The sequence below is a fragment of the Medicago sativa genome, chromosome 5 (assembly GCF_051527215.1).
Source record: "Medicago sativa cultivar Bolivia chromosome 5, Bolivia_mono, whole genome shotgun sequence".
Taxonomy (NCBI): domain Eukaryota; kingdom Viridiplantae; phylum Streptophyta; class Magnoliopsida; order Fabales; family Fabaceae; genus Medicago; species Medicago sativa.
Window position 1 is genome coordinate 1,546,050 of NC_140753.1, and position 128,184 is coordinate 1,674,233.

Consider the following 128,184-nt stretch of genomic DNA (forward strand, 5'->3'; position numbering starts at 1 on the left):
TCGTATTGCACCTTCAAAATGCTAACTTGGAGTGTGTAAATTGATTTTAGACTATGATGATAAATCACTACCAAAAAAAAGACTATGATGATAAATAGGAATACTTGTTTTATATTTTGGAATAGGAATATAAACATTGTGGCGTGTTTCGGATCACAAACTATTAAGAGTTTCACAATAGATGAGATAAAGCCCGACAATATATTTATAAGTGGTGACATCTTAATCTTAAAAGTTGATTTTGTAGTAGTTGAGTTAGACTCGATATAAATTCTAACACGAACCATTTAATTATTTTGGAAAAAATAGTTCTATTCGACTACGAGTTGAGTAAGTTGAGTCTATGATTACCTAGTCACCTATATTTTGTACTTGCACCAACAAAATACCTAAACTGAACTTCATGTAACTATAGCAAGTGTGAACTGTGAACTGTGAAATGAATTATTATGTTGTTGAACTGTAGTACCTACCATTACCCTGTTGCCCAATGGCGCCTTTATGATTTTTTTACCCAAAGGCAACAAATTTTTACCCTGTTTTGGAAGAGATGCACATATCCAGCTAGCACAGATAAGTGAACAAATGATATGGAACCAGATAAAGACATTTATTAATTTGAGCTATCAAGGGAACAAGTTCACAACAAAAAAAGCTTTTGGGAACAAGAAACTCAATGACAACATGAATTGATCAGGAAGATCATCATTATACAATTATATGGTGAATGATTTAACAGCATTGGCCGTATGGTACACATTGGAATTACTCTAATGTTACACCTCTTGGCACAACCATGTTGTCTTAATAATTATGACAAACTTTTTCACCTTGTAATCTAAAATTTATGGCAGCCAAGGAACTAACTAGAATATTATCACATTTTCTCAACAACAAAATAACTAGGATTTTACTATCACATATTCACATAGCTTCTAGGTTTCACATTAGTGAGGAGCCATAAACCATTAAACTTTTATTTACATTTTAAAAAATCTAATTAAAAGAAAAGACAAGTGATAGATCATTCCTTTAACCTTAAATTAACTTTAAAAAAAAAAAATGTGCTTATAATATTACAAGTGAGATGTCTACATCAGAGGTATACTCTCTTGTTCAATTTGATTGGGTGTAAAATACCTTGCTCTTTAATGCAAAAGATGGTGATGGATGAGGAGAGTTTTGTCATATTTTGAAAACTAAAAAAAAAGGTACACCAAACCCAAAATCCATTCCATTAGGAAAGTAGAAAAAGGAGAGACACAATGTAGTCTCTCTCTCACAAAGTAGAAAAAGCAAGAAAGAATCAAACTAGAAGAATCAATTGCTGCTCCCATTGACTGCCTCGAAAATTTTACCCCGAATTTTATAAGGTGGGTTAAATAGGAAGACAAAAAGTAAAAGCATGAAGCAGATCTTCTTGCACTTCTTTTTTGTATTTTATGAACTTTTTTCTATGACTTTTTCTTGTATGCACAAATGCATATATGATATATCAATTAATTTGGGTAACAGATGTATATTAAGATTTTTGTGACTACGACCAATATCTCCATGTTTTTATAGATCAAAGTTAGTGTTTAATATGTTAGAGCTAAAAAAAAATGTTAGAAATAAAAATGAAACCTATGTCACTAGACACCTCCATGTTACGTGCTTTTATTGGGTAAGTTGTTACAAACAAGTGAGACCTAGACTATCCCTCAAGAATTATAAATAACTTAACCAACAATCAATGAGCGTTAACCATAAAAATAAATTTGCATGTGGTATTCACAAACTATTTTTTATTCAACTTGTAAATTTTGCTTATGTAGCTAATTTTCGTTGGATGTTAGGTAGTGTACCTACTACAATCCCTCAAGGTGTAACCTAGAAAGAAAAGAAGAAGAAAAAACCTTACAAACCTGGATGTTGTTAAAAAAATTATGATCCCCGCCTTATGATTCCATTATGGTCTCCGATTTTTTCAAAAAAAAAAAAAAATTTACAAATACCTAAACATTTTTTTGATGGACAACAAAGGATAGACTAAAATGACTATAACTGTCTATTTTGTAGTTCTTGAAATCATTTTTAGACTTTTTGTTTTTTGAATTCATTGTGAACATTGTAGCTAAATACATATAAATTATGTTGAAAATGCAATAATTAATTAAAAAAATATTTAACATCTTAAATTTTTTATTTAGCACATTGACCATGAAAAAGAAACAAAAAAGAATTATCATTTAAATGGAAAAATAAAAAAAATTGAAGTGATTTCAAGAGCCACAAAAAATATAGTTAATGTTATTTAAGTTGAAATAAAAAAAAATATTTGAAGTGCTTTTTTAAAAGATCTGGTCCATGTACTTTTGTTTAGGTGTTTACACAAATTAAATCCATATACGTGTAAATTATATTCATATTACACGTAAATATAAAGTCAATTCATTATAAAAAAAAATATATATATAGCCTTTGATTTCTCTGGATTTGGCTTGAGTCTCAAGTCCAGGAGTGGACAACCGAAGCGTGATCCAAGTGGTCCTGACTCTTGATAGAGGATGATCCAATGAATTTAAGATAGATTCTGAAACCATCTTAAAATTTGAGTTGAACTTAAATTCAATATTATAAAATGATGTTCAATAAGGAATGTTCCTCACTTATAAATACATTGACAATTCATATCCCATCTAATTTAGGTCTCTTAAACATAGTATAACCTTCCTTTGTTTTTATTTATTTTTAAACATATTGGCTATAAGTAGGGAAACTAATGTTATGATTAAGATTGCAATTATAAAACACCATGTGTTAGTCCGTTATGAATGCATATATGGTCCCAAGTTCCAACCGTTGAATGTTGTCTAAATTATTTGTTCAATTGTGGTCAGTGCTATCCTAGCAATCAAGATGCAATCGTCTTCACAATCAATATTCAATATATCATATAGTCTTATAGTAACAGTTAACGCCCATTAGAAACATGTCCTTTTCTTTTTTCCTGATGACTAATGAGTGGTTGTCTTAATTTCAAATTCTTTTACATATATATAGCAAAGGGTTATGCAAGATACTGTGTGGTTGATTCAATCTTTACGTGAAATATATTGCACAGATTCATAATATTCATAATCTATGCGTTGAATAACCCAATAGTGTTATCTTAAATAAGAATAAAATAAACCAACAGTGTTCCTATTATTGATACTACTTGATGATATAGTACTGATTGGATTTCATATTGCTTTTTAATTAGCAAAATAAAAGTATGGTAGCTTCTTAAAGTGTACTTAATTAGCTAGTATAATTGTTCTACCAACCATGACTAGGTTTAGCAAAAGGGTCTAATCTCCCCTATTAGCAGTCAAAAGACTACTCATTTAATAATAGATATCGACTCAAAAGAGAATTGCTAACCTAGTTACTGCTTTGGTTACATACCATCTTAATTTTTATGGTTTAAACTTTTTTAATCATAACCTATGCAGGCCGATATTATTATACTATTATTGAAAAATGTTACTAGTAAGTATATATTTAATAGCTTTTCTATTATGGTCGATGTAAGAGACTAATCATTTAAAATATAACAATCTATTTAAGAGGATGACCCCTCTCAACAAATGTTTTTTTCATACGCATGAAAAGAATTGAATCAAATACTGATATTTAAAAGACTCAATTATCTATCAATTGTGTCTTAATATTTCAATGCAATGTATACAATTTAAGAAACTAGACCGACTTGTTAAATGTATAAAACTTTTTAAGTGACCTAAAATATGACATTTCGAGTTAAATAGACTTGTAAGAAAACAATATGATGTTTAAGAGTAAAAATTTGATTTGGTCCCCCATAATTTTTCCCCGGATCAATTTTTTGACAAAAAATAAACTCAAATTAATCTATGACACTTTTATACATAGGATAAATTGGTCTCTCTGTTATGATTAATCATGGTCTAATTTGTCATCCGTATAAATATGTTAGAGACTAGTTTTAGTTTACTTTTTATCAGAAACTAAATTGGAGCGTGACAAATTTTTTAGGGATCAAATTGAATGAGGGAGGTAGGCCATAGGCTCCATCCGACAGTTCAATTTATTTTCATTTCTAATTTTTTATTTTTAGAGGAATTTTCATTTATATTATAAGTAACATGCCTTTAATGGTATTTTAACATGTTTTAAAATCAAACTAATCAGAAAATTTTCACAAACTTTGTATCTCATCCTTAGAATGATATGTCAAAGAAAATGCTTATCCAAGTAATCCCATTTCATGATATCCTTTTTGAATCCAAGAATGTTGGTTCCGCTTAGATACCACTGATGAAGATGCCATATCTTGTAGGTTGTCAATACCCAAATATGGAAGACACAATTAGATGAAGACTTTACATATCCTAAATCGTGGGTCCATCTTTCTTTTTTTGCTTAAATTTAGAAGATACAAGCAATTACCATGTGTGGCTCAAAACACTTCAGTATTGGCTACTACAATTCTTTCCTTTACGAGAATATTTTGACTATTCAAATATATATTCCCATTTTTTCTTTCTTCGTTCGTTGCCTCAAATCATTCCAAAGACCCACACTTAACGACGCATAGACGTAACCATGTTCTTAAATTCTTTCAAAAAGGAAAAGTATAATGCATCATCCATCATCAACACTATTCCATGTTGGTAAGCAACGAATAGATCATATTAGAGATATTATTCAAGTGTGATTATGTCAACACTAATACAATCATAACTCTTCCAATAAGTGTGTTTGGGAGTAGTACTATAAATTAGAGGCGATATTCATTAATACATGTAATATATTTTAAATCTAGTGTTGGTTTAAATGGTAATGGACTTAGGCACTTTAAACAAGCAATCTATGATTTGATCACTTGCGTGTAGAGAAACCCCGATTAAAAGTTTTTTTTTTTTTGTCTTGTGTGTCCAATATATCAACCTAAACAGATTAGCTAGACACTTCTAACTGAAAATGGATACTTCGTATTTATAACATGGATATAAAAAACAATATTGTTTCCATCAACCAATTCTCAACTGGTTATAAGATTATACTAAATATTAATGCTTTTACATAAATCAATATAAAAAAAAAAGGTTATAACAATTTTTTGTAAGGAAAAAATTATGTTATTCTAATATTGGTCACAAACATGAAAGTCTATTCATTACTCGTGTCTTTGAAAATTTCATAGGGCAAATGGGGTTCTAATTAATTGGCCATGCATGCCCATTTGTGTGCTTTAATCCTACTTCTCTCAATTCAACCATGTTGCTTTTATCATGCATTTATTTCATCCTCCACAGAATATATTCCCATTGATTTGATTAGACCCGTTATTTATTTTGTCCTTTCCCTGCCACTATCACTGTTCTTGCATCAGTTGCTGAAATTATGAAATTCAATTCAAAGGTTGTTATAAACTCGTTAAACCTTTGACCTCAGCTAGTATTTCAGGCCTCAATGTACTGTACCTAGTTTTTTTTTTTTTTTTATGCTAATAGTATTACTTTTATTTTTTGGGTACAATGAATTTATTAGTACTATGACACAACACAATGTGTTAGAAAAAGCCACAATATTCTCCATTTGGTATGTGACACAAAGGTGCTAGAAAAGCCCTAAACAAGATAGATAGTTAATGCAAGCAGATGATGTTTGCTTAGTGGAGAAATTTATGAAGCCCCTAATAATTTCTTTTGAAGGATGGAAGTGGAATACACCTTTTATTTTATTTTCTATTTTTTCAATAATAATATGCTTCCAATTGCATTGTTGCGCCGTCAATTAAATGTGTTTAGTCCCTCAATCATATTAAAAATAGTTTTGATAATACTTGAGACCCAACAAACAATCATTAGGAAAACACAAAACCCAATTTCAATTGACAAAAACAAAATCAATTAGTTAGGATATTATGGTCAAACGGGAGAGCTCAAAGACCAAACTTGCTAACCAAAGCCAAAAGTCCATTTTGTTTTACTTTTGGCAAATATAGTTCATTTTTGGAGATTCATGAGTTGTTGAATGCTCGAGGAATTCAAAGGTGGCATGGGTACGGCGCATGAGACTAATGAAACATTTTCTATTCATGGAATATAAACTCCCTCCTATATAACTAAAGATTATTAACCCTTAACAAAGTTTTGTGTGGAAGCAACCCCAAACAAGTTTTAACCCCTAAAAAAGAAAAACTAACCCTACATACAAATAAATATACCAAATGTATGTTTGAATTGTCTATGAATTTGATAAAATCACGGTGATTCACCGTGATTCTGGAAATTCAACTATCTGTTAAAAATCTATGTTCGGTTTCACATTTGGACCACCTAAAATCATTTTTAGTTAGTCAAATATGATATGAACACGAATTTATTGTGATTGGCTCATTCTAGTTGGAAAAGCAATTCTACTTAAAATGTAAAATTTCTTGCTTATGAGGTGTGTGTTTGGATTTAGCAAAAATCATGGCGAGAATGCTTTGGAAGCGAGAATAATGGACTTAACGTGGATCCAAACACATGTTAAAAGTGGCAATCATATATCATAAAAGCAATTGTGATTCAAACTATCTAAACATAAATTGATAAAAATCACTTTTTGTAAGTATATCAAAATATAAATTACTGATTTTCAACCAAGATCAATTTTATAAAATTAATTTAATCAAAATCAATTTTCGCGGCCATATAACTAAATGGACACTAAATTCATTTAGCAACTTCAAAAAGCTGGAAGTAACTTCTTTGGGTTAAAGCAGTGAACATAGTGATTGAAGTCCCAACACCACAAATTTGGGTAAGTAACCTTTGTTTCCAAAGACAGAGAGAGTAGGTAAGTAGCAGTGCCAAAAAGGCATTGAAAATTGATTGGCAAAAACACCCCAAAGTCCGTAACATGCATGCATCTTACCCCTTCACCAGTATATGGAACCAAACATCACATTGCTCTCTAAAATATGAATTGTAGTACTAATTGAAGAAGATGACAAATAAAAGAAAGAGAAAAGTCAGTTTTTGAAGGGATTCATTCACATATCCAAAATAGGACACAACAATATTTTTTACCCTAAAATATTTTTTACTTTCATATGAGGTGGGGATGAATCATCCTACAAAGTCATAACCATAACCATTATAGAACATGTATACTTGTGTTCCAAACATTCCTTATCCAACAAAAGAAGAAACAAAAATAAATAGTAAATAAATAAGTACATAGAAATATGTAGTAAAAAAAACATTAAATGTGTACAACAACTATTCCTTTAATTTTTTTCCTTGTTAAGTGCTTTTTGCTTTGATTGGAAGACAAAAACTGGGAGAAGAATAGAGCTATTGGATACCATATACTGTATCTTTACTCACTTTGCTGACTATAGGGGGCAGCCTTTGTTCATCTGACCACAACGTTTTATCTTCAGAAACGTTAAAGCTAACCTGCCCGTTGCCCCCTTCATGTTTGCCTGCCTTGTCTTCATCTGAGGTTACCATTTTTTTTAATCCAACAATCCATCACTTCATGCCACCATTGATACTAATTTTACAAATTAGTTGTAGGGATTAATTTTTATTACGTTTTTTTTTTTTTTCATACATACTGATCAAAATCTAACAAGTGAACATATATCTAGATGAGTGTATGTTTGGATTCACACGAGTTTGATGAAATCATGATGTGTCACTTGTGATTTTAACAAAAATTATACTTTAAAACTTTTACAAATTCATGGTGATTGAATTTGGGAGTTTTGTTCACACTGGAAATTTACAGGGTTATTTTTTTAAGCAAAATATTTGAGTTTAATAATAACTTCAAAAATATGTAAGTGATATTCAATAAATGTTAATAGTGAGATGATAAACATGACACCCTCCTTTTTTATCAAACATGAGAGGTTCCAAATCTCATATATTTAACTTGTGTTTGAATTTTGCCAAAATCACGATATAATTGAGAGTTAGGCAAGAGCTTTAAAAAAATGTAGGTTTTGTCAAAACCATAATGATAATATATTGAGATGTAAGAATGATGAATCTATCATAGATCCAAATATAAACTTATTTCACGTTTATAGGCAAGAGCTTGGGTGTTGAAGTCTAGGAGTTTTTTTAGGGGTGTCTCTGGGGGTGAGTAGTGACGATGGAATGGTTGTGGATACTGTGTTTATAGTGTTTGTTTCTGTTAAGGTGTCCGTCTTAGGTGGTGATGTGTTATGGTGAGTTTATATTCAGGTGCTTTGTTTGGTGGTTACGGTACCGTCTATATGCGGCATCATTTGTATCTTGTTTCGTCCATACATATTATGCTTGAAACTACCAAATTAGTTTTTTAAAAATCACAATGACTCGTCGTGGTTCAGAGAAACTCACCGTAATATCAAATATAGTCATAGTTTGATAGAATCATTGTAACTAGAAAATTACATTGTCACTACGATTTTGATCAACTTTGCATGATTCAAAACATGAAATTGAAGTATAATACTCCCTCCGTCCCAATTTATTTGACCCCTTGGCTCATTTCACACAGATTAAGAAAAATGTATAAATAAAGGGGAAAGTGGAATATATTGTATTGGGAATGATAAAAGTAGTATTATTTAGTGTTATATTGTATTGGGAATGATGAAAGTTGTATTGAAAATTGAAATAAGTCAGTTATTTTGGGACACTTTTTTTTAGAAAATGGGTCAGTTATTCCGGGACGGAGGGAGTACCAAAGAAAAAACATGAACTAATTATTGAAATAAACAAAAATTATAATTGTTTTATAGTCGCATATACTAATTATTGTTTTAACATTATCTCTCACTCGTTATAACAAATAGACTAATTCATCAAAATGTTAGAGGTTGGTTTGAGTATTATTTTTTGTCCGCGACTAAATTAGATCGCGGAAAAATTAGGAGAGATCAAAATGAATTTAATAATAATTGAATAGTACTCTCTCTGAATGCGCTTTATTCAGTTGAAATTCGATACTTTGCTGTTGTAGCAGAGAACAAGGACCTATGTTTCCAAGAGAGAGAAACTGAAACACAAGTTGAAAAAACCTCCCTTTATTTCTTTCCTTGCCCTGTCACAATGTCTTGTTCTACTTCACAATCTCACCATTATTAAATTCAACACTTTAAAGGGCTTCTCTTCCCTCACTTTCTTTTACTTCCTTCATTATTTCCTTACTTAGGACTTTGTCTTTAATCACACAACAACTTATGAGACCACCTTCTTCTTGTTTTTCTCTTCTCTAAAAACAAAGCAAAAAGTGTTGAGTTTGGTTTCTTCAATTACCAAGTTGGTAACTCTGAGGAAAAAAAGCATTCTTGAGGAGGTGTATGAAGTAAAAGAGATTCACAATGAGAGATGAGAATACCAAGAAAAGCAAGGTTTTTTACTTTTTCTCAAACATGAACAAAATTTCTTATGTGAAATGAAATTCAAAATTTTGACTGTTTTTATGTGTTTGGTGTACTTAATGAAGCTCTCATGGTCAAAGAAAATGGTCAGAAAATTCTTCAACATCAAATGCAAAACTGAGGACGCTACTCAACAAAGGGATGGTTTTGCTTCTGGAGGTTAGTATCTTATTTTCTTCCTTTAAATTAAAAATTCATTTTTTATGAACAAAATCAAAGGCACCAAGATGCAAATGCAAAAGGGTTGTGTATAAATTTTTATCTTTTTTTTGTTGTTGTGAATTTTGATCTGATAAATTGAAACATGTTTCCTTTTTCAGGAGGTGGCTTGGAATACAGAAGCAGGAGTAGCTTGTCTGAGAGAGAGCCAAGCACAATCAAAAAGAGCAAAACAGGTACATACACACTTTACCAATTGAAATGCCTTATTTTCATTTGAAAATGATGACATTAATTAGTACAAAATCTTACAACCCTCAATTGTAATGTACAGAGAAATTTAGCAGGAACTCGAGTCAGGTTAGGCGAGCGAGGATGAACCTTGACCATCCTAGAATTATAGATGTCCATAACTACAGGTATGCTACGTTATCTTAATAAAAAATCTTCTTTTTTGTGTGTTTAATTTCTCATGATTGCTTCTGTTTTTCTCTTTGTGAGCAGCATTTTTGTTGGTACATGGAATGTGGCCGGAAGATCCCCGCCCAGTAATTTGAGCATAAATGATTGGCTTCACGCCTCACCGCCTGCAGATATTTATGTTCTTGGGTAGGATTTGACTCTTGTTAACATCTTTTCAAAGCAAACATAGAGCCTGATTAGATTGACTTATTTGAGTTTATTTACTGACATAAGCACTTGTGAGACTGTTTGAGAGAGTTTATGTTCATAAGTTGTTTTTAGCTTATTTCCATAAGCTCTTCATGATAGGTTATGAAAACAGCTTATATTAAAACAATTTGACGTTATTTTACCTTTTGCTATAGAAATGGCTTATATGTAAGCACTTATATGATAAACAGTTAATTAAGTTGTTTATCCAAACAGGGAAGAGCACTAGTAGTACTAAGAACACTTTTCTAACTTTGTATTGCAGATTTCAAGAGATTGTTCCCTTGAATGCTGGTAATATCTTAGGGGCAGAAGATAATGGCCCTGCCAAAAAATGGCTAGCTCTCATTGGAAATACTTTAAACAGTCTTCCCGGTACTAGTGGAGGTAATGGATACTATACGCCTTCTCCTATACCTCAGCCAGTGGTAGAATTGAATGCCGATTTTGAGGGATCAGCTAGGCAGAAGAATTCATCATTCTTCCATCGGCGATCCTTCCAAACAACTTCTAGCAGCTGGGGAATGGACAATGATCCTTCAACCGTGCAACCACGACTAGACCGAAGATTCAGCGTCTGCGATCGGGTAATTTTCGGTAACAGGAAAAGTGACTTTGATCCTAGTTTAAGATGGGGTTATAGGCCTAGTGACTATTCAAGGGCAAGTGACTCTCGACCGAGTGACTATTATACAAGGCCAAGTGACTCTCGACCGAGTGACTATTATTCAAGGGCAAGTGACTACTCTCGACCGAGTGACTATTATTCAAGGGCAAGCGACTACTCTCGACCAAGTGACTATTCAAGATGGGGTTCATCTGATGATGACAATGGCCTTGAAGATTCTCCGAGTACAGTCTTGTTTTCACCGATGTCTTATGGAGGACCTGCTGCATCGGGTGAAGATGGATACAGCATGCCAGGGCGCTCAAGGTACAGCCTTGTTGCAAGTAAACAAATGGTTGGAATCTTTCTTACCGTTTGGGTGAGAGGTGAATTGAAGGATATTGTTAAAAACATGAAAGTATCATGTGTTGGTAGAGGATTGATGGGTTATCTTGGAAATAAGGTGAATTTTAAATCAAACATGATAATATGACTGTCCTTTTCTTGTTTAACTTTCCCTTTGAAGAATGTTCGTGACAAAAATGCCAATTATCTATTGTATTTGCAGGGATCCATCTCAATTAGCATGTCTCTGCATGAAACAAGCTTCTGCTTTATTTGTAGCCATTTAACCTCAGGACAGAAAGAAGGTGATGAACTAAGAAGAAACTCTGATGTACTGGAGATTCTTAAAAAGACAAGGTTTCCACGTGTTCATGGTTCTGACAGTGCGAAGTCTCCGGAGACAATCCCTGAGCATGAGTAAGAATTTACCAGCGGCATACATTAAAATGTCTAATATTTTTAACATGTCTATGTAATGTAACTTGAGACCCCCATTGCATTTCTTAATATATATCATCATCTCCTTGTCTAGATTTCTTACATAGAGTGGATACAAAAACAAATTTGAACAGACCGTCCTAATTTTGAATTTGTTTTATTCAGTCGAATTATATGGCTTGGAGATTTAAATTATCGAATAGCCCTCAACTACCGTTCTGCGAAGGCGCTTATTGAGATGCAAAACTGGAGAGCATTGTTAGAGAATGACCAGGTATACCTTTTAGACCTATTCTATAACCACACAAACAACCAATACGAATGAGTACTTATGTGTATATTCACATTATTACTGGCAGTTGAGAATAGAGCAAAAGAGAGGTCGTGCATTTGCAGGATGGAAAGAAGGGAAGATTTATTTCCCTCCAACATATAAGTACTCAACCAATTCAGATAGGTATGCTGGAGATGATATGCATCCAAAGGAGAAAAGGCGAACACCTGCTTGGTAAGATCATCACTCACTTAACCATACATAAGTATTAGGAACTTAGCAATAAAAAGGAGGACTTGTGCTGACATTTCATAACTTATGGCAATGTAAATATATAGGTGTGACCGTATTTTGTGGCATGGAGAAGGTCTACGTCAAATATCTTATGTACGCGGAGAATCAAGATTTTCAGACCACAGACCGGTTTATGGCTTATTTTGGGCCGAGGTTGAGTCAAACCATGGAAAATTGAAGAAAAGTATGAGCTGTTCTCGTTCCAGAATCCAAGTGGAGGAACTTTTACCATATTCCCACGGATACACTGAGCTAAATTTTTTCTGAAGGAAGGAGGACTAGTTGTGAGATATGTGCAGCCCTGTTCAAGTAAGCTCTCTATCCTATTCGCGGATGGTCACAATTTCAAAATTGCAGGGCATTTTGGCTAATATGACAGTTAGAAGAAACTTAGTTACGTACTTACATTAAAGGACTTCAATTCTCTACGGTCTCTCCAACCGCACCTTTAATGCTCGATTAATCTAACTGTTAAAAGTGTTATATCTTCAGTTAGATTAATCCTACCGAACTTACAAGGAGCGGTTGGGGAGGCTTAGAAGACATGCATGAAATAGACATATAAAGAAAAATGAAAACCAAACATAAAGGTCTGAGCAAAACAGAAACCTTGATTACATTAAAAAAAAATGATGCAGCTGGCAAATTAAAGTCATTGAATGAAGATTGTACAACTCTCATTTTTTATTTTCATACAATGGTTTTGATATCCTTAGTGCACTATATTTTACTAAGCATGCCCATTCTCTCTCCCAAAGGGATGTCTTGCTGCCTTTTTCTTATTATATTGTTGGCCAGACCGAAAGTACAAGGTTAATAAGCTGTAATTAACTTATAGGAGTATTATATAAGACTAATCAATAATCAAATGCATATTTGCTACAGTTTAAAAAATGCTGCAGTGATTGTAATTAACAAATTAGTACTGTCATTGGATGAAGATTAGATGATTAGCATTCTGACATCAGGAAATCATTTTCATAATATTAATTCACACGGTTCATGACCTTTAATTGAGTACTGTTAGTATAAATATAATAATCATATCACTGATTTCATCAATACGTTATCACAGTAATACAGCATAGTTTATATGATTTGCACTGTTTATTTTTACCCTTTTATCTGAATTAGAATACTTACAATTACACTCAACTATTTCTATTCAGCAAGCGGCAGTACCTTTGAAGTTTGATGAAAGAGACAAAGCATTTCCCAAATACCAAGAAAGGTAACATTTATTTTTTGCTTTACTTACTTACTTGCTTCTGCTTTTTTGGTCACAACCTCTTATCTATATTGTCTACTAATTTCAACTTCACCTTTTCTCTTTTTCATCTCAGGTGCTAATATGTAATTTTACTTAACCCAACAGCAACACATGATCAGTAGATTCCATCAAACATCATAATCATCATCATGTTGTTGTGTTAGCTAACTCATGCCAGCTTCACTTTGTTCATAATTTGATACCCTATTAACAAACACTCAACTTTATATTGTCTCAATGCTCCATACCATATCCTGCACAATCATTATTAGCCAGGTACTATAAAAATACTTCTCACATTAATGTCAGTTTCTATACTAGTACACTATTTATTTACCATAAGTTACTAGTGATATAAGCATGCTGCACGCATACTCATGATCAAATTATTTTATTGTTATTGTGCAGGAGTGGTAAAGAAGAGAAGAAGAAGACATTATTTAATTCATGATTCTTTAATTATTTTTGGAGAATATTCATGATGACTGAATGAAAGTGAAACATTGTCAAAATCATCATATGGAGGCGTGTACTAGCTTTTACTAGTGTTTTTTTGTTTTTATTTCTAATGTTGAAAATTTTGATGTATACTAGTAATTGTATTGTACAAATTAAAGAAAAAGAAAGAAATTTATAGTTAATTAATTAATTGATTAATGATAGAATTCCAGAGCCTGGCTCACACTTCATATGATTAGTGATTTTACTGATAAAGGTGGTTTTGTCATCATCAAGTAGCATGCTCTTTCTTCTTTTTATTGCTGAGTTAATGAGTAGTAACAAACTAGTACTAGAAAAGGCTAAAGACAGGTTAGCATGTTTCAAAGACATGTTGGAATTTCTGAACTGAAGAATATCTTGAACTAACTATGGTCAACAACAACAACGCCTTATCCCACTAAGTGGGGTCGGCTTGCTTATTTTTCACTACATCCAGGCGGCGATGCAGCGGCCCTTGCTCATTTGACACTGTACTCGAGCCATACAGCGCGTTGCTTCCGGGCAACGACCTAGCATTCACACTATTTCGTATTTGGTCCATGTCATAGAGATTCGACAAAGTTTTACGTTGGCTGTCGAGGCCTAACACAACCCTCTCCATTTTACCCGGGCTTGGGACCGGCCTTGGCAGGATTCTTGAACTAACTATGGTCATTCTAGTTTATTCCCTTCTTAATTATTATTATTTGTCAAGTATTCAAATTATTGATATGAGTTAGATCAAAATTTTGTAGGTTAGTTTTTAAATGGGCAAGTAAAGGTAGATATCTCAAGCTCCCTTTGATATTTTTTATGTTCCAACTAGTATTGAAATAAATTCATCAAAAAAGTTGTACCAAAAAAAATAAATCATCAAAAAAGAAACCGTAACACATCCAACTTTATGTTTCCATAAAAAAAAGTAAACCATCAAATTGGTTCTTGTCTTTTTAACATATTATCAAATTAGTCTATGACTCTATTAATATTTCAAACTAGTCTATATCTTTTTTAAAAAATTAATTAGGTTTATGTCTTTATGTTTATGTCACATGACTAGGGACCTAATTGAATTTTTTTTTGTTGAAAAAGACGGATACTAGTTTGAAATATTAATGAGATCAGAAATTAATTTAAGAGTTGATTACAAAGATATGGATCAATTTGATGGTTTACTAAAAATATACAACTTCATGTTATCAACTTAAACTCATATATACTTCGTGCATTTTTGATAATAAGATGGTAAAATGTAGCTTTTATAAAATTAAGGTTGCTCATTGCAAATTCGGTAAATCCATTGTTATACCAATTAATTTCGAAAATTATTTTCTTACAAGAAATTAATTTTGAGATTCTAGCTATCTTTTTTGGGTACAATATAATATTAGTAGCTACGTTTTGGCATGTTTATTTGGACGTTACTACATAAGTGTTGAATATGTAACGATGAAACTATTAGATTAGTTGTCCTCGTGAGTTTAGCTCAGTTGGTAGGGACAATTCATAATATAATATATGTAAGGTCTGGGGATCGAACCACGAACACCACAACAAAAAAATATTAGATTAGTTATTTTATTAACTTATTATAGATTGGAAATTGTGCTATGTCAACTTGATTTTTATAGGTTTTGCAAATAGGGTTTTGAATCTTTTCCTTGTACTCCTTGTGCTGTGTTGGTTAGGATTTGTTATTGATATTAAAATGGACAAGCATTTTCTTAGGTGTTTTTCGTATAATACTAACTAAAAATACACCTTTTTTGACAATAAAAAACTATCATATAAAATTGCATTGTCGTTGGCTCACATGCATCAACGGAATATGTTGTCTCATCACTATTGTCAAAAAGACTTTTGATACAATGAATCGGTCACTTTTTGTCAAACCATTCATTATTTCATTTTGACAATAGCCTGAACAATGAAGATCATCATAATAGACCATGGGCAACCACAAGAGTGATTTGGACATCATATATTCACTCAAAACTTTAAAACCTCTCTAAATAAATTGTTGTTCAGCATCTATTTTTTCACCAATGTGAGACTCTTACTCACACTTAGACATAAGCAAGAATATATTATCTTACAAAATTATACTTACGATTTCTAATAGACATTGAAATATTTGATAAACAATTCAAAAAATACAAAATTGTAAATGTTAAGCATATGTATGAATTTTTTGTTTTAAATGCAAAATTTTTAGTTGGATTTTTTTTTATTATAAAACATTGAAAAACTTGTAGATATTGTTACCAACTTGGATTGAACTTATATGTAGAAGATGCATAAGGGAGTTATCAAGTTTCCTAGTTTGATGTATTATGTGCGTGAATATTCAACTTGTTGTAACATTAAACCTATTAAATCATGCATCACTACTAAATAATATTCCTACTGTCAAATGGCAAGTTTGTAGCAATTACCCAATTGATGATGAAGATGATGATGATGGTGTTCTTTTGCTGCCTCAAAAATTAGTCATATAGTGAGCGAAAAGACCTAAGTTGTATGATAAGTTAGAGAGCCTACTTGTGACTAAAGACTCTAATTATGACGTGTTAGTAGGGCTGAAAATGAGTCGAACCGAGTCGAACTTTGGTTCAACTCGGCTCGACTCGTTAAAAATTGAATTGGCTCGAAATACGACTCAAGTTCTCTATACAAACTTTTTTTCACGTCAAACTGGACTCTATTTAAACTCGTGAACAACTCGGTTCAACTTGATAGTTCGAATCAAATGAACCAAAAAAAACTACAAACCAAAAAAACAAACTTTTAGTTTAATTAACACAATAATACTTCCTATCAGTCTCAAGACCACATAAGTAAGAAAAGCTATACTATAAATTTGTCAGAGCATTATTAATCTTTTGCTATCCTCAAAGCTTCCGATGTGGGACTAATTTTCACGCTATTTTTCTCTCTTTCAGCTAGCTAACCTCACTAATGTAAACGTGCTATGTACAAGAAAGAATAACTTCCACGTTTATTATTTAATTAAATAAAAAAATTGAAAAGAATTTTATATATATATATATATATATATATATATAATTATATTATTTTGTATTTTTTATATAGAGCTGGTTCATGAACCAAACGAATCGAACTATGCATATCTCAAGTTCAGCTCATTTATTTAATAAACTTATTTTTAACTCAAGTTCGACTCATTTGATTCGTGAACCAAGTTCAACGAATTTATTATCGAATTGAGTCTCGAACTTTTTTCGAATTTGTTCGGTTCATTGTCAGCCCTACGTGTTCGCAAAGAAAACAAAAATGAATCTATTGTCCAATCTTAAAAAAAATTGAGCAACATGTCTTTTTTCTAAAATTCTACGGCTTTTTTAAAACATAAAAAATATAGAACCTAAGTGACCAAATGACTCATTAATTGAGTACAAGCATAATAAGATCCAACATTTAATTCTCAATACATGCCAAATCATAACTTCAATCAACAAACAAATAAGATCAATAATTCTCAAGCGAAGATACAAAAATAACAATAACAATAACAAAAAAGGCTTTTGTAGCCGCCATCACATAGTTTTTGCAAGTACTTTTGAAATTATAGCATATGAACTTGCAAGCTAATCAATTCTTGTTTTATCACAAAAGCAAAGCAAAATCCTTCATTGGATTATGTATTCTTGATACCTCCGGTTTCCTCTGTAGCTGAACCTGATGTGGAACATATTTCTACAATATAATTATCCGCTATCATTTGATTTTCTCGACATTTAAGAGAGCAAAATGCAGAAAAGACACTGCAATGTTAAAATTAATGGGTCAGTTGACATGCATGCATATAAGAAGTTTATAAACACCACTCATCAATATGATTGTACGTGTATCTGTATATAACCATGTTGAAGACAATTATTCATGTGTGTGTGTGTATTATATAATGTTGGAATAGGTATCGTTGGAGATAGATCTAAAGATAAATATTATTTGTTTTTTTTTTTTGTGATTCAAAATACAAAATCCAATCCATTGAAAAAAAATATAAATCTAATGCTTAGTTGGAGAATTTGAAATTTTTTGCTCTAATTAATATTCGTCATGTATGTCTTTGATATTGATGTTCACTTTTCACTTCACCTTTTAGATATATGTATGACTAATGTTGTAAATCTATAAAATGTGGGAAGAAGAGAAGAGAAGCAATACATACCCATACATATACATGTCCTTCTCAATCTTTTTCCTACACCAGCGACAAGCATGTAGGAATCCCTCTGGCAAGGCTGGTGATGTCCTTTTGGTCGGAGCATCTAAGGCTGACAAACCCAGTGAGAATAACCGCTGACCTAGTGGCGCCTTAACAAAGTTTGAGGTTGGTTTTTCAATGATTCTTTGATCATTGGTATTCACATGAGCAGCATTTGCATCTGAAGATAGATCATCTAGGCAAATGGTTGACTGCGACTTGTAAAATCGACGACGTTTGGGGCCGTTCTCCATTAGAGTTGAGAGTTGAAGGTAGATCGCGAGGAGTCCTCAATGAAGGATGAGTTAGGTGTTTGTGATGATAAATCTATGTGTTTTCAGAATGGTATTTATAAACTCAATTGATTCCGTTTCTTTTTAGATTTTCAACAAATATTATCATTAATGTCAGTTTGACCTACGCGCTGCACATGATATTTAATATTGTAAAACTTTTAAAATTTAATTTTTTATTTCAATATTAGTATGCATTTAGTTTTTTTCTAAGTAAAATTAAATATTCTTATATTTAATCACATTAAATAAATTATTAAACTTAAACTTTTGAAATTAAATTATATTAAAATACACAAGTCAAAGAAAAAGAATATTCATTGAGTTAAATTAATTTTGAAATGAAAGTATTAATTATGGTATTCTCATATCATATTTTTTTGAATAAGCCAAAGTAGCTTATCAAAATCTGCATTGGAGAGAATCAAAGACCTTGAGAGAAGCATACTCTAAGGTCCTAAGAACGCCACGAGACCAACTCAAGTGGACTTGTCATATCAATTATGTGAGTGAGTGAAAATAGAGGGACCAAAATTATAATTAGGCCTAAAATCAATTACATTGAAATAGAATAACCTACAATTTATCTTAGTTAATTTAATTTTTAAAATAATATTCAATTGTTTCTACATAAATAAATATATTTTTTTAGAGGGCATAACACGTATATATTTAATTTTTTGCTTGATAATTATTTGAATTAAAAAAATAGTAATAATTAACTTCCTTTTAATCTTTAAAAAAAAAATCTTCCTTTTAAAAAATTATAATTAATTTAATTTCTAAATACGCGTGTATTAAATTTTAAAAGAATTATAAGCTTGTGCATGAATATAATAATATTATACCATCTCTTTTTTTTTTCACCCCGTCTTCTTTTGAGAAAAATATTAATAATATTATTTTATTTAACGGGTACATATTAAATTTTAAAATAATAATAAGTTTGTGCATGAACCAAATTATAAAAAAAGAATATAATAATATTATACTATATTCATTCACAAAATAATAATAATAATAATAATAATAATAATAATAATAATAATAATAATAATAATAATAATAATAATAATAATAATAATAATAATAATATGCCATATGACAAGGTGTATTTGCTTAAATGAGAATATATTATGTTTTAAAAGAAAAATAAGAGTGTGCATGAACCAAATTAAAATATAGAATTATTAATATATATTCAAAATATATAATCTATACTATATATAAAGAAAACAGTCTTTCCAAAATTACTATCAACTTTCAACACAAATAACATATATAACAAATTGATAAGAGTAAATTTAAATATTGAAATAAAATTGTAACAAACACGATATGATAATATATATGTCCAGATTTTTTCCTTTATCCTTTAAAAATTGTAACAATGTAACAAACTAGATGAGTATGTCCTCGTGAGCTTAGCTCAATTGGTATGGACAACTGCATAATATATGCAAGGTTCGGGGTTCGAATCCCGGCCACCACAAAAAAAAACTAGATGAGTATATTTTTACTTACTTTTTCATTATCCCAATTATAGCTTTAAAAAACTTTTTCTATAATAATTTGTCAAAAAAAAAAAAACTTTTTCTATAATAAAGATTGTTGTTGGTGTCCATTCGGGGTTCGAATCCCGGCCACCACAAAAAAAAACTAGATGAGTATATTTTTACTTACTTTTTCATTATCCCAATTATAGCTTTAAAAAACTTTTTCTATAATAATTTGTCAAAAAAAAAAAACTTTTTCTATAATAAAGATTGTTGTTGGTGTCCAGGGGTGAAACCTTGTGTAGCTAAGGGGTAGCTTTGGCTACCCCAAACTTTTTATTTATGTTGAATAACTAGATATATTATTGTAGTTGGCAACCCCAATAATATATTTTTAGCTACCTCAAACAAATTCACTTGCAAAAACTTAGCATAAATTAAGAGATTAAAAAATAATTACTTGATTGATAAACTTATTTGTCTTATTTTGACATTGTGGTTTCTACAACAACTATAATGAAAACATTTTTGTCAAACAAAATGAACGATAGTTTAATACAAATAGCTTCTTTATTGACGTTGAAAAATAAATTGTTAGTCTATTTAGTAAATATTCAATTATGAATATACTTATCTTCTTAAAATCTAATTTTATAGAGATTAAACATATTTAACCTTTAAATTTAATATATAAAGTTTTAAAAAAGAAAATTTTTCGTTGCCTCAAAATATTTAAATTTTTCTTTGGCCCCCTCGTAAAAATTGCTCTAGCTTCGCCGCTGTTGGTGTCATTAAAAAAAATAAGAATTTAGATTATATTTTTTTCTTATATTGTCGGTGTCATTGAAATAGATAATCATGGGTAGTTTGATTTGTTATAATTTGAAAGCAAAAATCATTTATATTTTTACTTTTAATCAAAATAAAAAAAACTGTTCATAATTTTCAAATGTTAACGCAATAAAAAGAACAAAAAGACGGGCACGTGAGTGCCCGTCTTTTCGCTAATATAGGATAATATGACCAAATGGGCGTGTTGGCAGTTGATTCATTCTTCACTTTTTATTTTTTTTAATTTAGTTTCACTCCCGTACGCGAGTTAGCTGAGATATGCATGTGAGGAGTGTTTGTTTGGTTAGAATTGATTATGGATGATCCACCTTATTTGATTTTACGACGATGTATTCTCGATATGGGTTGTATATGGGTCATGTCTAATGCTCCTAGCCTCTGTATCTCTTTTTTAATTCTATCTACGTCTTTCTTGTAACATTATTTGAAAAGAGATATTGTCTCAAGTTAAGTTAGATTGTCACTAAAATGTTTCCGTGAGCTTAGCTCAGTTGGTAAAGACAATGCATAAAATATGCAAGGTCTGAGGTTAAACCCCGAACACCACAAAAAAAAAATTAGTGAATTTTAGTCAAAAGCAATTATTATCTTTAAAATTATTAGGGTTCAATAAATTATTAGGGTTCAATAAATTTTGGGTTAATTATGTTTCTAGTCCCTATAAAATAGCGACCTTGTAAGTTTAGTCCCTACTTAATTTTAATAGCATTTTTAGTCCCTAATTTTGTTTTTCTGCACTGAGTATTAGTCCCTACTCAATTCAAATTTGTTTAATTTATGCTTAAACTCTTAAATTTTTGAACAATTTTTTGCAGACATGTTTAGAACATTACTAAAAGTTCGTCCGCAAAAAATTATCGCAAAATTTGATTTCTACATCCAGATTTTATTACTTTTTATCTTTAACTTTTGTCGTTTTAAAAAATTCATATTTAATTCATTTCATGTCAGAAAATTCTAAATTTTAGTAAACGAACCTTTCATAGTGTTCTAATCTTGTCTCAAAAAAATCGTTCAAAAATTTAAGAGTTTAAGGATAATTAATCAAACTTTGTTTTAGCAGGGACTAAAATTATAAGTAAATTTTTTTTATAGGGACTAAAAATGCTATTAAAATTAAGTAGGGACTAAACTTACAAGGTCGCTATTTTATAGGGACTAGAAACATAATTAACCCATAAATTTTTAGTCCCTATCTTTAAATTTATTAGGGTTTAATAAATTTTTAGTCCCTATAAATATATGAAATTTGATTTTTAGTCTCTCTAAAAAAATAGCACACAACGATCCTTCAAATATTTTTTATCAGGATTTTTTATACTTATTTTTAAGACAACTCATTTGTACCTTTCAAATTTTTGAATTAGTTTTTTGAAAACATGATTAAAATATTATAAGAATCTTTTCCACAAAAATTAATTATTTTTTAACAAGGCATGAATTGAATATGAATTTTTAAGTGTAAAAAACTTACAAACTCGTAGTTTTTTCATCTCTTGCTAAAAAAATCCTAAACTTTTGCAATGGATATTCATATAATGTATTATTCCTCAAAAAAAATTCCTATAATGTATTAAACATGTCTCCAAAAAATAATTTAAAATTTTAAAAGATGCACGTGAGTTGATTTTAAAAACAGAACAAAAAATATTGATAGAAAATTTGTCTGCAACCATTGTTTGAAGAAAAAATCGAGAAACTAAAAACGAAATTTGATATATTCTTAGCAATCAAAAACTTATTTAATTCAATTTATTATGTAATTTCAATTCACTTAATAATCTTTTTTTAGTACTTCCTATTGTCATATTATTTATCTCTCTCAGGGTAAGTTAGAATGGATTGTTTTAATTTTTTTTTTTTAATTCACAATGCATCACTTGCATCCCCAATGTTAGATTTTGATAATCATATTTTCTCAACTCGTTCACTCTTTTTTTTTTTTTTTTATCTTGTATGCACTTATTTTGATATAGTCAATAGTATGTAGCAATGCTGAGGATTGAGTAGCTTAACTAATTTGAGATAACAATTTAAAAGACAAAGTTCAACCATCCGCAAAGTAACAAAAATAAAATAAAAAACAAGTACAGGCCTTAAAAAGTTTCAAAACTAAGGGTGTTCATGGGTCTGGGTGACCCATTCAACCAGTCACCAAACCCGCATTTTATCCAATTTGTTCAAGTTCTGGGTCCAACCTAAACCAACTCATTCAAACCCGTAATAGTTCGGTTTGGGTAACATGTTTATGATTTCAAATCTGTGAACCTACGAACCCAACCTATTAAAAAATATTGTTAAAATCTTTAGTTTTTATAATATAGTTTTATATGTTAATCTTATAGTGTTTTAAGTAAATTCAACTGCTAGCATTTTAAATGTTAAAATTCCATTTAAATACAAGAAGTTTCATGAAATATAATGTCATTTTATTATAATTTTTTATTTATAAAAAATAGGTTTAATGACCCGTTGATCCAACTCGTTCATTATCGGATTGGTTCAGTTCGGTTTGACGTAATAAATACGAGTGTTTTACCCAACCTAATTAAATTAGATTTGATCGGATCGGATAACGAGTTTGGCCAAAAGTAACCCAACCCAACATGTGAACACTCCTATCCAAGACTGATCATGCACTTGACCAACTAGAAGTTAATTTCAGCATCCCAAAATTTTGAGAAAAAAAAGGCAAAAGGAAAAAGTATTGTAGATGTGATGCATAAAGAAGAAGAGCAGTGATACATTGACACCCTTAGGTGGCATACCACTCTTTTACGGAAACGGATCCTCTCCTTCAAAACTCTCTCCTTCTCTCTCCTTCCCTAATTTCTGGCCATTCGATCAATCAAAGGGTAGGTATATTAAAAGACAAATAACATAAATAAATAAATAAATAAATAAATAATAAATAACATAAAACTTCTGCACTAATTGGGCGGGATTTTTCTACTCCAACACCACGATTCTTCAACTTCCCTTTTAGAGGTCTCCACTCTCAATCTAAGAAAATGGTGGTCACCATATCTCAATTTCTGTGATTGAAAAATGCTAAACATCCCGATACAAACTGTCTGTGATTACTCACCTTTGTGCTCTCATCACTGCAAAAATTCTCACGTAAGTTTCTAAATAATAGCTTGAATTGTGAATGAATTTTATTGTGTTTCTAACTAGCTTAAGTTTTGAATGAGTTGTGTATGTGATAATAACACATTGTATGATAATTTGTCTCTTATTACTACGACCAAATATATTGATTTTCTGAATATGCAATTGATTTTCAATCTGTCATGTCATGGTTCCTTAGAAAAAAAAAAGAACGTGTTCCCCTGTTTTCAGTTTACTGTGTATTATTTCTAGCAAATGGAGTGAGTTTATTTGTTTGTTTGTTTGTTTTTCTAAAGAGGATATATTTGTTTCAGATTCATATATAAATTTACTCAAATACATATTTATATTACACACAAAAAATGCAGGATTATTGATACAAAATGCAAGAAGATCAGAACCCAAAAAAAGGCATGGTTTTTGATAGCTTTGATGATGCTTGGAAGTTTTGGGTTGATTATGGAGGGAGAGTTGGATTTGGAGTGAGAGTACAATATGTACACAAGAATAAAGACGGCTTAGCCACTTCTTGCAGGTTTGTTTGTTGCAAAGAAGGCCTACGAAAACCAGACAAACGAGATTATAAAACAATCAAGCCAAGAGCAGAGACCAGAACCAACTGCAAAGCAAGGATAGGATTTAAGAATATGGGTGGAGTTTGGACGGTGCATGATTTTGAGCCAGAACATAACCATATTATGCACACTCCAGAAACAACTCATATGTTGTCATCTCAAAGAAAACTTTCAGAAATTCAATGTCAACAAATTGATCTAGCGGACGATGCTGGTCTCCAACAAAGGAATTCATTTGATTTGATGAGCAAGGAAGTGGGAGGTAGAACCAACTTGGGATTTATACGCCTTGATCAAAAGAATTATCTCCGAAAAAGAAGGGAAAGAAGTTTGGTACTCGGGGAAGCCGGCTATCTGTTACAATACTTTCAGAACATGTCAATAGAAAATCCCCCTTTCTATCATGCCTATCAAATGGATATGGAAGATCAAATTACCAACGTGTTCTGGGCAGATGCAAGGATGCTCATTGATTATGGGTATTTCGGTGACGTGGTTTCTCTTGATTCAACATATTGTACAAATACTTCACATAGACCATTAGCTGTGTTTTCAGGATTTAACCACCATCGTAAAACAGTGATCTTTGGGGCTGCATTATTGTATGATGAAACAAAAGAGTCATACAAGTGGCTTTTTGAGACATTTTTAGAAGCACACAAGCAGAAAATGCCTCAAACTGTTTTTACTGATCAAGATCAGTCAATGGCAAACGCACTTGTTGAAGTTATGCCTAGAGCATACCATGGCCTATGTACGTGGCATTTGATGCAAAATGGTATCAAACACTTGGGTAATTTAATGAAAGGTGAATCTCATTTTCTCAGTGACTTTAAGAAGTGCATGTATGGCTATGACGACGAAGAACAATTTGAAGAAGGTTGGACAAACCTTCTTGTAAAATACAAGGACTACAAGGTTGAGGAAAACACTTGGTTGAAAAGAATATACACTCTCAAGGAGAAATGGGCATCTTGTTACATGAAAAAGGCTTTTACATTAGGAATGCGAAGCACCCAACTTAGTGAAAGTGTGAATGCAGCTATTAAAAGTTTTATGAAGGTGAAGATGGATATTATCAAATTTTTTAAGTGTTTTGATGATTTTATTGAAGTTAAGAGATACAATGAATCAAAGTGTGAATATGAGGCACGCCAGAAGATACCAAGACTTAGAAACTCATATTCCGAAATATTGCGACAAATGTCAGAGTTGTATACTCCTGCTATTTTTGATCTATTCCAAGATGAGTTTGAGTTGTTTGCAGCATGTTCTATGAAGACTATCAACATACAAACAACATCAATTGACTATGTTATTTCCATGGCTGAAAATCCAGGGGAGTGGCGGGTGTTTTTTGATTTGGATAAGAATTTGATTAGTTGCTCTTGTCGCAAGTTTGAGAGCTTTGGCATACTATGTTGTCATTGTTTAAAAGTCTTTATTCATATGGATGTGAAAACAGTGCCTGAACATTATATCTTGAAGAGGTGGACAAAGTCAGCAAGAAGCGGGGTCTTACCTATTGTTGATGTTAGCCATGATGTGGAAGATGTTGAATTTTCTCCAAGGAAATGCTACAAGGAGATTTGTCCTCGCTATATCAGGATTGCCACCGAAGGATGTAGAAGGCCAGAAACATTCACCTTTCTTACCAAAGTTGCTGATGAGTTGGATAGGCTGGTACTACAGTTTCAAAACTGTCAAGTAAGTAGTGATCAAGAAGATTTGTTTCTTCGCAAAATTAAAGAGATCGGAAGTAGCATTGATGGTTCAACAACAGTCAAGGGTTTTAAAAAGAAAGAAGGAAGAAGAGGTACAAAACGTCTCAAAGGTTTCATAGAATGCAAACTTTCCAACAGAAAGAAAAAAGATGGTCCAAGTGCTTCACAAACAAAGGTATTATTTATTTATGTAATTTTAATTTTACATTTAGTTAAATACAAAAATTCATGTTTTCTGTTATTTATTTTTTTATGCAGAATGATGTTAGAAGGGTAAAAACTACCAAAAAAAGCACAAATGGAGACTTAGGTAATTCACAAATGCAATATGAGGTGCCCAACACAAGTGGAGCTATTTGGCTCAATGATGTACACAGTAGACCTTTCATGGTAAGCTAATAGCAATTGGAGTGTGTGAATGAACTAAAAAATGTTCACTGATTAAATATTTTTAATGTTTATGCAGGAAGATAATGCTGCTTTATGTTCTTTTGGTGAAGATAATGTCACTTTAAGCTCATTTGGTACCACTAGTTTTACTAGCTTATTGATGGGAAACCTACATGAGGATACCACAAGATTGATGAATCCATAGAGACGTGAAGCAAAATTTGGTTTTACTGGGCAGCACTTCTTCTGGATATATTTTGGGGTATATGTTGTGAAAAAGGTGGATTAAGATTTGGACATGTTATTGATTTAGTGTAAACAAGTGCTCCTGATACAATTGTTAACAATTTGACTTTTTTGTGCTATTGATTTAGTGTTATGCTTTGATTTAGTGTTCTCAAATGTACTTATGAAATTATCATTATAGATGCACAACACAATGAGATTTTTGTTATGGATGCTTCTCCTTTTCTGTTATGGCAGAAACATGCAGCAGTTTTGCAGTTAAAACAACTTCAGTAGGCCTAGTTTTTGGTGTTTAGCGCGGCTGTTTTAGCGGCAGTTTGTTCAACTTCGGAACATAACCATAAATATATCTTCAATTTCCATAACAAAAGTCACTTAATTTATTCAATGAGACAGTTTTACATTATAGTAGACATAAATCCCTTTTACAAGCATTGATCCAACTCTTACAAACAATATGACAGCATACAACATTCCTAACTCAGCTACTTATAATTAAACTATATCTTCTCAAAGCCACAAATACATCACTTCCAAAGCAACAAAGCATTGCATCACTACACCAACACTAGGATAAGATGACCAATTCAAGCCCCATCCAAATCTACAGTACCAATTCAAGCTTCATTTATTCAATATGTTCACCCTTTCCCTGTCAACATATAAATAAGTAACAAGGTTAGAAAATATCTCTGAAATGAACAAAAAATGTAGAAACAGTGTAAAAAAAAAGAACAAAAAAAATGTAGAAACAAAGTTAAAATAATAAATTGCAGAAGATTTATGTAATGAGAAGCATATGGGTTGTCCACCACCCCATCAACCGTCGTTGAGCTGCCACCTTCATGTCATGATAAACAAAAAAAGGTTGTTAATTTGAAGGAAAAAAAAACCATCGGCGGAGGAGTTCCATTTCATCCTTTCCAACCTGTCTTCCGTCGCCGTCGGCACATTACCTCATCGCCGGTGTCAGTTCCGTCAACAATTGTTACTGTTGTGGTTAAATTGGGATTTGGGGATTGAGTTTTTTCAGAAGTAGGGATTTGGAACTTTGGAACTAATGAACAAATGTAATTTGGAGTTATTTTGTCTTTTAATATATCCACCATTCGATCAATCCAATGGCTAGGAATAGAGGAAGGAGAGAGATGGAGACAATTCTGCAGGAGAGGATCCGGTTCCGTGACATGTAGGAGGGTGTAAAAGAGGGAACCGGATCCTCTCCTGCAGAATTGTCTCCATCTCTCTCCTTCCTCTATTCCTAGCCATTGGATTGATCGAATGGTGGATATATTAAAAGACAAAATAACTCCAAATTACATTTGTTCATTAGTTCCAAAGTTCCAAATCCCTACTTCTGAAAAAACTCAATCCCCAAATCCCAATTTAACCACAACAGTAACAATTGTTGACGGAACTGACACCGGCGATGAGGTAATGTGCCGACGGCGACGGAAGACAGGTTGGAAAGGATGAAATGGAACTCCTCCGCCGATGGTTTTTTTTCCTTCAAATTAACAACCTTTTTTTGTTTATCATGACATGAAGGTGGCAGCTCAACGACGGTTGATGGGGTGGTGGACAACCCATATGCTTCTCATTACATAAATCTTCTGCAATTTATTATTTTAACTTTGTTTCTACATTTTTTTTGTTCTTTTTTTTTACACTGTTTCTACATTTTTTGTTCATTTCAGAGATATTTTCTAACCTTGTTACTTATTTATATGTTGACAGGGAAAGGGTGAACATATTGAATAAATGAAGCTTGAATTGGTACTGTAGATTTGGATGGGGCTTGAATTGGTCATCTTATCCTAGTGTTGGTGTAGTGATGCAATGCTTTGTTGCTTTGGAAGTGATGTATTTGTGGCTTTGAGAAGATATAGTTTAATTATAAGTAGCTGAGTTAGGAATGTTGTATGCTGTCATATTGTTTGTAAGAGTTGGATCAATGCTTGTAAAAGGGATTTATGTCTACTATAATGTAAAACTGTCTCATTGAATAAATTAAGTGACTTTTGTTATGGAAATTGAAGATATATTTATGGTTATGTTCCGAAGTTGAACAAACTGCCGCTAAAACAGCCGCGCTAAACACCAAAAACTAGGCCTACTGAAGTTGTTTTAACTGCAAAACTGCTGCATGTTTCTGCCATAACAGAAAAGGAGAAGCATCCATAACAAAAATCTCATTGTGTTGTGCATCTATAATGATAATTTCATAAGTACATTTGAGAACACTAAATCAAAGCATAACACTAAATCAATAGCACAAAAAAGTCAAATTGTTAACAATTGTATCAGGAGCACTTGTTTACACTAAATCAATAACATGTCCAAATCTTAATCCACCTTTTTCACAACATATACCCCAAAATATATCCAGAAGAAGTGCTGCCCAGTAAAACCAAATTTTGCTTCACGTCTCTATGGATTCATCAATCTTGTGGTATCCTCATGTAGGTTTCCCATCAATAAGCTAGTAAAACTAGTGGTACCAAATGAGCTTAAAGTGACATTATCTTCACCAAAAGAACATAAAGCAGCATTATCTTCCTGCATAAACATTAAAAATATTTAATCAGTGAACATTTTTTAGTTCATTCACACACTCCAATTGCTATTAGCTTACCATGAAAGGTCTACTGTGTACATCATTGAGCCAAATAGCTCCACTTGTGTTGGGCACCTCATATTGCATTTGTGAATTACCTAAGTCTCCATTTGTGCTTTTTTTGGTAGTTTTTACCCTTCTAACATCATTCTGCATAAAAAAATAAATAACAGAAAACATGAATTTTTGTATTTAACTAAATGTAAAATTAAAATTACATAAATAAATAATACCTTTGTTTGTGAAGCACTTGGACCATCTTTTTTCTTTCTGTTGGAAAGTTTGCATTCTATGAAACCTTTGAGACGTTTTGTACCTCTTCTTCCTTCTTTCTTTTTAAAACCCTTGACTGTTGTTGAACCATCAATGCTACTTCCGATCTCTTTAATTTTGCGAAGAAACAAATCTTCTTGATCACTACTTACTTGACAGTTTTGAAACTGTAGTACCAGCCTATCCAACTCATCAGCAACTTTGGTAAGAAAGGTGAATGTTTCTGGCCTTCTACATCCTTCGGTGGCAATCCTGATATAGCGAGGACAAATCTCCTTGTAGCATTTCCTTGGAGAAAATTCAACATCTTCCACATCATGGCTAACATCAACAATAGGTAAGACCCCGCTTCTTGCTGACTTTGTCCACCTCTTCAAGATATAATGTTCAGGCACTGTTTTCACATCCATATGAATAAAGACTTTTAAACAATGACAACATAGTATGCCAAAGCTCTCAAACTTGCGACAAGAGCAACTAATCAAATTCTTATCCAAATCAAAAAACACCCGCCACTCCCCTGGATTTTCAGCCATGGAAATAACATAGTCAATTGATGTTGTTTGTATGTTGATAGTCTTCATAGAACATGCTGCAAACAACTCAAACTCATCTTGGAATAGATCAAAAATAGCAGGAGTATACAACTCTGACATTTGTCGCAATATTTCGGAATATGAGTTTCTAAGTCTTGGTATCTTCTGGCGTGCCTCATATTCACACTTTGATTCATTGTATCTCTTAACTTCAATAAAATCATCAAAACACTTAAAAAATTTGATAATATCCATCTTCACCTTCATAAAACTTTTAATAGCTGCATTCACACTTTCACTAAGTTGGGTGCTTCGCATTCCTAATGTAAAAGCCTTTTTCATGTAACAAGATGCCCATTTCTCCTTGAGAGTGTATATTCTTTTCAACCAAGTGTTTTCCTCAACCTTGTAGTCCTTGTATTTTACAAGAAGGTTTGTCCAACCTTCTTCAAATTGTTCTTCGTCGTCATAGCCATACATGCACTTCTTAAAGTCACTGAGAAAATGAGATTCACCTTTCATTAAATTACCCAAGTGTTTGATACCATTTTGCATCAAATGCCACGTACATAGGCCATGGTATGCTCTAGGCATAACTTCAACAAGTGCGTTTGCCATTGACTGATCTTGATCAGTAAAAACAGTTTGAGGCATTTTCTGCTTGTGTGCTTCTAAAAATGTCTCAAAAAGCCACTTGTATGACTCTTTTGTTTCATCATACAATAATGCAGCCCCAAAGATCACTGTTTTACGATGGTGGTTAAATCCTGAAAACACAGCTAATGGTCTATGTGAAGTATTTGTACAATATGTTGAATCAAGAGAAACCACGTCACCGAAATACCCATAATCAATGAGCATCCTTGCATCTGCCCAGAACACGTTGGTAATTTGATCTTCCATATCCATTTGATAGGCATGATAGAAAGGGGGATTTTCTATTGACATGTTCTGAAAGTATTGTAACAGATAGCCGGCTTCCCCGAGTACCAAACTTCTTTCCCTTCTTTTTCGGAGATAATTCTTTTGATCAAGGCGTATAAATCCCAAGTTGGTTCTACCTCCCACTTCCTTGCTCATCAAATCAAATGAATTCCTTTGTTGGAGACCAGCATCGTCCGCTAGATCAATTTGTTGACATTGAATTTCTGAAAGTTTTCTTTGAGATGACAACATATGAGTTGTTTCTGGAGTGTGCATAATATGGTTATGTTCTGGCTCAAAATCATGCACCGTCCAAACTCCACCCATATTCTTAAATCCTATCCTTGCTTTGCAGTTGGTTCTGGTCTCTGCTCTTGGCTTGATTGTTTTATAATCTCGTTTGTCTGGTTTTCGTAGGCCTTCTTTGCAACAAACAAACCTGCAAGAAGTGGCTAAGCCGTCTTTATTCTTGTGTACATATTGTACTCTCACTCCAAATCCAACTCTCCCTCCATAATCAACCCAAAACTTCCAAGCATCATCAAAGCTATCAAAAACCATGCCTTTTTTTGGGTTCTGATCTTCTTGCATTTTGTATCAATAATCCTGCATTTTTTGTGTGTAATATAAATATGTATTTGAGTAAATTTATATATGAATCTGAAACAAATATATCCTCTTTAGAAAAACAAACAAACAAACAAATAAACTCATTCCATTTGCTAGAAATAATACACAGTAAACTGAAAACAGGGGAACACGTTCTTTTTTTTTTCTAAGGAACCATGACATGACAGATTGAAAATCAATTGCATATTCAGAAAATCAATATATTTGGTCGTAGTAATAAGAGACAAATTATCATACAATGTGTTATTATCACATACACAACTCATTCAAAACTTAAGCTAGTTAGAAACACAATAAAATTCATTCACAATTCAAGCTATTATTTAGAAACTTACGTGAGAATTTTTGCAGTGATGAGAGCACAAAGGTGAGTAATCACAGACAGTTTGTATCGGGATGTTTAGCATTTTTCAATCACAGAAATTGAGATATGGTGACCACCATTTTCTTAGATTGAGAGTGGAGACCTCTAAAAGGGAAGTTGAAGAATCGTGGTGTTGGAGTAGAAAAATCCCGCCCAATTAGTGCAGAAGTTTTATGTTATTTATTATTTATTTATTTATTTATTTATTTATGTTATTTGTCTTTTAATATACCTACCCTTTGATTGATCGAATGGCCAGAAATTAGGGAAGGAGAGAGAAGGAGAGAGTTTTGAAGGAGAGGATCCGTTTCCCTACATGTCACACTTTAATATAAAAAAAATGACAACAGTGCCAGCTCAAATTTAAAAAGAAAGGAAAGTTTTTCATGTCTCATCCTCTCTCATTCATCGCTTCAAGCTCTCTCTCTCTCTCTCTCTCTCTCCCCCTCTCCTAGTTATTTTTAGAGACTCTCATCTCTTAGTTCTCACTCTCATCTTTTCCACCCTCTCTCCTCTCCCTTACCTGAATGCTCATCCATGCCATCCTCTCTCTCATTTTTAGATCTGATGTCTAGAAAGACAATGGACGGAGGTAGGTGTGGTGGATGACAACGTGCGACGGTAGTGGAGAGATATGAGGACGAGGATGGTGAGAGGTGTGACAGTGGTGGTGGTGAGATGAGATTTAAGGTCGAGGATGGCGGTGTGATGATGGTGGTGGTGACGGCGGTCCATAGAGAGAGAGAGGGAAAGAAAAGTGAGTCCGGGAGAGAGGAAGAAGGGGGTTGTAACCGTTGGACGACGTATCGCAGTTGTGGTGGTGAGATCCGAGGTCGCGGACGGTAGGGGCGACGACAATGGTGGTGATGGAGGGTTGTGGAGAGAAAGTGATGGCAGTTAGTTGCTGGTGGTTAGGGTGAGAGAGACAAGGAAGGTGGACCATGGTCGGGGGACGAGAAAGGAATTGGGTTGATTTTTGTTGTGTTAATAAAATAAATAAATACATAAAATAAAATAAATTCGACATAGGCTGGTATAATAGGGGTATGAGGAAAAAAAGTGTTATTGAAACCATTATTCAAAGAAGAAAACGAGTTGATATTGTGTTGAGGCTAATTAATATCAATAAATTATCAATATTTTTCTTTTGCATATATGTATTGGTCTAACATGTTTCTTCATGGGGCTAACTTATTCCGTTATAACTTGCTAACAGACTTCTTCCTAAAAACTAGTGGGTGTCTTCTAACAACTCTTATATGCATTTGCTAAAAGACACTCGTTTATTTTTATGAATGTGTCTTTTAATAAGTTATAACTAAAAGGTAGGTAAACACATTTTAAGGTATGCGTTGCTAAAAGACACCTTCATAAAAACTATAGTGGGTGTCTTCTAACAAACCCACACACACACATTAAAAACTCTCATACATACATACATACATATACTATATGTATATGGTTGTCTATCTATCTAAAATGTTGAACTTTTGTAAATTTGCACATGATAGAAAAACTTTTAAATAAATAGCTTATTCCACACCAAATTTCTTTCTCCGCACTCTCCCTAAGCCAACTCATTCCTATTATGGTGAGACTAGTAGATAACTCCACATGTCCTTTAGGTGGCTGCAAATAGAAGATGAATGGCTTCCATAATACAAGAGATAAAAGACAGTCTACGGGGCATAATTCAAAATTCTTGAGAAGTCTTTTGTTGAGCTATGGTGGGACTATTACATTACATGACCTTAAGCTTGCCGAATAGCTTCGTTTCCTTTTGTCTCTAAACCCGCAATGTAGCTTGTGCACAGCGACTCTTCATCTACTTGTTCTCTCCAACCCAACTTCATCGAGATCACCCATCTCCTTCGAGTTTCTAATTGGAATGGTTTGATTCACCATATCTACCGTGAAGCTAATAGTTGCGATGATCTCCTCGCAGATTTGGGACTCTTTAAAAGTTTCTACTTGACTATTTATGGGTGTCTTCCCGACTTAGTCTTAGACTTCATTCTAACAAGAGATGTGATATTTGAACAACCTAAAAAAGTTGTCAAGTATGCACACGGTACCATTGTAAGGTAAATTTCAACATGCACACAAAGCAATGCAAATAAACAAAGAAATAAAAAATGAAAAAAGCGGTTGCAGAGTAGTAATATATGGTGTAGGACAACTTATATGTTGTCAAAATATCATTTCTCATAAAAAATATTTTTTAAAGATACAAAATATTGTTATAAACATTTAACTTGATTAGAACTATTTTTTCAACACATTTGTTTTTATTTATGTTATAGATGCAGAGTGAAATATTTTTTAATATTTATTTAAATACATACTATATCTCATAAAAAAATATATACAGTTAAATTCAAGGGCATCTTGATAGATGTTTCTATTTATATTGTAAAATAACGTGCTTTTATTTATGTAAAAAAATATTATAATAGACCGAGTCATATAACCGAGTTATTCGGTTCAATCTGATTCAGCTGTGCTGTTCGACAAACGATCCAATGGTCAGTCAGTCCAATTTTTAAAACTATGGTTGATATATCTAATTAAAAACTCTATAATTTCGAAGATTAAAGTGATTTTTTTTTTAAATTATGTATTCAAAACATTGAAATAACAAAAATAACCTTTTAAAAATAGAATTTATCAATTATTTATATTTTTGAATTCTTGAAACAAGTGCCCCTAACAAGTGCACTTCTTAGCCCATCACAAGATTTAATTATTAGTTGAGAACTTGAGATAGTTAATTACTATTTTTTGATTTAAAAAAAATATAAAAATGTGAAAATAATTTTGTGGGAGATTCTAGTAAATAAAAATTGTTATTTTAGGCTTTTTATTAGTTTTTTTTTTTTTTTTTGTTATTTTAGGCTGTAGCAATAACTTGTTTACCACGACCCCCTTGTTCATTTTCAACACAAAAGGGTTTGGGTTTTTTTTCTTCTCTCAAACATAAACAACAACAACAACAACAACAACAACTTCAGTATTCGTTCATCAGAAATTGAATCGAAAAAACCATGGAATGCGTTTTCGGATTAGTTGGTAATGGCTTCGCGATCGTGGTGGCTGATACATCTGCCGTTCACAGCATCCTCGTTCACAAATCCAACGAAGACAAGATCATGTTCCTCGATTCACACAAACTCATCGCTGCTAGCGGTGAACCCGGTGACAGGTTTCACTCACTTTATCATCTTCTTCTTTTATCTTTGTAACTGATTTTGATTTTGATTTTGATTCATTCCTTTTTTTCACTTTTCAGGGTTCAGTTTACTGAATACATTCAAAAGAACGTTGCTTTGTATCAATTCCGTAATGGGATTCCTCTCACCACAGCTGCTGCCGCTAATTTCACTCGTGGCGAGCTTGCCACCGCTCTTCGCAAGGTATTCAATTTCTAAATACCCCCTTTTTTTGTTTTCCTAATTTTTTCAAACCCTAATATTTAGTGTTGAATAGAGATATTGTATGTGATAGAATATCATGAGTTCGTTTGATCCATATGGCCGACCTCACTTACTGAGACAGGACTTGGTTGTTGTATTTTTTATTTCACTTTTGGAGGTGTCAGAGATTGATTCTAGAGGTGTATAATTGATTTTGACGTGTTTGGGTGTTCTGAAGTAGAATTGATTTTAACCCGAAGCTAGGATTTGTAGCTTTTGACTTCTATAATTGATTTTAGACTTGAATTTAATGCTCAGCCCACTTTAGCACAAATGTATTCAACTCACTTTTCTCCAGAATCACACTTGAGAGAATCCATGAAAAGTTTAGATGGGGTGAATGTGAATAGTAAGAGATTACACTTTACTCTCTCATGTAAAAATCACAATTTAAAGAGTACGCTCCTGCATTATTGTTTATGTATGTGAGAGTAGATCAACAAGTGAAGAAAGGCATCCCTGTTATAGCCATCGTAGGTGAGAGCAGTCACTTTCATGTTAGTTCCAGCAGGTTCCATATCAAACAAACTCTGCCAGTTGGTAGTTGACATGCGAATGGTTTGGTTATTCAGTTTGAACAAGAATTTCTCACGTATAACAGATGCGAACACACAGTAAAATGCTCTCACCAGCGACTTATTGTATTTAATATTCAGACCTGTAAACTTTTTCAAACCCTTGAACCTCAATAACCCTGGAAACTGAAAACCTATGTCAAAAATCTCTTGGTAATCTTGAAGCTTAGTGACAGGGAGAAATTTTGAGATTTGACAAGTATTGGGGTTAGTGGAATCACCTACTTCAGTTTGTGAATCTCTATTACCAGTTGAAGATGAAATAAAGAGGAGAATCGATAAATACCATTGTATGAGAGATAACCCTTGTAGAATGACATGCCAAAGTTGAGAGAGCCGAAAACTACTACTTGAAATCTGAATTGACGAGTAGTAACCCAGCTAACCAAACTTTGGATGGGAAGAGATGGGAACCGAGCGAGAGATGATGGTATCCAAGTTCAAATTACCCCTTTTTATTTTTTTTCTAATTTTTCTTCTTGTTTACCTTAATTTTTTAAAACCCTAATAATCAGTACTATCCTTCCTCATCATACATATATCTATACAACGGCAACAATCAAGCCTTAACCCACTAAGTGGGGTCGGATACATTGATCAAATTACGCCATAATGTTCTATCATTATCTATAATTGCATTTTTTTCCCCATACTGGTTTCATGGGTTGATCTAATGTTAAAATTTAATATTTGGATTTAGTTTATGTCAATTGGGATTTTTTGTACACAAAAGATGTGATGTCTCACCGTTCAAAAGGAGATAGAAACACATGACAAGTTTAGATGGGATGAATTTTAATAGTGAGAGATCACACTTTACTCTCACGTGAAAATTACACTTAAGAGAATCCCTTCCCGTATTATTGGTTGTGTATATTTGGTTTTACTTTTAGAGGAGCCAAATTTGATTCTAGAGGTGTATAATTGATTTTGACATGTTTGGATGTTCTCAAGTAGAATTGATTTTAATTCGAAGTTATGATTTGTAGCTTTTGACTTCTATAATTGATTTTAGCCTTGAATTTAATGGTCAACCCACTTTTACACAAATGTATCCAAATATAAATCACTTTACATTCAACCGACTTTTAGCTAGAATCAATTTTACAAAATTAATTTATGTCGCTGTAGAACCAAACGCACGCTTAGACTATTCTAAAGTTGAATCTCTTTCTTTCTGGCTGGAGGATAGATCTATAAATAAGTAACCCAAAATTATGACTATTTTAATGGATAGAAATATTACTAGTACTACCTTGGTTTTTTTTTTGTTGTTTCTTACTAGTACTATATAATTTTGGTCTAGGTGATGAGATGAATATGAACTTGTAAGTTGTAGCTACTGCATCTCTTGTTCGTTTATGTTTGACTTACAACAGAACTGACCCATATGAACCCAAGCATATATATCCAGTATTTTGGTTGAGGGAAGTTTGGTTTTCCTGGTCTGTTCAGGAATCTTAAAGGACTTTCAGGATTATCGTATCATTAGATTTTTTACGCTACAGGTTAATGTTTTTTTTTTTTTAATAAAACTATCCCAAAACACATAAGAACACGGTGTGCAACCTCCATCATCAACTTAACTTAGTCCCTTCATTAGCCACAACCTATTTCCACCATAATCATCACTCCAAAAAAACAAAGGAAAATTACTGTGCCACCATCTGTGATCTGTTCATTGACTTGCCCATTCAACCATTTTTGCAAGTCTGAGCCAAACTTAATAAGGCTGCAGGTGCCCCCCAAATTTTGAGAGAAATAGGGTTTGAATGAAATGGGAATTAAACTTTTGATTATGTTATTTATCAATAAGTAGGTGTCTGAAAAAAATTGTGATATCCTAATAGTTCCTGCTCATTTGTCTTAATTTATATGGCAACACTAATCATCTTTTTATAGGACTTTCTCTTCTTTCTTTTACTGTCAGTGCTGGAACCTTTATTATCAATAAAAAGATTTTTTGGAAAGGAAATGACTAGTGAACTTCCAGTCACATACACAGAAAAAGAATATCGTCCCCCATCACCATGACACAGCACACTTATGACTTACCTATCCGGATATTGATCCGTAGAATTGTCGAAAAGAATTGAAATATTTTATAAATCCAGCTATTGATATGCTTAGATTTATGTTGTTTTGCAGCAATTCATTAACCATGTTGCATTGTTATTATAGATAACGAGTTTATTCACACGTGAATTTGGTTTTCTTCAGAATCCCTACTCTGTGAACATCCTTCTTGCTGGTTATGACAAAGAGACAGGCCCATCACTATATTACATTGACTACATTGCGACACTTCACAAGCTTGAAAAGGGAGCTTTTGGTTATGGTTCCTATTTTTCACTATCAATGATGGACAGACACTTCCATAGCGGAATGAACGTGGAAGAAGCAATTGATCTTGTTGATAAGTGCATTTTGGAAATCAGATCAAGGTTGGTTGTGGCACCTCCAAACTTTGTTATAAAAATTGTTGACAAGGATGGTGCAAGAGAGTACGCATGGCGCGAATCAGTCAAGGACACTCCTGCTTCAGCTTGATTTAATCCTGTTCCTTATCTTTATCAAAAACTTCTTTACTTTCGCCTGAGCTTTAATATTTCAACATTTTGTTTTCACTTTATCGTAGTGGTTTTGAGATGTATCTGAAAACCTTGCATGGTCTCTAATGGTCGAAAGTAAGACAATTTCTTGTTTGAATTAATATGTGTGACTAGTTCTATTCATATTTGTGACAATGCATGATATTTTGTAGCTCAATAAGGTAATTTCAAAAATTGAAGGGGTGGAATAGTGCTTTAGGGCTTATTGGTTGAGTGAAAAATGAAACGATGTATTTATGCTTGTGCGGATGTTTCTAATTATGTTGTAATCTTGCGGACAATGTTTTCTCTATCAAATCTTCGGCGAAAATTGCTGTTCACACATTAGAGAAGGCTGGTACACACATGTAAAATACGCTTTTGCCCCCTCGGCAGTTAACTGCCGAGGAATTCAAAATGCGGCTGCAGTTAACTGCCGAGGAATTCCTCGGTAGTTAACTGCCGAGGATTATGTTTCGTCAGATGAAACAGGAAACCTGCTCCCCCTACACACTATTTTCATCAACTTCCATACCATTTCATCCATTCCTCCCCAAATTCAATAATTTTTTTCCATCAAATCTTTCCCCCAAATGATTCAAGCATCAAGAATAGGAGCTATCAACACACTCTAGACGTAAAAAACCAGGTATTGAGCATTTTAATCGATTTATTTTTTGGTTATTGTATGGGTATCTACGTCAGTTACGTAGAACTCTGGCATGGGGAATCTCGGTAGTGTACTGCCGAGGAAAACATCGGTGCCTAACTACCGAGGAAAACCTCGGTAGTTAACTACCGAGGAACACTTAGGGAAAAAATTTGGTGCGAAAAAATGGCAGCTACTGCCATTTTTTCAAAAAAAAATTTTCTTTGTTTTTTTCTTTGTTTTTTTTTGTTTTAGTTCATTATGGCATTGATGTTTATGCATTAGTTAGTTGTTAATTCATATTTATGTGTTGTTTAATTATAGTAATGACCGAGAACGCGGAAGATGTTTCGGAAGAGACAAAACGTAATTTTGTCCAAATTTCCAGAGATGTCAAGCCGCCTAAGGTTGAAGTCAAACCAAACATTGAACAAGCTTCTAAATATGTTAGCCCCGGTGTCGTCCCACTTCAAGCCCACGAAGTGGACACGGCTAGGTTTTTTTCTGACGACATTAAGTTTCAAGATAGAGAAGAATTGCTTGGGTGGGTACGTTGTCAAGCAAATAAGGCGGGATTTACAATTGTTACACAAAGATCAAGCTTGATCCATCCAATATTGCGCCTAGTGTGTGAAAGGAGTGGAGCTCACAAAGTGCCTAAAAAAAAACCAAAGCATGCGACAACGGGCTCAAGAAAATGCGGGTGCTTGTTCATGATTAGTGGATATCAAAGTACGCAAACAAAGGAATGGGGATTGAACATTCTTAATGGAGTTCACAACCATGCGATGGAGCCGGCTTTAGAAGGACACATTCTTGCCGGTAGATTAAAGGAGGATGACAAGAAGATTATACATGACTTGACCAAGAGCAAGATGCTTCCAAGAAATATTTTGATACACTTGAAGAACAAAGACCACATTGCATGACAAATGTGAAGCAAGTGTACAATGAACGTCAAAAAATATGGAAGTCAAATAGAGGTGACAAGAAGCCGTTGCAATATCTAATCTCGAAGTTGGAGGAGCACAACTATACTTATTACTCAAGAACACATGGTGAAAGTAATACAATCGAAGATATCTTTTGGGCTCATCCAACATCCGTTAAGTTGTTAACAATTTTCCAACGGTTTTGGTTATGGACTCCACCTACAAAACCAACTTGTATAAGATGCCAATGTTTGAGGTAGTTGGGGTAACTTCGACCGATTTGACATATTCGGTTGGGTTTGGATTCTTGATGCATGAGAAAGAGGAAAACTTTGTTTGGGTTTTAAAAATGTTGCGTAAACTTCTTACTTCAAAGATGAATATGCCTAAGGTGATTGTTACCGACAGAGATGGGTCTTTGATGAAAGCGGTTGGAATTGTTTTCCCGGAAAGTTATGGTATGAATTGTTACTTTCATGTGCAAGCAAATGTTAAACAAAGGTGCGTCTTAGATTGTAAATATCCTATGGGAAAAAAGGATGGGAAAGAGGTGAGTAATCGCGATGTTGTCAAGAAGATCATGAGGGCATGGAAAGATATGGTTGAATCGTCCACTCAAGAGTTATATGCAAATGCATTAGTGGAGTTCCAAGATGCCTGTAGTGATTTCCCACCTTTCCTAGCCTATGCCATGACCACCTTGAATGAAGTGAAGGAGAAAATAGTGAGGGTATGGACAGACCGTGTGTTGCATCTTGGTTGTAGATCCACCAATAGGGTAGAATCGGCTCATATGCTTTGGTGAAGAAATATTTGGACAATAGTGTGGGTGATTTGGGTACTTGTTGGGAGAAAATACATAACATGTTGTTGCTTCAACACACTGCGATACAAACAGCCTTTGGTCAGAGCGTTACCGTGTTGGAACATAGATTCAAAGATGTCACTTTGTACTCCGGCTTAGGTGGTCATGTGTCTAGATATGCTTTGGACAACATTGCTATGGAAGAGTCACGTTGTAGGGAAACGTTGTGCATGAACAAGGAAATTTGTGGTTGTGTTCAAAGGACATCTTACGGCTTACCATGTGCATGCGAAATTGCAACTAAACTCCTTGAAGAAAAGCCAATTTTATTGGATGAGATACACCACCATTGGCAAAGGTTACGCATGGGAGAAGAAAGTAATGAACTTGGTTTTTCGGTGGATGATGAGTTGAAGGGTATTGTAGAACGTCTCAAGAAACTCCCTTTCCAAATGAAGCTTGAAGTCAAGGAGGCTTTGCGGCAATTGGCATTTCCTGAAACCACCATGATGTCTCCACCACCACAAAAAGCAACAACCAAGGGAGCCAAGAAAAAAGTGGACATTGCGAGGTCTAAAGGAAGAATTACATCCACTAGCCGGATCCCTTCTTCTTGGGAGGTTGTTGATTCCCAAAATCCGGATAGTCAACCGTCACCATCACCAACAACATCATCATATAAAAGGAAAAAAGGTGCTCGTCTTGGTAAAGCACCAATTTCCCCACTTCCACCACCTTCTCGGTATCCAAAGCCTAAGGCTATCCCGGTTATGAGGCCTATTGATTATATGCCACGCTTCATGCTTCCATTTATTGAAAAAGTGGTGGATGTTATTGGCGATGGACATTGTGGATTCCGGGCTATAGCCGAGTTCATGGGCTTAACCGAACAAAATCATCTCATGATTCGTACACATCTTATTCAAGAATTAAAAGATCATAGAGATGATTATGTTGAAGTATTTGCGGGTGAGGATCGTTATAACTACATTTTAAATGACTTACATCCTCCCGCAAATACAAAAAGTTGTGCACATCTTGTTGATAAGTGGTTGACTTTTCTGGACATGGGGCACATTGTTGCCAATTATTACAAAAGGTGTGTGGTTGTGTTGACAAATCTTGAACTTGGTAACTCGGAATCTTTTTTTCCACTAAGAGGGCCACCACCGCCGGGTAAGCAAAAAACTCCCATCATGTGCCTTGGGGTAATTCCTAATCACTTTGTGCTTATTTACTTGAGGAATGATTGTCCACTACCTCCATCATCTACGGAGTGGCACAATCACAAGAAACAAGATGCGGTGACTTGGGAAGATGAGTATTTGGATCAACATGAGTTGTTCCGAAAGCTCATGGCTATTGAAAGTGGAAATAAACCGCCAAAACCACAAAAGGAATCAAACAAAGCGGCGCCTATTTTGTTGGACACTCCCGAAAAACCAAAGCAACAATTTGAAGTTATTGCGGAAGATGAGGAAGATTTTATGTCACTTGATCTTCTCCAATCACTTGGCAATTAACAAGGGATTTTTTTGTCGGTGTTAGTCCTTTTTTTTGGTAGAAATTACACCGACGTATATTTTGGTGTCAAAATTGTAATGCCAATTTTTTGTGGCCAATATATAAGTAACATTATGTAATTGATATTGATATATATGATAATATGACTTTTATTTACTTGAAACTAGTGTAATACTTATTTATAGCTTATTAATGTTTACGCATTTGATTTATTCGTTATTACATTCCATTTAATTTTGTTCTAATCTATGATTATTTTGTTAAAGCTTTTGTCAAGTGAAACATGTCAGAGGTTGCAAGAATTGAAGGTCGTGTTAGGTATTGCTCGTTTAAAAAGACAGTTAAGGTTATGATAACACCGACGGACTCTATTGATGATTTGAAGACACAACTTAACACTTATTTTGAGCATCTTGGTGAAAATCAATATACACGTCACTTGTCTGCTCTAATGCCAATGATAGACCTAGGAGAAGATAGAGATGAATTCGCATGGAAAACGGCAAGCTATATGCCTTGGCTTATTAAAGACGATAGCGACGTCGGATTTATGTTTAGGAATATGGTGGAAAATAATGTATTATATATATATGTTCGTTCCATATGCAATTGTAATGAATGTAAGTAGGGATTTAATTTAATGATGTGTAATGATGTGTAATGACTTGTAATGTGTTGTTTGATTATGGACACTATGTTCCGTTTTGATGAATTTCAAACTTTTGTGTGGTTTGAACCAAATGTCGGTTTGATTTAATTATGGACATATGTAAAAGATATTGTATTTTTCTTGTTTATGACCGAGTTTCATTGTTGTATAATTTGAATTGCCTATGGAAATGCTCTGGTGAAATTACAGGTCAAAACTGGCCTAAAAACGGCTTGGTAAGGGTTAGCATTAATGCAGGACCTGCTGTCTGCATAAATGATTTCTTCGGCAGTTAACTACCGAGGAATTCCTCGGCAGTTAACTGCAGCCGGATTTTTAATTCCTCGGCAGACTGCCGAGGGGGCAAAAGCGTATTTTACATGTGTGTCCCAGCCTTCTCTAATGTGTGAACAACAATTTTCATCTTCGGCTGCGCAAAACCAGATATAGCAGTCTTGGTATTAGACAGAACCAACGTTCTAATGTTCTTGAGGTCACTAACATATATGAAGGATGCCATCTTATAAGATTCACATATTAAGGAGGAAGAGAGGACTCGAAAAACGTGAGCTTCATTTTGCCTCAAAGGGTAATATCCACACATGAATCGAAAAGGGCAGAGCTCATCAAAACTTTTTTAAGCTTACAAGTTAAAACAAAATTCCAGCGGGACCCCCATCTAATACTAGTAAGTATTTTAGATATGCTTTATTCAAGCAAGATTACAATTATTCGATCTTTAAATTACCCACTAAAATCTTTTTTGTTCCCCTTTACCGTATTCTTTCAAACTCATTCATTTTCAGCTTAAGGAACCACGTGATTAACCCCAGTTTTGTATTTCTTAGCTATTAAATGTTGCACAACCCAACACCCAAAGGTGCCCCAAACAGATATTAAAAGGAAGATGGTTATTTCCTGAGAAGCATAATTGAAAAAACAATTCAATCTTTACTTAAACCTAGACAACAACAAAAAAATCATTAGTATATAAACAATTCTAAGTTGGCAAGTAAACATATTCCATTCAGTGACATGAACACGTCAATTCAAGCTTGCCAATGCCAATGGATATAAGCTAATACAAACTACTAATTAAATACTTTGTAGATCAAGTAAAACATCCAAAATTTGTCAAAATAAATAAAAGTAAAATATCCAAAAATAGTACGCAGTTCCTATATAGCTTCAACAATGAGTCATATTCACCCAAGTTTTGCCTTGGGAAAAATTCATTATCACCGTCCAGTCTTATACCAAAAACGTAATGCTCTTTTTATTTTTTGACAAAAAAGAATTTAATGCCCTTCATTACACGAATTTTTTTGTAACAACCTTAAATGAAAAAAATAGTACTACATACTGTATGAGATAATTCATAAAAATATTCACAAATGTATTGCTCTTGATTTTTATTTTATTTTTTCATTATAAAAAAGACGATTTTCATAAAGCATAGAGAAGATTTTAGGGTTAAATATGCTTTTGGTCATTATAAATATACAAACTTTTCGTTTTAGTCCTAAATTTTTCTTCCACTTTCAATCCCTAAATATTTTCAATCTTCATTTTTTGTCCTTACTTTTAAGTCAACTTATGTGTAACTTTCATATTTTGAATGAAAATTTTCAAAAAATGTTTAGAATGTTATGATAACCTCTCCCAAAATAATTTTTTTTAACCAAACATGAATTAAATATAATTTTTTATGTTTTTGAAGCTTAAAAATTTTTCATTCTAGTTTTTTAAGAGATTTAACCAAAAAAATTTCATATATTGTCTGACCATGAAATTTTTAGGAGATTAAACATGAATTTCATATTTAAAACAATTTTTTTCTAAAACAACACTCATTTTAAAATGGAGGGAGTGCATTTCTTTGTATATATTTTTTTTGTGTCATAAATTGTCTAAAAAATACTTGTTCAAATAACATACCTCTATTTTTTAATCGTGTGAAATTTATATTGGTCCCAACATTTTGGGAATGACCCCAAATGAATGACGGAATGTTTGATTTGCTAAAAAACAAAATGCATGACAAAACAACTTAAGTTGTATAATGTTTGATTGTAAAACCATTTCAAAACATTGCAAAATCAGAAGGAAGTGGGCAAGTGACACGATAAAAATTGAAATTTTTGTTCTCACTAAACCACAAAACAATTTTTTTGTTTCAAGTACAAATTTTCTAAAATACCAAAAATGATATATTAAGCACAATGGATATTTTATTAAAATATTTTTGAAAAGGGTTAATTATGTTTCTAGTCCCTATAAAATAGCGACCTTGTAAGTTTAGTCCCTACTTAATTTTAATAGCATTTTTAGTCCCTAATTTTGTTTTTCTGCACTGAGTATTAGTCCCTACTCAATTCAAATTTGTTTAATATATGCTTAAACTCTTAAATTTTTGAACAATTTTTTACAGACATGTTTAGAACATTACTAAAAGTTCGTCCGCAAAAAATTATTGCAAAATTTGATTTCTACATCCAGATTTTATTACTCTTTATCTTTAACTTTTGTCGTTTTAAAAAATTCATATTTAATTCATTTCATGTCAGAAAATTCTAAATTTTAGTAAACGAACCTTTCATAGTGTTCTAATCTTGTCTCAAAAAAATCGTTCAAAAATTTAAGAGTTTAAGGATAATTAATCAAACTTTGTTTTAGCAGGGACTAAAATTATAAGTAAATTTTTTTTTTATAGGGACTAAAAATGCTATTAAAATTAAGTAGGGACTAAACTTACAAGGTCGCTATTTTATAGGGACTAGAAACATAATTAACCCTTTTGAAAATAGAAGTATAGAACATATAAGAGGAATGTTTTGGTGTTAATAACTTGTCAACATGTACGATGTACCCATCCTAGGTAATGAAACCTTAAAAAATTTAGTTTATTTATTTATGATATTGATGAATATTCGAACGACTGAGTTGTGTTAAGCGAAGATTGAGAGAGACTCTTCACTCTTTCAGTTCTCTCTCTCTGCGCAACGCAAACGCAAGCAAACCCTCACTGTAAGCAAAATCCTCTCTCTTTCTTTCGATTACTTATATATTTTTTTTCAATCTTCGTTTTGGTTGTGTTTTTATTTCTCAAAAATGCTTTTTTTTTTTCCTTTTCTTTTCGGGTATTTTTAGATAATAATAGGGCTTCTAATTTCTATCTAAATGAAGAAATAACAATCAAAGATTGAAAAACAAAATGTACCATTTGCAAGTTATGACTGATGTAGGATGATTGTGTCATTTAGGTTCTACCAAAATCAAATTTTTTATGATTATTTTGTTATACAAATGTGTGGATTTCGTTGTAAAGTTATGATTTTTGTTGGGGTTTACCATTTTTACACAAATGTACTTTTAGTTTGTGTTTGTCTCAGTCGAAGTTGTTAATATCGTCGTTTTGTGGCACGTAATAATGGAGTGGAGTGGGATTACGGTATCGTGCAATGTTAAATGCTGGTTTAGTATGTTTTTATCTGGCGACTGTAATGGTTTGTAAGCTAAATGGCCGCAATGGTGAAATTGTTTGAAAAAACTTGACATCATTGATTCACAATTTGTCTGACAAAATGGTTTTGGGAGTCTTTCTGATCATGAATGGGAGTTTTCTGGTCAGCTTCTTATCGCGCATAGAGAAGAATTAAAAGAAGAAATGAAAGAGAGGAGAAGTGCGCAACATTGCCAAGCTAGGTTGCGGCATTAGGAGATAAGATGTTGTATGTAGAGAGCATTAGTTTTAGATATTTTCTCAACCCATCCCCCGAAAACACGAGGGGTTTACCGGAAGTGTACTTCCGGTAGTGTATTTTATCTGAAAAAACACTACCGGAAGTGTGTTTCCGGTAGTATATTTTGACTAATTTGAGCATATAGGGGGGAGGATTGAGAAACTGTCTTGGTTTTAAGGTTTGGCATAGTAGAATTTTTTAGGATTTAGCATATGGGCTTTTTAAAAAGTCCAATGATGGGCTTAAGTCAGATTCATGAAGAATTGTTTCTCTCTTTGGGTCTTTCCATCAGTGACAACTTTTTCCTTCTTTGTTAATTATAAAAATATTAGAATAATGGCCATCTCGCTTCACGCTGATATTGCAGTTTTGAGATTGGCCGCTCTGCGCCGCTATCTAGGATTACGACATAAGTCTCTCTCGGGACAAGATCCTCTCCTGCTATTGTCGTTAGTTGGTAAAATAAGAGAATTTGGATTCATTTAGGAATACCCATGAGTCCATGATTTTAATTCACTGTAAAGGGAACCAACCCTAATGGCTTTTTAGGTTCTCTTTCTCGTATGTTTTTTTTTTTTTTTTTTGCCTTTGCTGAAAAATTTATATTATGAATATTTATTCATCATTGGGCAATATTTTTTTGCAGAAGTGAAACTTGGAAGGAGGACAAAACATTTTCACAATGAGTACTGTCGGATACAGGTCAGAAGATGAATGCTCTGTCATAGGGGAAAAGGCTGAAATCGGATTTCTAGATTTCGAGGAAGAGAGATCTGTTTGCAGTTATGTTGCTGATGACGGGGCTCCAGTAATCGTATCTGTCCCGTTTGCTTTTAAGAATGGGAAGCCTCAATCGGTATCTGTTGGAGATACTGCCGTGGAGTTAATAACCATTAATAATACTACCGAGGAACCAGTGGACCTGTGGAGCGTTCATATTTTTGCCTCAAACCCTCCGGACTCTTTCACTCTTTCTCTCACGGAGCCTCCACCGGCAAATTCAAATGCAGAGAGCTTTATAGAATCTTTCAGAGTGGAGGACAGGATGCTTCAGCCTGGCGAGATCTTAAAGATATGGCTGTCTTGCAAGACCAAAGACATGGGCATGTACTCATCTGTTGTGTATTTTGACGTTGGAGATGAGAAAATTGAAAGGGTGGTTTTCCTCTTGGTTGAAGACAAGATCTCAAAATCTCTGGCTTCTAACAGACCTTACTCAAGAACAAGGAAGAAAGACAAATTTGTTGTAGACAATTTTGTTCCTGGCTCACGCCCTTTAGCAAAGTCAAATCGAAAATACGTAAATAGGCTTCCTAAATATGAGGTTCCCAAGGATATTAGGCTCTTGCTTGAGGGCAATCAGGTCCCTCAAGTCGTTGAAGATGGCCTTACAAGAAGGAGTTATGCGTCTTATTTCAAAACACTAATAATAATGGAAGAGATACAATTAGAGGTAATCTTGTTTGTTTTTTGGTTCATGAAAGAAACTAAAATAGGAGTATGAGCCGGATATTTGTTTCTATTATTTGTTTGCCATTGACTTCTGCTTTCAGGATGATATGAGCACTTATGACATGGAATGCATAACTATGAGAAGGAGAGGAAACAATTTTTTGTCCTTGGAGGTGCCTGGGCTTGCTGAGAGAAGGCCATCACTGGTGCATGGGGATTCTATCTTCGCCAGGCTGGCTTCTGAACAAGATGAAGGTGCTACAACTGTATATCAGGTCTGGTTCTTATTTTGTCTGCATACCACCACATTGTCACTTGACATTCCTCATTTAGATAAATCAGCTCTTTAGCTATGTTGAACTGGAATTCGGTCCTCAAACCATTGTCATCAGATGCATACTGTAATTATTTACATGTTTCTATATTTTCTGAAGTGTTATAAATGGAATCTGATCTGTAGGTATTAAGAAGAGTACATGTCCTTATCATGTATCTTGATCATTGACCATTCAATGCCCTTTCATTGTTGTAAATGCATTTCAGTAGATGCCACTAGATATGCATTGAATTGATAGCATTCCCCCTGGTTATTTATTTATTTATGGCTTACAGATTCTACTGCTGCATTGATGATCCTGAGGCAACTATGATAGACTGAGCTCTTGTGTGTACTTTTCATTTCTGTGGGTGTAGGTTCCAAACCTTGAATAAAATTAAAGCTAGCGATTAATACATAATTTTAAAATAAAAAGGTGATTATTTCGTGTAATAAATTTGACATGTCTGTCTTTCTTCTTCTCCTTGAGAGCCTCCCAGGAATCTCTTTTACAAAGTATATATCACCAGCAATTATCAACTTGAGATATGTTGGTTGAACTTGCACTAGGCTAACCAAAGATAATTTTTGTTTTTAACTCACCCATGTTCTTATAATGTTGCTCTCGCCTCTGAGTTTGACTTAATTTGGTTTGGCACTTGTATTTTTTCAATCTTCTAAGCCATCTCTGTTCATTTGGTTATATTTCGGAATGTCATTGTCAGGTATTCTTGACATGCATATAAATGGTGAGTGTACAATTGTAGAATCTAGGAAACACAGTTTTTGTTATTAGTATTGTTAAGAGTCCCACATTGGATGAGATACGGCTTGAAAATGATTTTATATGTGGGAGACATCCCCTCTTACAAGCCGGTTTTGTAGGGCTGAGTTAAGCCCAACCCAAAATTTTAGTTTCGAAGAAACTACTAATTGTATTTACAGGTCTGTATGTGTGATCTTTAGAGTAGATGAATCCACCACTGTGTGTATGAAGTGCATTCTTCTATTAATTGATTTTGGGTATCTTATCCTGCCCTTTATATAAAAACTACAATGATAATTAAATTTCTGTAGGGATTTGTTCACCGGGTTGAAGCTGATGAGGTCTATTTGAAGTTTGATCGTGAATTTCACCTTTACCATAGAGATGAAGATCTCTATAATGTTTACTTCACATATAATAGGATCAATATGAGAAGGTTATATCAAGCTGTTGAGGCAGCAGAAAACTTGGGTGCTGAGTTTCTTTTTCCATCTACTTCATCCAAAAGAAGGTGCATTAAAACCACTGATCTGGTTCCCATTTCTGGTTCTTTAAATGAGGAGCAAATGTGTTCGATCAAAATGATTCTGGGTTGCAGAGGCGCACCACCTTATGTGATTCATGGGCCTCCAGGTACAGGCAAGACTAGGACAATAGTGGAAGCAATCCTCCAGCTCTACCAACATCATAAGAATACTCGTATTCTTGTCTGTGCCCCCTCAAACAGTGCAGCAGACCACATACTGGAGAAACTCCTTGCTGAGAAGGATATTGAATTTCGAGAAAATGAAGTATTTAGGCTCAATGCCACTGCCAGGCCATATGAAGATGTAAAACCTGAATTTCTTCGCTTCTGCTTCTTTGACGAGATGATATTTAAGTGTCCCCCGGTCAATGCCCTCAATCATTATAGAATTGTGGTATCCACATATATGAGTGCCTCTCTTCTTTTTGCTGAAGATGTTGCCCGCGGTCACTTTTCTCATATTTTCTTGGATGAGGCTGGCCAAGCTTCAGAACCTGAAACCATGATCCCTATAGCCCATCTCTGCAGAAGGGACACTGTTGTTGTTCTGGCTGGAGACCCCTTGCAGTTGGGCCCAGTAATATTTTCCAAGAAAGCAGATGAGTACAAATTGGGGGTGTCTTTCCTGGAACGGTTGTTTAACTGTGAGTTATATGGCAGTGGAGATGCCAATTATATAACGAAACTGGTTAGAAACTACCGATGTCACCCAGAGATTCTATACCTCCCTTCAAAGCTGTTCTATTTTGGGGAATTGATGGCATGTAGAGATCCCTCAACTTTCATGGTGACTGCAGAATTTCTCCCTAATAAGGAGTTCCCTGTTCTTTTCTTTGGTATCCAAGGATGCGATGAAAGAGAAGGAAATAACCCATCATGGTTCAACCGAATCGAAGTAAGCAAGGTTGTAGAAACTGTTGGGAAGCTGATAAATGGTGGTAAAATAAGAGAGGAAGACATTGGCATTATAACTCCATATAGACAACAAGTGTTGAAAATAAAACAGACACTTGAAAATCTAGAAATGCCTGATGTCAAAGTTGGCAGTGTTGAGCAATTCCAAGGACAAGAGAAGGAGGTCATCATTGTATCAACTGTTCGATCAACCATCAAACATAATGAGTTTGACAGAATCCACTGTCTTGGCTTTTTGAGCAATCATAGAAGGTTTAATGTGGCTATAACCCGTGCTATATCATTGCTGGTTATAATTGGGAACCCTCATATTATATGCAAGGTACTGCCTTTTATTTAACAAACCATAACTCATTTTATAATAGTTATATTTCTGATCAACTTTATGCCGTGAATAGAACATCTTTATATATCCCTTCGCATTGCCTGTAAGTCAAAGGGTTCTACCTCTAAGATGGTACTTGTTTAATTAGTTTTATGCTGTAATGAGAAAGGAAGTGCTTACCAATGTAACATTACTGCTTTCTACATTAATTAGTCAGTTTGTCTATTTAGCTTTATAATTATGGTTTGAAAATATGCAAAACATTTTGATAATAATCAAAGACTGATTGTTTATGAAATCCTGATTGTTGGCTGGACCTTTGTTTATGAAATCCTGATTGTTTATGATGACCATTCTTTGCTTACTTCTGGCAGGATGATCATTGGAGCCAAATGCTGTGGCACTGTGTGGACAATTCATCCTATCTGGGTTGTTCTCTTCCAGAAAGGATAGAACATTATGATGAGGGCGTTGGAGAGAACTCTGGCTTTGGCTTCGATGAAGGTAACACATGGCCCTCAAACAATATAGAAGGTGGTCAAGATTCCTACCAGTCAGAGTTCCCTAAACCTGGCACAGATGAAGCTGGATGGTCTGATGGCTGGAACACATTTCCCTCAAACAATGTAGAATCTGGTCAAGATGGCTGGAACACATTGCCCTCTAACAATGCAGAAGCTGGTCAAGATTCCTTCCAGTCAGACCTCCCAAAACCTGTCACCGATGAAGCTGAATGGTCTGATGGCTGGAAGTAGTCCGTACTTGGGCTCGACATTCATGTTTTTTTTCTTTTTCTTTTTCTTGGCAATTAGTTTATGCCAACTTAAACATCATGCGATTGGAATGAAGTGGGAAAAAGACCTATCCATATTTATATCCTCTATGCCGCAAAGCTAATTATGACGGTGAATCAAGAAAAAGAATGGGGGAAATTTTTATTATTTTTTTTGAAAATTGATCCGATACCTACATTGAATCTGGAGGAATAGATTAATTATTAATTAGTTAAACTCATGACTTGATTAGTTGTTGCGGTTAACCAGTTTTCTATAGCCTACAATACATAACTTATGTTACTTTTGCAAGGAACAAATGGTACATACAACTTTTTCCATGCAATTTGAAATAAAAACAATATGAGGTGAAACAGAAACTCATCGTACTTCAACCATATATTCTATGAATTTCTATGAACATACAAGATGATGATGGTAATGAAAACTAGTCACAAGACATTTTAGCAATGAGTTAAAGTAGTAAACACAAGATACTGAGCATTAAAAGTAGAGAGTGTCGAGGTTGAGGAGTGGAAGAGTGCAAAAAAACATTGTAAGTAATGGAGAGAGTAGCAAATGCTTGTAGTATCCACCACCAGTGACTGTTGATGAAGTTGAACCATTCAACGATGGAAAGTACATTGTTGTCCCCGCTCCATTGCCCTTGCCGTTGCGGGGTATCATTTTCCCTGCTGCACTAGCACTACCTGTTTAAGGACATGCATTATGTCATCGTCAATTTTAATATGAATTATTATAGGATTTTTAAGCCATTGTAAAAAAAAATCAACCGTATTGTTATTGTTGTTCTTTGAACCAATAGTTAAATAATTAACCATCATTTCATAGCAAATCATATTTTTTTTGTGGAGTTTCATAACAAACTATCTGATACTATTTACAAAATAATAGAGAAAATATATAGAAAAAAGTAAATGCTTTTGTGTTTTTTCATTCTAGATAATGCATGTAATTTATTTTTTTTTAAAACAAATTATAGGAGAATAAAGGTTGCCAAAATGTTAAAAGCTTGAGAAAATATTGTTTTAACAGTCAAAATTCTATGTCGTTATACACAAAAGGTTCATCCAAATTACATTTAAAATCATTTTAAAACTTGTTAGTTGTTATAACTAAATATTTTTAAATAACTTTATATATAAAATTAGCATTATTTTCATTTATAATAAACGATACATCTTATTACCATACTATAAATTGATAGTACTTTTCAAAGCATATAAGTTTACAAATTGTCAGTTAATTAAAAAATATGATTAACTTATTGATTTAACAATCAAATTTATAGAAATTCTTCAATCTTTAGTCAAGTACCTATAGAAGCTTTCTAATAACTTCTTTTTTCACATAAGCTCCCTAATAACTGATTATGGTAGCTTGTTTGGATAAACAACTTACTTACAACTTATAGCACAAACATTTATTATGATAAGCGCTTATGTATAAGCTCACATAAGCTATTTCTATAGCAAAAGATAAAATAAAGTTAATCTGTTTTTGTATAGGCTATAAGTTGTGTATATAAGCTACATTGGAAAACTTATGAAAATAAGCTAAAAAAGTTTTGAAAATTGTTATAAGCTGTCTTCAAAAGTTCTCACAAATCTGACAAAACTAAACTTATGCTATGCCAAGTTGATAAACTCAAATAAGCCAATCCAAACATGCACAATTCTTGAGTATGATAATCTTTAACGAAACAAATGCATGGAACAGAAAATGAATCAATCACCTGTTCCTGAAGGAGTGACGGGAACACCAAGAATATCTGCGCTGCCGAGAGGAGGAAGAGTCCGTGATTCTGTAACAATGTGAATCAAACAACAACAATTCAATTTCAATTTCAATTTCAATTTCAATTCAATTAATCTCTCTGTATTTGATTATTTATGTATCTAAATTCTTAAGAATCTTTGAAAAGAAAGAACAAAGAACGAACCTGCGCAAAGAACATTGAGAGAAGAAGTAGTTGGTGGAGGAGAGAGACATAGCAAGGAGAGCGATTGAAGCCTTGTGGAGTTGAGAGGGAAGCCTAGAATGTGATTATCACGGAGGAGATAACAGAAACAGAGAGAGTTCGGCGCGAACGTTGACGAGAAAGCGTCACAGCATTTGGTGGAAGCAGTCTCCGTGAGGTTGTTTGGAGGAGAGGAGACGTAAGAAAGACACGGAGAGAATAGAAGTAGCTGATCAGTGCAACCTTCTGGAGAGGAAGGTGGTGGTGGCGCCGCTACTGTAACGGCGGAGATACTCATCAGACTCAGCATGAAGAGGAAGAAGAAGGAGGTGTTTTCCATGTTGGAGAAAAACGGCAAGGAATTTGGCGGGAGAGAAACGAAGTGATACGAGTGAATTCTCACTATTGCCCCTTCTTCTATCTCAATGATGATTATAATAATTAATAGTAAGTACTTAATAACTAACTCTAATTGTTTGTTAAAAAATAAAAAAATTAACTCTAATCGTTAAAAAATTGCGTGTCTATAAACACGGATTTAGATCCACTACTTTTAAGTAAGATAGACATTGCATTTTTGTGTCTATTTCTTGCATAAATATGAATTTTGATCATCTATATCTATATATAAAGATTATACAAAGTTTTGGTGTGCTACTTTTTTTTCCTTTTCTTTTTTCAATTATGTTCTTTGTTTAAACTATTATATTTACAATTTTAACATTTTTATGATATTATTTTAAATTTATTTAAAAAAATTAGTTAAATCTTTATAATATGAACAACTTATTGCAGTATGAACAATATCTTATTAAAAAAAATTGCATTTTAAAGTGAGCTTATTTTGATCTTATTTACCAAAATTATTTGAGTGTGATGTATGTTAAAAAGTTATAACCAAGTATGATGATATAAATATGCAATTAAGCACAACAGAAAATTGTATATATAAATCTATCTTTTCCCTAGTTAGGCATAAAGATAATACATTGGTCTCTTGGTTGGTGATCACTAAGAACCTAATTTGTTGCTATCCTGATACTTTTTAAAAGAGCATTTGTTTTTCCACTCTCTTGTATGCTCTTCAATTTTTTCATTTTACTCCATTCGAATGACAAAAGCAAAAACAATCTTCAGATTTATATAATTCAAATTGTACTAATATATATATATATATATATATATATATATATATATATATATATATATATATATATATATATATATATATACACACACATTCACTCATTTTCCATATACGAAATTGGGTTAATATGTGTTTACCCTCCTGTAATATAGGACATTTCCTGTTTTCCCCCCTGTAAAATATTTTTTTTGAATTTCATCCTTGAAATTTGAAAATATTTTGGTTTTAGACCTTCATTGAATATTTCACCCCCTGTAATTTGAGCAAATTTAGGTTTACCCCTCTTGTAATTTGAAAAAAATTTGGTTTACCCCCCCTGTTCATTTGAGCAAATTTCGGTTTACCCCCTGCCATGTCTTTGATTTTGTACTGTCAAAACTCGTGAAGGTCCAAAACCAAAAATCTTCAAATTACGAGGACGAAATCCAAAAAAAATATTTTACAGGGGGTAAAACCGGAAATGGCCTATATTACAGGGGGGTAAACACATATTAACCCTACGAAATTTTACCTCCCTTTACCACCACCCCAATTTGAATTCTCTCTCGTTATGTCAATTTTCAACCAAACTTGATCGAATCCGTTGTATTAGGAATTTCAACCACACATTCTCTTAAAACATGGTCGTTTGATCGAGTTTTTTTTTTCCTTCTTCTGGATTATTGATTCCATTCAAGAAATAGAATTTGAACTGGATTCATCACATTTTCGGATGTTATAATCCAAAGTGTGGTCACATGCCAATGTTTGTCTTATTTTGTCATTAGTTCAATATATTTGCTTTCAAGCAATGTGTTGTGGAAAGAATCACTTCCTCATGAAGAAGGGAATGAACGTGTTGATTGTCATCTTCTTCGACTCTTGTCAAAAAGAATCCTATATCACGGTGTTTTAATAGATTGGAACATGAACAAAAGGTCAATGCTTTAAGGGATCTTGCCTGTTTTATCTTGGTTTTCGGGTGTCAAACATTGATTACGTTTGAACCTTTTTAACCGGTGATATCTCATTTTTTCTTGGGAAGGGAAAAAATAAGCAAAACCCTTGAGAATCGAGGTCCGGGAGTTGTTTTCGCTACGGGAAGGTGTTAGGCACCCATAACGACTATAGTATCCTATAGGAACCGTCTTTGATTTCTACGCGCGCGCTTTATTTTTAAATGCTATTTTGAAAAGTAATTATTAGGCCTAAAGTTTGTTAAGTGAAGAATTGGAGGGAGAAGAATGTTTTTGGATTTTTATTTTAGTTGAATTGAAGGAATTTTGTTCCTTGCCTACGTACCCGTTTAAGGGATCAAATCCACCGTAGTTCTCTTCCAAAAATGTTTTTGTTGGTTGATTTTAAGTTTGAAAATGGGATTTTGAAGAATAAGAGAGAGGCCTCAAGGGCATGAGATTTAGAAATGGTGAGGTGGAATTAGTTATTTTGGAAAAAGTCAAGTATGATTACAATTCATTGAAATTTGGTTAAGAAAATGAAAAAGGAAAATACAATGGGATTTTGATCCCAAGGTTTATTTTGAAAATGGTTTGAGTGAAGTTTGTTCATATTTTTTGGAAAATGATTTTTCTAGGTATAAAGCCTAAACATTCATCTAAACATACAATCCTAAACATACATCTAAACATGCATATTCTAACTATATACCTAAAGTGGTGTGTGTGCATGTGTCGGTGCTTGTGTCGGTGTACATTATTAGAGTCCATTGTCCTTATTACATCATGCCCTAGTTTACATTCTATGGTCTTGCAAGAAATTAAAAATTGCATGAAAGTAAAGTACAAAAGGTCCTAAGTATTACATTCTAATTTTTGGTGAAACTTTAAAGTGTGGAAAGATAAAAGGATGGAGATGTGATATGGAGAATGGAATGCTCATGATGTATGAAATACAATAGAGGAACTTGTTAGTAATATAAGGCATAGAAAAAAGATATAGGTAAGTAAAGCCATTATAACCAAGAGGAGGAAAAGAATGGATATGAAATAAGCAAGAGTAATGTAAAATAGACCTAAAATTCCTCACCAAGGCAAGACTTAACTATGACTTATGATTCTCATGGTTCAATATATTTTCAAGACATGAAATCCAGGTTTAAAGATGAGAATCTAAGAGTTATAGTAAGCCTTACATCTTAATGTAAATTTAGATCTATTTACACTATTTATTCACCAAGATTACTTGCAAAGCAAACAAGTAAACAATATGTGCACATGACCAGTAAAAAACACATTCAAGCTATGGTAGATTCCTCACAAAATCACACATCATGAATCACAAGTGCACATCAAGAATTGGAAACAAAACTAAGCCAATTTCTACCAATTTTAACATAAAATTCAAGAAATAACACAAGAAACTATCTCAATATTTTTTATCAAGCTTTTCAGTATAAAATCAACACAAAAACATCACAAAAATATTAAGAAAGCTTTATAAATTTTGCTAGGATTTTCTAAAACATTTTAAGCATGCCAGGGGTACAAATATCAAAGACAGCGTGGGAAATAGCAAGAAAATCAAGAAAAAACGTTAACTGCAGCAAACAAAAAGCCCAAACCCAAAGTCCAAATGATCTGGATCACAGGTGAGGTTCAGGAGCCGTCAGATTGATCCATATGGATCAAAGCAGGATCTGACGGTGGAGAGAAGAAGAGAACGAACCAGTCCTGAACCGGACCGGTCTAAGCGCCTATAAAAGGCTAAGGACACCGGTCCAATTCATTTCCTTCCTCTCCTTCTCTCTCTACCTCCACTCCTTCTCTCTCTAAAGGCTCCTGAGCTCTGCAACTTGCAGGCCGGAGAAGACGACCGGAGTTCTCTCCGACGCGGTGGCTGGCGTTAGCGCCGCCACGCCGGAGCTGAAACTTTGGTGTTCCTTGAAATTTTTTACACTATTAGGTCGTCTTCTTCGTCCTAAGTCCAGAAATGGCGTTCGTTTTCTCCAAAACCTAATAGATCGACCTAGATCTACACCTAAACTTTACGGCTTTTGGCTTTTTGGAACTTCTTCGAAATTCTTGATACGAAACCCTAACTTGTTTCGTTTTCTACACTGATGACGAATCTAAACTCTAATTAAGAAATTAAACGGTGAATCTTCATGATTTCTTCGTTTAGGGTTTCGTTTTGAACTTTTATTGCATTTTTTGAAGATTCCACTTCGATTCACCGTTTACTTCACATTCTGAGCCTTCAATGATGATTTTTAGTGAAAAAGCGAGAAGGTTTTTGGATATACCTGAAGGTTCGAGTGAGAAGACGAAGGAAATCTTCGTAGATCCTCTCTGAGCTTTCTGGTAAATACTTCGTTGTTGTTGAACTGGTGAAATTCTTCTTCGTCTTCTCTGATTCGAATTTTCGATCCTTCTTCTTCTTGTTATCTCCTCTCTGTGATCGCTTGGATTCGTCACTCTCGTGTTGAATTCAAGCTTGAATTGCAGGGGTATTGATTCGATGATGATGATCTCTCAAGAAATCTCTGAGAATCAACATTGATTTTGTTGAATTTGGTTCAATTGATGCTGTTAGGGTTTGGTACGTTCTTGAGTTTCTGGAGAATTCTGAATTTTGATCTGTGATTTTGGAGAGAGAATGTGGAATAGTGTTTGTGATGTGGCGTTGATTCTGTGGCCAATTCTGACACTGTGTACTATTTATAATCTGCCATGTGTGCTTGAGGCCCATTGAAAGAGTGACATGTGTCCTGGACCTGTAATTAACTCGTTCCTTGCTGTATTTTGGACTTGGGGGCCTTTGTGCAATTTTGAAACTTTGAAGGACTGCCCTGCAATAAGAAAAAAGGACCAGACTGCAAAACTTTGAACAAAAAGGACTTAACTGTAAATGACTCAAAGGACTAAAAAAAAATGACTTGAAAATTCGAAAAATAATAAAAAAAGGACTTAAGAGTAAAATTTAAAACTTAGGAGAAGGACTTAAATGCAAATTTTGGAAATTTCTAGGACAAAAATGAAAAAAAAAATAATAAAATCGAATTAAAAATGTAATTTGAAATAAACGTAAAGTGAAACGACTAAAATTGACAAAACGGACTAAAACGAACCAATGGCCTAAATGAGGTACTTTAAAGTAACCTCTCTCTGCCGAAATTTCGTGTGAAATGACCAAAATGCCCCTGGGGCTAACACGACTAAAAATGACTCAGATGAAATTTTTAAAAGGGATTCTTAACAGAGAATCAAAACAAAAGTTTACTTAAACCAATTTGAAAGACTCAGAGACAATTTTTAAGATTTGAACAGAGTTTTGACACATGAAAAGACTAAAATGCCCCTAGGGGCAAAACTGACTCAAAATGACTTCAAATGCAATTTTTGAAATGGATTTTGACATAGAATTGAAATGAAGACTTATTCAAACTATTTGAAAGAGCTCAAACAAATTTTTTTAAAAGACTGAAAGAAATTTTATCATAGGAAATGACTAAAATGCCCTTACATGTGAATTTTGCAAGTAACATTGAAATAAAATGCAGAGGAAGATGTAATTGATCAGAGACGGTTCAAATGGCTTGAAATGCAAGATAAGAGGAATTGAACAAGTATTTTTAGGTCCAAAATTAGGATATAACATTGCCCAATTCTCCTCCAACAGATGTGATTGTCCTTGTAGGACCACCTCCTGCAATGGCTATCCTTCTTGTGTCTATTTTGAATGTTCATGTGGGACCACCATCTACAATGGTCGTCCTTCCTCTGCCAACTTCGTTTATCACAGTTGCTCTTTCATCATTTGGTCCACATGAAGACGAGGATGCATCACTGCTAGAAGGCATATGTTTGAGTAGGTTTAGGCATTAGGGACTTATTATTATTATTATTATTATTATTATTATTATTATTATTATTATTATTATTATTATTATTATTATTATTATAGTTTTGTTGAATTTTCGATATTCAATCTCGTGGCTATCATTTTGATTAATCTTGACTCGGTGAATGACACTATGTGTTAGCGATTATGTACGACATTATGTTCTATTCTGTTTGGAATAATATTATGTGTTGTATGATACTTATAAGTTGCAAAATCTTATGAATCCCTGATTTAGATTATGCAATTTGAAACATAATTTTAACCATTCAGAAAATACTACCTAAAACTTGTTTGTATATAGATGTAGTGTTTGTTAAAAAAACTTGTGCATTGGGTGTTTGACACATCTTAAAAAATATGTCGAATACAATATTTTTTGTGTGGTCTACAATGCATTGCCGGTTCTTGGGTCCACATTGCTTATAAACTTCTATAAATTAGTGTGTTTAGTTTATTAGCGCTCCACACAATAGAACCATGAACACTTGTAAGTAGAAATGAATACTAAGTTAGATTCAGTGTACTACAACATGGCGAAATCCAATCTGTTTAGGATCAGTGTTGATGTTACACTGTCTGACTTGAAGGATCAACCAGATCAGATTAATGGTCGTCTTAATACAAAGACACAAGAAGGATAAACCATGTTGAGTATCTTCATTTGTTAACTCAAGTGGACGCATTCCGTTCACCCAAATGAAACTCCAAAACGACGAGGACGTGGGAACCCAATTATCTATATTTTGTTAGTATAGTTTGAAGGGACCAATTTAATTTGATGGTTTCTTAGAGAGCTATGTTTAAGCTATTCGGAAAAGTTTGATTCGACCTAGGAAATACGAAGAAAATATGGCTTGCATGGAGAAACCAATGAAGAAATTTAGTTTAGCTTATCAAAGATCTAGTTGTGTTGTTGCAATTAATATTGTTGAATTTATGTTGAATTATATTGTTGAAATTGACTTTTTTGAATTGTTGTTGAAACATAAAGTGATTTAACGTCATGTTTTTTTGTGTTATGTATTTTGAATACTTTCACATTCAATAATTCGAAATAATCATAATTTGTTTCAGATTATACTATCCAAACAAGGTAAAATAAATTTTTTAAAGGGCGCGTGAGAGTACAATATAGTGGAAAAAAATATAGAAATAAAATCTTTAATTTTCTTTGGGTCCAACATCTTAACAAGCCCATCTTGGTTAGCCTTTGTTGGATTTCCTTTCAAAATTGCTTTCCTAGTCCTCTAATGTCTTCGAGGCCCCCAAAAAGTTTCCGGTGGATAATTTTCGAAGGTCATTTTTTTAGTTTTAACACCTCTAATAAATAACTTTTGAAGGATATTTGTCGACCTAAAGAAAAATTGATGTAGAAAAAAAAGACCCATCCCTTTCCTTTCAAGATCTCACACGTTGGGCCTCTGCTTAGATTTTTAAACTTCTCTCCTTGATTTACAGCTACTTTTGCTTGCAAATTCATGTTTTTTTTTCTTCTTTTCATTCTTACCTTTTTGGAAGATCTAAAAAACTTTTTTTTTGCCAACTTTTGAACCTTCAAAATCAACGCCATTACAATTCCTTCTGAGCTTGGATTTCGGTTGTTTCTAAAGAAAGAATATTCTTTATCAGTTTGTATTTTTTTTTCTTTTCTTTTATCAACTTGTGATCCCTGTATTTATTACTCCACCAGTTCCTTTTTAAGTGATGTTTTGGAATATTAACGCAAATCTGCAAAGTGTATTTTTGCACTTTTACTTCATATCATATCCTTATTTTGTCTCTGTGAGCTTAATTCACTTGGTAAGGACAATGCATAAGGTTTGAACTCCGGACACCACACAAAAAAATCCTTATTTTATTCCACCAATATATTCATATTTTTTTTTTGCACACACTTTCTCTTTTCGATAAACTAGTGTAGATACCCAGCGTTGCTCGGGTTAATTATTATAAACAAAGTTTTATGCCTATGCACATATATAGATTTGAAGAATTCATCTCACTTTGTTTTGTGGTAGTGATCGGGGTTTGAACCCCGGACTTTGCATATATTATGTATTGTCCCTACCAACTGAGTTAAGCTCACGAGGACGAATTCATCTCACTTTAAACACATGATGTAGTAGTCTGTTATAATCATATAAAAAAATTAAAAAGTGATTTCGTTAAATAAACAATGCTAAACCGATTTTAAGATAACCAACCTTAGTTGTATTGGTCAAGAGGTCTTGCAAACAATTTTTAATATACACAATAAACTTTAATTTGAAATAGGTAAGAATTTCTTAAGAAAAATACCTTTATATAATTTAAACGTAGCCAATTGAAATATGAAAATAATTGGTACATCTGGATTTTCACACATAAAGCCAATAAATTGATTTGCATATTCTCCCCACCGTGTGCACCCAAGTTTCTCTCCTCCTCTACAAATAAATTAAATTATAAATCACAAAAGTTTAGCAATGAGGAACAAAAACATTAAATAATATTTACTCATGATCATCCAACTCCGGAGTCATATAATTGGTTGATTGGACACCGATTTTGTATTCTGCGAGTTCTTCCGTTGCAACTAATACTTCAATAATATCTTAAAAAAATATGAAAGGTGAAGTTAACATCCAATGCCAGATATATAAATTAACTCCTTAAATAAATTCCAGTTAGGTGTGAATCTTCATTTTTAACTTTAAAATTTTAATCATAATGTGAATTTGAATGCATAAAAAGGAACATTTGAATCACCAACCGACTCCACGGTGAAAATATCCTAAAAAATTATTATATAGTCATGACAAGTTGGTTTAAATTTATAGTTGTTCTTAGAAGGTGAGATATTTGTTATCTCGTAACACATTCCCTTAACTACTATATAGATTGATATTTTAGAACTCTGTCACTCCACACAACATTGAACTTTGCTCCCTTAGAATATTAGAAACAACAAAAGTCAACAAAAATTGTGAATAACTATACATACAAATGTTCTAAAAACAATATTAAACCATGAAAAATAAAAATCGTAAAGATTAAATATCATATAAAAATAATTTTAAATAATGTAAAATCATGTTAGTTTGTAAAGGTTAATAAAGAAAAAGAACTTATGCATAACTTTTCATCCATGAAAACCATGTCAATTAAATCAATCTGGTCTCAATCTTTGAAGTTAGACATTCACCACATTCTAATGATCTTAATCTTTGAGGTCAGATTTTGTAGCAATAATTTCAGGAAAAGAAAAATAAAAAACAGAATGATGAAATTAATGATTTGGTTTGTTAGGAATCAAAATTGAATGAAGGTATTGTAAGTGTGTATGTAAACAACATTAGAAGTTTTTTAGACGTTGTTTGAAAAATTGTCTTCAAAAATCAAAAAATCAAAATAACAAAAAGATGAAAACATGTTATATTAAAAAGTAGAATTAGAAAGTGGTTGATATGCGTGTGTGTGTCTATATAAAATCAAATTCTATGTAAAATAAATAATAGAATTGGTGTTTGCCAGATCTGAAGAAAGAAAAAGGTTAGATCAAAAGAAAGTTTGGATTTTCGTTTGTGCTCAAAATATGTGAATATGTGATTGACAAAAACTCCTTTATTTATAGTTAACATTGATGCTAAAAGATAATATAATAACTAACCGAAACCCATTTTTTCCTCAAACAAAAACTAATTGAATAAATATATTTTTTTACGATAGAAAGTATTATATTTTTCCTTCAAAAAAGAAAGTATTATATTTAGTTTGTTGAGATTTTTTTGCTACATAAAATATTAAGAATTAAATAAAAAAATTAAATAAAATATTTAGTGGGAAAGTTCAAAAGTTGTTCAGATATTTATGTCAAATATTTGTTTTAAATAATAGAAAAATAATAAAGTATTTAGAATAAACGTGGAAGTGACATGTGCCATAAAAAAACCTTACTTTATATATACTAGTGTATTTACTCGACGTTGCCCGAGTTAATTATTATAAACAAAGTTTTGTGTTCGGGCACACATAAGTATATCAGATTGAAGTAATTTATCGGCCTCTTTGATTTTGTATTAGAGGCGACCCACTTTCTCCTATTTTATTTTGTATTGCTGAAGAGGTTCATAGTAGAGCTTTATCGGCCTCAGCTACTAGGGGGCGGTTACTCCCTATTTCTTTTTGTCGGGGGTCTTACATTCCGACTCATGTGTTGTATGCGGATGATATCATGATATTTTGCACCGGGCTGAAGAGTAATATTAGAGAGCTTCTACGCATCTTTCAACAATATTCACAGGTTTCCGGTCAGGTAATTAATAACACAAAGAGCCATTTTTACACAGGAGCTATGTCTGTTTCTCGGACAAATATGATTGCTGATTTGTTGGGTTTCTCGGTGGGAACAATACCTTTTCAGTATCTAGGTTGTAACATTTTTCAAGGGAAACCTAAGGTAATTCATTTTCGCATGATTGCGGATAAAATTAAGAATAAATTAGCCACTTGGAAAGGTAGAATTTTATCAATTATGGGAAGGGTGCAGCTGGTCAAATCTATAATTCATGGGATGCTTGTGTACTCTTTTCATGTTTATCTTTGGCCTCGAAGGCTGCTCCGCCTTCTTGACTCTTGGATCAAAAATTTCATTTGGAGTGGAGACGTTCTTACGAGGAAAGTTTGCACGGTAGCGTGGAAAGAGAAGAGTCGTCCGTGGGCTGAAGGAGGTTTGGATATCAAGCCTACGCGTTTAATTAATGAGGCTTTGATTTTAAAATTATCTTGGGATTTACTTGCTGAAGATAATCAGTGGTCGAATCTATTTAAGAGACGCTATTTCTCTTATGGCCAGCCTAGCAAGCGCTATTTTAAATCCTCCGTCTGGTCGGGAATTAAGGCTCATATAGGCACTGTGTTGATGCATTCAGTTTGGATCATAGGCGCCGGAGATCGAATAAATTTTTGGACGGACAATTGGTTAGGTGAACCTTTGGTGGATTTGTTGGGTTTGGAGGTCGAGCTACACGGACATCTTCAAGGACGGTTATCTGAAGCTATTGTCAATGGATCTTTGTTATTACCTTCGAGTATAGCTACCATTGGTGACATCCAAAGCCGACTGGACATCATTGTTATCCCAACAACTCCGCTGCCAGATGTGTTGGTTTGGAGACATTCTTCGGATGACCTCCTTTCCTCGAAGAGTGCTTTCTCCTTCATGTGTCCGAGAGGTTCTTTGCTGCCTTGGGAGAATTTGATTTGGAACGCTGCCATACCGCCTTCCGTTTCTTTTATTTATTGGAGGCTTCGCCATGGTAAAATACCCACGGATGAAAATCTCAAACGTCGTGGTTGTATTGTTGTCTCGGTTTGTAGTTTATGCTTGAATACAGATGAATCTGCTGAGCATCTATTTATTCGCTGCCCCTTTGCTGTTCACCTGTGGAATTGGATTGGGATGAAGCTTCATTGTGTGGTGGATACATCTTCGGTTGAAGCTCTAATTAATTGTCGGCCAGCAAGCTGCTCTTCGCAAGTGGCAGACATCTATTTAGCGGCAGTTTTGCATACAATACATACTATTTGGTGGGCTCGCAACTCCATTCGTTTTTCGGTGGTGACGCCTTCTTTGGATTCAGCTAAGGTTCGTATTCAATCCTCTATTGCAATGTCTGGTAATGCATCTAAAGGAAAATGTTTGATTTCGGACTTCCCTTTTCTTGATCAATTTACGGTTTCCCCTCATTGCCGTAAAGTCAAGGAAATCACCTTGGTCTTGTGGAAGGCTCCATCCTCTCCTTGGCTAAAAGTGAATACGGATGGTTCGGTGTTAGGTGGGCATGCAGCTTGTGGGGGGCTGTTCCGTGATCATCTCGGTACCTTCCGAGGTGCATTTTGTTGTAATATTGGTGCCCAATCTGTTTTCTATGCGGAGGTGTTTGGTTTTATTATTGCAATTGAGTATGCGGCTAGAAAAGGTTGGAGAAACATTTGGTTAGAGAGCGACTCCACTAGTGCTTTGTTGATTTTTGCTAATTCTTTGTTGGTTCCAGTTATGCTTCGTAACAGGTGGCATAATGCTCGCCGTTTGGGTGTTCAGGTTATTTCTTCTCACATTTTTCGTGAAGGAAACTGTTGTGCAAATAAGTTAGCTTCCTTGGGACATTTCAGTGTTGGGGAGATATGGATGGACAAGCTACCAACTGATTTGAGCCTAGATTTCTTTCGGGATAGATGCGGTCTTCCTAATTACAGGCTTCCCTGATTTGTTATTTTGCTGATGCCTGTTGTTTTCTGTATTTTTTCTTTTATGTTTTGTTTTCTGCTTTCTTGAGGGTTTTGGCCTAGTCCCCCCCTCTATTGTAAATATTTTCCCCCCTTTTTTTAATAAATTTTTCGTGGGTGAAGCGTCATAGGATGGAGGCCTCTCGAGGTGCCAACCTGGTTGGGATGTCGATGAGGTCTCTTGATGCCGTTCTTTCACTCCCCTAGTTTATCAAAAAAAAAAGTAATTTAAATTTATAAATAAAATTCATTAAACAACATAACATAATAATGGTTAAAATCCTTTAACCAACGAATATTAACTTTAGTTTCGCATCTAAATAAGCTATCAAAACTTGACTGAATCTTCCCACCTTTTGTATATTATTGATGGTTATGTCATAAATGTAGTCAAAATATGTAGCTATAAATTCCAAAAAAGAAAACACATGAGATTTATTACATGGTTCCTTAAGAATCATGTAAGGTATTCTAAGTTTGTATATAAACATATTGATTTCATTTTTTATTTTATAAAAAAAAAATTATGATCATATTAATAAGTTTAATATAAATTAATGTTTATCAACAAAAAAAATTCAATATAAATTAACTAATATTGTATATAAACATATTGATTTCATTTTTTATTTTATAAAAAAAAATTATGATCATATTAATAAGTTTAATATAAATTAATGTTTATCAACAAAAAAAATTCAATATAAATTAACTAATATAGCTTTCATATCGTAAGTAGCTTGAAAGACTATACATACAAATCATGGAAGCGATTGATATATTATATAAACCTAGAAGTATATGTAAAAAAAAAAATTAGTAGTGATGTTCACCAAACCTAAAGAATGACAAAGGTTAGATTTAAATGTGGGTCTTCGTGGATGCTTAACTTTATGATTAGTTGATTAGTAGAAAAACCTTTTTATTTATAGTTAAAGTTTGGATCAAATACATTGCTAAAGGATAAAGTAATAATTAATTGAAGCCTTTATAAAAATTAGGACTTAAAGATAAGATTTTCTATTAGTTGTTTGTTGAGATATTTATGCTATGCAAAATATTAGAAATAATTAAAAGTTTAAATAAAATATTTTTTGATGTAGTTTGTTGAGATATTTATGCTAAATAGATAATTCCGTTTTAAAAAAGCATAAAAATAAAAATATTAAAAATAAATGTGGAAGTGACATGTGGCATAAAAAACTTTACTTTATATACTAGACTTTTGACCCGAGCGACGCACGGTTCTTGTCGACTATAATAGAGACCAATGAATAATCTTTATCGCGTAAGATCATGGATCGATCAATAAACGCAAATTAGAATATTAGAGATACAATATTACGATCAAATTTGTCTTACTATGTTCTTCAATCACACTTGATTTCATTTTTTATTTTATAAAAAAAAAATTATGATCATATTAATAAGTTTAATATAAATTAATGTTTATCAACAAAAAAAAATTCAATATAAATTAACTAATATAGCTTTCATATCGTAAGTAGCTTGAAAGTCTATACATACAAATCATGGAAGCGATTGATATATTATATAAACCTAGAAGTATATGTAAAAAAAAAAATTAGTAGTGATGTTCACCAAACCTAAAGAATGACAAAGGTTAGATTTAAACTAGACCGTTTACCCGTGTTACTGCACGGGTCATTTACATTGAAAAATAATATATGAAAATAAATGTGATGGACTTCATGGAGTTACCTATTAACATCAATAGAGAAAAAATGTAGCTTGCAAGAAAAAAAATTAGTTTGAGTTTTGCGATAATAGTTGTTTCAGAAATATTTTACCAATACATACATGACCAAACATAAAAGATAGTCACATATATTAGGACCAGTCTCCCTTGAAAAAAAAATATTAGGACCGGTCTTGTGAAATAAGTTTAGATTCACTTGTGACAAATTAAAACATTAGTTTCACAAATTTGTTACACCATAACATCAATAGAGAAAAAATGAAGCTTGCAAGAAGTTGCATATAATGAATGCATTGTTCAATGGCCAATAATAGCATGACTAATGCAGGGCCGGCCCATAGCCCGTCGAGGCTGGGCGACGACACCGGGCCTCCAATTTTTTGGGGCCCAAAATATATTTTTTTTATATGTAAGACACGAAAATAATGGTTATATACCTATTAAAAGCAAATTATTTCAGTTTGTACAGCTTGCTTTAGTGGTGTGGTCATTTTTTGTTGAGTGTGAGGTCATGTGTTCAAGACCCACCAAAGTGTGTTTTATAATTTTTTTTATTTTTTAAAAATGGCTTATTTATTTTTTTTGGGGCCCGGAATTTAATTTTTTTTGCATCCCTTATAAAATTAAAACCGGGCCTATGAATTTGTTAAGACGGCCCTGGACTAATGTATTCTCGGACAGCCACTCCACCGTGAGGCAACTTTGTCAATTTTTCTTTGTCTTTCTCTCGGATCATATGAACTATGCTTATGACTGGCTTTGTTATTCAAAAACTTAACTTATAATCAAATGTGGTTTGACATCTTTCTTTTTTATAATAGAATATGTGATTCACACCTGAAAATTCCCAAAAAAAAAAAAAACTACAATTGTTCAATTGTCGTCACACCATCTCCCTATTTTTGTTACTTAGTAGCTTTTTTATTTTGATTATATGGGTTTTTTTATTTTTCCTGCTAGAGTATATTTTTGTATATCTTTATCTCTTAATCGGGTACATCTTGTGTTTGGATTTGAGTTCTTTTAAAATACATTTGATGATTAAAAAACAACTTGTGAGTAGCAATATATATATATATATATATATATATATATATATATATATATATATATAGAGAGAGAGAGAGAGAGAGAGAGAGAAATCCACATGCAAAAATTTATGTTAGATTGATATAAGTTGTCGTCACTATTATTTGGGAACATCTTGTGCTTGGATCCGAGTTCTTTAAATACATCTTTGCCAATTTTTTAAAAAATACAAACTGTGATTCCTCTTGTAGAAGGCGCAATATATATAAATAAAGAAGTCCGCATGTAACGATTTATGTTAGACTAATATAAGTTGTCATCATTCAATTAACTTCAGAATAAGTAGAAAATTATGCTACATGATAAATCCACTTGCAACGAATTATGTTAAGACTAACATAAGTTGTCATCGCTCAATTCAATTCATAAGAAGTAGGAAATTACATTACTTGACCATGAGATTATTTTGGTACAAATCTAAATGCATTCTACTTTGATTTCCTATTTATTTCCTTTGTGGCCTTCATGTGTATTGAGTTGGAGTTCTTAGAATCATAGAGAAAAATATAAGAAATAAACACTTGAAACAACTAAGAAATTTCTTAATTTCTTAAACAACATCATATTCATATAAGAGAATAAACTGAGCAATACAAATGAAAGAGGATAAGTATAGATAATTACATAACCTAACCATATGGTCAATTTAAGAGGAACAAGCAATACCTTCTCATCAATTAGCATATTAGAGAAATCATCCACAAAGGTATGCGTGCCTTTGTTTTTAACTACTCCCAGCCTTTGGAAGTAAAGATTATACAATAAGATTAGAACACTTGAATAACATGGTTAAAAAAAAACGTAGAAAATAGCTTACTTTGTGTCATTGACATCAACAACAAACCTGGTGGTAAAGCCAAAAGATCAGGAGGAAAATGATCAAATGCAACATATAATGAGTAAAAAAGGAATATGAGAGATTAGTGTTGGTTATATACGTGAAAGGGATATAAGGGAATTAAGATGATTTAAAGCCTAACATTTTTTTAGGTTTTACGTGGAGGAATGTAAAGGGACACATCCTATAGTGATGATATAAAAATAAAAGGAGTTACAATAATTAATTGTTTTTTTTTTGGTACAAACAATAATTAATTGTTATTTACATATGAATAGGAATTTAACCGACCGTTTATTTTTTTTTTATTTTTTTAAATGAATGAGTTAGCACTACTTGTAGATGAATAAATCGTACAAAAAAAAACAGCCAGATGTAGTTGAAAGATGTAAGAATAGATAGTGGAAAGTTACAAAGCTCAAATGGTGAGTTACATAATAAATATAAGAATTACTATATGTAAATGGAAATATTTAGTAAATAGATGAGTTACAAAATCATGTGGACCAATAACAACAAAGCATCTTTGACGCCAAAGAGTAGTAGAATTAGGGTTGGCAATTTTTCTTAACATTGTTATTAGTATTAGAAATAAGTTAGATAGATGTGGGTCTTCGTGGATGCTTAACTTTATGATTAGTTGATTAGTAGAAAAACCTTTTTATTTATAGTTAAAGTTTGGATCAAATACATTGCTAAAAGATAAAGTAATAATTAATTGAAGCCTTTATAAAAATTAGGACTTAAAGATAAGATTTTCTATTAGTTGTTTGTTGAGATATTTATGCTATGCAAAATATTAGAAATAATTAAAAGTTTAAATAAAATATTTTTTGGATAAGATCAAAGTAATATATGTAGTTTGTTGAGATATTTATGCTAAATAGATAATTCCGTTTTAAAAAAGCATAAAAATAAAAATATTAAAAATAAATGTGGAAGTGACATGTGGCATAAAAAACTTTACTTTATATACTAGACTTTTGACCCGAGCGACGCACGGTTCTTGTCGACTATAATAAAGACCAATGAATAATCTTTATCCCGTAAGATCATGGATCGATCAATAAACGCAAATTAGAATATTAGAGATACAATATTACGATCAAATTTGTCTTACTATGTTCTTCAATCACACTTGAATCTTATCAAATTTTACATTTTAGTTTTGAAAAACTAATCAATTAAAGAATGTTATTTTATTTTATCACAATATATTATTGGGGCATTATCTTCTCATTTTTTTAAAAAAAATTATAAAGAAAAAGATAAAAAGAATACAATATTATATTGTTGCACATGTTAATTTTATTTATTACTTTTATAGTTAAACATCAAAAATTGACTTGTAATAATTGTTTAAATTTCTACTAACATGAAAAACAAAGTCACTTCAATTAATTGAATTTCTAAATTACACGTATAACTCTAAAAAGAATAATTACACTTTGATATTTACTAAAAGTAATAATATATTTTTCCAACCAAATAAATATCATAACCAACCAAATAGAAGAGATCTTATACAATGGATTAATTATTTTGAAGATGTGTGCTTGGTTGAAGAACTATGTATTTTCGAAAGGGTATAACAATAGAGGTAATTTAATGCAATTCATGGTTCCTAACAAATTTTTTTTGAATTTCAAATTGAAGAAGTGTTGGAAGGAAATAGTACATGATTAGGGTTAACACTTAGCAATTAATGTGAATAATTTGGAGGGAATTTTCTAGGTTTAGTTGTTGCAAAAATTAGGGTAGCCGAGTTTGCATGGAAATTAGAGTATTATGTTTGTAAACGTATTAAATAAGTGTACAACAACTTGTCAAAAAAAAAAGACTACAGAAACAATAGTTATATACAAACGATGTCACAACATGATAGAAATGAAAAGCTCATCAGTGAGGAGAAATATTAGAGATTGCTGCATTTTATATCGAATTTGTTAGATTAAATTGTTGCTAACCTAATGCAGCATTTTAGAGGGAAATTATTAGGTTAAGTTGCTGCAGACCTAATAAAATTAATAGATAAATATTTCCTTAAAAAAATGTACAAAATATTGTAAAAAAAGGCATGAAATTGGTGCGATACATTTTTTTAGTATTAAATAAGTGTACAAAATATTTCGTTCAAAAAAAAGTGTACAAAATATTGTCAAAAAAAGGCATGAAATTGGTGCGATGCATTTTTTTAATATTAAATAAGTGTACAAAATCTTGTCAAAAAAAAAAGGCAAGAGGATGGAATGAAATTGGTGCGATGCATTTTTTTTTAGATGGAATTTGTTAGGTTAAATTACTGCTACCCTAATACAGCAAATGAGCAGGAAAATATTAGGTTAAATTGCTGCAGACCTAACAAAATTAATAAATAAGGATATACTAGTTTAGAGACCCGGCGTTTCCCGGGTTAGATATTAAATACGTTTTATAAGTTTGTGTACACGAATACACGTGTAAGTATATTAGATTTAAATTTACAATTATAATAATATCTTAAAAATAAATATAAATGATGAGATGAATGTTTTTTTGAAGAAACAAAAATGGAATATATTACTATGAACACTGTAATTGTTGAAGCACAAGACGTGTCATAACAATCACGCAAAGATCAAAATACTGTCAGAATTACATCAAAGTCAATCGATACCCATACATAAAAGCGGGCTCGACCACCGCATATGTGTACCAAAATTAAAGACTACATTACTAGCTTTCAACCACCACAAGGTATGTGATTTTACTTTATCTAACAATAATGGTATAGAACTTTGACGGTTCCGAAATAATTTGTCATTCCGCTCAGTCCATAAAACCCAAACACACTGAAGCCAAATCAAATGAAATAAAGATCGACGGGATTTCAAGCCACCTGCATATTCAATAAATTGCACAAAATGATCTGAGATAGCATGAGAATCTACCCCTTCGACACCAAGCCATGCCTGCACCATAGGCCACAATGCACCGAAAATTGGACAAGACAAAAACCTATGATTCACATCTTCAACATGCCCACATCCCGTGACATAAAATCGATCCTCGACAGATGTAATGCCACAATCTGCCAAGTTGGATTTAGTCGGTAATCGATCCCTCAACAGCCGCCAAGCAAGGATATAAACTTTTAAAGGAACCTGTTTATGCCAGATTAACTCCATATTTTGATGAACATGAGATTGTTCCTGTGATGTCAATATGTGATATACACCACGGACAGTATAGCCTCTAATCTGATCCGGTAACCACAGCCACCTGTCTGTTTCTGATTGCTGCAAAGAGACTGTTAGTAATAAATCCCTACATTCTTCTACCAGGTCCTCCTCCCACACCCATAAACGACGCCGCCACTGCCATGCCCCCCACCATCCTCCATCCCCTACAAGAACATGTTCCTCACCGTGATTACTTTATTGACAGCTAGATCATATAGCCGCCTAAATCGCTCACACAACGGAACACTAGCACACCAACAATCTCGCCAAAAATCGGTTTTGGCTCCATCCCCCACCCTCCTCCTAACACAACCCGCAAACCAACCTTCCCCACCCTCGCCTATCCCATCTCTAATCCTGACTATCTCCCTCCACCACGAAGAACAACTCCGGCCCCCATCCTCCAAACCACCATCCGCCACACCATACCTAGCCACCAACACCCTACGCCACAAACCATCCCAATCAACTAACAACCGCCAACACCATTTCCCCATCAAAGCAATGTTAAACTCTCTCAACCTCCTAACACCCATCCCTCCATACTCCCTCCTCAGACACAAAGAACTCCAACCAACCCAAGAAATTTTTCTTTTTTCCTCACTACCCCCCCAAAAAAAATTATTTAACAAAGATTCCATGGAAGAGATTATACCTGACGGAGCTTTGAAAAAGGAAAGTGCATAGACAGGAAGCGTAGTCAAGACGGATTTGAGTAGAATCAGGCGACCACCAAAGGAAAGGAACTGACTATGACAACCAGACAATTTAGATTTAATACGATTAACAATAGGCTACCAAAATAATAACCGGCGCGGATCGCCCCCAATCAGAAGGCCCAAATAGAGAAACGGAACTTTACCCACTTTGCAACCCAACACAGAAGCCGCTTCAGACAACCAAGAGACGTTAATATTGACCCCAACCAAAGAGCTTTTATGTAAATTGACTTTCAATCCAGACATAGCCTCAAACAGAACTAGACCAGCCCTCAACGCCCAAACATTAGCCCAACTTTTATTCCCTATCAAGAGCGTATCATCAACAAATTGTAAATGCGACACCACTGCTGGATTAGCGCCCCCCACTCTGTATCCCGTAAAGACATTTGCTTCAACCAAGGCTTTCATCAATAATAAAAAGTGTAAGAAAATCAATAATGAATTAATCCAAGTGGTAAGAGTTTTGAGTCCCTTTAAACATGTGGTCATGGGTTTGTTTCGTGGCCCATGCGTATGAGAGAAAAAAATCGATTGAAAGGGAAGAAAGTGGTTGGAATATATATATATATATATATATATGTGTGTGTGTGTGTGTGTGTGTGTGTGTGTGTGTGTGTGTGTGTGTGTGTGTGTGTGTGTGTGTGTGTGTGTATCAAAGTATATGTATGAGAAATAATAAAATTGATGATGTTTTGGCAAACCTGAAGAAGGAAAAATGTTAGATGAAAAGAAGGTTTGTTGTTTCTGCTTGTGATCAAAATATGTAAATATGTGATTAACGAAAATTTATTTATTTATAGTTAACATTTTCATTAGAATATGCTGCTAAAAGATAACATAATAACTAATCGAACACTTCTTTCAAAAAATAATAATTTATCGAACCCCTTTTTTTCCTCAAACATATGAACTAATTGAATGATACAGAGCTAAAAGATTAGTAATAACTAATTGAAGCTTCTTTTCCTAAAAACAAATAAAAAAATTGGAGTCTTTTAACCATAAAATAAGATCATATATGTAAACTTTGTTGAAAGTATTATGTGTAGTTTGTTGAGATATTTCTGCTACATAAAATAATAGAAATTCAATAAAAATTTAAAGAAAATATTGAGTGCATAAGATCAAAATGTTGTTGAGATATTTATGTTGAATAAAAAATATTAGTTTTTAAAAATAGAAAAAATAATAAAAATATTGAGAATGAATGTGGAAGTGACACGTGGCATAAAAAACCTTACTTTATATATATATATATATATATATATATATATATATATATATATATATATATATATATATACACACACACACACACACACTATATACTATTGATGATTGATATATGTATATATACACCATTGATGATTTATTATGTTATATTTCTCTCGTAACAAACAATTGTTAATTACTATCTTTTTCTCCAACAAATTCCTATTTTTTGCTCTCTCTCATAACAAACAATTGTCAATTTTAATATAACAAGAAATAAACTTTGTTTAAAAATAAAAATAAAAAAATAAACAAACTTTAGTTTTCCAACTATATAGCATTAGTTTGTTTTTATTGAGAAAGATAAGAGTAATTGACAAATCATATCATTAAAATACCAAAACGAAAGTTAAAAAGGAACGCCAAATCCGCATTAAAACGATATTTGAAAAGGAACTGAGGTTGTATCTTCCTCCGCATTAATGTTGAGTTATATAACGAATAAAACAATATTTGAAAAGGAACTGAGGTTGTATCTTCCTCCGCATTAATGTTGAGTTATATAACGAACTAATATTTGATTATAAAAAAGAAAAGGAGAATTATTTTATATACGTAATGCTAAATAAAGAACTAAAACGTGTAACCATTATTATAATTTAAAAATAGATGATTGATATAGAAAGTATAGATAGATTAGGTATATCTTTTTAAGAAAAGATTCGATCATATGCCTCTTTTTGTTACACACATTAGTGTATATCTTTTTGTTTCACAGATTAGTGTATAAAACCTTGATCATTAGTCTCTCTTTCACTCTACCCTCACTCTATCGCTCCTCTCTCTTCAAAGTAAAAAAGGAAACCTCAATACAAATTCCTATCGATTTGTAGCTACCATCACCATGGAGAACAATACCGATCAACGAAGCATAGCTTCATCATATCTTAATTTTTTCAAAGCTCAACTCCATCTACTAAACTTCTTTACTTATGCCCTAATCTTTGGTTTTGGTTTACTTATTGGTGTCACACTCACTTGTTGTGTTAAAGATTTTTCATTCAACTTTCAAATCCAAAATTTCCAAGATCCATCCTTTAGCCTCAATCCACCACCTGATTTTTCACATTCTACTCCAATATTATTATCCAACATCTCAAAAACATCATATGACCATGATAACCAAACCAAGGTCTCGATCAAACAAAATTGTTCGGCTGTTACTAATAACCTTACTTCAAATGGGTTGGAAGAATTATTAAAGATTCCTAAGGCTATGCATGATATGAATGAGGATGAATTATTTTGGAGAGCTTCATTGCCTCCTATGATTCATAAAACTCCATTTAAACAAAAACCAAAGGTTGCATTCATGTTCTTGACAAAAGGTCCTGTTTTGTTGGCTCCGCTATGGGAGAAATTCTTCAAAGGAAACGAAGGGTTGTATTCGATCTATGTTCATCCTAGTCCTTCCTTCAATGAAACAGTTTATAATCAAAGCTCCGTGTTTTATGGCCGAAGAATCCCCAGCAAGGTATGTATTCAAGATATTATATTTCTTCTCAAGAGTTTAGAAATTTATATAATTTAGTGTGGACGCTCAAATTGTTGCTTAAGGAAAAGAATATAGAAATAACTATTTGATCACAATGAGATAAAAAAAATTACTAACTTGGTTCACAAAGGTTGGTCGAATTCGTATTTTCACTTTTCAGAACTATTTCTTTACATTTGTTAGGGATTATAAAATAGGCCTTTATATCTATACTATATATATAAAGAGTCCTCGTGAGCTTAACTCAGTTGGTATGGACAATGCATAATGCATAATGCATGCAAGGTCCGGGGTTCAAACCCCGGCCACTACAAAAAAAACTATATATAAAGAAAGAGTAATGATATTTTGACATCCATTTGATGACAACTTTGTTGACAACCTTGTTTTTCTCACTTCTTATTGGTCAAAAACAATGGAGAGAGAAAAAGGAAGAGAGAGGATAACAACATCATGTGAGTATGAGAGAGAAAGTTGTCCAAAAGTTGTCAAAAAGTGGTTGTCAAAATATCATTTCTCATAAAGAAAATTACCCCTTTCAGCACTATTGGGCTGAATCACTATTGGGCTGAATTTTTCTTTTAAAAAATACCCTTAATTTTCAATACAAATAACACATGTAACAAATAGATAAGAATAAATTTAAATATTAAAACAAATGTAACAAACGTGAGCAAAAAATAATGTTAAAATTGCACTTTCTATATATATTTTAGTTATCTTTTCATTTCATTATATTAGGATCTAAACTGAATTGATTTGTTTCCCATTGATTTTGGACCGATTAGAATTCTAGAAAAAATTGAATTGCTATTTTAGCACAAAACTCATATACACTACATAATGTAAAGTGGTGAATCACGGGTTCAAACCCGTGTCTCAACGCATCAAATGTAGTTATAGCTATCCATTGAGTTGTATTTGCAAGAATATAATCATAGAATCTAATTGTATTCAATAATAAAAAAAATTCAAATTATAGTTTGCAACCTTGCAGTAATTTTTATTCACTACCTCCCTCCCCGTCTCTCTGTATAATTTTGGAAAAAGTAATGGTAGAAAACCATAACCATTGCACCAGATTGGTTCTTAGACCATCCCCAATGGTGGTGTCTTTACCAATTAAGACATCGTACCTAATAGCTACCCCCATTGGGGAATTTTTTTTTGGGGGTCTCTTAAGACCCGGGGTCTTATTTAAGACCCCCAACTTTAAACGGGACCCGCACGCTTTTAATATTAAAAAATTGAAATGTAGTGATATAAAGTTATTGATAGTTGATTAGTGGGTCCCATTTAAGAACTTTGTGTGAGATCTGGGTTGGAGGGATTAAGTGCTTATTAGGTACTACTATTAAAAAATGATAAAAGAGTGATGTGTACGTGTGAGACCCATTTAAGTACCAAAAAATGGGTGTCTCGCTCTTAGTAATCTAATTCATATTAAACATATTTTGCTTCGAATAGTTCCTACTTCCTACTATTAGATGTGATAATAGGTCAGACCAGTCTGCACAAGTCTAGCTTAAGTTGGGTCTTGGCCTAGCCAAGATTTTTATTAAATCGATAAAGCTAAAGCTTTTTTAAAAGTGTTTTTAGTTAAAAATTAGACCTTAAATTTTTGTACAAATTAAAATTTGACATTGTAAAGCCTAGTTCGACAAACTTATTCCCATCAAATTATTATTTTAATTTATTATTTACAAAAAGAATTAATTTAATTTTAATAGTAAAAGAATGTGCTAACTTGGAAAACATAAATCATCTTACTTTAAATATTTTGTGTACATTTCGGACATTAATTATAGGAATTATTATGAATTTTGTGGCACAGTCGTTGACGTTATATATTTTTGGTATTTAGAATAGTATCATTTGGTATTTATTGACGTTATATATATCATAAAATGAGAGAGTCGATTATACATTATATTTTATTTAAATTTTTTGTAATCTTTTTTGTCTTGTTTAGTCCTATAAAAAAAACTCTTACTAGTTTTTGTCTTTCTTTTGATTCTCAGTATTTCATTTTAGTCCTTATAGTTCCTAGTTTGCGTTCTTCTTTATAAAGTGAGGTAAATGTTAAGTTATTTCGAGTGATTAAGAACTTATAAGAATTTTTCACATAGACTTTTTAAAGCTAAAATATACGAATTTTTATTGTTCATGCAGGAGGTAAAGTGGGGTGAAAATAGCATGATAGAGGCAGAAAGACGTCTACTAGCAAATGCACTGCTTGATTTCTCAAACCAACGTTTTGTACTACTTTCAGAATCATGCATTCCACTGTTCAATTTCTCCACAATCTACACTTATCTAATGAACTCAAAACAAACATTTGTGGAGGCCATTGATAAACTAGGTCGTGTAGGACGTGGAAGATATAAGAGTAGAATGATGCCATTGATTCAACTTTCACAATGGAGAAAAGGGGCTCAATGGTTCCAAATTGATCGTTATCTTGCGGTTCGTATCGTCTCTGACAAACCATATTTTTCTATGTTCAAAAAATATTGTCACCCAGGATGTATTAGTGATGAACATTATTTGCCAACATTGGTAAGTATCAAATTTTGGAAGAGGAATTCTAACAGGACTTTGACTTGGGTTGATTGGTCAAGAGGTGGAGCCCATCCAGCAAAGTTTAGTAGCAAAGATGTGACTATTGATTTTTTGGAGAGGTTAAGGTTTGGAAGTACTTGTGAGTACAATGGAAAGACAACCAATGTTTGTCATTTGTTTGCAAGGAAATTCGGTACTCAAGCTTTGGATGGATTGCTCACATTTGCTCCAAAGTTAATGCAATTCAATTGATTTTGTATATTTTACCTTTTTTTTTCGTTGATTATGTTCAATGATTTAATATACAAGATGATGATGGTAATGTTAAAGTAGTAAACACAAGATATTGATTTCTACAACAACAAAAAAACGCAAGATATTGAGCATTAAAAGTTGAGAGTGTTGAGGAGTGGAAGCGTGACAAAAAAGATTGTGAGTAGCAAATGCTTGTAGTATCCACCACCAGTGATTGTTGATGAAGTTGAACCATTCAAGGATGGAAAGTACATTGTTGTCCCTGCTCCATTGCCCTTGCCGTTGCGGGGTATCATTTTCCCTGCTGCACTAGCACTACTGGATACTGACCCTGTTTAAGGACATGCATTATTAGCCTGTTTGGTAGAACGGTAGAATTGAGAAAAGCACGGCAGAAAATCACGGCAACTCTAAAGCTACAAAATCCAGCTTCACAATTTTGAGGATTGGAGTGCATTGGGAAGTGGTATTTTGACGTGATGTGGTTTCAAAATCATATCCAAACACACACTATGTCATTGTCAATTTTAATATGAATAATTATAGGATTTTTAAGCCATTGTAAAAAAAAAAATCACTTGTTCTTTGAACCAATAGTTAAATTAACTAACTATCATTTCATAGCAAACCATATTTTTTTGTAGAGTTTCATAACAAACTATCTGATACTATTTACAAAATAATAGAGAAAATATATAGAAAAAAGTAAATGCTTTTGTGTTTTTTCATTCTAGATAATGCATGTAATTTATTTTTTTTTTAAACAAATTATAGGAGAATAAAGGTTGCCAAAATGTTAAAAGCTTGAGAAAATATTGTTTTAACAGTCAAAATTCTATGTCGTTATACACAAAAGGTTCATCCAAATTACATTTAAAATCATTTTAAAACTTGTTAGTTGTTATAACTAAATATTTTTAAATAACTTTATATATAAAATTAGCATTATTTTCATTTATAATAAACGATACATCTTATTACCATACTATAAATTGATAGTACTTTTCAAAGCATATAAGTTTACAAATTGTCAGTTAATTAAAAAATATGATTAACTTATTGATTTAACAATCAAATTTATAGAAATTCTTCAATCTTTAGTCAAGTACCTATAGAAGCTTTCTAATAACTTCTTTTTTCACATAAGCTCCCTAATAACTGATTATGGTAGCTTGTTTGGATAAACAACTTACTTACAACTTATAGCACAAACATTTATTATGATAAGCGCTTATGTATAAGCTCACATAAGCTATTTCTATAGCAAAAGATAAAATAAAGTTAATCTGTTTTTGTATAGGCTATAAGTTGTGTATATAAGCTACATTGGAAAACTTATGAAAATAAGCTAAAAAAGTTTTGAAAATTGTTATAAGCTGTCTTCAAAAGTTCTCACAAATCTGACAAAACTAAACTTATGCTATGCCAAGTTGATAAACTCAAATAAGCCAATCCAAACATGCACAATTCTTGAGTATGATAATCTTTAACGAAACAAATGCATGGAACAGAAAATGAATCAATCACCTGTTCCTGAAGGAGTGACGGGAACACCAAGAATATCTGCGCTGCCGAGAGGAGGAAGAGTCCGTGATTCTGTAACAATGTGAATCAAACAACAACAATTCAATTTCAATTTCAATTTCAATTTCAATTCAATTAATCTCTCTGTATTTGATTATTTATGTATCTAAATTCTTAAGAATCTTTGAAAAGAAAGAACAAAGAACGAACCTGCGCAAAGAACATTGAGAGAAGAAGTAGTTGGTGGAGGAGAGAGACATAGCAAGGAGAGCGATTGAAGCCTTGTGGAGTTGAGAGGGAAGCCTAGAATGTGATTATCACGGAGGAGATAACAGAAACAGAGAGAGTTCGGCGCGAACGTTGACGAGAAAGCGTCACAGCATTTGGTGGAAGCAGTCTCCGTGAGGTTGTTTGGAGGAGAGGAGACGTAAGAAAGACACGGAGAGAATAGAAGTAGCTGATCAGTGCAACCTTCTGGAGAGGAAGGTGGTGGTGGCGCCGCTACTGTAACGGCGGAGATACTCATCAGACTCAGCATGAAGAGGAAGAAGAAGGAGGTGTTTTCCATGTTGGAGAAAAACGGCAAGGAATTTGGCGGGAGAGAAACGAAGTGATACGAGTGAATTCTCACTATTGCCCCTTCTTCTATCTCAATGATGATTGCAATACGAAGTACTTAATAACTAACTCTAATTTTTTTGTCAAAAAAAAAAAAACTAACTCTAATTTGGAAATTCTCAATTAATGAAATTTTTTTTTTTGTTTTAAAAAAAACCCTAATCGTTTATTAAAAAAAAAAAACTAACTTTAATTGTTAAAAAATTGTTTGTCAGTACGCACAAAGTTAGATCCAACTTCGATTTTCACAGTGGCTAATTCATCATCTATGTCCACGTGAAGACGAGGATGAATAATTGCTAGAAGACATACTTTTGAGTGAGTTTAAGCATTAGGAACTTATTCCTTTTATTTTTAGTTTTGTTGAATTTTCGATAGTCAAACTTGTGGCTATCGTTTTGGTTAATCTTAAGTCGTTGAATGACATTTTGTGTTAACAATTATGTACAACATTTTAGACAACATTGCATGTTATATGGCGTTTTATTGTTATACTATGTTTTATTTTGTATGGGATAGATATTATGTGTTATATGGTGTTTTATAAGTTGCAAAATCCTATGAATCCCTGGTCAGATTGTGCAATCTGAAACAGAATTTTAACCATTCAAAAAATATAACTTGAAACTCGTCAGTATATTGATGCAGTGTATGTTAAAAAACTTGGGTATTGTTGTGCATTGGGGATTTGACACGTCTTAAAAAACCTTTCGAATGCAAGATTTTTTTGTGGTCTGAAATGCACCCCCAATTTCTGGGTCCACATTGCATATAAACTTTTATAAATTGGTGTGCTTGGTTTATTAGCGCTCCACACAATAGAACCATGAACACTTATGAAGTAGAAATGAATACTAAGTTAGATGCAGTGTACTACAACATGGGGAAACCCAATCTGTTTAGGATCGATGTTACACGGTCTGAGTAGAAGGATCGATCAGATTGGAGCAATGGTCATTTCAATCATGAAGCTACAAGAAGAATAAATATTGTTGAGTATCGTCGTTTGTTAACTCATTTGGACGTGCTCGGTTCACCCAAATGAAACTCCAAAACAACGAGGATGTGAGAACCATATTCTATGATAGTTCCTTAAAAAACTATGGTTCCGTAAATTACGGATTGCATGGAGAAACCCAATGAAGAATTTAGTTTGGCTTATCCCTGATCTTGTTATTTAATTTTGATTAATTATGTTGTTGCAATTAAAATTGTTGTTGTATTATGTTGTTGAATTCATGTTGAATTATATTGTTGAAATTGGCATTTTTGAATTGTTGTTGTTGACAAATAATGTGATTTAATGTCATGTTTTTTGTGTTTTGTATGTTGAATACTTTCAGATTCAATAATCAGAAACAACCATAATCTGTTTCAGATTATACTATTCAAACAGGGTAAAATAAAAATTTTAGAGAGAGTGTGAGAGTAACAAAGAGTGGGAAAAAATCTAGAAATAAAATCTTCAATTTTCTTTGGGCACAATAACTTTACTATCCTTTGTTGAATTTCCTTTCAAAATTGCTTTCCTAGTCCCCCAATGTCTTCCACACCCCGAAAGTTTTCGATGGATATTTTTCGAAGGTTATTTTTTTTTTAGCTTTAGCACCTCTAATAAAACTTATGAAGGATATTTTTCGACCTAAAGAAAAATTGATGTAGCCAAAAAACACATCCCTTTCCTTTCAAGATCGCACACGTTGGGCCTCGGCTTATAGTTTTTATAATTTTGTCCTTGATTTACAGCTATTTTTGCTTGTAAATTCACGTTTTTTCCATTCTTACCTTTTTGGGAGATTTGAAAATCATTTTTTTTTCTGCCAACTTTCGAGCCCTCAAAATCGGCGCCATTACAATTCCTTCTGAGCTTGGATTCCGGTTGTTTCCAAAGAGAGAATATTCTCTCTAAGTTTTTTTCTCTTAGCAGAGTGTGATCCCCATACTATCTTCCTCCCCATTAATGTTGAGTTTATATTTCTCCATCCGTTCCGTTTCAATCGTCGTTTGAATACGAATTTAACGTTCATGTTTAAATGTCGTTTTGATATTTTAAGAGTATGATTTGTCAATTATACCCTTTGTCAGTTACTCGTTTTTTAACATTTAGAAAATGAAAGTTTGTTTTTTTAAAACAAAGTTTTTTTCTTGTTATATTAAAATTGACAATTGTTTGTTATGAGAGAGACAAAGTGTGCAAAAAAATAGGAATTTGTTGAAAAAAAGATAGTAACTAACAATTGTTTGTTACGAGATAACATGTTTTTTTTTTTTGAAAGAATGTTAAATTTATTGGAAAGATAAAATGTGTGCAAAAAATAGGAATATATTGGTAGATTAAAACAACGGTATAATAGAAAGTAAATGTGTGGAAATACACTTCACTAATTTGATGTTAATATTCAAAAACAACAGTTAAAAAGGAACAGAGAGAGCATATAAAGAAAATAGACTATTTTAGGCTGTTTTTTTTTCTTTTTCCAATTGCATCCTTAAGCAAATTTGACCATCATGCTATTTTATTGGTATCATTCAAAAAGATAAGAATTTATATTATATTTGTTATATTTTTTTAAAAGATATTATATTTGTTAGATTCATGGTATCATTGAAAAAGATAAGAATATAAAAATGCAAAATATCTATTATCTATACATATAAACAACTAATTTTTGATTTTTTTTGTAGAGAACTAATATTTGATTATAAAAAAGAAAAGGAGAATTAATATTTTAAATACGTAATGCTAAATCAAGAACTAAAACGTGTAACCATTATTATAACTAGCGGAAAGACAGGCATTATCGTGCGCGTCTGTCCGCTCTTTCTACTGCGCTAACGCATGTGATTTTTAATTATATTTGTTTGTATAATTTTGATTAAAAATTTTATATTTTTAAATATCAATGGAAATTATTGATTTATAAACAAAATATTGTCAAGGCATATAACAAAATTATTTTTGAACTCAACATATTTTAGTTTGCCTGCATATAAAATTAAGATAAAATAATGATCATTTATTGTTTATTCTAATAGTAATTAGGAACATCATACATAAATGTATAAATGACATGTTATGTAAAAGAAACATTTTTATGATTACGATAAAAGAATATCTTTAAAAACTACATTTTTTGTAAAGTCTTCATCTTCTCCTTCTATTTTCCCTTCTTTACTGAGAACTTTTGTTGAATTTTGAGAAACTCCTCTTGATAAAGCTACATATAATTGACCATGGTTGAAAACATGCTGTGGAAGATAGATTCTGACATTGGGAATGGTCTGCCCTTGTGACTTATTTATGATAATAGCAAAACTTAGTCTAACGGGAAACTGTTTTCTACTAAGCACAAAGGGAAGTCCTGAACTCGCATTTATTTTTAATTTAATTTTGGGCAAGAATGCTCTTTTTCCAGCATTGCTTCCTGTTAAGATTTCCATATCCAACATATTCTTAAATAAATTACGACATAACAATCGTGTCCCATTACACAAGCCATATCTAGGGTCTATGTTTCGCAACAACATCAAAGGTGCACCTTTTTTTACCTTTAAAATATGTGGTGGGATACTTCCTTGAGCAATCGAGTTTAGAAATTCCTGTTGATATAAGTTATGAGTATCCACTTCAACCTCGTCAAATGACAACAAATTATGTTCTTCTCCTGGAAACTGATTGATAATTAATATTTAATATAGTGCTAACAAATATTTTTTTAAAATATTTCGAGTCCTAATCTTTTTTTAGAGGATTTAAAGTTCAATCTTTAACATTACTTTTTGTTCACGTTTGTTACTAATTTTTTTTTTAGAGGATTTAAAGTCCAATCTTTAACATTATATTTTGCTCACGTTTGTTACTAATCTTTTTTCGTAAGATTTAAAGTTCAATCTCTAACATTATTTTTTACTCACGTTTGTTACTAATCCTTTTTTAGAGTATTTAAAGTCCAATCTTTAACATTATTATTTTTTGCTCACGTTTGTTACTAATCTTTTTTTAGAGGATTTAAAGTCCAATCTTTAACATTATTTTTTACTTAGGTTTGTTACTAATATTTTTTTCGAGGATTTAAAGTCAAATCTTTAACAATATTTTTTGCTCACGTTTGTTACTAATCTTTTTTTTAGCGGATTTAAAATCCAATCTTTAAAATTATTTTTTGCTCACGTTTGATACTAATCTTTTTTTAGAAGATTTAAAGTCCAATCTTTACAATTATTTTTTGCTCACGTTTGTTACAATTGATCAAAGGCTAATGAAGAGTAACTTATATTAATAAAATAATATGGAAATACTATTTTTTGTGGAAGTAATAAAATAATATGGAAATACTGTTTTTTGTGGAAGGGATATGAAAATACTTGACAATCTTTTTCGGTTGTATTGAGGGGAACAACACAGATGTACAACATAAAACCGGCTGATAAATGAGTAACATGAGTTTTTGTTTTGTGCTACTTTTTTGTGAGTTTGATATGTGGTTAACGGAGGTAAAAGAGGGTTAACGGAGATGATTAGTGACATGGATTAACAATTCACATGTTATTTTATAATTGGCTAACCGTAAGAACAGTTCATAGGGAATTGTGTGTAAGTTTTCTCCTTAAATTAAATTTATTATTATCTATTTGTTACATGTGTTATTTGTATTTAAAATTAAAATTAAAAATTAAGGGTATTTTTGAAAAGAAAAGTTCAACCCAAATATGTGCTGAAAGGGGTAGTTTTTTTTTTATATATAGTATAGAATAGTGTAGATTAAAAAATAGATGATTGATATAGTAAGTATAGATAGATTAAGTATATCTATTTAAGAAAAGATTTGATCATGCCTCTTTTTGTTTCACACATTAGTGTATATCTTTTTGTTTCACTAATATAGAACCTTGATCATTAGTCTCTCTTTCACTCAAAGTAAAAAATAAAACATCAACACAAATTCCTATCGATCGATTTGTTGTTACCATCACCATGGAGAACACTACCGATCATCCAAGCATAGCCTCGTCGTATTTTAATTTTTTCAAAACTAAACTCCATCTACTAAACTTCTTTACTTATGCCCTAATCTTTGGTTTTGGTCTACTCATTGGTGTCACACTCCCTTTTTGTGTTAAAGATTTTTCATTCAACTTTGAAATCCAAAATTTCCAAGATCCATCCTTTAGCCTCAATCCACCACCTGATTTTTCACATTCTCCTCCAATATTATTATCAAACATCTCGAAAACATCATATGACCACGATAACCAAACCAAGGTCTCTATCAAACAAAATTGTTCGGCTGTTACTAATAACCTTACTTCAAATGGGTTGGAAGAATTATTAAAGATTCCTAAGGCTATGCATGATATGAATGAGGATGAATTATTTTGGAGAGCTTCATTGGCTCCTATGATTCATAAAACTCCATTTAAACAAAAACCAAAGGTTGCATTCATGTTCTTGACAAAAGGTCCTGTTTTGTTGGCTCCGCTTTGGGAGAAATTCTTCAAAGGAAACGAAGGGTTGTATTCGATCTATGTTCATCCTAGTCCTTCCTTCAATGAAACAGTTTATAATCAAAACTCCGTGTTTTATGGCCGAAGAATCCCAAGCAAGGTATGTATTCTATATTTTCTTCTCAAGAGTTTAGAAATTTATAATTTAGTGTGGACGCTCAAATTGTTGCTTAAGAAAAAGAATATACAAAGACCTATTTGATCACAGCGAGATAAAAAAAAATTACTAACTTGATTCACAAAGGTTGGTCGAATTAGTATTTTCACTTTTAAGAACTATTTCTTTACATTTGTTAGGGATTATAAAATAGGTCTTTGTTTTTTCAAGGACAAATTTGGATGTTAACCATAATTTTTTACCATTTAATAAAATAAAAAATGCATTAATGAAAACATTTACTATAATATAATGATTTTAATTTTGATAAACAACCGTTAATTTATATTTTTCCTCAAAAAAACTGTTAATTTATATAGTGAAAGAATAATTACTTTTTTATATAGTGAAAGAATAATTACTTTCTGTATATATTTTAGTTTTCCCTTTTCATTCCATTATATTAGGATCTGAATTGAATTGCATTGTTTCCAATTGATTTTGGACCAATTAGAATTCTAGAAAAAATTGATTAAAATTAATTTGAATTTGATTAAAAGTATATGTATAGATAATATATATTTTGTATTTTCATATTGTAACAAACTATACATATTTTTTTCAATGATATCGACAATATAACAAATATAATATTTTTCAAAAAATAATAACAAATATAATATAAATTATTATCTTTTTGAATGACACCAACAACATTCTTAAATTTGCTTAAGGGTATTATTGGAATGAGTCTATTATACATTATATTTTCGTTAAAGTTCTTGTAATCTTTTTCTATTTTCTTTAAAGTTCTTGTAATCTTTTTCGTTTTGTTGAAGTCCTATAAAAAAAACTTTTGCTAGTTTTTGTCTCTCTTTTGATTCTCAGTATTTCATTCTAGTCCTTATAGTTTTAGTTCCTATTTTACGTTCTTCTTTATAAAGTGACGTACATGTCAAGTTATTTCGAGTGATTAAGAACTATAAGAATTTCTCACATAGACTAGTTAAAGCTAAAATATATGAATTTTTATTGTTCATGCAGGAGGTAAAGTGGGGTGAAAATAGCATGATAGAAGCAGAAAGACGTCTACTAGCAAATGCACTGCTTGATTTCTCAAACCAACGTTTCGTACTACTTTCAGAACATTGCATACCATTGTTCAATTTCTCCGCAATCTACACTTATCTAATGAACTCAAAACAAACATTTGTGGAGGCCATTGATAAGCTAGGTCCCGTAGGACGTGGAAGATATAACCGTAGAATGAGGCCATTGATTCAACTTTCACAATGGAGAAAAGGGGCTCAATGGTTCCAAATTGATCGTTATCTTGCGGTTCGTATCATCTCCGACAAGCCATATTTTTCTATGTTCAGAAAATATTGTCACCCAGGATGTTATAGTGATGAACACTATTTGCCAACTTTGGTAAGTGTCAAATTTTGGAAGAGGAATTCTAACAGGACTTTGACTTGGGTTGATTTTTCAAGAGGTGGAGCCCATCCAAGAAAGTTTAGTAGCAAAGATGTGACTATTGAGTTTTTGGAGAGATTAAGGTTTGGAAGCACTTGTGAGTACAATGGAAAGACAACCAATGTTTGTCATTTGTTTGCAAGGAAATTCGGTACTCAAGCTTTGGATGGATTGCTCACATTTGTCCCAAAGTTAATGCAATTCAATTGATTTTGCATATATTTACTCTTTTTTTTCATCGATCATATTCAATGATTTATGTAATGAATTCAGGGATAGCTAAAATTTAGCCATTTTCTTCTTCATGTTGGTTAGATTTTCTTTCAATGTTCATTAATAAATTGTTTTGTGGAGAAATGGTCTATTTTGCTTCCTTACCACTATATTCCTTCTCAATTTGGTGAATATTTCTTTCCAAGTACTTTGCTCGAGTTATTTTTATAGGCTAAGAAAGAATTTATTGAATAAATCCTAATCCTAATGCACAAGGTGTGACAGAGATTACAGGTACAGAGAATTAAAATATAATATGAAAAAGACCAAATGTGTCAATAACAATGAATTTTGTTCCTTCTTTAAAAAAAAAAAAGAATTTTGTTCCTCTAAAGTGTAGCAACACTACTATGAGTCAAGACCATGTGCAATAGGTTTACATGACTAAAATACATCCAGATAGAAATATTTTGTTCACATGACTAAAATTGCAATAGGTTTCTAAAAAAAAAAATTTGGTAAATCGTTTTATTCTTGTAGATGACCTTACTTTATGAGATAAGGTTTGATTGTTGTTGTTTGCACAAAAATCAACTAGAAAAGTTATTTTGACTACCCAAAATTAGTTTGACCACTTATTTTTATATGGTTGTCAATTTAATAACAATGATTTTTTTTTCCTTTCTCTCTTGATCAAAAAGACACTTTAATGTGCCAAATTGATTAATAGTAAGTAGGCAAACATGTAAAAGAACGGATTGAAATGGAACTTGATTTTCACATTCTCAGAATAAATTGATTTTTTGTTCAATAAATTCTACTTATCAATTTCTTGTTGTTAGCACTGCCTTCCTTCTGAGGAATTTTATTGTTTTATTTTTTTTTGAAAGGCCAAGAAAATTTATTAAATATATTAAAATGGTACCAGTGGTACCACCAAAAGTGAATACAACACTAAAAGATAGAGTCTCAAGCTCCAATCACCCAAACTCCACTAACAACTACTACAAAAGCAAATACAATGAGGAAGCTACTCCCAGAAATACATATACATAATGAAGGAAACATAAAATAGATGACAGAAAACCACTAGTCCTCAAGCTTCGCCCCACTCCTAAAAAGAACCAATCAGAGCCGAACAAGAGCTCAAACATCTGCTAAACTGGAACCAATTAGAGGTAGAATGCTGATGAAACATGAATAAAATGAGCACAGCAATCCATTGTGTCAGATACTGCAGAAATAGCTCAAAGGAATAACCACCCCAATTGATGAAGAAGCACAAGCCCAAGCCAAAGCTAAAACCAGAAGCACATAAACAAACTCTCCAAAGCAATCTATACATATACTTCAAGCCCAGCCTAAGGAACATATTGATAGCACCAAATCGACGATGAACATTAAAAAACCAAACAAACATTCCACTGCAGCAAATTCTGCTAAGACAGATAAGATAAAACCAATTCTACTTTCCCAACACTAAGTGATCTTTATTCCCAAACAGTCCATAGGATTTAAAAGACCAGTGATTAAAGTTGTATTTAAACCCATGTAGCTTGCAGGTTAACCATTTCCATGACAATAACTTTATTCCTTCAAGCCAAGTTTCCAGCGATCCATTTTTGTCTTTGAAGATTTTCTCATTTCGACCTTTCCACAATATCCAAATGCAAGCATACCAGATGACACTGAACCTACTGTCCTCACTCTACCACTTGCTATCAGACCCTTAAACTGAAGGAAATTAGACAGAGCTGTATTTTGTAACGCACTGGATATATTTAACCATTTTAGAACCTGCTGCCAAACCTCAGCTGCTAACTTGCATTCATAAAATACATGTGACGCATTTTCCTCTTTTCCACATCCAAACGAACATAACTTTTGCGATTCAGTCAGAACTCCTCTTTTGACTAGATTATCTTTTGTCGGGATCCTATTTTGCATTAATCTCCACACCAAAACTGAAACTTTTAAAGGTATTGAATCATTCCAAACATCGGCAAGCTCGCTTGAATCTTCTGCCACATATCCTTCTATGATCGATGAATATGCTTCCTTTACCGAATAGCCATTTCTAGACCAGTCCCACTTATCTTCCTCATCTTCTTTACATCGAACCCCTTGAACCTTTTCTATTATTTCCAACTCCAACATTTTTTCTTCTTCCGTCAAACCCCTCCTCCATCTAACAGAGCCTTGTCTAACCCCCCCCCCCCCCCCCCGCATCACTTCTTTCAATGAAATTTCTTTATTTTCAGCCAACACAAAGAGCCCCGGATATCTATTCATCAAAGATCCACCCTCTGTCCAAGGATCTATCCACAAAAGAGTTTCTTCACCACTTCCTATATTCCTCCTCAATCTATCAGAGAACCAATTTGGTTTAAATCCCCAGACTCCCCTCTCAATATTTTGAATATCTCTCCACCATGCCGAACAATGTCTCCCATCCCTATTTATTCTTCCATTTGTTTCACCATATTTACTGGACAGAACTTTAACCCACAAACTGTCTTTTTCTGAACGAATTCTCCATTCCCATTTACCCAATAAAGCTAAATTGAACGCTTTTAAATTCTTAATTCCCAACCCTCCCTCTTCTTTAACTCGACAAACTTTATTCCACTGAACCCAATTGATTTTCCTAGATTCTACCCCCCCACCCCAATTTTATTGTTTTATTTAATTTTGTTGTAAAAAAAAACTACTTAACAATTAAATAATCAAGAACACTGTAACCAAAAAAAAAAAATCAAGAACACCGCTGAAACTGAATCAAAATCAAAGAAAGTAAAAGGATTCAAGAAATCAAATTATACCCAATCCCAAAATTCTTCACAAGCTGATAATGAAATTAACAAACTCAATAAACTTTTTGACTGAATAAAACAACATTAATTCATTTTCAATCCACACATAATACACAACAATACAAATGTCTTTGGAATAAACCAATACCACCCCAATATGGGTCCAAACAATTTGAGCAAAACCCTCCCTGCAATATAGCCAAACATATTGCAACTACCTATTAATTTGATACATTAAAATCAATAGAGGATGTCACATCCAGTAACCTAGTAGTGTTTTAATATAGAAAATCCAATGACCAAAACAGATAGTAGGAGACTATAAGATGATGATCCAGCAGATGATGGAGTCAGATCAGAGCGGCCACTTCCGGGCGTTGCAGATGGAATATCAGGGTTCGCTGATGGAGATAATGGATTGGTTGTCTCAGGCTGTGGTGACAGAGAAGGTGTCACTGGTGAGGGAAGTATAGAAGAACCTGTTCAATGAAAAAAAGGTGACATTACTATTAGTATCAAACTTGAAAAACTATTAGTGATCAACTATAAATATGGTTTTAAATTGCGGTCAGCAACTACTACTGCGGCCACAATGTAAAGGTTACAGAAGCTTTTGTAACTAGAGCTCGACCACAATTGTGGCCGCATCAAAAACAATTTTTCACATTTTAAAAAATCGCGACAGATTAGCAACCACGACCGCGACTACAAGTTAGAACCTTGACCGTAAGTAATATGTACCTTGAGGACTAAGAGATGGTGTCAATGCAGGGGAAAGAGATGGCCCGAAAGACGCCGGTCCTGTCAATATAAGTCAAAATGACTCAAAATTTTAGTCAAATTGAAAAATAATAGTAATTTTTAGGCATAATAGAGTGTTGCGTCGCGGTTTACCTGGAGCAGGAAGCGGTGAGCCCGAAGCTGCAGAGAACAACAAATTTTGTGTTAGAGTAATTGACAAATAGAATGGATTGAAAACAACATTATAATATAAACATTTTCTTTTTGAAAAATAAAGAATGAAGATTTAGGAAAGAGTACTTTTGCATTGAAGTGGAACACCAGGCAAGTTACAAGCACGAGGAAGAGAGATAGCTAAGGTTCTATTGATTGGTAATGCAAAAGGAACATTGCCAGTGGCAATAAGACACATACAATCCTTGCTTCCACTTGTGAGGGTCTTGATTGCATTGCAGCAATCAGCAGTGGGTGAGGTTCCATTGCCACTACTATTTGTGAGGAAACTCAAGCAAGGGCTAATGGTACTACTTACCATTGATATGTTACATGGCGTCGTGATTTGAGCGTAGGCTGGTGCAGCCATGATCGAAGCCACGGCTAACACCACAGTTAGGCGGTAGAGAGACGCGAAATGATCCATCTATGTTTATGTTATAGAGTTTTGGTTTTTTGGGGTGTTAGAAGATAATTTGTTGTGTTTAAGAGTGAAGGAAGAAGAAAAATGAGTTTATGAGTTTGATGGTTGGGAATGATGGAATAAGAATGGAAGGAATTTTATAGATAGAAGTGGTGGGAAAATAATAGGTGGCTACAAAGTTGGTTTAAAAGCACAACTACCTTAACTAACCTACCAGATATGAAGATTTTGAAGAATGTAACCTTGGCATTTTGATAGACTTGTGACCCTATTTTAACTGAGCAGTTTATGTTCCCCAAGTGACATATGAAACACCCTACCTTGTTATGTTGTCACAAAATTATTGGCTTATTTGATCATTAATCAGTTGGCACTTGTCAAGTGAAATAATTCTATATTAGGTCAGTTGATGTGGCGGATAACCAAATCCTAGTAGAAGGTATTCGTATATTTTTTTAATAAGGGTATTAGTTATTTTATTTTAATTTTTAACTTAATTTTAATCTCTAAATCTCAATTTAGCTATAGCAAAAGTAATTTTCGGTTTTCACGGTAGGTTAAAATAATTGTTGAGTTCCACTTTAACCTTATTTTATTGATGTGGCGGATAACCAAATCCTAGTAGAAGGTATTCGTATATTTTTTTTTTAATAAGGGTATTAGTTATTTTATTTTAATTTTTAACTTAATTTTAATCTCTAAATCTCAATTTAGCTATAGCTAAAGTAATTTTCGGTTTTCACGGTAGGTTAAAATAATTGTTGAATTCCACTTTAACCTTATTTTAAATACTTACACAAATCATTTTTTACCTCTAGATATAGTGCTTGGTGACACAGTCCCCAAATACCAAGCTAAGTAACAAGAGGACTTGGCTAAAGGATACATTACTCTCCTGCTTTTTCATTTCAATCTGAGCCGACGTTTGGCTCTATGTTTAGGGCAGTCAAAATTAATTCCGAAGGTGTAAAATTAATTGACATATTTCATTTCTCTTGAATATAATTGAGTTTTTCTTTAAAATTGATTATAACTTAAGTTAAGATTTATAGCTTTTACGTCTAAGCATAACTCTACTACTAAAATTTATTTTAACTTACTCTTATATAAATGTATTCAAACAAAACACTTTACGTTCAACTCACTTTTAAATAAAAGCAATTCTAAAAAATCGACCTTATAATTATGTATGAAAAAGTTGATCTAGTACCACATATAAAACACGTTTTTGGTTTTTATTTAGACTTTAGTTTCTACGAAATCCGGCTAGTTAATTTATCTGATCGAAGTAGGCAAAAAATTGTTACACTACTGTTTACCATGCCTTTTTTTATTTTGGATTTCAAATTGTTTAGCCTAACAATCTCCTGCTAATTACACTACTGTAGATTAGAAGAAAATGTCGTGTTCATTCTCTACTTTCCCCTGCTTGATAAATGTTGCATATATATAATAATAATATTATCTCACCCGAAAGACACGTGGTTCTTTTCTTCTCAAGTCATGTTTTCAAAGTCTTCTACGTTGAACACAAGCTATCTATCACAAACAGCCGATAATAGAGGTCACTCAGCCTCAGATGCCAAAAGTTGGTAACCTGTTTAACCGACTTTTGTCTTTGTCATTTTCCACTAAAGCTTATGGAGTAGTATTATTATATATCAAGGGTCCCATAATCAAGGCTTGAATACCTTATATCATAGTAATACCAAATATATCTCGTTAGATAGTAGGAGGAGTTGTTCACCCACATCAACTTAATATTGTCAGCTTCTTCCGTCCTTACTCTACAAAAGCCTAGACATTGTTCTTCCAAAACCACCATTGTCTTCACAGAGTAAACAAAGATCTTAGACAAAAACCAAAAAAGAATATACCAAGGTCTATACCAAGGTTTTCAACACATTTGCATAAAACAATTCAAATGGCACACAGCAAAATGAATATGAGTTTGGTTTTGGTTGTAATCGCAATGTTGTGCGCTGGAGCTGCTGCGCAATCGAGTTGTACAAATGTCTTGGTCAGCCTATCACCTTGTCTTAACTATATCACAGGGAATTCCTCAACCCCGTCTTCAGGATGCTGCTCAAACCTTGCCAGTGTGGTGAATTCACAACCACTATGCCTATGTCAGGTTCTCGGCGGGGGTGCATCGTCGCTGGGAATCAGCATCAATCAAACTCAGGCTCTAGCCTTGCCTGGTGCTTGCAAGGTGCAAACCCCACCCACCAGTCAGTGTAAAACTAATAATGGTAAGAGAACAAAATTTCTATTTGATTGAGTTGAGAAAAAAATCAGCTCGACAAATATGTGCATCCAACCCTAACTATATGAACATTGAGATATATACTATGCAAATATCTATCATTATACTATAGAGACAGTGAATAGAAACTATAAGAGAACCTTGATACTCAAAAAGATAAGTACAGCCCATATTCTAAACTATATATTTCTGCTAACTTACAATATATGTTTTTGTCAACAGCTGCTTCCCCAGCAGACTCACCAGCAGGAACAGAAGCAGAGTCTCCAAACTCAGTTCCATCAGGTACTAACATATTGGGGAAGTAATTTAGTTATGCTTCAGAGCTTGATCATCCAATTTGAACCTTGGCCTTGTTAACCATTTAAGTTGAAATTCATTTGCAGGAACCGGATCAAAATCCACTCCCTCAACCGGTGATGGATCATCCAGTGGAAATTCAATCAAGCTGTCAATTCCATTGGTTCTTATTTTGGCAGCAGCCTATGCCTCAGTTTTCTGAACATACTGATTCTCAGTTGGGTTCCCATTTGAAATGCTATTCTTTTGCTAGTTATTGTCGATTGTTGTAGTTTAATCATATATTATCAAAGTCCCTTGTGTTGAAGGGTTCAGTCTATTCATTTTGTGACCTCTATTGGGTTACGTGATTTTGTATTATGAGAGGGCTTTATTCTCTCCTTTATGAATAAAACATGGATTGAAATTTGTGTGTTATCATGGTTTTTATGACAACCACTGAAAGAGAAAAAAAATGGTGCAGCCATGCAGTACTTTGCAGCGCTGTGAAAGGAAGCAGTTAGTCAACTATGACTTGAAACTGAGATTATTTAACATATCAGAAATAACAACCACTAAATCCCTCAAACATGGATACTTTTTCAATGATTTTAAGGGAACCACTAAGAGCATTTGACCTTCCATAAAACAAAGGCTTCAATTAAGGGAACCCTATGTAGTGGTAACAACAAGCTAAACCAGTGAATAACTAGTGCATCTACTACAGTAAAAAAGGGAGAGAGACACCAAAACTGCATAAATGAGGAAACACATAATGTACAACCACATATGGATATCTCTCAAACTACTGTCTGACGAAGACAGGAAAGGATTAAATGACCGACATGAAAGCGACAAAGACACGAATAACAAACCAAATACTTTGAAGAACATTCTAGAACTCATTTAAAAGTCTTTGTATCCTACAGTTACTGATGAAAAGCATCAGTTCTAGTAAAGCTAAATGTTGCATGAAAACTAATCTAATATGGACAACTTTGGTAGGATAAATTTAAAGAGGTGTAGCATAACTCAAGAATTTGTTATGATTGAAAAAATTTCCATCCACAGATATTTTGCACACAATAAAGGATATCAGCAAAAGGACAGCCCTAATTTTACAAAATACTTCATTTTTAGAAGTTTGGAAGTACTTATATCATCCGATGACACTCACAAGACAACAGAAATTGCAAAAATTTGGTACAAAGAGCTCAATATCAAAAATACATATAGTGATCTCTAAATATATACACTGAGCTTCCACCCATAGAAGTAGACCGAGTACTTATAAAGCCATTAGCCCAGAATTTTCTGCTAATTTTTTAACCAAATTATCTTTTGGGCATGGATAGAAATGAAAGAATCTTCTTTAATTTTCCTAGCCATAGAATAGAATCTTATTTACACATTAAGGATTAAGCCTCCCAATAGTTGTCAATGGTGAACTCAAGCCAAACTAAGAGGTCCTACATTCAATTGAAGGTATACAAAATAAAGTAGCGCACCAAAACGGAATTAACGAGGAATCCTACGCAGCAGCAATGCAAGCTAAACCAATGAGGAATGAAGGTATACAAAAAAATAGCAGCGCACCAAAACTGAATTAACGAGGAAACAAAACAGGTACAGCCACATTTGGATATGTCTCAAACCACATCTGATTATGACGGGAAAGGACTAAATGTCTGTCATGAAAGTAACAGAAACACTAATAACAAAATAAATACTCCAAACAATATTCTAAAGCTCTCATTCAACAGTCTCTACATCCTTCAATTACTGATAAAAAACAAAAGTTCAAGTGAAGCCAAATGTGCATGAAAATTAATCTTAGATGGACAATAACTTTAGCAGTATAGACTTAGAGACACTGAACAACTCAAGAATTTCTTATGATTGAAAAACTTCCATCCCTTACACGGTGAAATAGCATATCCATCTTTAGCACACAAAAAGGATATTAGTGACAGGACAACCCTAATTTAACAATATACTACATTGTTAAAAGGTGGAACTACTTATCTTGTATCATCCGATATAACATTACAAGACACCAAATATTGCAATATTCGGATACAAGGAGCTCAAAATCAAAAGTACGTACAGTGATCGCTAAAAGTATGGTGGTACAAATCAAGAATGTGATCGTGAGCGCACAAATTCTTCCAGTCTGTCCCACACCTCCAATGCCGCAGCCCTGTCTTGATGCCGCTTGTTCTTACTAATCTGAAAGCATAGTTAGAGTGCAGTGCAGTGTAAGTTAAAAACTGGAAAAACAGAAAGATAGCATAGCAGTAGTTAGAACAAGGAAGCAACTCACCGAGATAATCTTCACATTCCACTGCTTCACAGTCTTCGCAGACTCTATACTATCATCTTCAAACCGCATAAAAAATCCAGTAACTGCAACAATTTGACAGGGGTAAAACTAAATTACAATGAGCTAAGAAAATTGTAGTTTTCGTTTTAAAAACAATCAAAATAAAATGGAAAAAATAACCGACTTTTATTGAAAATCTCGACATGATCCTTAAAAGGCCAATCCTTGAACTGCCAATCCTTTCCCAAAACAAAAACCGCGACAACACGATCCCAATCCTCAGGTTTAAGCGCAGAAGGCTTATCCCTAACTTCATAAGCAGTAACAGCTCTATCCCTACTAAGCTTCTTCTGAACAGTAACACAATCCGGCTTAGCACCTTTCATCGCCTTAACCTTAACATCAGTAGGTACATAAACCCCATCTTCCAAAAAATCCTTAACATTATAGATAGTAATAAGTGTCTGAAAAGCACTCGGAACCAAAATAATCGGAACACCTTCGCCGATTTTAAGATGCATTTTAGGTTTCGGTGTTTGATGATCATACCCCATTTCATCACCACCAAAATCATCAGCACTTCCCATTAACCTACTCTTAGCAACTAACCCGTCTTTCCTTTGATGAGACTCCGCCCTCTGACGCTCCTCTTCGCGTTTAGTAGCCGCAACTAACACGCTGTAAAAATCGCGATTCTTACACTCTAAAAGAGATTCACGATCCTTGAGTGGCTTCTCAGCTGTTCTAATCATTGATATGAAATCCAACGGTGGTGATTCTAATTCAGTGATAATTTCATCTGAATTAGGAAATTGAGAGTGCTGTTGGAGAGAAGAAGGTTCATCGGGAATCGAAGGCTGTTCGGGGAGATATTCAATTGAATCGGTGGTGGAGAGAATCCCTTGAAGATAGTTAAGAATTGGTTTTCGATCAGGGAGGGTTACGGAAGGGATTCCAAGAGCTAAAGTATTTTGAAAATACTCGGCGTGTTTGAGGTGATGATTTTTGATGTAGTGAACTAGGGTTTCGAGAGTGTAGCGGTTTCCCTTTGTGGAGCGATAAGCTGTTTCGAGGGAGCAAGGGAAGGTGTAATCTTCGCCGAAACGGAAGTTACCGTTGAGACGGACGATTTTGTCTAAGTCGCCTCTAATGGTGAAATCACGGAGGAGGGTTAAGGGATCCATTCTCATTCTCATCGGATTCATCTTGTGCTGCCGTGCGCCACCACCACCCACGACTGTTTTTTTTTTTTTTTTTTAATTCTTTCGTTATTATGTTACCTCAGCTTACTTACTCACTCAACGGGTAGGCGCTAGTAAAGTTGTAATATCACTTCACTAATATATAAGGGTGAGAATAGATCGCGTCGGACGAGACTTTGTTTGAATAGGTCGGATCTATTTTCTGTATCGTTTCGATTTTATCAGATGTTGTCGAAGGGACGGGTCGGATCTATTTTAAAAAGCGTAAAACCTAAATTTAACATATTATTATGCGTCAAAAACTTTATTATAAATCTGATCGGATCTATTAATCTATTTATAAACCTAATTTGTGTTAAAGATTTTAAATAGAATATTTGGTCTATTTCTAAAAAGTCTAATAATAAATGTGTCGTTAAAAATGATATGTATATGTCGCTAACTTAGCTCAGTTGGTAGCGACAATGCATAATATATGCAAGTGTTGAGGTTCGAACCTCAAGCACTTCATGCATTCTCCTTAAGATGTGAATTTACAGCCAGGTGTCGAGGTTTGAACCTCAAACGCTTCATACATTCACCTTAAGATGTGAATTTACAGTTGTTTTCCTACTTGACAAAAAGAATGTAATATACTTATACAAAAAACCTAAATCTGATCTACTTATTAAACGAGTTAGAACGCTCTGGACTTTGAATAGGTCGAACCATAAGTCTCTTACGAAAGTCATGACTTATTGTCACAACTGCATATATATATATATATATATATATATATATATATATATATATATATATATATATATATATATATATATCATGCCCCATCTAATAAATTTTCATCTTTGACCCCATTTTATTTGTATCAAAATTATATAAGTAGTCATCTTACGTGAAATATAATAAATATCAACTTGCTCTTCAAATTGGTTAACGTTTAGTCAAAATGTTTCATCCGTGAAATAGTTTTTTGAAAAACGATGATGTGTCGTATTAAGTGACACCCTAACTTTTCTAATATCATATCACACTAAATTCGTAAAAGAAAGTTTCATATTGATTAAAAACTACAAACTTTTTGACCAAAACAAAAATTCAAACTTTTATACGTGGTGTATTGGATTTTCTTCATTGAAATCATAAATTGATTTTTTTTGACAAAGAAATCATAAATTGATGACAAGTCTACCCAAGTTTTTTAACAAAGTATAGTTAGACAAGTCACGGTATGATTTAACATTTTGAATAATGTTATTGACAAAAAAAAAATTATTTTCAACCACATTTTTTTTTTACTGATGTTACTCAATTTGAGGGAGCAATTTGGTATTTTTTAAGTTTGAGGTCTCAAACTGTCATACACTTACAAATTTAAAACAAAATAGGTGTTTACTCTTTTACAAGTACTACTGCATTCTTAATTCAAATGAACCCCATTTTAGTCTTTGATTCGGGTCAGAGTTTAGTAGAACTTGACTGATATTCCTTAATGACTTCAGCTCTTCTCCTATGCATATGATGGAAAGAAAATTAAATTAAAATAAATATAAGCCTAATGTAATTCAATTCAGATTACTACATTAACACGTTTGAATTGTTTTCTCTCTTCACATACATGTGCATTTGGACATGCTTCCTGGATTCCAAGTCTGCACATGCACTAGCCCAACAGTATAAATAAATAAATTTTGCCACTTTTAATATATATATATATATATATATATATATATATATATATATATATATATATATAAATCAACATTCTTCTTTGATATAGTTTATGCACAGATACATACATCCTGCATCCACAAGCTAACATTAAAGTATCAAATTACTAGACTTTGGCACTCAAACTCAGTAACCAGATTGCAAAACATTTACCAACTCCAAAATCTTTTTACACTAATATGTTGATATTGTTTATGCACAGATACACACATCCACAAGCTAACATTAAAGCATCGGATTACTAGACTTTGGCACTCAAAGTAACCAAATTGCAGAACATTTATTAACTCCAAAATCTTTTTACACTATTATGACTCATGAGAATGTACATCCATACAGGAATACTTTGTTTATTACATGACTAAAATTGCAATAGCTTTGCACAAAAAACTACTTTCAGAAGGGCTATTATCAGCACAGTTTATTGCCCTACGAGGCAAAAGAAAAAACAAACTAAGGAGTGAAAGAACAGCAACATATATCTATCTACATTCTACACCACAAATTCAGTTTATTACACACAGTACTCTACAAGCAGTAGAGTTTCATCATATCCTATCAGTTCCACTACTCTGAGGAAGCATCAGTACTCTGGTCACCACTCTTAGCCTTTCCCAGCACAATACCAAGCTGCACAAAACAGTACCAAATAATTAATTACATGTTACTAGCAAGTTGAACACAATTAAGTGACAATTCAGAATCCAGATCAAAGGAAAATGTAAGAAGAAGAACCTTAGCCTTTGGAGCTCCACGACCTTCTTTGCCTTCCTTAGCATCAATAGTGGATGCCTCCACACCTGTGACAAACATTCATATATAATATTACTCACATGTAATTAAAGAAACTTAAAAATAAGCAAGTTGATTTTGGAAATCTTTCCAAGGATTAGAGAGGTTATCTTACTTTTCTCAACTGCCCATCCATTGCGTTTCAAAATCTCAGAGATGAGTATGATAGTTGGAATAGCTGGAATTTAATTCAAAAACAAAGTTAGAAAAACAAAAGAAAAAAACCTTCATAATTTCCAATATCCCACACTGAAAAATTAGTTATTCTAAATTCAAGAAACTCAAATCACGTGAAAATTAATTAAATAATGCACAATGCACATACAGTTTTTACATTTAATTTGCAAGAAAAAAAATAAAAAATCAGATTGAAAACAATTTTCATATATGAATCAAGAACACGGTTACTGTTCAAAATTAAATTTTCATATATGAACCTAATCAGAATCTAATATCTATCTATAAATTAACGGAAAGTATAAGGATCAAAGAAAATCAGTTATTCTAATTACAAGAAACTCAAATCACATAAAACTTAAAGAATTCACAATACATACAATTCTCACACTTAATTTTCGAGATTAATTAATTAATTAATACTAGTTGATAAAAAAAATATGTAACCGAACTGATTAAAAACAATTTTCATAAATGCAATCATATGTATGTAATTAATCAGTTATCAATTGAGTTTTTACCCTAAAATTTCAGCTTATCAGTTACATAATCAAGAACAACGCTTAAACCGAATCAGAATCAAGTAAAGGAGTTTTTATCTTAAAATTTCAGCTTATCAATTACATAATCAAGAACAATGCTTAAACCGAATCAGAATCAAATAAAAGAGTTTTAATCTTAAAACTTCAGCTTATCAATTACATAATCAAGAAAAACGCTTAAACCGAATCAGAATCACAGAAAGTAAAAGGATTAAAGAAAATTATACCAGTTCCCAAAGCACAGAGTTCAACATCATTATCCAGCTTCAAGTGTTTCTGAATCAGAAAGAAACACGAAATCCATAATCAGAAATGAAAAAAACGAAATGAAGAAAAAGCGATTGAATCAAAAACGAAAAAGCGGTTGAATGAAAATCGAAAACCTAATTACCTTAGCGATGTTGAGGTAGAAGAAGAGAGGCTTCTTAGACTTGGAAACTTGAATACGAAAGATCTTCTTCTCTTTCTCGATCTCGCCGCCATTGATCTTCACGTTCTTCGTCGCACCGGTTAGAACTGCAATCGCTTCCTTCATCTCACCGGCGGTTAGAACTGCAATCGCTTCCATTGTTTCTTCTTCGAGATTTCTCTGTTTCTTTCTCTGAGCGGGAAAATTTTCGCGGTTTGTTATTACTCTCAAGTTTCAGAAGCTTCTTTGAGAAGATAGAGGCTACGGGAACGGTTTTATAGAGACTGTTAAGTAATCATAAAGTGACGCGTGTCCTTTCTCTGTAACCGTTTTTTGTTAGTTGAAACGGAATGGAATCTCGCTTTGCTCTGTTAACTAATCACCAAAGGACGCGTGTCCTTTCTGTGTTAAAAAAAAAATAACAAAAATATACTCCGTAGATAATTTTTAGTGTGATCAATTCATTCGTTTGAGTTCTTTTAAGTTTTTTTCAATTTATTTTTAGTTTCTTAAGTTATAAGTAAATAATATTCCTCAAAAATAAAAGTTATAGTAAATAATAGACACTTTGTTTTATTAATTATTTTTTTGTTTCTTTTTGATTTTATAAATTACAAATGTTTGTCACTTAACTTAAGAGATTAAAATGGAAAGAAAAAAAAAATTAAGACTCCGAAATGTCTAATGGTTGTAAATTTATGAACCAAAACGGAAGGGAAATAACTTAAGGCACTAAAATAAAATTTAAAAATAATTTAAGGGATCAAAAGTGTACAATCCAAAAAGGCAAAAAAAAATAATTCAATATTAAGTTTAGCAGAGTGTGTTAGAATTTTATAACATAACAAAATCAATGTTCGAATTTCCACAAGAAGCGTTCATTGTTAGGTTGGATTAAATTAATTCGTGCGTGTATAGGATTTCACTTTTAACCCCCTTTATTTTTACTCATTAATGAAAAATTCAATTAATCTATGGTAAGGTGTGTCTGATAGGTGCAGGTGTATTTTTCATTTTATTGGGTTTTGAATAATGTCAAAGATAGGATATATAGATTAAGTTAGATTTGATGTGTATTCGACTTATCTCCCTTCTTATTAAGCATTAAGACCCCTATGAACAGGGACGGATCCAGAAATTTCAGTAAGTGGGGTCAAGATCGTTTATCATAAATGTTTATAAAAAAATATATAAATTCATAACCAATATAGATGACATTGTTATATTGTGCAAAATTTATGAAAAAAAATTAAGTTATATTATTATACATCAAAAAAAAAATACCTTAATATCGAAGACCTATATCTGATACAAATGGATAAAAAAAAATGGCTTCAGCTTTAAGAGTCCTTCAAAATTGATTTGGTTGCACAAATGATAAGAAATAGAGAAATGTTAACGAGTGCCCCCGATGCACTCTTTAAGGACCATACAATATAAGTTTTTTTTTTTATAGAAATTTGTGTATTTAATGCATTGTAAATTGAAATATTTAACTTTTTTAGTAAATATTTTTAATTTAAAATGTTTAAAGAGTGGCACAGAAACACTCGTTAGCAAGACATTAAAATTAAAAGATATTAAAGTCGGATCCCAATGTAAACTTCTCTCACTTACCACTCCACAACTTTTCTTTATCGACTGAAATTCAATCCACATTTTCCTTAGCCTTTAGTCTTTAACACTAAGTAGTATCATGGTGTAATTGCTTGCCTTTAGTGCACTAAACAAGTTTTTGTGGAGGCAATATGAAATTGTATTATGGGGTCATCATCTAAATTTACATAGCTATTGGTTACAAAAGTAATGCACAAGTGGGGTCGAGTGCCCCCAATTAGCACTAGGTAGGTCCGTGCCTGCCTATGAATGATTACAATACAACTGAAGTTTAATGCTAAAGTAATTTAAAGTTTTTGTAAAAAAAATTGACCTTTGGATCGATGCATACATTTTCTATGTAATAATACATACCTTTGTAAGGATCTATAGATATTTTCAGAATTCAAACGTACTCCATCTATCCTATAATAACTGAGTTTTTTGTTCATTTTACACATATTAAGATCAAATGTATAAGTGAAAGAGGCGGGAAAATGATTTTGATGCATTCTCCATCATCATAAATGCATGTAGAATATATTAAATTGGGAGGTGATGAAAATATTATTAATTTGAGTTATGACGAGAAAAAATCAATTAATACTGCATTGAACAATGAAATGGTTCAATTATATTGAGACAATATTTTTGCAAATGACTCGATTATTTTGAGATTTTGATAAGAGCGTACTTGGATCAATGCAAACTTCCTTTGGATCGATACATACAAAAGAAAGTTGAAAAATCTAAAAAGTTGAGCTTTTATGGATTGATAGTTACCCTGTTTCAATAAAAGTATAAAACTGCCAAATACAATACTAGAATGAGAAACGCTCAAACGTGGCATATGGAATAGGTGACGTGTCCACCTTAAATAAAACAAATTTGTGTTATGTTTTCTTTACAAAAATTATTAGATGTTAACTTGTTAGAAGAAAAAAAATTGGTAGCAAGATGCTACTCTAGAGTTTCCTAATCCCTATTGAGAATTTGAGATAGTATGTTACAAATCAATTGTCAAATAAACATAAAATTACCAAAACTTCGATCAAAGTTATATGTTAGAATTAATTAATTTCATTAAATTAAATTATGTGAGAACAAAATACTTTTTCATTAGGGCCCTAAATAAGCTAGCCAAATTATTTTTTTGTGGATTTTACATCAACTAAAATAATAGATCTGATTGTCAGCTAGTTGTGAATGTCGTCCGTAATAATAACTCATATATATATATATATATATATATATATATATATATATATGAACTATGAAGTTTACTCTCTAATTGTAGGACTCTGCTTTTATCTAGTGCTAGTTATGCTCGTCCATGTTATGTTAAGTGTCACATTTATTATAATATTGATTGTATATTAGTATTTGTAATTTTAATATATCAATGAAACATTCCCTTCAAAACAAGATGCCAACAAAATATTAACTACATTTTTAAACTAAAATACCTTTATTTGTGAACCTTTGTGTATTTCTATATTAGTGTGATAGTGTGATAATTTGTGTAGAAATTTCGATAAATTGAGTAAAGATACTACATATATTAAACACAAACATCACTACCAACTACAAGTACGAACCATCAATATTTCTAGAAAATAATATGAAAGATTATAGTACATAGTTTAACATATAAGCATATATAAGGATAAATTAATTAAATACCTTAGTAAGGAATAAACAAATATGTAGGGATAAAATAATGACGAGTTGTTTAAGGGAATAAACAATGACACATTATAGTTGATTAACAACATGCATATATTCATGTGTTATAAGAATAAAAATAGAAACATACAACAAACGACTTCCTCGAATCTCCCTCCATTAAAATCAAGATGCATTTTGCGGCAGCGGATGAGGCAGCTAACTCCGCATCATGCAATTTTGGAATTTGCATCGGTAGGAGACGAGAACCTGAATTTTTATCACACAACAACAACAACAACAAACAACAACACGATATCAAAACCCTAACAACAATAATAACACAATTTGTTTAAGTTTCTTACGAATAACGTGATAACATTGTTCTTGTGGAGGAATTTGGTGGTCGAAACGTATACTACGAATCACATCATCAAGGGAGGCTCTTCTATTAAATACAATCGAGACAGATTTTCCTTGAACATCTGCTGTCACATTAATATTCAACGAAGATTCTACTTCATCATCGTCCATTTCCCAGCCGAGAGAGATCGATAGAGGTTTGAGATGAATACGTCTTTGAGGAGGGAGAGAATTGCATAGGGTTTTGGAAGGGGCGCTTTTCGTGTGTTTTATGACTAACAGACTGTCAAAAATGGCCCGCCCATATTTTGGGCCGAGTCTCAAAAGACTAGTCCAAAATACATTCAAAGAATTTTTTTTAGGATTGCTTTTAAGACCCCCAATATATCTTTAGGCCCCCCTAAAATTACAAAAATGTCCTTAATAACACATCTGGTAGTTAACTAAAATTCATTTTCAACAACATAGTTATATATATATATATATATATATATATATATATAAATAAAATCTTTGCTTAATAACATTTGAAAACAAATATTAACAATATCATGCTACTTCATCAAATACATAATAGTTTCTTTTTTGTGGTGGTCAGGGTTTGAACCCCAAACCTTACATATGTTATGCATTGTTCCTACCAACTGAGAGCCAAGCTCAAGTCAATATATGCATGGTACGAATTAATGAAATACAAATTAACAGTGAAAAAGCCACCCCAAAATGTGCAACAAGGTGCATGGAATGCCCAAACAAAATCAAGCTTAATTAAACTATGCAACACACATCAAAGGTTAGAAAAGAAGCTTATATGATCATGTGAACACACAAGCAATGACCTATACAACACATATCAAAGGTTAAAAAAGAAGCTTATATTATGATCATCTGAACACACAAGCAATGGCCACAGGTAAGCAATTATATTGATTGCTCGTTTTCGGGTGTCTTGTATAGACATGTGGGACAATAATTGCGTAAACGCGTGAAGTAAGATAATTGAACCCCTATATAAAGCTAGAAATTGTACATGGTATAGAGAGACTTTAAATTATAAGATCTATATTTTTGAAGAGTTATCCTAAAATCTTCGTCAACAAATTATATTCTCATCCTTGCATACTCTATAGAGGTGGTGTTTCACCGTAACACCGGTGAAACTAGTATCTATATATTATTAAATTAGGTACCTCTTTCTCTCATGATGTTTTCGATTTACTTTAATTTGTTGAAATTTTAAGTTCATTTGGATATGAATCATTACAGCAAAGTGTGACATGTTTTTTATCTTTGTTTAATTTATTGAAATTTTAGATTCGTTTAAATATGAATTACTACACCGAAATGTTTTTTTCCGTTTAATTTGTTGAAATTTAAGCTTTGTTTGGATATGAATCACTATATCAAAGTGTTAAATGTTTTTTGTTTTTGTTTAATTTGTTGAACTTTTAACTTTGATTGGATATCAATAACTACAACGACAAGTTTTTTGTTTTTGTTTAATTTGTTGAAATTTTAGTTTCGTTTGGATATGAATCACTACATCAAAGTGTACATGTTTTTTGTTTTAATTTAATTTCTTGAAATTGTAGCTTCGTTCGAATATGAATTACTACATTGTGTCATTGTTGATGTTGTTTTATAGTCCCACCACATGCGAGAATGCCGCCGCCGTTAGGATATAAAATACTATATAAGGGAAAGGGACCACAAGAAAACATATTGCATGACCAAATCAAAATCAAACAGACCTTTATGCTTCTATCACAATTCCATCCCTTATTTTCTCTATACTTTTTCCCGCACCAACAACAACACAAACACTCGTACAAAATAACAATTCGGTGGCGTATTTACCGGATTACAGGCACATAACTTGCTACTGTCACATATTTTTGGGTTTTGGTGGTGGTTCTAGCTTTTGCTATTGTAAAGGGATAGGGTGTATCTTGCGTCTTGCGGGGATGATGTTAATAAATTTTGCCAATTCAAAAAAAAGAAGATAGATAGATGTGAGTTGTTTATACCTGGTCGATAAGATCCTTTGGATTCAACGAAGCTTTACTCAAGCCTATTTTATCTGTAAGCTTGATTGTATCGACCCACTCCATGGTGAGTATTGTTGTATAGTCCTACTTTATTTTGGGAACTTTCAATGACTTCTTCGTACCAGCTCCTCCTCCACTTTTAGGGCACTGCTAATCAGATTCTGCCCAAAAAACCATGTGAAACAACATAAAAAACAGCACAGTTGCAGGTTATTGCAGCTCACTTCGACGTTGATCAGCTCCTCGGAAATCATAGATTAATGAATATTTGCTCTCTTTCTATCATTTTGTATTATGCTTTGATAGAAAGTTCTATGGTTTCATTTCAGTTTTCTTAAACTGGTTCTCAATTCAGTCAGAGGTGGGAAGTGTTCCAACAACTAGAAGGTGGAAGTGTTCAAGAGACTCTTCAAACATGGATCAAATTGTAAATGGGTGCATTGAATTTACACAACACAATATATCAAACTAATTAAAGATATGAAAATATATAAGAGATCTAATATATTTTCATAAACTGTTTGTGTTATATATAATTACCTCTCACCATCTCATTTCCAATGTGAATCGTATCCTCATATCTATGTGAACAACATAACACTTAATTTTTGGACTACAAAATAACAACACTCTAGGCGCACACCAAATAATCAAAGAAAAAAGCAAATGGAAATTTTGCCACAAAAATTGAACTTACTTGAAGACAAATAGTAGAGGGAAGCAAATCTCTCAACATTCCTGCCCTCTCGAACATAATCGATCTCATTGAACATATGTTTCGCCTGTTGCATTAATTTAAAATGAATTAAATACAAAGTAATTGCAATATAAATTGAAATAAAATGTCTCCATGGGAAATGAAACTTGCCATTTCATTCATAGCCACGAGCAAATTTTTGCATGCCCACGCAATCTGTTTATAAACTCTACCGATCATATCAAACAACAAGGCATCAAGAGTCAATGAGAATAATATGACAGACCTTTGTACTTTGACAACCACTTCCTCACCAGAAAGCAAATGAGCTGCAACAAAAGCAGCACGAAAAAACTTAGAAAAACCATCTTTTATTTAAATCGTAAGCTGCAACTAAAACATTGCCATGCCATTTGTATTAAACATTCCAACACAAACTAATAGAGTGGCGGATTTGATCACAATTTTCCAATTACAAGTATCAAAGGTGTCCGGTACAAACCTTTATAAATATGTCCTAATGAGGCAGCCACAATTGGTGATGGGCTGAAATCCCTGAAAAGCTGATCGATAAGCAAACCTAGCTAAGTCTCAATTGATTCAACAACAACCTTAGTTGAAAATATAGAGATTTGGTCCTAGCATGAATACAAAAACATGAGTACATACACATCTACAATATTTCTATTAATGCAGTGAAGTAAAATCAAAGACGTCGTTATACATGTAGCTTGGCTAGTTCTTCACAATACACTGTTGGTAGAATGTCAAATCTTGTGCTTAATGCCTGCCCTATCTATATTCATGAGCAAATTACGCCAAATAAAGTAACCGAAAAGAACATTGCAGTATAACCAACATGTTGCACACTAAACCTTATAATTGCACCAAACAATGCTTAAAATAACCAACATGTTGAAATAGTTTATGAATGGAAGGCCGTTCTGTAACGCCCACTTTGATATTTAATTATTTTTATTAAGTTAGAGTCTATTTATGTGATTTATTTTAAATATGTGAGGTGTTGGTATTTTATTAAGTGGCTTTATTATATTATTTATTAGAATATGAGAATTATTAGAATAAGTAGATTTGGGGGTTAGAATAGAAAGAAAACAGAGTTATTGGGCCTAAATAAATTTAGGAAGAGTGATTAGTATTATAAATACGGAAGCTTGGGTTAAAAAGAGTTTTACGTTAAACCGCTTTTTGGAAAAGAAGAAAACAAGGGAGAAAAGACAAGAGAAGAAGAGAGAACCCTGGAGGCTGCCGATTTCATCTGTTATAAGGTAAGGGTGAGACTATCTTTCACTAATATTAGGTCTGTGAATCATTAGATTGCATATAACATGCTTTAGGATGAGTTTATAAGGGGGGAGTTTGTATGAACATACGGGTAGTGAAGGGCTTTTCTTTTCCATTGTTTTTGTTTTTCTTCATATATTTAATGAATTTATATCCTATGATTAACCAATTAAACTATATTTGATCAAGTTGTTTCTGATTGTTCATCGTTTACTTTGATTTGGGAATGTCGGTGAGTCTTTACGGTTAGGAATTGATTCAATAAGTAATTTGTTTATTTCTCTGTAATTGAATTGCCAAAAGAGTTTAAAAATCGTTGACCTAGTGGTTGTGGGTTGCGCATATCTTACTAGATTCAGTATAACTTTCATGTGATAATTGTATATGATAATTATAGTCTGATGAGTATGATAATATTTTGTTATATTGTGTGTTCGTTAATGTTGTGTCGTGAAGTTAGGTGTAAATGTGTTTGATCTTTTATTTCTATATGTGTGTTTCATAAAATTGAGATTTCACTAATGCCTATCGATGCTTGTCGAAGCGTGCAAAACATGTTGAGACTTGTTTGAGAATGTGAACATGTATAAAATAATATTGCAGAATTTCTACATACTATGGGATGTACTAGAATTGTTCACTATGTATACATTGTAATTTCCCTTTAAATAAACCATATATGACAAGTAAATCATTAAGTATAGTATGGTGTGTATATACAATGTAAGTCCAATGTTTCATATATAGTAATAAATACTATTAACGTACTTCATATTGCATTGCCATAATTATTAATGTTCAATTTTTATTTGATATAGATGAAGTGTATTGATGTGTAATTATTTGATGATCTGCTATTTGACAATGTGTGAATTAAAGATGTATTTTATAAAGATGTGATATTTGAATATGTGTAATTTAAAGATGTGTCATATAAAGATGTGCTATTTGAAGATGTGTGATTTAAAGATGGGTTATATAAAGATGTGATCTTGTTATTTACGCACTATAGGTGTTAATTATGATGCTTACGATGATGCGATGTTTAAGATGTTGTTGATTATCATTTGATGTTGTTGTACTATGATGCTGATATGAGATGAATTATTTATATGCTGCATATACTGCTGAGTCTTATTTAAGATGTAAGTGTCGGTCTAAGTCAAGGAGTTATAAGATGTTCAAGATGTTTAAGATGTAAGATGTTGAGTCCACGTATACTCATTCAAAGTTGAGGGCTTGATGCCCTGGAGCGAGCCTTTTTACGCTCAAATATGTTGGGGGCTTGATACCCTGAAGCCTTTTTACGCTCAAATATGTTGGGGGCTTGATGCCCTGAATTGGTACCACATGCATTTGCATTGTCGAGATGATTTTAAGAAGTCGAAGTTGCATAGTCGAGTCAAGTTGTTAAGATGTTAAGATGTCGAGTTGATAAGATGATTTAAGATGATAAGAGTTGCATAGTCGAGTTGAGTTGCATTGTCGAGTCAAGTGTTAAGTCGATTTATCAAGTTGATGTTGCTGAACGAATATGAATTTGATTACAAATTGATTATGAATTTGAATATGAAGTTGTTTATGAATTTGATTATGAAGTTGATTATGATAATGTTATGTTTATGATAATGCTATGTTTAGATAATCCTACGATGTTACATGATTATTGTTAAGATATGTGATGATATTTAAGTTGTTAAAAGTAATTTATGATTTATAAGCTTAATATCATTGTTTGAGAAATCTCACCCCTTCTGCTTGAAAATGTTGCTCTTCGTATGGGTAACTTGCAGGTAATCAAGATTAGTTGCGGTTATGGGTGACTATCTCTCACTGTGTCCTTAGGTGCTCTGATACGTAACGGGATGGGGATTTTAATACTATTTTTTGTTCCTTTACGTATTGCTTTTGAAGTTTAAGAATTATTATTGAACTAAGATTTATGAGACTTTTATGATGAGGCCTGCGCGCCGAGACTATTTCTATTGTTAAACTAAATCCGTTGCGAAGTTTTTTAAATATTATGTTGATGAATTTTTGAAGGATAAATTATTATCTATTTTGTTAAGATTTTATGATAAAGAGATGTAGCATTCCGTTTTTGTGAATTACTATGATAATTTATTATGAAATTTTCACGTTGGAAAAACGGGGTGTTACACGTTCAAAAATGTTTAAAAATTAATTCGGTAAACTTGTAAACCGTGAACCGAACCTTAAAGTCTACCACTCTTACTCAGTAATGGAACAAATAAGCTCCACCGCCTTGTAATGAGCCAAACAATGGAAAATGTCTAGAAGAAAATGAGTAGCAATTAATCAAATGGGCCGACTGAGTGCAAATGTTGTTAACAACATCAGATATATTCAGGGATTACATAGAGGGGAAATGAAACACATGGCAAACATCAAATTGAAGGACTATGTGAAGGCTTGGGTAGTATAGAGTAACTAGGGGTACTTGAAAAATTATGTGAAATCTTATCTCTCTCCCTCTTATTCTCAAGTTTAATTAAACTATGCAACAAAGATGAAAAGTTAAAAACGAAGCTTAATTAAACTACCTTGATTGCTCGTTTTCGAGTGTCTTGGAAGAACAAATGTGATAATGCTTACGCGAACACGTGAAGTAAGACAATCCCACCCATATAGAAAGCTAGAAATGATCCAAGGGTGTAGAAGGACTTCAAATGTTGAGATCGATACTTTTGAATAGTTGTCCTGAAATCATCTTCAAGCGATTCTCTCCTCATCATTGCATAATCACCAGAGGGAGTAGAGTATCCATGCAAATCAACAAGCCTTAGACAACGTAACGGCGGCAGCACGCTTGCACGTGGTGAAATTGTAAAGCAAACAACAATAACAACAGTGACTCAGTTTCGAGCAATGACACACAAATTCAAGTGAATCGGAAAACACAATGCGAGAAAATGTTGAAACCATAAAGCAAACAACAAGAACAATGACTCAGTTTCGAGCAATGAGACACAAATTCAAGTGAATCGGAAACACAATGCGAGAAAATGTTGAAACCGTAAAGCAAACAACAACAACAACGGTGACTCAGTTTCGAGCAATGACACATTTTATTAGTGATTCATATGGAAATGACTTCAAATTTCAACAAATTCAATTAAATCAGAAACATAATGCAAGAAAAGAAAGATATACCTAACGATGGAATAGCAGCAGTAAGCACGTTCTTCCTCTTCATTCTGTTGAGCGATAGAAGATTAGGGAATGAAGAGTGATTGTTCAAAAACTGTTTGAATAAAGAAGCCATTTCAAGTGATGAAGTAACGATGAAAGCAATTGATGTACTGACATCGATTTGTTAAGCTTAATGTGGGAAAACACAACAAGGGGAAAATACAGGAGAACGGAAAAAACGAGCGGGAAAACGCGAAGAAGCGAAACACGTGGTGATTTTCGACTCGTCATTTAATTATTTTATTTTTTATTTGATAAGGGGGATGAAAGGAATGGTATGCGTGTGTGGAAGACGAGCCAACATTGCCAACGTGTTTTTTTAGAGATTTTTTTTGAAAGATACGTTTTCATTCAAATAGTAATAATTACTTCCTTAAAAAAATAAATTACTTACCACTTTTCTTCATATTTATGTTATTTAGGACAAGGCCGACCCAAAGTTCGGGTAAAAACAGAGGGTTGTGTTAGACCTCGACAACCAACGTAAAAATTTATCAAATATCTATGACATGGATCAAAGACAAATAGTGTGAATGTTAGGCCGTTGTCCAAAGCAACATGTTGTACATTGATTTAAAAAAGCATCGAGTGTTTATAAAGAAACTACCGCTTAAGTTGAAAGGAAAATTCTATTGGACAACAATCAGACCGACGATGTTGTCTGGTACGAAGTGTTGGACAAATAAGAAACAACACGAGAAACAAGTAAGCGTAGCGAAGATGATATGATGTTGTGTTAGATTAGTGGTAAGACTAGACGAGATAGGATTAATAATGATACCATCAAATATAGAGTTGGGTAGCAACTATAGTAGAAAAGATGATGAAACATAGACTTATGTGATTTTGGCATGTAGAGAGAAGACATATATATGTTGTAGTACATAAAGTAGATCAGACGGAGGAGAGTCGGATCAAAAGAGGTAGAAGAAAATCTAGAAAAACGATAAAATAAACTATTAGAAAATATTTGAAGGTCAATGAGTTAAGTTCAAATATGATCCATGATAAAATATTATGTTGTTGTAATAATAATATACATTAATTTAAGAGCATTGTTATATGTCGCGATAATAAATTTCACGACTTTTTCACGAACGGGTTGCATTGTACGTTTAACTTGCTTTGCCTGCTGCCTGAACAAAAACCAATCTATATATCCATGCACTCAGCTTTTCTACATGTCCCATTGAATCTAACATTATAAACTAATACACCTCAAAGGATTTGGCTGTGGAAATTATAGATTTATAGTAAAAAAATGAAGGAAGAGGAGACTTTTAGTCAATGGCCAACTGGGTCAAATTCAGATACACACAGTGCAACCGATGGAACCAAGTGTCTATGAGGATGGTGGACCAGTGGTTCTGTGATAGAACTCAGTCTTCAGCGAAGTGATGATGAGAGGTTTTGTGATGAAACATCGGTGACGAACGACGAACAACGACAAAGGAATGGCGACGACGATCGACGACAAACGATGACAACAAAGGAAAGGCGACGATGTGATGATAATGGAGGTGGGAGAAACAAAGACGTACACTTACAATGTACGGGACACTACAAACACCCTAGAAAGGAGAAGAGAAAATGTTGCCTTTGTCTTGGGTTTCAGTTCAATCCGCATAAACGATGAATCAAGTCGAAGAGACGGTGGCAATGAGTTGGAGAATCAACCACCACGATTTGTTTTGGAAGAGTGATACACACCATGGAACTAGGGACGGTGAAACAGTTGTGGTATGTGGAAGAAGAAAACAAGAGATGAACACCTGAGAGAGAAACGAGATAACACACAAACGTGTCAAAGAAAACAAAATTGAAATAAAATAGGCAATTTAAAGGTTACACGTAATTCGTGATACTCTCGGGTTATTTTTTGTCGGGAGATATAGTATTTTCCTTAATTTAATACACTCACTTTTAATTACATTATCTTTTCATATCTTTTTTGACAATCTATCTTTTCATTTCATTATTATATCATCATCATCAAAATTATAATCTATAACTTTTTTCCTCCAAATTTTCCCAAAATTCTCTCTATACTATTAATTAATTAAATTATTAGAAGATGTTCAAATTTTCCGCCAAAAATATCTTTTAATTATTAATTAACTAAATTATTAAATGATGTTTAAATTTCCGGTCAAAACTCTCTTTCTATTATTAATTACCTAAATTAAACAATGTTTCATGTAGTAATAATTAACTAAACTAACTCTTATTATATAATTATAGAAGTGATGGAAAAACTCTTAAACAAATGGTAGAAAATAGTCATATAGTAGAAAATAGTTAAAGAAAAGGAAACTAATGATTTCAACATTAATTCCTCTCTGCACCACCATCACATGTATGAGTCACTAGTAGGAAAAATACCAACAAAAATACAATTAACCAACATTATTTCACTTATTAATTAATCAAATAAATTAAAATATCCATAATTATAGGAACCACTCATCAAATTCAGATATAATGCTAAGCCTATTTAATGAGTTTGGAGAGGATGCCCATTATAATCTCAACAAATGCATCATGAAGGCGACAACAAGGATTTGGGGTCGAAGGAAGTCCATGAATGTATAGATAATGGTTTTGTTATCCCTCTAGAGGATAAAGAATGGGAACAGTGAGCTCAACCATGGGAATTTTTTTAATTGTTAATGCCTTGGGAAAGAAGATCCATTACAAGGTCTTGGAGAACTATTTGCTTTGAAACTAATGTAAAGAGGGAATCATCGATATTCCTAGTATGATAGGTGGTTTCTTTTCCATTCACTTCACACTTGACAAGAGGAAGATTAACCATTCTTTGTTTGAAGGGTCATCGCGTGTTGCCGATCACTTATTCTCTCCAAAACTATACAATGCTATGTTCTTATGGAGGATATGGTTGACGCTAAGAACCATGCTAAAAATTGATCGTCTAACCTCAATTTAGTTAGAGGACAATTTAGACGTATACATGTTGAGGAGTAGTGATAGAAATACTCTTTTTAAAACTCTGTATATTTGCTATCTCGTTGAGCCAAATAAATGTAAGTTATACCATTTTATGCAGCGTTCATTTTTAAAATGTAGGACCCGTATTAATTTAATCCAATAATAAAAAAAAATGAATGTTAAAAAAAGTAATGATAACACTGTTTATATGTTGGGATAGACCTTGATGAAGTTTTGGCCCCTCATATTGTTATATATGGTCACAAATTTCTGATTGACTACGTAGTTCTTCATTTAGTTTGCTCTATCAATGACAACTTTGAAATTTCGAAGGTGAAGTGAGAAGTGAGGAGGGTTAGAAAAAAATTTATTTAAATTTGGCCAATAATTATATGCCACATGGTACTCTGTTAACTTTCCTTCTTTTTTTTTAACGGCTAACTAACGGTAGGAACCAACTGCAATTTATTTATAAAGTGCATGGACTAAAACCAAACAAAAAAAAGTGTAAGGACTAATGCCAAAATATGGTGAAAATGCAGGGACTGATCACATATTTAAACCATGATTTTATTAATAAAACTTTAAAATACAACTTTTGTCAAAACCAGTGTAGGTTATCATAACTTCGTCAAATTCAACGTCAATCCTAACATACACTCAACAATGTCGCATCGTAGAATGTTTGATAAATTACTAATGCGCCAAATCTTTCCTTGATTTGAATACATTTGCCATGAATGAGACATACAAGTCCTACTAACACTATCAATTGTCTTTTCTTTTCATTTTTCCAAAGACCACAATTAATGCATTTACCATGGGAAAGTCTAATCCTTTTCCACCATGGGAAAGACAAATTTTGGCCATAAATATATTTTTTAAAAAATTGAATGGTTGAGATTGTTCATCTTTAACCTTTTTTTAACTTTTTGTTTTTTGACATTTTACAAAATTTTTGACCCCACATAGTATAGAGAAAATGTTATTTTATTTATCGGGCTTTCTACGGGCTTGAAAAATACGGGCTTAAAAAATACTACCCAATGCTCGGCCCTACACGGGCTGCGGGCTAAATGGGCTGACCAGTGTTAAAAATTACTTTTTTTATAGGAAAAAAATTACTTTTTAAAAATAAAATAAAAAAGTACTATAAAATACTCCTATAAAACTTCTTATAAATAATATTTTTAATTTGTTTAAATAATGCTTAGCACAAAAAAAAAATTGTAAACATTTTCGTACAAACGTCGTAAACTAAAACGGCGAAGAAACAATATTAAATAAATTATGCACGTTATGGTTATAGATATTTATATATTTGATATTTAAAGTTATAAGTAACGAATCGGGTAAATATAATTTTATATTACTTTTATATTTGTGTGCTAATTCATTGAATTTTCACTTTTATTTTTTCTTTAATAATCAACTAAGTAAAGAATTATTTATAATATTATATATATTTTTTAAATAATTCTTTACTTAGTTGATTATTAAAGAAAAAATAAAAGTGAAAATTCAATGAATTAGCACACAAATATAAAAGTAATATAAAATTATATTTACCCGATTCGTTACTTATAACAATTAAACAAGGTTATCTTATACAAATATAGGATTTTTTTCATGACTTGCATAAGATAACCTTGTTTTTTTTTTTTTTTGTTGAAAAGACATGAAACATAAATTTAATTGTTCTTGAAAATAAAGAGAGATCTAATATACCAAAAACAGTTGAAATTAAGGTGATTTGTGAACAGTGGATTCTGCTTATTGTGTTTTGCGTACACTTGCTCTAAAAAATTGCAAAAGAAATTTACCCTAATAAAATTACCGAAACCTCAATTTAATTGCTCTAGATAACGTGAGTGTGGTCTGCAAATGGAAACAGGGGAGGTGTAATCCAAATGTTAGTTTAATATTGCACAAAATTCTGTTTGTCCAAACTAATACTCCAAAAAAAAGCTCCTACAACCTATTACACTGCCAGCTGTAGGTAAAATGTCACATTTCCCATGGTGGGAAAGGATTAACCTTTCCCATGGTAAATGCCACCATTAATTTGTGTTGAGATGATTAATTAACACTACATATTCGGGAGACATATAAATTTGGCCTTATTATGAATTAATGTAAAACTAACGAGTAAATAGTCAATTACCCCCTCGAAATTGTAACTTTCGTCAAAAACCTCCCTGAATTTTGCAAAACGTCAAAAACCCTCTGAAATTGTCAAGCGTCTGTCAATTACCCCCCTCCGTTAATTTCCTCCGTCCAACATGATGATGTGGCCGTTAACTGCCACGTGGCACTGCCACATGGTCAGAAAAGTAATGCCACGTCATGGGGGGTAATTGACTATATTTTTTAATTTTTTTTTTGAAAAAAATCTGATTTTTTTCCTTTTCAAAATTAACATTTGTGCCACCCACTGAAAAGAAAAAAAATCAGATTTTTTTCAAAAAAAAATAAATAAAATATAGTCAATTACCCCCTATGATGTGGCATGACTTTTCTGACCATGTGGCAGTGCCACGTGGCAGTTAACGGCCACATCATCATGTTGGATGGAGGAAATTAACGGAGGGGGGTAATTGACAGAAGCTTGACAATTTCAGGGGGGGTTTTTGACGTTTTGCAAAATTCAGGGGGTTTTTTGATGAAAGTTACAATTTCGGGGGTGGTAATTGACTATTTACTCTAAAATTAACCAACAATGAATTGATCTAAAATGGTAAAAGATTTAGACCCTTTAAGTAGCTGAGGAGAGGTTTGATCATGATAAAAAAAAAAGGGAAATTAGATGGATTTAAGAAATGAAAATATATTATATTACTAATTTTTTTTCGGTAAATATGTTTTAGTACTAGGGGACTGCTATGGTGCAGTTGTTTTTATGACTTTTCTGGAAAAGTTGCTTTTGTGGCTTAATGGGAGAGTGCCACGTGGATGTCTTTTTAAATCGGTTATTTGGAAAAACGATTTTAAAAAGCTTTTGTTTTATATAAAAAATATTTTTTAATTTCTTTTTTATTTTTATTTTCATGTTTATCCCTTAGGATTGTGTTTCCTGCTCTGATACCAGGTTTGAAGTGGGGTTTTCAGCGGAATTTTTTCGAACTTCGTTTAACATTTGTTCGATTTTAGTTAATCCTTGAAAAGGTTTTAAGAGTGTTTTAGCTCTTTGTTTTTGTATCTGAGTAAGATTTTCTAAATCTTCTGTATCTCTTAATAGATCTTCAATATATTCTATATGATATAAAACAAATTCTCTAGAATTGTAAAGAGTTTGTTTAAAAACAATTCTTTCATAATATAATTCTATTTCAAAGACTATGTCTTCTAGTCTTTTCTTGAAGAGTCTTAATTCTGTTATAAGATCTAGTCCAGGCATATCTTAATTGTTGATTCTCCAGCGGAGGTTTTCTTGTTCTAGCATTTGATCAGTTTTTATTTGTTTTAACATTTTTTCGATTTTTTCTAAACCTTGAAAGGGTTCTAAAAGTCTTTTTGCTTTTTCTTGCTGAATACTTGTAAGAGTATTCGAATCTTCTATTTCTTCTAATAAATTAGAAATATAACCTACATGGTAGATTATTAAATCTTGTGAAGCAAAAAGAATTTGTTTTAATATAATTCTTGTATTTTGATAATTTATTTCAGAAATTATTTCTTCTAGTCTTTGCTTATAGAGTTGTAACTCTGTTTTTAGATTTAATCCAGGCATTATAGATTTTCAGCAGAATTACCAGCGGAATTTTCTCGAGCTTTATCTTTTTCTCGAGCTTCGTTTATAAGGTGTTCAATTCCTTCTAAGCCCCAAAAAGGTTCTAAAAGAATTTTTGCTCTTTTCATTTGAATCTCTGTGAGATTTTCTTGCATTTCTTCTACCAGATCTTCAATTAAATCTATATGAGATCTCATTAAAGTTTGAGCTTTATATATTATTTGTTTGTATGATATTAGATCATAATACCATTCTATATCACTTACTAGATGTTGTAACCTAGTTTTAAAAAGTATTAATTCTGATTTAAGAGTTAGACCAGGCATTTTGACTTTTTATAGTCTTTGATTAATCTTATTAACCTGTATCGATAGAGTTTTTATAGAATCATGCAGATCCTTAAGCTCTTTTTCTCTGCTTATTTCGAAATCCTTTCTAGGTGGTTCGAATGAGGATGAAGTATCATTTTCAAATATAGTTTGAGAACTTAATGATTTGCTAAAATCTTTTTGATCTTTGTTCGGTGATGTTATTCGAAGACTTTGGCTTCTAAACAACGGTTTTTCTGTTTCTTCAAACATATTCTTTTCTGCTTCTATCAGAGAAAAACTATTTCTCGTGATATCTTTAAATATTGGTGTTTCCAAAGTAATTAATGGTGTAAATAACTCATCAATATGAATTGTTTCTTTTCCTATGAATTCTATGCTATGATGTGAATTACTCAAAGCATAATTAATTCTGTAGTAAATTGTAAAAGGATGATTACCTTCTTTCATAAATGTTGAATCTTTTAGCTTATAATGAAAAACTATAGATTTATTCAAATCTATATCTTTTAGGGATAATCCCATCTGTAAATTTATATCAAATTTTATCTTTCCATGTTTTAGATTACAATTTCCTTTTGCAATTACTGCTTGTTTTTTATTTCTAATTCTAGAATCTTCTAGAGCTATTTCTAGAGGTGAATCAATACCTTTCATGAAGGTACTTTTGATTAGAATTTGAATGGTTGATATATGAATATAACCAATCTTTTTTCTCTCGTTCTCAGAAAATTTTCCAAGTCTTTTATCGATTTGTTGTTTATCTATAGTTGATATAACTATTTTTCCATTAGTTGTTTCAATTGGAATTGCTTCCTCTCCTACCATTATTCCAAATTTTAGAATATTTTTTCTTGACAGAAATTCCTTAAGTTTACTAAACTTTCTTTTAAAATTTTCTTCAGCAGTTAAAGACAAATCTGCTTCTTCAATTTTATTATCTATTATGCTATCAGCATGATAACTAGATGTTCCTTCAAAATATGAAACTTCAGACATATTTTATAATAATTTTTGATAAATTCATACCTGATTTTTCTTCAAAAATATGGGTTGTTTTGCTTCAGCAATCTGATCTTCAACAGTTTTTTCTGCTTGTATTGAGTTTATCCCAACTCAGGGCGAATTCCTCCAGAGTATTACCTCAAGAATTCTCAACTATAGTGTTTTACCACTATAGGACCACTAGTTCTTAAAACTAAGAGGCAAGCTCATATCAAACGATATAACTTATATTGCTTCAAAACATGGTAGTTACAAATGAGCTTCGAGGCCCTTATTTATAGGATGAGAGACTCACAAGTTGGCCTTCATAGTTGGCACAACGTCTCTTTCCTTTACAGCACACGGAAAAGAAATAACATGACAGAAAGAAGAAAACGACAAAGAAAATTATATTACATAATTGCCTTAGAGATAAGGCTTATCTCTAAATGGGTCCCATGCCCACTAATTTTCTACATTTTCTTCGTTGTTTGGTGAGACGTCACTGTCATACAACGATTCTTTGTCTGCCACGTTTTTTATGTCTTTTGCACACCACTTGCATTGGTGTCCTTTGTACTTTTGAAAGTGTCGGCAGCACTCCTGTTGGATTGGGTCGGGTAGACGGCCCAAGTCTGCTTCAAGCCCACTAAAGTTTTCTTCGAACTTTAGAATTTGCTGAAGGTGTTCTTCTCTTGCTTGCTTTCTTGAGTCACTATAGATTAGAAAGCTTTCCTTTGCAGTAATTACCCTGAAGTTTGGTAATTTTACTCCAAATCTGATGAGAGTATCATAGAATTTTTCCATTTGATGCAGAAAACATTCTGGTCTTGGATCTACATCTCTTCCATCATTTGTTGGATATGAATGATTTGAAATGCCAATCTTGATTAAGTGTCTGGCTTTAATAACTTCATTGTCTTCAAACCATGGATAAGTTGAAGTGAAAGATAAAAAGAACTCTTTACCTTTTGCGAAGCTATTGTTAAACTTATAAGCGATTTCGCCTATATCTTTTGGAAGAAGTTCTAGTTCGCGAATTTTTCTTCCTGCATCTTCTTGAAGATACATTGTTTTAATCATTCCACAATCATAGAATGATCTGACTAATTCTTTTCCTACGCCTGGAACTGTTACAGCTTTTACTTCTATCCCGTTGTTGCTAGGATAAAAACATTCTGTTTTTAACTCTTCTGAGTAGTTGGTTAACCATCTCCAGTTTTTGTAGTAGTCTCCAATGGTGACTTCTTTAACAAATTTGCTTTCTCCATAGATAATTCTATCTACAGATATTTTTCTCTTAGTCTCCATTTTTGATGGCTGGACTATATTGTCTGCTGTTGCAACTTCCTTGTAAACAGCGTTGTAGGCTGCTTTTGCTTCTTTAAGGGTCTCATACCCTTTGTATCTGACATTTTTGCCGTTTGTATGTAACTTTGTGGTTTCCCAGTTTTGGTAGATACCTTTCATAGGTCCATCAAAAATTACATAAGCTTTCTTTTTACCTCCAAGTTGACTGTCAATCTTTTGACTTGTTTGTTGATCAATGAATTCTTTTTCTTTTCCATTTTTTCTTTCTTCTTCTTCTTCGACCTTATCGGCCCAAGATGTTTTTGGTAAATCTGCAAGGACAGTTGTTGGGGTTGTTGAAGATTCCCATCCTTTTGGTTCTATTGACTCAATTGGGATGTTTGACTCTTTTGGAGCTGAGTATTTTACATAGTAGTTGAATTTTCCAGAATCTTGTCCTAGCAGATCCCAGTTTTCAGTATTTTTGGATTCTGAAACTGTTGATGTTTCTTTTTTGTATAGTTTTTCAAGGTTTTGAATTGTTAATATCATCTCCCCCTCTTCAGAAAGAAGAGTTTCTAGACGATTTTTTGCAGAGGCAATTTGCTCCTGCTTTTGCCTGAGAGAATTCTGTAATGTCTTTATAGCTGCTTCCATTCTCTTGTCAATGCATCTGCAAAGCAATTCTTTTCAGATTTTATATATTCAATATATGGGTGAAACGGTTGGAGTTTCATTTGCCATCTTACAAGTCTTCCATATTTATAATTGACGCGAAGGTCATATTTCCAAAATCCAGTTACATATTTGGAATCTGTTCTTAATAAAAATCTGGTTGGAATTAATTCCATTTGCCATTTTGTTAAAACTTTAACACAACTTAATGTTTCTAACTCATGAATTAGATATCTTGTTTCGGTATCTGTAAATGATCCTGAAACATATTTACAAAGTAAAAGATCTTCATCTTTTATCTTATTTTTAATATTTTCATAAGAATAATCAATCTTAGTATCTTTTGATACTAATTTTTCTGATGAATCAGAGAGTTTGTCCAATTTCTCTTTCGAGCTACTAGACTTAGTGTACTGGGTTGCTCCAGTATCTTTCATTCCTTGTTGATGGGTTACATCACCAACATAGTTTCCCGAATCATCAAGATTCAGTATCGCTTTACCATTAGGTAGAGCTCTCATACAACCTGCCCAGGTTGTTTTATCAGCATCAATCTCAACAATTAAAAAATCGTTTTCTGTTGGATTGTATAAGCTGGGTAAAACTTTAATTTTTCTTTTAATAGTTTTTACAGTTAAAGTATCTTGTTCAGTCCATGACCATGGAACCTTCTCAGATATCTTTTTCTGTAAAATCTTTCTTTCAGTTGCCAAATTTTTGAAAAATCCTTCATTGGCAATATAATTCAAACATCCTAAAAATCTTTGAATTTGCTTTCGATCTTTCAATTCATCAGGGAAAGCTTGGATCTTTTCCTGAACATGTGGAGATAAATCGAGGGTGCCATTTTCTTTAAAAATAAGGCCTAAATATTCGATTTCTTTTTTTGCTAATTGTGATTTCTTTTTTGAAATAACAATTCCCTTTTCTGAAATTCTATTTAAAACAATTTCTACATCTTTAAGATGTTGTTCTTTAGTTCCTTTTGTAAAAACTAAAATATCATCAATATATGCCAAACATATATGTTCTAATCCTCTAAGAGCATTATCCATAAATCTTTGGTATATAGATGGTGCTTGTTTTAGTCCAAATGGAAGAACATTCCATTGGTAGTGTCCTTGTGGACATGAAAAAGCTGTTAAAGGCTTAGTTTCTTCTGAAAGTCTGATTTGATAGTATCCTGATTTTGCATCAAAAGATGAAAACCAATCACATCCTTTTATTTTTTGCAAAATATAATCCTTTCGTGGTAATTTATAAGAATCTCCGATTGTAGCATCATTGAGTTTCTTATAATTTATCACCATTCTAGCTTTTCCTCTTTTTATTTCATTGTGATTTGTCACATAAAAAGCGGGTGCTGAATGTGGACTTGCAGATGGAGTAATTAACTTCTTTTCTTGAAGTTCTTTTATATCCTTTTGAAATTCTAATTTATCTTGTACTGAATAAGGCATTTTATATTTTACATTAATCTCCTTATTAGGATCTCGTAATTTGATGGTAACAAGTTCATGATTTGTATTTTTCAGATTATCCAAAGGATCTTCTGAACATACAGCATCAAGTTTTTGTTCTATTTCTTCAAGATTTAAAAATAATTTACCTTCTTCCCAAATACTCTTTAGGTTTATAAGATTTTCAGAAATTAATTGAATAATCTCATTTCTAGTTATAATTTTTGTTGTTATAACTTTTGTTTTTTCTTTGGGGTTTGCTAAATTTTTCCAAAGTAAAGAAATAGTTTTAACATTTTGCACAAACGGTGCATATAACTTTAAAAAGTTATTTCCAATGATTAAATCTAATCCTGAATCATGGAGATAAATTGTTGGTATGAAGAATTCATGACCTTCTATAGTAATTGAGATGTTTTTCAAAACAAACCATATTTGATGTTTTGACTTATCTGCAACAATTATTTCTTTGGGTTTTCCTAATCTTTCCCAATTTCTTGATATGTTTCGTTTTCCAAAACATAATGTAGCGCCTGTATCTAAATAGGCTAAAATCTCCTTCTTACGAAGTTTTATTTTAATAAAGGTAGCACTAGGGTTTCCTTTACTCAAAATCTTGGTTTTGCTCATCTTCGGAATCTGTACAAAGTTCATAGAAACTTTGATGCTCCCAATCAGAATCTGAGTCTGATTCTACTGGTTCATAACCTATTCTATAGATCATGTTTAAAACTTGTTTCTTTTCTTTAGAAACTTTCTTTGGACATTCATTAGCATAATGTCCTGTTTCATGGCATAACCAACATGTACATGATTTTTTACCTTTAGGACAGGTTTTATTTTTCCTAGGGTATTCTCTTTTTCTTCTATAGAATTTTTTCTTCCTATGTTTCTTTTTATCATAGGAAAATCTTTTAAATTTCTTTCTTCTAGGATATTTCCTTCTTTTCCTAGTTTTTTCACAACCATATGCTCCAATTTTCCCTTGGATTCTATCACAGCACAATCCTATTCGTGCTTCTCGTTTTGATTGTTTCTTTAGGCATTGTTCTTGTATCCAATTTCTAAGAATAGAAATTCTAGCTCCTAAAGTATTTTTAACCGTTCCTGAGGATACTGCACTGTTAAATTCGTTTTGAATTATTTGGGACATAGACATAGGTAATTTTTGGTAAAATAATTCGACAACCTTTTGGTTTTCTCTAGTGTCTTTATTTAAATCATAATATAATTGTGAAAATTCACAAATATAATTTTCTATGTAACAAGGATTACATATGGATAAATTCATTATTCTCCATAATTTTTCAGTGTTAAAGGCGGTATTTGAATCTACCGTATCTTGCCATCCTTTGAATTCATTTAAAAGCCATTCAAAGATTTTATTTATCATTCCCATACTGTTTTCTGCAGTTTGTTCTTCTTCAGGTTTTTCGGCCAGAAATTTATATGCATTACCTTCTGTTCTACACAAAAGATAATTAAAAATTTGTTTTGGGCTTAGACCTTTTAAGTCACTATCTAACTGTATCTGGATAGTATTTTTATTATACCAACTTCTTATGGCTTGGACAAGATTGTCAACGCAATCAATATTTAAAATTCCACTTCCATCGTTTACACTATGTTTGGGAATATAACTCATAGGAATTTTTTGGTATTTAGCTTGGGAAAATTCCCTATGGAATTCTGCATTCCAATTATAAGAGGGTTCTCTTTTTGTTCCTGAGCTTTCGCCCATTTCTAATTGTTCTATTTTAACGAAATTTCCATCGTCTTTTGAATCATCATCGGAACTAAAGTCGTAGATAATATCTTCTAGATCTTTAGGTTCAGGTTCTTCCTTAATGGAATCTTTTTCGCTTATGTCTAAAGTAGCCATAAGTTGATCTAATTTTTCGAGTTGATACTCTATGTTTTCTTCTATACTCATCTTTTATAATTAGCAAATAAGGTTTTTTCTTCGATTTCGATTTTTTCCTTATTCTTCCCCCCTTCTTGAAGAGAAAGATGTTGTTTACAACAGTTTTTTATTAGATAATTAATCATATCAGTGATATTGTTTAACTGAGGATTAAAAGAATGATATATATGAGGATATTTCTCATTTTTATTGTAACACGGAAAATCTTTTTCCATATTTACCCAAGTTTCATGAGGTCTTTCTAATCCTTGCTCATAATCTTTTGTAAACAAATTATTTTGTTTATAGATTTGAGGTAAGGTTTCAAGAAAAGAAATCTGTCTTTCAAATCTCTCATTTAATTTCTTGGTTTCGTCAAGCAAAGCTTTAACTCTTGTTGTGAGGGTATTATTTTCTTCACTCATCTAGCTAATTCTTTAAGTTTATTCCTTAAATCTTGAGCTAATCCTTTATATTCATTATATAAAAAATGATCTATATTTTCATGGCTTTCATATAAATATTTATCTAGAAAATATTCAGCCGTTGTATTGCACCATCTAATTTGTGCTTTAACTAGTGTAATATCTTGATAGTTTGGACATAATATAAAGGGTTGTAAAATACATTTCCCTGTTGGTCCTTTAATAAATTCCATTTTTATTTGGACTTTTAAAGCCGGTTTTCCACAAACTGATTTAAAATGTTTGACTTTATTGGAAAAGTCATTTGGGTGACTGTACCGTAGAATTCTCCTTAGTACTAATGATTGAATAGACAGTTGAATGGTTGATTAATAAGATGGGGGGACACAATTTCCCTACCTTCACGTATATAAGGGGAAGGGACCACAAAAAACATATTGCATGACCAAATCAAAATCAAACAGTCCTCTATGCTTCTATCACAATTTCATCCCTTAATTTCTCTATACTTTTCCCCCACAAAGAATACAAACACACGTACGAAA

At 32.6% G+C, this 128,184-nt stretch overlaps 14 protein-coding genes and 1 long non-coding RNA gene across 18 annotated transcripts; 7 read left to right on the forward strand and 8 right to left on the reverse strand.

Annotated features, from left to right (window-relative positions):
• Window positions 1-9,026: 9,026 nt before the first annotated feature.
• Window positions 9,027-14,128, forward strand: LOC146918977 (type IV inositol polyphosphate 5-phosphatase 7-like). Its single transcript, XM_085712211.1, has 13 exons — window positions 9,027-9,409; window positions 9,505-9,598; window positions 9,760-9,834; window positions 9,933-10,017; window positions 10,103-10,207; window positions 10,536-11,340; window positions 11,446-11,639; window positions 11,826-11,934; window positions 12,020-12,168; window positions 12,273-12,537; window positions 13,398-13,459; window positions 13,572-13,774; window positions 13,907-14,128. The coding sequence occupies exons 1-10, from the start codon at window positions 9,380-9,382 to the stop codon at window positions 12,493-12,495; spliced, it is 1,869 nt and encodes a 622-aa protein (XP_085568337.1). The 5' UTR covers window positions 9,027-9,379; the 3' UTR covers window positions 12,496-12,537; window positions 13,398-13,459; window positions 13,572-13,774; window positions 13,907-14,128.
• A 3,240-nt stretch (window positions 14,129-17,368) lies between these two features.
• Window positions 17,369-18,496, reverse strand: LOC146918978 (uncharacterized). Its single transcript, XR_015011311.1, has 2 exons — window positions 18,174-18,496; window positions 17,369-17,763 (listed from the first exon to the last, which is right to left on the reverse strand). It is a non-coding gene; the product is annotated as an uncharacterized LOC146918978 (long non-coding RNA).
• A 5,834-nt stretch (window positions 18,497-24,330) lies between these two features.
• On the forward strand, window positions 24,331-27,069 carry LOC146918979 (protein FAR1-RELATED SEQUENCE 5-like). The gene is made up of 3 exons (XM_085712226.1): window positions 24,331-26,435; window positions 26,519-26,650; window positions 26,727-27,069. The coding sequence occupies exons 1-3, from the start codon at window positions 24,345-24,347 to the stop codon at window positions 26,853-26,855; spliced, it is 2,352 nt and encodes a 783-aa protein (XP_085568352.1). The 5' UTR covers window positions 24,331-24,344; the 3' UTR covers window positions 26,856-27,069.
• Window positions 27,070-29,112: 2,043 nt separating this feature from the next.
• Window positions 29,113-31,851, reverse strand: LOC146918980 (protein FAR1-RELATED SEQUENCE 5-like). Its single transcript, XM_085712227.1, has 3 exons — window positions 29,747-31,851; window positions 29,532-29,663; window positions 29,113-29,455 (listed from the first exon to the last, which is right to left on the reverse strand). The coding sequence occupies exons 1-3, from the start codon at window positions 31,835-31,837 to the stop codon at window positions 29,327-29,329; spliced, it is 2,352 nt and encodes a 783-aa protein (XP_085568353.1). The 5' UTR covers window positions 31,838-31,851; the 3' UTR covers window positions 29,113-29,326.
• A 3,306-nt stretch (window positions 31,852-35,157) lies between these two features.
• On the forward strand, window positions 35,158-39,001 carry PBD1 (20S proteasome beta subunit D1). Its single transcript, XM_085712228.1, has 3 exons — window positions 35,158-35,442; window positions 35,530-35,653; window positions 38,509-39,001. The coding sequence occupies exons 1-3, from the start codon at window positions 35,285-35,287 to the stop codon at window positions 38,836-38,838; spliced, it is 612 nt and encodes a 203-aa protein (XP_085568354.1). The 5' UTR covers window positions 35,158-35,284; the 3' UTR covers window positions 38,839-39,001.
• A 7,287-nt stretch (window positions 39,002-46,288) lies between these two features.
• Window positions 46,289-52,491, forward strand: SDE3 (P-loop containing nucleoside triphosphate hydrolases superfamily protein). 4 transcript variants are annotated; one of them, XM_085712232.1, is made up of 5 exons: window positions 46,289-46,465; window positions 47,828-48,634; window positions 48,735-48,908; window positions 50,027-51,478; window positions 51,856-52,491. In XM_085712232.1, the coding sequence occupies exons 2-5, from the start codon at window positions 47,864-47,866 to the stop codon at window positions 52,234-52,236; spliced, it is 2,778 nt and encodes a 925-aa protein (XP_085568358.1). In that variant the 5' UTR covers window positions 46,289-46,465; window positions 47,828-47,863; the 3' UTR covers window positions 52,237-52,491. The 4 variants fall into 4 exon arrangements, with proteins under 4 accessions (XP_085568358.1, XP_085568356.1, XP_085568355.1 ...); XM_085712230.1 differs by lacking the exon at window positions 46,289-46,465 and adding an exon at window positions 47,534-47,742; XM_085712229.1 differs by lacking the exon at window positions 46,289-46,465 and adding an exon at window positions 47,534-47,730.
• A 120-nt stretch (window positions 52,492-52,611) lies between these two features.
• LOC146918983 (non-specific lipid transfer protein GPI-anchored 25-like) lies at window positions 52,612-54,632 on the reverse strand. The gene is made up of 3 exons (XM_085712233.1): window positions 54,218-54,632; window positions 54,011-54,079; window positions 52,612-52,964 (listed from the first exon to the last, which is right to left on the reverse strand). Exons 1-3 carry the CDS (start codon window positions 54,573-54,575, stop codon window positions 52,759-52,761), a joined length of 633 nt encoding a protein of 210 aa, XP_085568359.1. The 5' UTR covers window positions 54,576-54,632; the 3' UTR covers window positions 52,612-52,758.
• Window positions 54,633-76,098: 21,466 nt separating this feature from the next.
• On the forward strand, window positions 76,099-79,748 carry LOC146918984 (glycosyltransferase BC10-like). The gene is made up of 2 exons (XM_085710549.1): window positions 76,099-76,827; window positions 79,021-79,748. Exons 1-2 carry the CDS (start codon window positions 76,198-76,200, stop codon window positions 79,660-79,662), a joined length of 1,272 nt encoding a protein of 423 aa, XP_085566675.1. The 5' UTR covers window positions 76,099-76,197; the 3' UTR covers window positions 79,663-79,748.
• On the reverse strand, window positions 79,704-81,814 carry LOC146918985 (non-specific lipid transfer protein GPI-anchored 25-like). The gene is made up of 3 exons (XM_085710550.1): window positions 81,400-81,814; window positions 81,193-81,261; window positions 79,704-79,996 (listed from the first exon to the last, which is right to left on the reverse strand). The coding sequence occupies exons 1-3, from the start codon at window positions 81,755-81,757 to the stop codon at window positions 79,797-79,799; spliced, it is 627 nt and encodes a 208-aa protein (XP_085566676.1). The 5' UTR covers window positions 81,758-81,814; the 3' UTR covers window positions 79,704-79,796.
• A 5,294-nt stretch (window positions 81,815-87,108) lies between these two features.
• Window positions 87,109-89,095, forward strand: LOC146918986 (glycosyltransferase BC10-like). The gene is made up of 3 exons (XM_085710580.1): window positions 87,109-87,412; window positions 88,454-88,540; window positions 88,628-89,095. The coding sequence occupies exons 1-3, from the start codon at window positions 87,155-87,157 to the stop codon at window positions 89,093-89,095; spliced, it is 813 nt and encodes a 270-aa protein (XP_085566706.1). The 5' UTR covers window positions 87,109-87,154.
• A 1,590-nt stretch (window positions 89,096-90,685) lies between these two features.
• On the reverse strand, window positions 90,686-91,255 carry LOC146918987 (uncharacterized). The gene has a single exon (XM_085710581.1). The coding sequence runs from the start codon at window positions 91,253-91,255 to the stop codon at window positions 90,686-90,688; it is 570 nt and encodes a 189-aa protein (XP_085566707.1).
• Window positions 91,256-91,955: 700 nt separating this feature from the next.
• On the reverse strand, window positions 91,956-93,396 carry LOC146918988 (non-specific lipid transfer protein GPI-anchored 20-like). The gene is made up of 4 exons (XM_085712235.1): window positions 92,953-93,396; window positions 92,806-92,832; window positions 92,653-92,712; window positions 91,956-92,390 (listed from the first exon to the last, which is right to left on the reverse strand). Exons 1-4 carry the CDS (start codon window positions 93,290-93,292, stop codon window positions 92,179-92,181), a joined length of 639 nt encoding a protein of 212 aa, XP_085568361.1. The 5' UTR covers window positions 93,293-93,396; the 3' UTR covers window positions 91,956-92,178.
• Window positions 93,397-95,109: 1,713 nt separating this feature from the next.
• LOC146918989 (Bifunctional inhibitor/lipid-transfer protein/seed storage 2S albumin superfamily protein) lies at window positions 95,110-96,174 on the forward strand. Its single transcript, XM_085712237.1, has 3 exons — window positions 95,110-95,541; window positions 95,778-95,840; window positions 95,942-96,174. Exons 1-3 carry the CDS (start codon window positions 95,214-95,216, stop codon window positions 96,055-96,057), a joined length of 507 nt encoding a protein of 168 aa, XP_085568363.1. The 5' UTR covers window positions 95,110-95,213; the 3' UTR covers window positions 96,058-96,174.
• A 1,529-nt stretch (window positions 96,175-97,703) lies between these two features.
• Window positions 97,704-99,471, reverse strand: PHP (PLANT HOMOLOGOUS TO PARAFIBROMIN). Its single transcript, XM_085712234.1, has 3 exons — window positions 98,342-99,471; window positions 98,158-98,240; window positions 97,704-98,063 (listed from the first exon to the last, which is right to left on the reverse strand). Exons 1-3 carry the CDS (start codon window positions 99,360-99,362, stop codon window positions 97,971-97,973), a joined length of 1,197 nt encoding a protein of 398 aa, XP_085568360.1. The 5' UTR covers window positions 99,363-99,471; the 3' UTR covers window positions 97,704-97,970.
• Window positions 99,472-101,348: 1,877 nt separating this feature from the next.
• LOC146918991 (uncharacterized protein At2g34160-like) lies at window positions 101,349-103,266 on the reverse strand. The gene is made up of 5 exons (XM_085712238.1): window positions 102,990-103,266; window positions 102,826-102,874; window positions 101,995-102,057; window positions 101,823-101,887; window positions 101,349-101,717 (listed from the first exon to the last, which is right to left on the reverse strand). Exons 1-5 carry the CDS (start codon window positions 103,164-103,166, stop codon window positions 101,655-101,657), a joined length of 417 nt encoding a protein of 138 aa, XP_085568364.1. The 5' UTR covers window positions 103,167-103,266; the 3' UTR covers window positions 101,349-101,654.
• Between the last annotated feature and the right edge of the window lie 24,918 nt (window positions 103,267-128,184).

Excerpts from the sequence above, each read along its gene's own strand:
- LOC146918980 (XM_085712227.1), bottom strand. The coding sequence starts at position 31,837 with ATGCAAGAAGATCAGAACCCAAAAAAAGGCATGGTTTTTGATAGCTTT. Across the intron at positions 29,664-29,746 it reads CAAGTGCTTCACAAACAAAG|AATGATGTTAGAAGGGTAAA; the intron begins GTATTATTTATT and ends TTTTTTATGCAG. Across the intron at positions 29,456-29,531 it reads TACACAGTAGACCTTTCATG|GAAGATAATGCTGCTTTATG; the intron begins GTAAGCTAATAG and ends ATGTTTATGCAG.
- PBD1 (XM_085712228.1), top strand. The coding sequence starts at position 35,285 with ATGGAATGCGTTTTCGGATTAGTTGGTAATGGCTTCGCGATCGTGGTG. Across the intron at positions 35,443-35,529 it reads AGCGGTGAACCCGGTGACAG|GGTTCAGTTTACTGAATACA; the intron begins GTTTCACTCACT and ends TTCACTTTTCAG. Across the intron at positions 35,654-38,508 it reads TTGCCACCGCTCTTCGCAAG|AATCCCTACTCTGTGAACAT; the intron begins GTATTCAATTTC and ends GGTTTTCTTCAG.
- LOC146918983 (XM_085712233.1), bottom strand. The coding sequence starts at position 54,575 with ATGGAAAACACCTCCTTCTTCTTCCTCTTCATGCTGAGTCTGATGAGT. Across the intron at positions 54,080-54,217 it reads TCTCAATGTTCTTTGCGCAG|AATCACGGACTCTTCCTCCT; the intron begins GTTCGTTCTTTG and ends ACATTGTTACAG. Across the intron at positions 52,965-54,010 it reads CGTCACTCCTTCAGGAACAG|GTAGTGCTAGTGCAGCAGGG; the intron begins GTGATTGATTCA and ends GTCCTTAAACAG.
- LOC146918989 (XM_085712237.1), top strand. The coding sequence starts at position 95,214 with ATGGCACACAGCAAAATGAATATGAGTTTGGTTTTGGTTGTAATCGCA. Across the intron at positions 95,542-95,777 it reads TCAGTGTAAAACTAATAATG|CTGCTTCCCCAGCAGACTCA; the intron begins GTAAGAGAACAA and ends TTTTGTCAACAG. Across the intron at positions 95,841-95,941 it reads TCCAAACTCAGTTCCATCAG|GAACCGGATCAAAATCCACT; the intron begins GTACTAACATAT and ends ATTCATTTGCAG.
- LOC146918991 (XM_085712238.1), bottom strand. The coding sequence starts at position 103,166 with ATGGAAGCGATTGCAGTTCTAACCGCCGGTGAGATGAAGGAAGCGATT. Across the intron at positions 102,875-102,989 it reads TCTACCTCAACATCGCTAAG|AAACACTTGAAGCTGGATAA; the intron begins GTAATTAGGTTT and ends TTTCTGATTCAG. Across the intron at positions 101,888-101,994 it reads TGGATGGGCAGTTGAGAAAA|GTGTGGAGGCATCCACTATT; the intron begins GTAAGATAACCT and ends TGTTTGTCACAG.
- PHP (XM_085712234.1), bottom strand. The coding sequence starts at position 99,362 with ATGAATCCGATGAGAATGAGAATGGATCCCTTAACCCTCCTCCGTGAT. Across the intron at positions 98,241-98,341 it reads TGTCGAGATTTTCAATAAAA|TTACTGGATTTTTTATGCGG; the intron begins GTCGGTTATTTT and ends AAATTGTTGCAG. Across the intron at positions 98,064-98,157 it reads GGAATGTGAAGATTATCTCG|ATTAGTAAGAACAAGCGGCA; the intron begins GTGAGTTGCTTC and ends CTATGCTTTCAG.
- LOC146918988 (XM_085712235.1), bottom strand. The coding sequence starts at position 93,292 with ATGGATCATTTCGCGTCTCTCTACCGCCTAACTGTGGTGTTAGCCGTG. Across the intron at positions 92,713-92,805 it reads CTCACCGCTTCCTGCTCCAG|GACCGGCGTCTTTCGGGCCA; the intron begins GTAAACCGCGAC and ends TTATATTGACAG. Across the intron at positions 92,391-92,652 it reads ACCATCTCTTAGTCCTCAAG|GTTCTTCTATACTTCCCTCA; the intron begins GTACATATTACT and ends TTCATTGAACAG.
- LOC146918987 (XM_085710581.1), bottom strand. The coding sequence starts at position 91,255 with ATGTTGGAGTTGGAAATAATAGAAAAGGTTCAAGGGGTTCGATGTAAA.
- LOC146918986 (XM_085710580.1), top strand. The coding sequence starts at position 87,155 with ATGCATGATATGAATGAGGATGAATTATTTTGGAGAGCTTCATTGGCT. Across the intron at positions 87,413-88,453 it reads GCCGAAGAATCCCAAGCAAG|GAGGTAAAGTGGGGTGAAAA; the intron begins GTATGTATTCTA and ends TTGTTCATGCAG. Across the intron at positions 88,541-88,627 it reads ATTTCTCAAACCAACGTTTC|GCCATTGATAAGCTAGGTCC; the intron begins GTACTACTTTCA and ends ACATTTGTGGAG.
- SDE3 (XM_085712232.1), top strand. The coding sequence starts at position 47,864 with ATGAGTACTGTCGGATACAGGTCAGAAGATGAATGCTCTGTCATAGGG. Across the intron at positions 48,635-48,734 it reads TGGAAGAGATACAATTAGAG|GATGATATGAGCACTTATGA; the intron begins GTAATCTTGTTT and ends TTCTGCTTTCAG. Across the intron at positions 51,479-51,855 it reads ACCCTCATATTATATGCAAG|GATGATCATTGGAGCCAAAT; the intron begins GTACTGCCTTTT and ends TACTTCTGGCAG.
- LOC146918984 (XM_085710549.1), top strand. The coding sequence starts at position 76,198 with ATGGAGAACAATACCGATCAACGAAGCATAGCTTCATCATATCTTAAT. Across the intron at positions 76,828-79,020 it reads GCCGAAGAATCCCCAGCAAG|GAGGTAAAGTGGGGTGAAAA; the intron begins GTATGTATTCAA and ends TTGTTCATGCAG.
- LOC146918985 (XM_085710550.1), bottom strand. The coding sequence starts at position 81,757 with ATGGAAAACACCTCCTTCTTCTTCCTCTTCATGCTGAGTCTGATGAGT. Across the intron at positions 81,262-81,399 it reads TCTCAATGTTCTTTGCGCAG|AATCACGGACTCTTCCTCCT; the intron begins GTTCGTTCTTTG and ends ACATTGTTACAG. Across the intron at positions 79,997-81,192 it reads CGTCACTCCTTCAGGAACAG|GGTCAGTATCCAGTAGTGCT; the intron begins GTGATTGATTCA and ends GTCCTTAAACAG.
- LOC146918979 (XM_085712226.1), top strand. The coding sequence starts at position 24,345 with ATGCAAGAAGATCAGAACCCAAAAAAAGGCATGGTTTTTGATAGCTTT. Across the intron at positions 26,436-26,518 it reads CAAGTGCTTCACAAACAAAG|AATGATGTTAGAAGGGTAAA; the intron begins GTATTATTTATT and ends TTTTTTATGCAG. Across the intron at positions 26,651-26,726 it reads TACACAGTAGACCTTTCATG|GAAGATAATGCTGCTTTATG; the intron begins GTAAGCTAATAG and ends ATGTTTATGCAG.
- LOC146918977 (XM_085712211.1), top strand. The coding sequence starts at position 9,380 with ATGAGAGATGAGAATACCAAGAAAAGCAAG. Across the intron at positions 9,835-9,932 it reads AATCAAAAAGAGCAAAACAG|AGAAATTTAGCAGGAACTCG; the intron begins GTACATACACAC and ends TGTAATGTACAG. Across the intron at positions 11,640-11,825 it reads GAGACAATCCCTGAGCATGA|TCGAATTATATGGCTTGGAG; the intron begins GTAAGAATTTAC and ends TGTTTTATTCAG.